At 38.1% G+C, this 104,485-nt stretch overlaps 1 protein-coding gene across 1 annotated transcript; it reads right to left on the bottom strand.

Moving 5' to 3' along the window:
* Positions 1–16,679: 16,679 nt before the first annotated feature.
* MBOAT2 (membrane bound O-acyltransferase domain containing 2) lies at positions 16,680–103,950 on the bottom strand. Its single transcript, XM_062488502.1, has 13 exons — positions 103,879–103,950; positions 84,949–85,094; positions 81,349–81,426; positions 45,935–46,030; positions 41,893–41,948; positions 35,269–35,323; positions 34,294–34,477; positions 28,453–28,645; positions 26,000–26,103; positions 25,599–25,663; positions 20,019–20,151; positions 17,411–17,562; positions 16,680–16,902 (listed from the first exon to the last, which is right to left on the bottom strand). Exons 1-13 carry the CDS (start codon positions 103,948–103,950, stop codon positions 16,680–16,682), a joined length of 1,557 nt encoding a protein of 518 aa, XP_062344486.1.
* Positions 103,951–104,485: the final 535 nt, after the last annotated feature.

The following is a 104,485-nucleotide window of genomic DNA, read 5'->3' as shown; positions in this document are numbered from 1 at the left end:
ATTCTCAAATCAAAGCAGACAATGAATTTTTCTGTGCTTCCAACTGAATTGGAACAAAAGAGATGAGAGGAAGCCAGCAAGAACTTCACTGTGCCTAGCACAGAGAAGTTAGTTTAGATTTGGAGATTTAAAGCAAATAATCCAGCTCCATGTTAAATTGCTTACAAAGTCTGTTACACCATCTTTTCTCCTCTACCAAATAAGTATGTATAGTCATACATACAGTTGTCAGGATATGTCAGATACTACCTGAGCTCACCTGAGCACTGCAGCCATCAGATGTCTCACATACAGAAATGCCTTTTTCAAAATAAGGCCAGTTAACACCTCAGTTAAGATGACAGCAGCTTTGGGTATGTGCAAATGAAATTCAGGTGCACAAGAATATCTAGTGACAAAAGAAACTACAAACATTGTTAAAACTCACACCTAAAACCAGTAAAAAAAAAAATCTAGATTTGACACGTTAAGTCCAGCAGCAGTTTTCCTAGGCACTGCTCAAGCAGCCAGTCTGTCCCAAAAGAAAGCTATAAATAAATAAACGAAGAACACAAAATGTCTGTCACATTTACTGTACAGTTAAATTACCATCAAAGGGGGTGAGCAGCACAACAGTGGTGGTATATATTTGTCTCCATTTATTTCAGTAGGAGGAAGAGTCAATTGAGAGGTTGCAAACTTAAGAACAAAAAACCCACTAAACCACACAAAATATGAAAGATTTGAAAAGAAACGGCAATTTTACTGACTCAGTGTGGACACAATGGCGCCTACTGCCGCTTCAGACAAAAAAAAATACCAGGAAAATTAGCATCTTGCCTAACATCCAGCTGCCAGTCCAGAGCAGCCCACCTCCCCTACAGCAGCATCTTACAGCCATACACAGGCATCTCACATATACTCAGGCACTTAAAATTACCCTAGATATTCACATACACCTGTATTCCTCCCATTACTTTTTACATATGACAACAGAAATCCATGAAATGTGATTTGTGCTAGCTCCACTGCCACCACAGTCATTTTCTGCTCTTCCTGTGCTATCTCCTAGCTTCTCTCCTGTAACTGTACCTTCAATCCCCATGTTATTTTCCATACCAAATACTAAATTGAAAACTGGATTAAGAACATCCCCAACACATGACTGAAAATGTCTCAGCAAATGATTTATACTCTGCAGTTGCTATTAAAATTTCACCACTTAATTCTTAGCTAGTGTGAAAAGAAAGTATACAGCACTGCTTTTTTCTCAAAGTAAGATTCTTCCCTTGATGTTCCCTATGGGCATATTTCCAAAAGGCAGAGGCAGCCCTGCTGCACTGTAGATAAGCATCCTGCTTCAGAAATCCCAGCTGGCAACAGTGCAGCTTCTGCCTTCATGCAGAGCTTAATCCTTAGAGACAGCTGAAACCTCTGACTAACAGCAAAACACCTGATGCCAATGAACACATGTAGAGATGTGTTCATAAACTCCATGTTAATATTACTTCTATAAAATGATAAAAGATTTGTACTGGTGAAACACCTCAAAGAATATTAATATTTCTTGTCCCCTATTCACTGTCACATAATATCCCCTTCTTAGAATTAACAGCAGTCTATTTTATAAAAACAAGAATCACAAAATCACATACTCTAATTATGCATTTTATATCATCATGCTTTTATTTGCCCTTTTTCAGGCAAACTTCTTAGAGCATCCAAAAGATTAACATCACTGGAGAGCTTTAGGAAAGCATGGTTTAGAGACAACAACAACCACCAAACAAACAAAAATCTCCCCACCACTCCAAAAACAAAGAAGAATTAAAAAATGGTGGTATTAAGATTTTTTTGAAACTTTGCTTTATTTCTTCCCTACCAAGAACAAAGAACATGCTTGAAATAAGCCTCAGTGTGTCTGTCCATAATGACAGCAACTCAAAGACAGCTGAATACAGCCACAGACCACCTTTTTATTGAACAAAATCTATGTTACTATGTTATGAAAAAGAGGCACTGTACTCAAAGTCCATACAGGTGCAGGTCCCTAAAGTGTGATTTCTTTCAAAGCTTCAGATTTATTTTTTTTTAAGTAATCAAAAAACTGAAGCAAGACTGAGGAACAGTCTCTGGCTAGAGAAGTAATTCTACTCTGGTCCCTCTAACAAAAAAAGCTCTTGAAATATATATTCATACAGTTTTCAAACAACCCTGGAATAAAAAGAAAACTCTTAAGGCCTACCCTTGACCAAACTGAAGGATGCGATCTTAATCCCTGCCAAATTTCATAATTACAGTGCAAAACCAGTATCATTCAAGAACATCCTATACATAAATGGTCCTTGATTGCTCAATTAACATATTTACTTTCTTTGACACAGCAGAAGTATTTTCACAACCTATAACAAAAATTTTAATTAAGACCAGGATTCTATTTGGAAACCAATTCCCCTTCCAATAAGGATTAATGTTGTTATTTTTTACTTCCACCTAAGTGAGTTAATTTCCAGTACAAAAACCTGCTCTTCATTCCCAATCCAAACTTTCAAGCTTGGAAATCTCACACTGCCCTTGGGCAGCAAAGCCTGATATTTTACAAAACTAACAACACACCAAGAATTATGAAAACATATAAAGTGCACAAATGCTCAGGTGAAGGCAATGTTTGCACAGGGATTAACGTGTTTTTGTAAGGCTCTTGCATCCTGAGCTGAAGCAGACAAATATTATCACTGGTTTGGAAAGACTGCAAAAATTTGTGAATTTCAAAAAAAATAGTTTCTCTCAACAGGACAGTTTCTCTAAACAGCATCAGAATTAAAAGCAGAGGTCCTGATAACTCAAATTTGCAGGTATTTAATGTATTCTCAGAATTTCTTATCTAACTATATAAGAAATATTATTACTCACTAAACTTTCCAACTATCATAATTTTTACAAAGATCTTCTGCATGTTTTTTATTGTGCAGTGATCTTTTATGAATAAATATCAAAATTGGTCATCTACTCTAGCATTGTTGAGAATACCTATTGAAAACAAAAGAAGAAAGTCAAGATAGCAAAGACATTAAATTCATACTTTTCATCATACAAAGGAAGAACTGTTGCCTACTTTTTAATGCCTGCTTCCTTTTCTGGACACAGAAGCCACCTTCCCAATGTGTAACACTGTGACAGATCTTCCAGCTACCTATAAAAGGAAGTAATTACTATGCTGCTGAAATCTGAGCACATACAACTCAAATGTGTAAACGCACAGCACTTCACCTTTCAGAACTGGAAATGCCATCTTTTCAAATTAGAATTTAAAAATGTGAAACATAAGAATTGTACACATTATAAGAAACTAACATAAGTCAGTTTTGTATTCCCGTGTGTTTTTATGCTTTATGGTGGCATAAAGAAATGAAAAACATACTGAAATATCACCTCTACTTAGACCACACAGAATTTTACTAACACAAGCATTACCCAGCCTTTATGACACCTTACTGTAATCCCTTCCTAAATGGATATACTTCCTAAACACGATGAGAACACAAGTCAGGCATCACATGAAGTGGCAAATATTTTAAAATATTCTTTCTATTGGGACTGACTGAGTCAACCAGGATTCTGTTTAAAGAATAAATTTTCAGAACAGCTAAAATGAGTCTCTAAAAATATTAATTTCTGGTATTCAGAGAGAAATAACAAATCTAAGTTTCCATAAGTAGTCTACACCCACACTTTTTCCCCAGCGTCTGAAATTCCAGTGTGACTAATGACCTTATGCTGCATTTCTACTTTTCCCTATTTTTCTGGAAACATTTATTCTACTTCTCTTAACCACATTTCTGTTATCCAGGTGAGAAGTATTATTTTTTAATTACCTTACTTTTTGTTACTTTATCACAAAGAATGAAATTGTGTAACTCTAAAATATCAAAAGACACAGAAAGTGAACTACAGCTAGACACACAGGCATTCTTTTTTGAAACCTGAAACAAATATCACTAAAAAATTTTGCACAAAAGGAGGTCTCTATTGTAACCATCATAACTGCACACAGTAAGAAGTAGGGGAAATTGGAAATACACAAGTCCTTCTTTTCTACCTTATGCACTCAAGGCAACAGCCCAAATACTGTAGTGATGGATTTTTTGTTAGTTTTAATAAAACAAAAGAGTCTGGGAATTACAGATAAAAGACTGTAAATATGTAAATTTGTATTTAAAATGCAGGGCTGGTTGTCAGATAATAGCAACTATCAGACATGCCTGTGTTCCACACCTGGTTAAAAAAATCAGTTCAAGTGTGAAGTACCTGATAACAGGATTTATACTTTATCAGAGAAATGCGTCCACATTCGATACAAAATTTAAATATGTTCAATGAACAGCAACATATTGCTAAGAACATCCGAATTCTAAGACAAAATTCAATTCTTAAACAAAATACAAGGTACTCAGACCTACAAATCACTGTACAGGTTTTAAATACATCAGATAAAACAAAGCAGAGAGAAACTGTTACCAATATTAAGGAGTTTCTTGAAATTATATCAACCAACACAAATCAATTGTCAAAAACTGTACAAAAAATCCATAACAAAGTTTGCAATGTCATCTTACAGTCTCATATGGCCAACACATTCCTCTGTGTCATAAAACCAAGGGTTAGTTACTCAGACACAAGTTATATGATAAAAACCTAACTTTTTGAGTGTTTCCACTTAAAAAGAGTGAATGGTGTAAGAGCGAATGGTGTAATGTAGACCTTTAAACTAACGTGGCACCATTTCATAAGCTGTGGTCACAAAGAATTTCAAGCAGATACTAATTCCTCAATAATCAATTTATTTTAAATAAACACTGTGGCAGAACAAATAGTAGATGCTTATCCAGTAGACAAAAAGGGTTTTTTTACATGTTCTGATCTCAGGAAAAGATCTTCTGTTTTTCTGTTCATTTCTTTATTATTTGATGGGGGGTGGAGTGTCAGGTAATTAATCAGGCAACGATTCAAACACTTTTCCAGCAAAAGACATATTACTTTATTATACCACCATTAATCCTTTACCAAAAGTTAGAGAGAGGAAATCACTTTTCCAACCAATTTTTAAGCATATGTGTGAAGTGGCAAAGCCCCACTACCTTTAAGACATATTTCTACTCTTCCAGTGATGTCCTGAGGCAATGGACAGAAACGGAAACACAGAATCAATTAAACTGAAAAAGACCTCTGAGAGATCATTGAGTCTAACCTGTGATTGAACACCAGTATGTCAACCAGACCATGACAGTAAGTGGTCTTTCCTTAAACACCTCCAGGGTCAGTGACTCCAGCAGGTCCTTGGGCAGTCCACTGCCATGCCTAACCACTTTTTCAGAGAAGAAATTCTTCCAAATATCCAACCTAAACGTCCCCTGCAAAGCTTAAAGCTACATTCTCTTGTGCTATTGCTTGTTATGGGGAGAAGTGGCTGACCCCCACTTAGCTACAACCTCCTTTCAGGTAGTTATAGAGCGATAAGGTCACCCGAGCCTCCTCTTCCAGGTTAAACACCCGCAGCACTCCCTCGGCCGCTCCTCATAGGACCTGTGCTCCAGACCCTTCACCGGCTTCGCTGCCCTTCTCTGCATTCAAAGGAGTCTCTGAACATCAGAAAACACTTTGTTACTGTGAGGGCGACCCAGCACGGGCACAGGTTGCCCAGAGAGGTTGCAGAGTCTCCGTCCTCGGGAAACATACCAAAGCCCTCTGGGCCCGATCCGGGAGATCCACGCTTGTTGTCCCTACTCGAGGAGAAGGGTAGGACCCTACGATATGCGGAGGTCCCTCTCATCCTCAACCGTTCCGTTACTCTTTACCTTGTAAATCAGACGCTAAAAAACTTTCCTGACGGGTCGAAGCCTTTTCGACCTTTCCGAGTCAACAAGAGAGAAACACGGTACAAGAGGCTCCCCCATCCCCCGGCCGTGCCCGCGGGATGCTTCACCGACGGGGCGGTGACCCGACACCGCACACCGGGCCCGGCCCGCCCCGCACACGGCACCACCGGAGCCCCAGGATGGCCGGGGCAGAGCTCCGGGCGCGCCGCCGCTCCCGACCCGCGGCGTGAGAGGACCAGGCCCCCGAGCCACGGTGCCCGCGAACGGCCCGAGCCCAGCGGTCCCCCAGGGCCCCGCCGGGAGCGGCCCCGCGGCGCCCTTTGTTTGTCAGCTGGAGCGCCGCCTCCCCCACAGCCCCGTGCCCTTCCCCTGCCCTTCCGCGGCCGGCCCGTGCTCCCCGCCTTCCCGCCGCTACTCACCCCACGGCCGGGCGCACTCGGCCCCTGCGGCGGCTGCCCGGGCCCAGCCGGAGCCTGACACGAAGGGAGGCGGCGGCGCCGAGCCCCGCTCAGCTCGGCCCGGCAGCGCCCGCCATCTTCCGCCGCTGCACTCCGCCCGCCCGGGCCGTGACGCGCGGGGGCGGCTCCGCCCGGCTCCGGCCGCGCCCATCGCCGCGGGCGGCGGTAACAGCGGGCCCGGCCCCGGCTCTGCCCCGAGGCGTTGCTGGCCCGGCGCGGAGCGGGCAGAGGGGCCCTGGCTGAGCCGAAGGGCAGCTCTGGGTAGATCAGAGGGTGGCACTGCCCCGAAGAAAGAGCAGTCACCCCCCCGGCGGCTGCTTTCTGATAGAAAAGAAGCTGGGGAAAAGGGTAGTGAACAATTGCTGCCTGATGTACAGATAGACTGGGGAACGAGAGGCTGGAAAGCAGAGCCGCCGAAAGGGACCTCACGTCGAACCCTGGGGGGAGCTTTGGGCACCATAATATAAAAAAGACATAAAGCTGTTAGAGGGCGTCCAGAGGAGGGTAACGCAGACTGTGAAGGGCCTTGAGCCGGGGAAATACGAGGAGTGGCTGAGGCCACGCTTTGTTCAGTCCGGAGAGTGAGGAGAGGCCTCATGGTATTGTAACTTCCTGGTGTGGGAAAGAGGAGAGGCAGACCCTGATCTCTTCTGTGGTGATCAGGGACAGGACCTGAGTGATCAGCAGGAAGCCGAGTCGGGAGGCTGAGGTTGAATGTTAGAAGAAGGTTCTTCACCCGATGGGTGGTTGGCTCTGGAATAGGCTCTCCAGGGAAGTTGTCAGCACTAAGGCTGACAGTTCAAGAAGCATTTTGACAATGCTCCCAGCCCATGGTGTGACTCTTGGGGTTGTCCTGTGCATGGCCAGGAGTTGGACTTGATGGGTGCCTTCCAACCCAGAATATTGTATGTTTCTGTGGTTTATACATAGAAGCTGTGTCAGTAACCTCCCAAGTGCAACCCTCCTTTATGGCTGGGTTGTAATTTTCATACAAGTTACATAACCCCAGCTGACTTCTGTGAATTCTCAGGGGAAGGGTTATCACCTGGCAGGGCCTTTTTGACCTTTATGAGTACTTTTTAATATAGCAATGAAGACAGACCAACTATAGGATACATGGACTTTGAATCTTTTGCCAAGGTGGTAACATAGACATAGACACACATCAACATCTTGATTTACTGCAGCCTTAGATTTTGTTAGCTCCAGGATGTCCTGACTAAGGGATGCTAGCTGCTATCTGTTGTACTGATTAGGTCTCCTTTCTTGCTGATTTGACTTGAAAGTATATAAAAACCAAATATCAAGTACATCCTGATTGAAGATAATTTTGACATAATGCATATTTTGCAATACCACTACATACCTTGAGACACACCAGCTCCTCTCAGACTCCCCCACAGGCCAGATGTCCAAGCAGCTTCATGGGTATTTTGAAAATTCCCCTCTCAGCCCAGACCAGGGTGTTCATGGCCACAGCCACCTGATGCCATTCCCAACATTTTCTTCAGTTCTTCCATCAATGGTGCAAGAACTTCCAGTGATGATAAAATGCACCCAATGACTGTAAAATGTCATTTTCATATTCAGCACACTCTAAATCCATGATAATGGATGTGTTTAATTCATGTGGACAACTGGATGAGAGATGATCTCTGATGACTACAGCAGTAACATCTCCCCAAATCACAGAACCTTGCCGAAATCAAAGATGGCAACAAAACAGCCAGGGGAAGGAGCATAATTCCCACAGTACTGCTCACTTCTAAGGTTACTGAGTTTCAAGGGTCAAAGCATTGACAGTATTCTTTACAACACAGAGATCTTCAATCTCAGTAAAGAGCCGTAACTGTCTCCTTCTTAAGGAAACATCTGACAGGGCTTCCTCTGTACCTCAAGTACTTATAAACCAGAAACCATGCAGTAAGGGCTTTACTCACTTTTTAAAGCATTTTCCAATGACCTTAAAGTCTTCACACCCTGATAAAAGATACAGTTTCCTTACATGCTCTGAAATTGTTAATAAGCAAATAAATAAGCAAATAAAGCAAAGGCATAAGCTGTGAAAGTCAAAAGCTAAATCCACGTAATCTTGCATCAAAACATTGGTTCAGCTGAAAAACTGGGAAAATTAAGTAGATAAAACATGTTCTTCTTTACACTTATTTGCAGTAATGAAATGTGAACAAATGGAATATGAGTCCCTGCAGTTAATGTGGGGCTAAAACAGGCTCTCTGTGCCACCTGAACATAGGCATAAGGGCCACTACCCAAGGAAGAGTAGTCCTGATGCTTCAGGCACCCTTATAATCTTGTGTACCTAAGAGAAACCAGTCTGACAAGACTGCCTGTATTACCTTCTTAAAGTTTATAGATTTTGAAACACTTTAAAGATACTTTTTTCACACTTTGTACAAAAAGGCATATTAGTATCTCATTTCATAATCTCCCATCACCGAAATTCTTATGCCCATATCATAGTGTTCCCACCCATCAGATGTTAGCTGTGTTCTCAGCATGTAGTTATGAACTTCAGATATAAACAGTAGTTCCTTCCCTCCTGCATAAAAAGGAACTGTACAAACACCATGAACAGGGAGGCAGAAAAAGCAGTTTTCTGTATGGTCCTTTGGTATCACCCACTTTTGCTGCAGATGGATCTAGCTCCTGACATCCTTGTGCTCTTCAAACTTTTACCCTATACTTAGATTAGGAGCAACACTTTTCCACCAGTGACTAATATACATAGGCAGTGAAACATGGTGCAATTGTGGTTTATTGTTTGGAAAGATCATGTGCAGCCCACATGGAGAAAGAACTCCTTTGTTACTATATATGACCACCTTAGGAAGAGCTGTAAGATGTACTGCCAGACTCTGGACAGATCTCCAACTCTCATCTGGTAAACAGAAGAAGACATCTCCCCGTAGAACTACTTCTGTATTCTATACTGAAACAGCCTGCATGTTATCAGAAAGTTACTCAGATGGAACTAAGTTAATTATAGGCACAGGAAAATATCTGCTGGCTCCAGGATGCTCTTAATCATGACTCTTTCTGTGCAGCAACTTAACAATTTACAACCCTTGGTAGCAGAAAGCTGTGTTTTATTTTAATATCTTCAAATGAGTTTTTCACTAAATGCAGCAATGTTTAGTTCATGAGGACACTTCATATTCCTGAATGACTCTGTTGTGAATGCATATTTGAGAAAGCAATTTCCTTTGCAGTCTAACTTCTGGTTAAAAGGACAACATTCACCAGAGCTTCTAAGATTGCATCTGCAGTCCTTTGTGTTGGAATGGCAAGTATTTTCATGTCCTGTGATACAGCTTGCTAAAAGAGAATTCTAAACACACAAGGCTCAAAAACACCATTGCTCCAGTAGGGCCTTTCAAGAGAACGCGCGCATTCCATATCCCTCTATGGTGTGACTCGTGGCAGAAAGATATCTGTATAAATATATCTTCAAAAAGCCAAACTGTCTTTACAAAGTTTGTACTGAATTGGAATTAATACCAGACCAAAAGAAGAGAGAAAATGATTCAGTGTGAGACAGGAAGTGATGGAAACAGCTCTTCTTTAGTAGTGACACATAATATCTCTTCTTTGTTCCAACAATCTAAGCTCACACCATATAAACCTGCAGGCCCAGGAGTCTTAGCCAGCTTTGACATACTGTCACCAGCCAACAGAAACTGCCTTATCAGAGTCCTGGTAGCTGAGTGAAAAAAAAATAAAATGCACGTATGGTACACATTTAGCCCTGCTTCTTTGGAACCAGCAATTAAAGCAACAGCTTCTTCAAAGCACTGAATTTGATTTCTCAGTTATGAGGTTTCCATTTCTCAGGCTAAAAACACCCCAGTTGTCATATTCAGAAGCAGTGCTCATCAGGTAGCAATACGCTCTGAGATGGAGGGTTTAAATTGCTTAAGTACCTTTCCCAAGTAACAAGAGGCTAGACTCAAAATTCTGTTCACTAACTCTTCTGAAAAATAATTATATACATATACTAGTACATAAGCTCTAGAAAACAAACTAAAAGCAATTTTGAACTAGAACATTCCAAATAACAGTGTGAATGCATGCAATGTATATTTAGCAACCTAAAAGGAGAAACTGCATCAAAATAATTTTGTTCTTCACCACTCATTAAAAATAGCAAAGAATTCAGAAAAACAAGTTCACTTTTTTAAACTACTGTTTAATCAGATTTAAAGACACAAATTAGAAAAGAACATTTATAGGCAAGTTAAAAACACCTTTAAAACATAACAGCATGCTGCTTCTGCAGCACTGCTGAGGCAAATTAGAAATAAGTAATTATTAAAATATCACAATCACAGTGTAACTAACAGTGGTATTTTAATTTTACCATACACCAACACTTAGTTTATGGATCTGTTGAAAAATAACACTTTTTAAAAAATATATATTTTGGAATAATAAAAATGAAATTCACTGACAATGTATTATAATCTGAACCAGGAAAGGCAAATTTAGGAATACTGTAGCTATCCACTTTTAGGGGTGTTCTCTCACCTTAACATACGGGTGGTTGGAGGCATAACTACTTCTGCATTGAGGTAAAACTATTCCTTTGAATGTGTAACCAAGGCAGGAAAGAATAAAATTCCATATTTTAAATTCTTAAATTGAATAACTTATTACAACATCTTTGAATAATGCTATATTACCCATCTTACACTATTTTTTATCCAATACATTTTGAATGCTCTCTTCTAACTCATCTAGAACACATCTGAGGTCTAGGATTTAAGAGTAACTACCTAATTACTATTGTAGCATTTTGACACCTTTGTCACAGTAAGACACATCAGCAGATTCTTCATAGAAATTGTCAACACCACGGGACAAAAGAAGGTAGAAAGAAGGATGTAAAGAGAACTGAAAAACACAGAGAAAGGCAAAAGATGCATAGGCAAATACTCTTTAACTTACTGTAGTAATTGTTGCACCTTTAGTAAGCAGCGTTGCACTTTTCTGACTACCAGTCTTTAAGCACCCCATTTTCTCTATTTTTTTTGTTTCAGATTACACTGTCCCAGTTTTCAGGGTCTAATGTGGCTAAAGCATGGACCACAGCTATCTATTCATATGACATATTGTAGTGAAACCTAAATGAAAGTCCAGCCTGGGGTACCTCCCTTAAGGGGAACGAAGAAGATGGTGCAGAGGTCTCTTTTGCCAAGAGGTTTGTTTGGAATAAGGTGCTGGACTGAGTCACTAGCAATATAAAAACTTTCCTCCAGAAGTAGCCCTACCTCAGATCTCAGTCTGAAGTCACACAGTTTTTCAACTCCAAATTTACACAATGTTTATAGGGATATGCATGTGGGTTTGGAAAATCTAAAACTATCTACAACCAAGACCAGGTGTAAGTCACTGGACGCACAGCTAATGCACAAATGATGATAAAGTAGCAACATTTACTTTTGCACATTTGTATACCTAAAATGAGCAAAATTGTGGTTTAAACATTAAATGTGACAAAAATCGATACATTTGATGGTTAGATTTTGTAAATAACCTACAAAAAGCCCATTTTGAAACAAGTTTTTAAGAAAATTGTTTTTTTCATTTAGCTTTGACCATAAAAACCAAGTGTTGCAGTATTTGCATTTGTAATTCTGCAGGGTGACTTTGGATGCCTGGATTTCATAGTGTTTGCAAAATGTCTAGATTAGGACAGCAAATATGTCAAAAATCCAGCCAGATGTAACATAGAGCAGCTGCAGCCTGGGTCACAAGCAAGCAGAACCTCTGCCAAGCTCTGCACGTAAGGTTGGCTCCCCGTAGAAATTGTGTGGCAAACCCTTCCAACCAAAGATGGGACAAGTTCTGACTAGAGACTTCTCTCCACTGCCATCGTTTTCCACCAAGACTGTGAAGATGAAGACCAACAGTGCAAACTAACTGAGATGCAGACAGATCTGGTCATCTTATGAGGGTAGGCTCAATTTCCTAGAGTGTCTGCTTACTTATTCAGAGTAGTATTTAAATACTTATTGAAGTACTCACTGTCAATTGATTTTTAAACAGGTAAATTAGAAAATACACCAAGTGCAGTTCAGAGTATTGCTGGACCTAAATAAATACATAAAGGTCAATCATGGAGTGAAATGCTGCTATGAATCACTGCAGAACTAATGTGCATTTTTTTAATACATAGCCTGTATCATATTAATACCCTTGAATTTATTTCCGTTTTTCTAACACTGGTAACTATTCTACATAGAAGGTAGTATTTCAAATTTTTCAATGAAAATTAAATTCTCAAGCCTGATTTCAGAATTCAGTGAAAATTAAAAAGTGAAAGAATTAAAGATAAGGGTAATAAAAGCCTAAATTATAGTAACTTGTGCTTTTAAATTTCTTTATCTTTCTAGGCCAACTTATAAAGTTGAACATGTGAAAGTTTACATATAAGCAAGTTACACATTTGTATGCAAACATGAAGATACACTTGACCATGTATTTAAACAAATTGTCAACAATTTGTTCGCAAAGCTTCTGAGAGAAAAAAATCTAGATTTTGTTAAAATTATTTTTGATATGAATTAGACAGGAGGTGATGATCGCAAACATCTCCTCTGCATCAGAGGACATTTTACTACTATCCAAATCAATGCCATCAAAAGAGGCAAAACTACCTAGCGTGCATCTGTAATACAAGCCTTGCATTTATATTAATATTACTTATTCCCCTTGGGGAAACAGACCAAGCTCTTCAAGTGTAAAATTCCTCTAATAAATAATTTACTATATTGGTAAAACTTATACCATAGGTAAGTGTAGAGCAGGGAATATACCAAGGTTTCTTCATAGTCTTCTCACTAAAGTGTGATTTGTTATCAAGAGCATATTGAAATGCATACCAATATTTATACATGTAATACATTTTTAAATGTCACCAATTACTGAAATCTTGACTACATGCCAACTTAAGGAATGGCCAGGGAAGAATAAGTTTCCTGAATAAGAAGGGTGTATCTGTAACTGCACAGCTAACAAAGGCTTTTTGATTACAACAGTAGTGGGCACCACTGAAAGTATTATTTAAATATGTAATATATGTCTCTCTCATTAATACAGAATCATAAAAGTTAAGAAACGTTAAGCAAGCAAATAGTTACTATCAGGGTGACTATATTTACGAGCATTAACTCATTAAGTGCCTGAATGAACTATTCACAATAGGCAAATATCTGCAAAGCACCATAAAATTACAAATGATATGTTCCATTTGCTTGTCATAGTGTGCTGATCTGCAATACAGGAAACACTTTTACCTTTTGGATATACATTATTAAATAAGTGAAATACTTAAAACCATGTTTCCTTCATGTCCAAAACATTTATAGGAAACATACTTTCTACAGTTTTTGTCAGGAAGAGCAGTGGTAATCACTGCCATCCTTTCAAATTCAGCATCATCAAATCAGGTGTGCAAGGCCTAAAAATTATCTAAAACATTTGGGGGCTGGCTGCTCTTGACTTTCTGATTGAATGGATAAAAAGGATCCAGTGTGACAGCAAGGCAGAAAATGAGTAAAGCAGAGGGAAAGAAACATCAAAATCTCAGTCTGACTAAAATCAGAGTGCTGCCATTAAAACAAAACAGTTCTTTCCATAGTTCCCAAGAGAATTCATTCTCATGAAGAGCAGATTTTTTTCAAAGTACTTTTATATTTAACAACGGCATTTAAGTGTAAATTCTATGATACTATACCTAAATTCTGTGCAGAATTAATTAATTGTCATAATTTTCTTGTGTTGAAATTATTTAATGACTTCAAATCATGAAGAAAAAAAGTCATGTCCAATTTTGAAACCTGTATTTTGCCATCTGTACTCAATGAAAGCATGCATGTATTTTCTTAGTTGTTTCAACTTCCCTATATACAAAACTACTGAACAAAACTGTACCTCTGAATTCACTCACATTGAAGTACCAGTCTGGACTACCCTAAATCTGCTTATTTTCTGGGAGCCTTTACAACGGTTTCCGTATTTCATCAAGAAGAATTAGTAAGCCTCTATAGCACACATGGGCACTCATGCCAAAACAATAAAACAAGAGTACAAGTATATAAATAGGAAAACAGCACATGTACTGGCATCCAAAAGTGTTTGAATAGATTTGGAGACTGCACCAATAAGATGAATTTAAGTTCAAGAGTAATAAATGCTGAAAGAATCAACCCTGTTTCTACTCACCCACCCAGAAATGTGCAAATCTAATTTTTTCTTTTAAACAAATGCCCTTCAAGTACAAAAAGCAAAAAAAGTGTCTTTCCTGATTCTGTATCTAACAAGGAAGATCAAACAAACTAGCATGTCCTTACTTATTAACAAAAACAAAACCATTATGTGGTGTCGAAGATGCATATGACAACCACAACCCCGTTTAAGGGGAAGTCTACCTGGGCAATCAAAGTAAGGATTTAGAAGTCAGATTATTTTATCTTAAAGATAATACAGCTGTCACTGAAACAATGAACATCCCTGCTCATCTAAACAGACTCATCCACTGTCATTTCATATTCAGTTCCCCCTTTCTGAGTAGATTAATTAGTGCTAACCTACATATATGGGAAGTTATGTTCTCTTCCTCCTGGAGTTTTAGGCAAGGAGCCAAGGGCCAGACACAGAGTTATGACAGCGAGGAAACAACAACAGCAAGGAAACAACTCTGACCTAACTTGGGGTCTGGTTCTTCAAGGAATACTGTGAAGATTTTTGCATGGCAATATCCCCAAAGCTGAGGACCATCATTGTACTACTAGTAGTAAGAATACTCATTCAACTGGAGCTAGATATTGGATGAAAACTTTAGGTTTCAAAATATTATGAGAAAATTTCCTCAACCATTTGTTAGTTATTAATAACCAGCGGCATTATTTTTCTCTGGCATTATTTTCTATCTGGTTTAAAATTAAAAATAAACCTCACATGGATAATCAGCTAGTGTTTACTTAAAGAAATTGTATGAAAAATACAGAATATATGCAATTAAAATGTAGCCCTTTAACAGTAGTACTCAAGCACTAACCATGATCACAATAAATGGTCAGGAATAGATATAACCACTACATTGTTTCCTTGACATACTTCCATAATTCAGACAGTCAGATATTCTGAAGGATTTCTATCATTACGTTACCCAGAAATACAACATGAAATTTGCATCTAAAATTCTAATTCAAAGAAAAAGCTTTTCTTCAAATTCACACACTTCTTTGGATAAAGGTTCATCAATTATCAAGCATACAGAAAATGGTTGTGATAGTCACTTCATGTATGACTACCTATGTGCTGGAGCTTCAAGGTAATTTTGCTATTTTATACTGAAAGCATCATCAACTAACTGATGCCTGAAAATTCAAAATAACTTTAAGTATTAAAAATTACTTTTTGTAAAACAGTTCTATTCTAGAACAAGTATTTATGGTATTTAAGGGCAGAACTGCACTTTGATTGAAATCCCAGTGCTTGCACATTGTATTCTGTGCCTTGTGGCTGCCTTCCCCCTCTGGTTGCAAAGCCCACTTGGCAGTGTTTTATTGGGTATAGGTACTGTAAAGTAAAAGAAACCTACATTAGAGCTATCAATCCCTGGAGAAGGTAAATCTTGAGGTGTTTTTAATCCATTCAGAAGGACCATTTTAATCCATTCAGAGTAATTATAATTATACTCTTTATCAAAGAAACCTAACTATAATTTGGCATCAATGTTTACAATTCTGTAATGTACTCTAATAGTTTGAGATACTTCAAGAAAACCCTCCAAATACTGAGATGCTTATTGCAATTCCCTTTGAAAGATTCCAAAGTCTTCTAGTGACTTTGCTATCATTACATTTATAGAATATAGTGTTAAATATTTGAAATACTTTCCACACAAAATCAAACTCGAAATACCCACTTAGAAACAATATTTCAGTAAATAGAGGGTTTAAGGCAAGTCATTCAGTTGGAAAATTAATTTCCATTTGTTAATCCTAGACTGACCCAATTTTATTCCACCCCATCAGTGCCTTGGGATACACAACGTACATTCAACAAAGGGCACACATATGACCCTATGGACATACGTTGCAAGTCCTGAGTGCCCATTGAAATAATGGTAATATCTTCATATAAGGCGTGACCCACAGGGACATGGCATGGGAGGGGTTAATTTTCTTTGTTTCCAGTCTTGCTATTGTATGTGATTTTCCTAGGTAATGCATTCTTTTCTTACTAAATATCTTTGCAAACAAATACAAACCCCTTTAAAAGGTGCTAAAAATGGGTTTCTGAAAACATACAAAATATATTCATTATAGCATTTCCTCAATCACTGTTTTAATGCTTGATATCTGCAGGTTATTTCTTGTTTCTGACTGAAACTATTATTTGTTGTGGGATAATTGTTCTTTTGTAAAAGACTTTCTTCTTCTAGTTTTCTGGACCACACAGGCTGGACGCTTTCATGCTTTTTACTTCCTTTTTGAGTTCTTTTCAATGGAAATACCAACAACACCAGGATGCTGGCAATATGAAGACAGAAATAGCAGGAGCTAAAAAATGAACAGAAATAATAAATCAATTAAATTCTTTGCACATAATATATGAACACTTAAGATATTAAGATAAGATTAATATTTTCTTTAAGATAAGTAAAATGAGGGGAAAATCAGAAATTAAGTTTTCCCTCACATTATTTAGGACTGTAACAAGGTATAAAGTGAACATAAGTCTACTTTCAACTCTTTTCACAAGTTGTTTCAAGGAAGTCAATATCTAGTCTTGCTGTAAAATAGTTCAAGGGCATATAGTAATTTCAAAGGTATCCCTCTGATTTTGTTTTCAGTTGGGTCTTTTTCCTTGCCCCCTGAAAAATGAGTCTGTTATGACAGGAAAATGTGAGCAACACAAGACATACTATGCTCAAGCACTAGAAGTACAGTTCGCTCAGCTACAAATCAATCTTAGAATTTTATCACTAAAATAGCTCCAGAAATCTTCTGCCACTGAAAATACTTCTATTCCAAGTTAAAGAAAAGGAAACAAGTTGAATGTCCTTACCTGTAAAAGGTGAAAGAGGGTTTTACAGAGAGCAGTACAAATGGCACCACTGTGTAACTTATTGCTGCTTGAGTTGCCACCCATGTTACAATATCATAACATAGTTTAACAGCAGGAGATTCAACAAAATAATGTCTGATATTGTTTCTTATCTGAAAAAGCAAGGTAATACTAATTAGCTGAGGAATAAACCTTGAGAGGTCAGTTTGTTCCATTGACATAAAAGTCATAGGATGAACTTAAATGCTACAGTTAGGTCAAATATCTTTGAACTATTCAAAATGCCCATCAACTTCAACAGGAATTGGCTCAAATTCCCTCTAATTCATTCAGCATGGGAATTTAAGCATTTATCAATTTAAACAGAATTTAAATAATTAATCCTAGCCTAAATCCAATGCAAATTTGCACCACTTGTCAGAATGAGGCAGCCATTGTATTCTATTAAGTCATTCTGTAAATATATAGGGTTGGAATAAGTGAAGGCCAGAATGTTTCTGATGAAAGCTTCTATGTAGTAATGCATTTTCATACACTTCTTAATAAAATATATTTTAATGGAAACAGGGTATATATCGGAATATACAAAATATCAGTTCTAATTACATATTTCTGGAGTCTTCTATCAAGTTGGATTATTATAAAATGACTCAAATTTCTATGCTGAATCTTCTTTTGTTCTAAAATTTTGCTCAAAAGATTCAATACCAGAAGTATTTTAAAAACCCAAATCCAAATCCCACACAGGGTTGGGTTCAGTTTTATTTATAATTATAAAGACATCAATAAATCTTTGTCTCTCCTTCCTTTGACTGAACTGTTACCCTTGCTCACTATCCTTGTGTGCTAACAAACCAAGATGGGCTCAATTCAGACTTTGACCCCAACTTGCTATCAAGTTGTGGCAACAGTTGCCAGCTCCCTGTGGCCTGCACTGAAACAGTGCTCTCTGAAAAGCTGTACACCAGTGTACACTGTTTAGCTTCCTTAACCCTCAGTTTCTTTAGAACTCCTCCTTCCAAAGAACATATCCAAGGCAGGCTCCTGCTGATTTAATTCTTTACATTAAAAACCCTTTTTGACCCTTCTTGCTCTTCTTATTCTAATTGCCCAGTAGATACCACATTCCCACTCAGCCTTTGCTTAGTTAAGCTAAATCAAGTAATTCTATATACCTTTCATTCTGCCATCTCCCTCTAGTTATTCCTATGATCACATGAAAGGACTTGTTCCTGAGTTCTGTAGAACTCAGAAGAAGCTTCACAAAATTTCTTGTAATCGTGTCTTTTAGGACTTTGAGAACAACTTCTAACACAAAAATCTATGACTGCCACTAGTAAACACCTGGTTATGAAATATGTAATGATTAAAGGAAGTAAAATAAGTTTGATATATGCTTAGGCATACCAGAGCAAAGTGTGGATCAGTGTTGCCAAACTTTGCAGTTAAAGGCTAGTAGAGTTAAATAGCAAATATGCTCTGACATATCTTAGTTAATATTAAGTACCCATTGATACAGAAACTCAAAATATTTTTACTAGCCTATCAGTTGATACATATGAAACATGAATACAATGTAGTCTACTAGAGAAGTCCAGGATGAAAGGCAGTGAGCACTCCAATTTACTGGACTCATCTCACTAAGTAAACAGCTTTTATCTGTGAACTGTCCCAAAACCTTGGCTTTTGCACCAGCCCCTGGCTGATACATGTCAAAAGTTCCCTGTGATAGATCTGGGAGAAAAAGAAAGCTGTATCTATTGTAAAGAAAGGAGCTGGTTCCGTCAAACAAGGACTATACCCTTGTGAAGAGAGAGAAGCATTTGTTTTACTGATGTAGTAACAACCTAAATCTGAAGTACCACCTTCCCCTAGCTATTATAGCAACCACAGAGCAGTCTGCTTCATTTCTCATTCTCCTGGTTCTTTCAACAAAAAAGTGCTCTGTTATGCTGCTCTGATCTGATGTGTAATTTGTTCCTCTTTTCCACTGAGTGACTGGTAAACCTGTCTCTGCTCTTACACAGCTTTCTCAGGCAGAAATGTGAGATTTCTTGGCAGGTTTGCTGTTTCCATATGGTTCTGAATAGCGACTGCAAAAGTTTGTTAATGTGCCTGCACTACTGGCTGGCCAATTTGAAACAGTAACTGCACTAGATTTTTATGTGCTGCTTGAGGGGGAACATTCCTTAGTTGTCATCCTTACAATAGTACTGAGAGAAATTAGGGATGAGGCAGGCTCTAGAACTATATAGCATTGACACACAAATTTTCATCTACTCATCATCGCTCATTTTTTCAAAATATTTTTAGGTAACAACAACCTGTTCAGCATGCTATAATAACACACTATCAATTAATACAGAGAAAGAGCTTCCACAAAAGGTATGCTACTAAGATGTTATAGACTGTGTATAGTCTTGTTTGCTTCCACCAATCCAGCCATCCTTTTAATTAAATAATTCCCATTGTTCTCATAACTAGAAAAGTAAAGAGCACTATCAGACAGATTGTGTATCAACAGTAAAGGGCATCTTTGGAGCAAAGAACATTATTAATTTGCTTTTACAAAACTTATCATTTAAGAAGATACTTGGTTGGTACTTACAGCTCGTGCTGCTAGTGTCATTAGTACTCCTGTTAAAAATGTTAAATAATATCCTGGATAAACCCCATGCCAGATGGCAGAAAGAATGAAGGTTTGGATCGTTGGGCTGAAGGTGGCTCGTTCATAGCACACCCTAGCAAGTCAGAAACAATTCAAGATAAGTAACATGAAACAAGTCACCCACAGTCTTCCCAGCTATCATTTACATGTTCACCAGTTTCATCTCCAACACAGAAGTTTCAATGCAATTGCATTTTTCTATTATTTAACAATGTTGTCACTGTATTATGGCCTACAGAAAATGCTTAAAGGTATTCACAGCTCCCAATTCCAGCCCTCAGTGCTAAACTTGTGCTCAGTGCCACCACACACAGTCCTTATTCCTAATGAAATGATACACAAAGCATCCAAACTTGAGTTTTGGCACTAATAAGGAATCTTGAGCCATCAAAGAATGTGTTTGAAAAGCTGCACTGGAAGGCACAAACCATCCCCAGATTCTTGGGCTAAGAGCAGCTTATAGGAGCAGGGGAAAACTAACAACTACCTTCAATTTTGAATAATAAAGAAACCACAGTTGAAAATGTATCTGTGTGACACAATTAGGTGAGCATGATGATGAAATTGCAATAAATACTCTAGTGCTGAGAGAGTATCAAATAAGGAGAATGCTGAACTGTGTTATTTTAAAATTGAGACTCTGAATTACTAGGCAAGGTCCTATAATAAGGAATTCTAGAAGGAAGAAGGGAAAAAAAGAATCCAAGAAAGGTGGTTTCTAGAAGACAACATTATATGACACAATGACAAACCATCATGATGTGGAAGAATGATAGGAAACATGGTAAGGTCCTGATATTGCTTCATCACTTTAATGCCTTTAATGATCTGAAAACCAAAAAGCAATAGGAAATATGGAAACAGATACAAACTCACATAGCAAAAATAAACACCACAAGCATGCATGAGCACAAATCTATGGCTAACGTACAAAAATGAGTTTTAACTAGAAAGGCTATAGACATCAACATGTAAAGAGGACATAGCAAGTAACAGAGAAAGAGAAGAGAATGCACATCTGTTATACAAAGATGACAATCTAATGATACCGAGAGCCACAACATCCACTACTAATCTAACTACTTTACTGCAACTTCCACATAAAGAAAATATTACTGAAACCTACTGATGTAGTCAATGTTGAAGAACAGAAGGTAAAAAGGCAGGATCTGAATAGGGGAAGATTAAAAGGTGTAATTTGCTAATTTAGTTTATTCCCATCAACTAGATGTGGTAAGTTTTATCTTACAAGTTTTTCAGGGGGATACGTGCACAACCCCCTCTTCTTGCTAAATGGCTTCACTCACAGTGGCAATTAAGATGAGAACAAGGGGCTGGTGTAATACTCAAAACTATCTGAGGACATTTGCCCAAAACAGATAACCTTAAAGAGGAAAGCAACATTGACCAGGCTGAAGAGTAAACAGAGACATTTTTGACAAATAATCAATCTGTCAGCCTCAAGAGTAGCAAAGCATTAGGAATTTTTGCACTGAGTCAGAGAGACATCTTGGAGCAAAATACTTTACATCAAAACCTCATTTGACACTGCCAGAAGTCACCCCACCAACACCATGACCTCTGTCTGGGCCAAGACAGAGAATCCCTGGGAGACACAGAGTAGCTGCATCCAGATAGGGGCCTGTCAGTGCAGTGCACCATGCCAGGAAGCAGTGTCTCATCCCTGTCAAATGCAGACACATGGATTTGTGGCAGGCTTTGCTAGGGGGCATGTGAAATCAGTCGATTCACACCAAGGTGGAGCACCCACATCTGCCACAGGCTGTGCATGCAAGCAGGGTTTATGTATCCCACACAGCCTTAGGAAAGGAGATGCAGTTTACATGAAATTGTGAACAATTTCATGTACTTTTTAATTTCATGTGTGCTTTTTAATCTGCTTGGGATTAGTTACAGAAGAGTGTTCAAAAATATTTATTACACCAAAGCACTAAACACATGCAAAATGTTGTGTTCTAATACTGCTATTAATTTTAAATGTATATGACTGGTGGCTAATTATATCTCATTAATGAAGTGATACATGTCTTTAGTCTTTATTTGGTTTAAAGTACTGAAATTGTCCCTGGAAAGCATTTGGAAGTGAACAAAACTCACTAAATTAACTAACCAAATTTCAGCTGTATCAATGCAAGTGAGGTAAAACAGTACCGAAAAAAATCCTCAGATTTTGATTTCAATGACTAAAAAGTAAATTTAAACGCTTCCATGGATTTGACAATAATAAATCATGTTCAAATACTTCATTTGGTGATCCTAAAAACAAACCAAGGAAATATGGTCATCACAAAAGGTTGAGAAAATCTATTCAAATATAGGTGGTTCAGGTCATCCATAATGCGCTAAAAGTGGGAAGATGCATCACTTGTTAAACAAGGTACTGTCTTCGTTCTGGTTCCACAATATCTTTACTAACTTAGATGGTTATATATGAGAAGATGGTTAAAATACTGAGAAGTATTTTTTCCTCTTTGTCTTCCCTTCCTTTTTTTCAGGTAGTGTTTGGGTTGGTTCTTTCCCTTTTCCCTCTGTGGAATTTTCCCCATTGTCATGCTAAGATACCTGTTGACTGGGCCCTGGTGGCAAGGGAGAAGGGGGGAGGGGAGAAAAGAGGGAAACCCCTCGATATCCAAACATCCAGAAGAGCAGACAGAAGGCTCTGGCTGTCCCCATTTCCCCGCGGAGTTCGGAAGAGAAGGACGATCGCTGCCTCTGATCCATTCCTGCCATCCCAGCACCAGGAGCCATCCTCACTGCTGTCAGACCCTGCCCTGCTGCCTTCTCGCTGTAACCTGCCACCATCCAGCACTCTGCTGATCACCAGGACCCACACCGTGAGCGGAGAGCTCTCTCTCCATCTCTCTCTCTCCCTGGGACAGCGCTGCCATCACCCCCAGCCCTCCTGCGGCTCTGCGGGACCCGCCCGCCCCCAGCACCGGGAACTGCAGCTCAGGGAAAAGGGGCCTGCAGCCAAAAAACACTGGGACTGAGTTACTGTTCTGTTTGTGGGTAATTTCATAGCTGTTGTTCTTGTTTGTCTTGTTAGTTATACTAGTAAAGAACTGTTATTCCTATCCCCATATCTTTGCCTGAGAGCTCCCTTAATTCCAAAATTATAATAATTTGTAGGTAGGAGGGATCACATTTTTCAGTTCAAAGGGAGGCTTCTGCCTTTCTTAGCAAATACCTGTCTTTCAAATTAGGACAGGTAGAAAGTAGGATGGATGAGATTGGCATTGTTTTCTTAGTAGAGAGCACTAGAATCCAAAATTATCTTGTCAGACTTGAAGGATGGTCTGAAATCAACAAGATGAAGTCCAAAGCATAGAACATCTAATAAGAAAAGTGGAAGACACAAACCAGTACCATTCCTGTAACATTACTGGAAAAGTGTAGCTGAGCATGAATATGGATCAACAGTGTGAAACACTGAATATCAGCTAAGCATGAATCAACAGTAGATTGCTGCTGCTGCAAAAAAAGACAGATATAACATCCTTTCTAATACATCACAGTATCTACCCAAAGAAAATAATTATAACTAATCCACTCAAATTAATCAACTTTGCCTCTAAAAAGCCTGGGAAAAAACCTTGAAGGTCATAGCAGAAGTACTACATCTACTCTAAGAAGACAGGAGGTTTGGAAAGATGTCAGAATTCAGCAACAAGAACCACAGAAGTTTTGCAAACATGACTGAAGACAAATGTGATGAGATGGTTTCTTTGAAAAACAGAAAGAACAGGTTGAGGGGGAACATGACAGCTTTCCCAGTCAGGAAACATTATAATGATATGTATTGTTGATATATGCTACTATGTAAATATCTATTTTAACTTACATGCTTGTAACAATAATGCCTTTAAATTGCTGTATACTATGATCTACATTAAATATTTACTAAACCTCTTTGTGATCTGTAGCTCCATTAACTGTTTTTTACAAGTTTATTTTTACCCACAATCAGGGTTTAACTGATGGTTCAGTTTTGAGCAATTATCAGAAAAGAACAAATGCCAGCGTCTGATATTTAATGTGAGATAAATGGCTAAAGTTTTAGGTACTTCTATAAATGGCAAAAAGTGAGGTATTAAAAGTGGATGTTTAAAGTAATCCATGAGCTTGTCCTTTAAGCAAATTGTTGGACCATTGCAGCTAACCAAACTATTAGTAACAAAATCTATATTCTGTATATATTCTGTACTATTTATGGACCTCATATATGAGAAATTCAAACATTTTTTACTTGCAATAAAACTTTCACAGAACAGCCACCTTTCCACACCCTTTCACTTTGATAGAACCAGTTTAGACTATCCCCAAGGATTCTTCTGTTATTGTTTCAAAAAATACTTACTAAAGGAGATGCTTTAATTTTTCTTCACATCTTCTTTTATTATCACCCTGAACAATTGATTTGCATATTTTTTCCTTTCAATTTTGAACAGAAATATTATGCTTCTTCACTAATAATTTTTGTTAAGAATCATTCCATTAAGGAGATTTGAAAGTTTGCTGACATATAAACTTTTCTTAATATGTTTTAAAACTGTTAAATTTCTTCTCTCTTACTAAATCAAAATAGCTAAACTACATATTTGGTTTTTGAAATGCTACATTTCAATATCCACATGCAACTTTTTGTTGATTGTCCTAGCAATAGATCCCTTTGACTATTGAGCCTACCAGAATAAACACATAAAATACAATTTCTTTTTTAAATTGGTTGAGCAAAATATTTAGGGATGAAATTATGGAATATAACAAACTATGAAGAAATTTGATGGAAGAGACATTCTGTTGCCAGCTATCCTATAATAAGGGTAAAGTCCTCTAAGTGACCCCAAGATAGGGGTGTCAGTTAAACTTGCACCTGTGGATAGGAGATCAACTCAACAGTCTGACTGGAAGAAGGGAAACAACATCCACGCACTACTCAAGAACATTTCTTTTTTCTCCTTGCCACAAAGAAGCAGAATGATGTAGTTCACAGGCCAGGCAAGGAAAAAGTGCAGCTAAGAGAGATTAATTTAGAATTTTTGCTGACAGCACACTGCAGGGTTTGATGTCTGTCATGCCCTCATAATGGAAGGAGCACAGAAAGTTCTCTAACAGAACACATGGAAGTTCCTGTATTGCTCTGTGGCCAAAAACAATGCAGAGCTTTCACAGGCTGAGGTGCACACTTTGCCTGCTGCTCTCAGCAACATGCACTGGCTGAATGCTAAGAGACAGAAAAAAAGACACTTCCACAGATTAACAGTTTTAGGTTTCCTATGGCTTATGAAGAAGAACAGCTTCTATCATAACCTGATAGTTTAGACTAAGAGAGAAGTCCTAAACTCAGTGGCTTTAACTCATTACAAGAAGAATCTCCCACACACAGTTGCTAAACAAATGATATTTTGTGGGAGTTAGCTTCAAATGTTATACCATCTTCAAAGAAATATTTATCTAAGAAACTTCAGTAGAGAAAAATTTTCTTTAAGAAATAAATACCTTTTGAGCCAAAGAGCTGTTTGGATATTCCAGTTATCAAGAAACATCTTGAAACTTGTGGAAAACTGTAAAGTAAAACAAACTAATTATTTCTGTAATTGTAGAATGTCGCAATGTGTTTCAAAATTCTTGTGTGTAAATTATAAATCCTCCCACCCAAATTTGTGATGAGTTGAATTAGTTACTCAACTACTTATAACCACAAAATATTTTGGAAGTCAATTGACAAGTAGAACATGTTCAAAACAGGCTATTTTTCACCCTTTTAAAAAGTGTGAACACACCATTTATGAATTAGAATATATTCACTATCTAAAGGAACAAATGTGTAGGAAAAGTTACTGAAATTAAGAGCAACCCTACATGGGCATGTAGGGTTTTTGAAAGAGCCAGAAACAAACCTCTATTTGCTGGATTCTGAGATTTGATATTAGATCCCAACGCATAACTCCACTTTTATCGTAGCCTCTAAAACCAAACCCTGCTGCATTATTAATTGCATCTGCTGCAATGAGACAAGAAGAAACAAATTAATTATAAACTGTCTGTGTAACAAATTGTGCCCCACACAACATGTAGTTTGTTCAAAATGTTTATCGTATTTTAAAGACTTTTTTCTTTTAAATACTGAGGATCACTTGAACAAACAGAAAAGGTTCGAAGCAACACTGGCTTCCAACTCAAAAGCTTGCACAAAAGCATAAGAATGAGAGGTAGCACTAGCTACTTCACAGTACAGTGGTTCCCTGTCTCCCATACCACCTACTTAGCCTTGCTTGAGCAATCAAACAGAAAAACATGCTCGATGAGATGCATCAAGACTACAAAACAGTGGCTGGTTGTAATGATTTGAGACAGCAGATCAGTGCTCGGATGCATGTCTTTGGTCTTCATTATGCAGCAACAGTGATGCTTAAAGCATAAAGACTGTGTGATTGCCTCCATGCAGGTGCACATTCAGAGCACCTCACTGAGAGCAGCAGAAAGAACAGCAGAAAACAGTAATTTTCTAAGGAATGCAGAGCTTGTCAAACTTCCATTAATGGCACTAGGCCACTGTTACAACACCTTTGAATGTGAAGTGTTTACAGTGCATGTCAAAGGTCAGATGTTCTAAGCAAACAATATTTTTCCCTAGGAGAAAAAGCTGCTGTCATCTGGACTATGCAGGAAAATACAATGGATCTCTACTGCCTGTCACTTTGAGTCATCACCTTCGCCTGAGCTTTGTCAGCTCAGACACAAACATTTCCTCAACTGTATTTTCCAAGTTAGGATGGCCACATAAAAGGAAATTAGGTGTTTTTGAATTTATAGTATTTTTACTTCCTTGTGAAATTTTTTTTTAGAACATCTAAGAAAGCAACAGAATTTGCTGCCTTACATCTGATGTTGCTATGCCAACTTCAAACATTGGGCAATAGTTTCACGCTCAATTAGAAACAGCTGTAGACACAAACTCCATAATCTTTCACAAGCTAGAATGTAAAGCCTGTAACTAGAGTAAGTACTCATTGACTAGCATTTTAGTATTCATTGTAAGTAATTAATTTCATTAACACATTTCTAAATGTAAAGAATAGTAATGTACAACTCAAAGGTGAACATCCAATAAAACTGTTAAAGTCCCTCACATTCTACTCCTACCATAAGTTTAGATGAAACAAAGTGGAAGGAAGAAGGCTAACAAACTAGAAGTACAGAGTTGGCATAGTTTATTTTATTTGGTATTTACCAGAGGAATGCTAGCGCTACACTGCTAGCAAGTGCACAAGGAAGAATCCAACTGAAGTATTAAAGGCAAAACAAATTCCAACTAAAATTATTCCCTTTTTAGATGACTACTACTATTTACAAATTATGATACGGGAACATAAGAGCACAATATTCAAAAGTATTTCTTTCCACAACAAGCCCCAGATCTACTATATTCAGACAAGCTGAAAGCATTTAATTCATTGACCAGGAACGAAACCAGCAGCTGTAAATGAGTCATGCTGCTCTGCTACCCTAAAGCTTTCTTTAATTGCATGGTTCCCACAGATTTTCTCTCAAAAGAGCTCATACAAATATGTAAAACTGGAGAGGAGGAGGAAGCTGATGAAATCTGTTGTGTGAGCCACTTTCAAGATGCCAGCTTACTTAAACAAAGGATCTTTTTTTTACAAGTAACACGAAGGGAACTGCAAAATATTCTTTAAAGTATGTAATCTATTCAAGTGTCTTAAATAAGTTACTAAGCATGTTATCCTACCAGTCATTCAAAATTTCAGTAAACAAAGACTAAAACTGAAGTGTCACCCATGAAATTCTGAAAATGCCACCTATTATTAACAACAGTATAATGCATCTGAATTCCAAAGTATTAATTTTCCTTCATGATTGAATAACATCAAGCAAATTACTGACAACTAACCACAGAAAGAGGTTAAAATTCACTTTAAAGATATGCCAAAAAAATAAAGGTATCAAAATAAAATTAAAAAGAAAAAAACAAACAAAAAGAAGGTTTGTACAACAGACTAGATTTACTACTATTTTTTTTAAAGTTACTGTTCATTTAATCACTATCACTCTCCAAAACTCCTTAGGTTTCACTCAGACTTGTAAAGGAGACTATGATCTCATTTGCAACACTCTCCCAACACTGCATTTACATTTCTGGTAGCTTTTGTTTCTCAAAAAGCGACACTATTCAATGTACTTAATACCTTGAAAGACTTAAATGCAGTCAGGTTTTCCTAAGGCCTCAAGAGGGCACTGCCACTTCTTAATACAGACTTAAGTGTTCTCAGATCAATCTCAATACATACTCTTTCTGTTATTATTATTATAGTTTTAAACATACACTTACCTAAAGTCCATGCAAAATAATACTTGGGTCTGGCAGCCATAATAGACACATACAGGTAGAAAAACCTTACAGGCCATGATGCTGTAGCTATGAAGTTATCATCAATGTTGTATTCCACAGGCAAAGTTTTTGTAATAGTCATGTGGAAGAGTAAGGACAGTCCACAGATCAAGAGTTTCTGTGCCACAGCTATCTGAAAATTTAAGATGGGAGATTCTGTAAGCTTCATTTTTTTGTTTATCTTCTGGAAACAATGGAAAGTTATAATCTTCCTTCCCTATACAGATATATACATGTGTTAATTTTTCAGTAATATATATACTAGCAACTTTAAAATAGTTTCTTTTAAAAAACTTTATTTTACAGAGACTCAAGGAATATTGTTATATTGAGCAAGTTGGGAGCATCACTTCTCCTGGCCAACACAACAAATCCAGTCTAACTACAGTGAGTCTCTAAAAGCCCTTTTAATAACCAGAGCACCTTTTGCAAGTAATTTTTTTTCTTATTTTCTTGTCAAATTACTGAATCAATTAAATTGTTAAGACATCATAACACAAAATACATCATCTAGGACAAAGTAATACTATTACTGCAGAGATTCCAAAACAAGGGCAAAACTTCAGTTTCTTTTTAGGACCCTTTGGCATAATGCAGATGTTCAATTGCTGCCCAACTCAATACATCAATCATCTCTGTTAGATTATCACAGCATCTAAACTCTAAACCAACTAAAATACTGAAATTATTTATGAATTTCAGCCCAAATTTCAGCCAATCAGTTCTAGATAGACCTGTTTTCCCAATCAGAGTGATCAAGCTACAATGGGACAAAAAATGTGTTCACAGAAGTGTGTTGTTCAGATAGGACCTACTCAAATTTTCTCAAAATTCAGCTTTGCTACAACCACCACAGTAAAGAGAATGTACTTTCAGTACAACTTCTCTAAGGTTTTATTATAAAACATACAGAGCAACATATGCCTAACACTGGCTGCCCTAAGTTACTAGTCTGATCCACATCCCAAGGGCAGTTTTGTGGAAGTCCCCAGTAACATACTAAACCAAGTACCAACAAAAGTTTGAGAGCTAATTAATTTAAATGTAATTTTCAAGTTTTTATTTCATGTAAACTCAATAGCTAAACATTCCTGTTTTAATTTCCATTACAATTACACAGATACTAAACCTGACAAGAAAACAATCAATCCACTTTTGTTTGAAGCATCAGAACAAAAATATAACCAGAATCTATCTGTCTAAGCTGCTTCCAGTACACCCACCCAAACTTTAAAGATAACATCCTGCTTCACTGAGAGTTCAGCTCCACATCTAATTCCAAAACAAAGGGCAATTCTTCTCCATGATACAGAATGGAGCAGTAAATTCCAAACACACTTTGGGCAAGACATACAGTATCAAAGATTCACCCAGCTGCACAGATGTAAGAAGTGCTACAACCTGATTTAAAAATTAGACTTGGAAAAGCTGTGAAAGAGTGAGGGTATTTTTGGATATTGCATATATTTCACTCAGCTCATCTCAGAAGATATTTCAGAGAGAATCACGAATCCCAGCTATTTTTTAAAAAACAGCCAGATAATTCAGGAGGCAACTATCTATTAATGGTTAAAGTTGGTGCTTCATTATTTGTTTCTACTTGCTTTCTAATAAACTTCATTTTGATACTTATTCTATTAGAAGAGTTCAACGTGAAGAGCATTAATATTCTAAAAGCACTCCTTTGTTATTCTAGAACTATTAATAATCTCTGTCTTTGCTACAGCAGAGGAAAAGTTCAGCTGGCTTAACACCTTCAGGATGTTAAATAGAAATGTATGTTCATAAAATCAGTTACTACTAAAACTAATTAATCTTTAATTCTGGTATGCAGTATCTGGCAAATGCAAAAGTCTGATATTTGTAAGCATCAGAAGGCATCACCCCAAGTTCTGAAGACATTTACAAGGATTTAACTTTGAGGCCAAAGCCTTAATTACAAGTCATGCTCAATTCTGCAGGAGAAACAGTATTTATAAAGCTTGTAACAGAAACATGCAAGTTAAAACAGAAGTATGAATATATAAAACAGGTTCTTTCCGTCTGAAGACAACCACAAAGTCTCAAAAAAAAAAATGTTTTGGCCACTTATAATGTTATCTGTGTTCAAAGACCTGCTTTGTGCCACTGCCTCTATTTGCCCATTTTTCTGTTACTAAACAGATGTCATTCACCTGCCTATTCAACATCAAATATGCTTTGTATTTCTCTGAAGCTTAACTAAATTGTGGAGGTGAAAACGTCTCTTTTAAGAGCGAGCATCAGGGTTTCAACAAAATTTATTTTAAGAAAAAATAATGAACTCATACAGTACTCTGCCATAAATTAAACTTTTTTTTTTTTTTTTAATGGCATTACTTCACTCAGTAATTATAATTCCCAGCCCACTGACACCATGTACAGGGATCATGATCAGGGATATTAGTGTCCCTAGAAAACCATGGTGGAGTTGGGAGAGCTGCTGTTTCCAGACTGGATTAAGCAGAGTTTCTCAAGGCCAAGCCAAACACAGGTTGCAATGCAAAGCAGAGTCCTGCCCTGCCTCCACTCCTTCACTGCAGGTTTGGTTTGTGCTCTTAGGCTGAGTCAGATTAAAGAAACAAATCAGATGAAAACCTAAATTTTGGGAATTTTGTGGGGGGGGTTGGTTTGCTTGAATTTTTTTTGGTGGGAAAGTATGGTGCTATGTTTGGTAGGTTTTGGTGTTCTTTATTTGTTTTTTCCTGACAAGTTAGCTTCAGACTAATCACGTTATCTGAATCAAGCTACAGCACTGTGCACTGACACCAACAAAATCATTGTTCGAGTGTTCAATCACCTATTGAAGTGCATTTGGTAAAACATTCATTCACTTCCTGTTACTTAATTAACCAAGTTATTAATAAAACTTTCTTTGCCTAAGCATAAACAGGCAATCACTGAATTGCACAGTCACATAGGAAGGTTGGTCAGTTTTTACAAAGATGAAGTAACTTGAAGTTTAATTTAATTTACTCTTTGAAGTTTACAACATAGCAAAATAACTGTTCTGCTGAGGAATTAAAAGACAATAAGACACAGGATAACTTTGACCTCAGAAGAAGCACAAAATACAAATTATTTTACAACAAAAATTTTCATCCGGTTTTGATGAACAACTGGGCATACTTGTATAAAAATATCAAATATGATCAACACTTGGAAGGAGGTACTTAAGGTAGAAGACAATGCCAGGACAAAACTAAATGTGCATAAATTAGATGGGAATATAATTAGATTAAAAGCTATACACCTAATTGGAAAAAGGTGCAGCTTTCTAATTGAAGAAATAAAAATAAAACACTCAGAGCTCAGAAATTTTAGAAATAAATAACTGCATAAACATATATCATGTATAAAAATGGATTAAAAATAGAGAGGAATCTTCAAAAATTTTATTTCAATGAACTTGTTCTTAAGTTGATAAAGAATCAGTACATAATGCATAATATTGAACGGTATTAAAGAACATTATTCTGGGGAGGTTGGTACCTCATATTAAAAATACAGATAATTAAGCAAGAACATTATAACCTGTAGGAAAATTCTGCATAATAAGCAAGAAAGCAGATATCTGCTGACAGGAATCTTGTATTTTTAGGGTAGCCATAATAAAAAGAAACTTACAAAGACAGATATTAATTTCTGAGAGTTGACACCACTTTGAGCACCAACAACTGATAGCTTGCAAAAAGGCACAATAGGAGGGGTATAAGATGTAAGTTTTAATATAATGACTTGATTCATTTAACATGCAATGAACACAGCAAAGTTACTAATCCAAGTTAACATCATGCAGTCAACACACAGTATAGAGGAGGGGGCTGGCATGAACTACTTCAGTTATGTAATTATATTTAACAAGAAATGAAACTTACTGTAACTCAGCTTAAGGATTATTTTTTATTTATGATATTAACATTTGCTGATCCCCACTGCAGTTAAAATTTTTTGAGTTACCTAAAATTTTATTCTTCTTGAAATAATAACAAATTTAAAGTAATAATATAAAGTTAATGGTATTTAAACATTCTTCTAGAACAAGACAATGAATATTTTAATTGATACAGCAAATGCAGTAAAATTGTGCCATTCATCTTTCTCCAAAAGCACACAATACTCACTGGTGTTATAAAACACAGCCAGATTTCTTGAACACCAGCTGGGAGATGAAGTATCAGGAGCATAAACAGCTTCTCTTTGTTTTTATGTCAAAAGCTAATGCAGCATAAATTGCAAAAGTTTCAAGCATCTTAAGAGCAATTACTTTTAAGGAAAACCACTTACCTGAAAGAAGAAGCCATCATAGGTTTGTATTTATTTCTATTAACCTTGTCCATATTACTAGCAAGATTATGTGGTAAAAAGCCAGGAAGTCCTATCAGGCAATCAGCAGCTGTACTGGTACAGGCAGATTTGGCTTACCTCCACTCATTTGCAATAATTTTACCATATAACATTTTTCTGCAGAAACAGAATTTTAGTACACAAGCCTTTATTGGGCCAAAACAATGTTTAAACACAGAAGTGTCTGCAACTTTGTCAATACAACATATCAAAGCAGAGCATGGGCCATGTGATGCTGATTTACACAAGGAATTCTCCCGGTGTCTTTCACCCTTCCTAACTTGTTCCACAGCTCACTTGTGTGAGCTCACATGCCGTGCTAACTTGTGGAGCACCTTCAAGAGTTATCCTCCAGCCATGAGTTTAGATTCCAGTGGTTCAAGTTACTATAATCACACAAGACAGGTAGAATGGAACATGTAAAGAATCCTCACCCACTTTCCAAGGATGGAAGTGGTTGGAGATGCCCCAGCCAAATGGGAAGCACTCCCTGTTGGCCCAGCTGCGCGGCCATAACCTCTAGATGGTAGGATAAGACAAGCAGCTACATGTGGGAACGCCTTCACCGGCTCCAGCAACAGTTGGTCTCATAAGATAAGCAGAACATGGGAAACTGGTGCTGGAATTAGAGAAAGCCATCCATGTGAAGTGTTGCAATTGACCCCATGATAACTCTGCTTCTTATGGGAAGTAAGAATTATCTTAGTCACATGCAAATTTAAATGCTTGATACATTACTATTTAAGACAATATGAAAAGACTGAAAAAGCAATATTCCATATTCTGGGCATTAACCTAATTGGACTAAATTTTAAAAGTAACAAATTTTGTGAGCTTTTGATTTAAATTCAGGTCATACAATCTCTCCTGTAAGGCATGATCAACTGGACTATCTTCTCTATGTATTTGGTCTCTTCTCCAACAACAGATCAAAGAGAAAAAAAACAACTTATGTGTCTTGGAGTATTGTTCACAGCGTTATGGCTAGTACATCTTTTACTACACCTTCAGATCAAAATCCGTCTTTAATACCTCTCTACATGACTGCAAGCACGAAAAACAAAACTATTTCTACTACTTTTTCAATTTGTTACATATGACTGGGTTTTTATGCACAGTGTATGCTTTGAAGTGAACATGCATGAACAGTTTTAATTTAAAGATGGCTTTTTACCATATAAGCTTGTTAGGAGGCTCCAAATTAATCTGCTTTTATCCACAAGATCCAGACTGGAAACCATGGAGAAAACCTGCCTTTGAAAAATAAGCATATAACTTTTTGAACAAGGAACTATTCGGTTGATGAATGAACTCCAGATACAGCTCAGCAGTTATGCCTGTAAATGAAGAGTGCAAACCAAGCTTTCCATGCAATGGTTCCATAAGCATCAGCACTGCAAGAGTCATACATCTTACATTTGGGGAAGGATCCGTTTGTTCATACTTTGTATCTTCCTTCCCATTTGCTTCAGACTGTTGCAGTCGGTATGATCTGCCTTCAATGAAAGTAATATAGTCTTTGTAAGAGCATAACGGGCCTGCCAGGATACCCATGAAATTACAGTTGTAACTTAAATACTCCAGTAGACTTGGCATGCGTCTGTAATTCAAAGACAAGCAACTTGTGAGATGGATTGTGTAGTCCTTCAGGATTTCCACAGTAGGAAAAGTCATACTTCATGCTCTCACCCACTCTAACTGCAGAAAAAAACCACATTGACAAGAGCAGTTTGTCTTTTGTAATTACAGCTTGAAACATTCTACCCACAGCATTTCTTTCCAACCCATACTCAGCATTTTCAGACAGACCTCCTGAACTCCACTGAGTCTCTCCTTGCTCAGTAGAGTGTTTGACTGAAGCTGAGTCCAAGGAAGGAAAGGGAAGGCTGTTTTCCTAAGTGTTTGTTCAACCGTATCAAGTTCTCTATTTTTCCCTCAACAACTGAATCAATAAACAAGGGTTTAGGTTAATTAGCAATAATTTCAATTAAAGCAAATGTCTCAACAATCTCTTGCCTAAAACATCACACTATTTTCAAGTGTTCTGAATAAAGACATAAGAAAAGGCAAGTTAAATACTGAATTTAACAATGTTTCTTCACCAGCTACTTCATATATGTACTAACTGTTTACTAGTCTCCTATCTGATATAGCATTCATTTGCTTAGACTGCATAGAACTTAAAATACTTTTCCTAAATAACTATAAAACTTACTCCTAGTGATATTTTTCAGAAAAACAGATGCACAAATTAAAAAATAAATATATAAAAGCATGGATCTGTTTTACAAGAGCTTGTAAACTCTGTCTTGAATGTGAGCTGTAGAGACTGCACAGAGCATTAATAAAGCACATAAGAACATCCCCAAAGGCGAATGTCTGAAAGCCTACCTTACAGCCAAACACCTCTGTGATGGAGTCAAGTCTTCATTTTTCCTAAACATTCCTAGGGAAGAAGACAGGAAAAAGAATAAATAAAGAAAAGCTAAATTCCCCCCACATTTTCCTCAGCAGAACAATCCTCATGCTGCAATGTAATTTCTTAATGTCTCAAGCAATTTCAGAGCTATTATGTCACATAGTATTTTTTGCTGGAGTTGGATCAAACAACTCTTACTGACAAAATTACAAACTCTCATATCTTCAGTTATATCCAGCAGCGCCTAAATGTGAAATCATGTGGATTTCAGGAAAGCATTAAGACAACTTGAAAAACGTGTAAACAAAACCAATTCTCCTACATTGGTCAAGACTCCAAAGTCCGCAGGTTTTAAAACCCTTTATTTCCAATTCTGGAGCCATGACAAGCCCAAAACATTGCCTTTAGTCACTGCAGTCCTGATGCGTAAAACTAACACAGTCCAAGAGAGATTTCAGCAATTCAAAACTTATGGCAGACTTCAAGAACAGCTTTGCACTGCAAGTAAAGATTGTGACCAAGGTCCAGTGAAGCAGGTGGCAGTAAAGAGTGCCACAGATTTTTTCCTGAGCACTAACAAGAAGCTCTAATCCCTGCTAGCAGAAGGGGGCAGTCCAAGTCTAAGTTCAGCAGCAAGACTGAGTTTACCTTCTTGCCTTATGTGGCTATTTCTGAAATGTTGGTGACCTATCCCTGATAAGGTCTTCAAAATCTGTACTCCCATGAAAAAGAGAAGTAAAAAAAATAAGACTTCCAATATTTTCATTTATTATGAAATACACTAATTGAAGAGGAAAAAAAAGGTAGAGCTCCCTCCTTCAGACAGCCCTGGCTAATACCAGCCAGCACTGCCTGCCAGAATGACCACTTCAGCTCCTCCTGCAGCCTTGTCTAGTGGCTCAGATCTTCCACATGTAGCCATTTCCTGCTGTTCATATTTGCACTTTTTCTCTGGCCATTGAAAGTACTAAAACCTTTATGCACATAGCTTCCTAAAGGAAATAAAATTTATGGTATCGTACTTCAATTATTTTCCTCCACAGCAGTGCTTAAACCCAAGTTTGACAAAAGAGCAGGGCAATATAAATATGAAATCCTAATGTGCTTTATGAAAATCGGTGTTTCTGTAGAAGATACTCCTCATAGAAAGCTTGCTTTCAACCCCACTCCTTAATACCAGTAAATCTGCAGAGGGGAGCCTTTATACTTGATCCAGGTTAAGTTTCAACTGGAGAAAATTTTTTTTTAGATATCACAATCAGTTAGCCTTGTGACAAAAAAAAAAAAAGACTGAGGAGTTGAGGGGAAGTAAAAGCTAATTTAATTCTATGACTCATGGAAATACTTGTCATCCACAAAGAAGATAATTCAGTTGTCTTAGTGTGAGTCCAGTGTGGCCATGATCTACACACACTTATGACTTCAAAACTTTTAGTCTTCAACAAAGCTGAGAATACAGAGAGGTTACCACCTTGTCATCTCCTCTCTTTCACTATGATCTGGGAAAATGCCTTCCTTGGTCCTGATCCTTCACAATCCAAAGTCATCCCCATTCATACTCATTCAAGGCAAGAAACTGAAGAATAAATTATCACCCCCTAACTTCATACAGCATCTTCTCTTCCTCATCATTACATTTTCACATCTTCTCCTTCATTCTGTAGCAAAGACTTTCACGCTGATAAAGGTACTGAATAACAAATGTGGAAGAAGCATTTTGAAAGATTCTGTAACCTTTAAGGCCACAATATCACAGTTCTCAGGTAGTGATTCTCTGAATTTAATACAAACAGAAATTTAACACAGACACCTACAGAAGGATATAGATCTCACCATATGGCTAGAGGAGTGTCCCATACAGAGCCTTCAGTCTCTTACAGCCCACACAATGCAAACTGATGGGAACAGGAGCCTCCTCTGCCCTTATATTCCACGTAATTATTTTACCCTTAAGTTAGAAGGAGGAAGCAATTACCTAATGTGTCCAAATGAACTCACACAAAGCCACATTAGCCACTAAAGAAAGGCAATTAGTCAAATGAAATATTTCAAATTACTGGTGTGGTATGAAAAAGGAGGGAAGAACCTCAAACCTGAAACAGAAGAACCTAACCACTGAAACACAATCTGTGGTTTTGGAGAGGTAGGAGTCCATTTTAAACAGGTTTTAGTTATACACATGCATACATATGAAGTCATTTAAGGCCCAAATAACTTTATGAGCAACGCATTTGGTATCTCAAACATGCTGCATCCAAGTAAGCCTCCATTAATTTTTCATCTCCCTATCTCACTAAGGTTTCCATGCAGCCAGCAGATTCTTTGAGGTCAGGTTAGTGCTGTTTTATTGGGTTTTTTTTAAAATGCTTTCTCAGTGCGTTGAAGGCCCATTTATCATAGCATGCAAGAACATCATGATCTCTGTGATATTCTTGAAAGCTTTCAGGAAGCTACTGTTAAGATTTTTTAAATCATAGAAAGTAACATGGAAGAGGTGCTCTTACACTGATGCTTATCCAGTATGAGATGAATTAATAGATACACATTCACTACTTCCCAGGCCCATGGGAACAGAGACCTCATAAACCACAGCTGTTCCCTACCTACTACACACTGGAGATGAAGAACTCCCACTTCAGCAGCACACTGCTGCTAGGGAGCTCATGGGGTTTTGTAACATTCCTTTGGGGATTTTAAGAATTGCTTCCTTCTTTCCTAAAGCAGGAGACTACCACAACAACTGCAGCTCTTACTTACTACCAAGTCACACAGCAGAGATTAGAGAAAATGGGTTTTATCTAACATATGTTAGAGAGGTGAAACAATTTTGATTACTCAGCAACTGTAACTCCATTTTCTCATCTGTAAAGCAGGAAACACTCCTACGTTCCTTCCTTGGTAAAAGAATTTTGTAAATCATCAGTAAAAAAAAAATTCCCAAGTGGTTCAGATCATGAGGAAATTCTATCTTTACATTACTTTTTGAGAGCCCAAACCATAATGGCAACAAACCCAACACCCTTAGGCACACACCACAATCCTGCCACATAGACTTTATTATGGGATATTTTGACTTCTTCTGAGCTCTCACTACAACACTATTTACAAACATATCATGGCATCACCCCAGCTTTGTGGTTAAACTTGCCCACTTTTGTATTTGTATGGAAATCTGGCTAACCAGTATCTAGCAATGCTTAGAGATAGGATTATATAAAAAAAACATAGATCCTATTGCAGCCTGTGTTGCAATTACAATAAATTTTGTGGCTATGAAATGAATCATCAGCTGAGCCCAAATGCAAGTCGTTATTAAAACATTTTAAGATCCAAAGACAGACAGACAATAACAGTTTTAGTTGTTATTACCACATTGGCAGCAACAAAGACAAATAGGTAAGAAATGCCCACTGAGTAAAATTGAAAAAAAACTACAAAAAAAAGGAAGAAAATTTACAAGTCTTAATATCTAGAGACCCATACAAGCAAAATACAAGCAGGCACAAAACTATACTTGCAGACTTTGAAGGGGAAAAATATCATATAACTCCTTTAACCACTAAGGACATGTATGATAAAAAAAAAATAATTTGGTAACTGAAACAATAATCACCATGCTGTCACTATCACATAAGAAACCACATTAAAAAATAAATTTTAAAAAATCAAGAGGTACTTGGAGAGAGAGCATTAAAAGGAACATTAAAAAGAAAACCCCCAAAACAGCACCACGCCATGGCAGTTTCACTGATATAATTAACAGAAATACTAGAAAGCAATGGTTTTTGTTAAACAAAAAAGCTGCAGATTTTTTGTTCTAATAAAAATAAAATTTCTTTTTCTCCCTTAACTCTGTTATTCACCTGAACTGTTGCATAAATAAATCTAAATCTTGCCTTAAAAATTAATATGGACATCAGCAGTTTCCGAATTATGTAAAAATATTTCTGCCTTTAGAATACACATGTGAGATGCCCGGGATAATCAGCAAAATTACATAGCAAATGTTAACACATTGACTACTTGTTTTTGGCACTGCTCATTTGAGTAACAAGGAATTGCAAGGTAAGAACTATCAAAGACTGAAGTTCAAAATGCAAACCAGAATACATGAAAGGAATACTCCAAATAGCTTCAAGTGTAAGTTTCTGATCCATGCAAACTTCTGAAAAGTCTGCATTATACAGAAAGCTTAAAAGTACAGAATCACAGTTGGAAGGGACCCACAAGGATCATCAAGTCCAAATCAGATGCAACTTGCATTTAATTTCCCTGCTTAAAAAAAATCCCTCACAATAAGAGCACAAGGGTGTAACAGTTAGAGGGGTAGCTGTTATTAGTGTATGGGACCCCATACTAGGTTTCAGCTTAGATTCAAGCATATCCATTTAGCTACACAGACACTTTAATATGCAGCACGAGTGAGTGCCCTTTGTGGCTACATTCAGTTCACTCCAGGACCTTCACATGAACACAGCTGAAGGCAAAAAAGTGGCTGCCATGGAAAGATCAAGTCCTGAAGATTGGCCATCACCAAAAACCAACCTAGCTACCACTGGAATGTTGAAGTTTACCAGGAACTTCCAACACACCAACAGTTTTTTTTTCAGCTGTTTATTTTCATTACACTCCCTTGATGTACTGGTAAAAAACAAGGGAAGGAAATAAAGTAATTGATGATTAATACAGCCAAGCTGATGTGACTAGATGCTCAGAGGTTAGAATGATTTACAACATCATCTGCTCTCCTGTCACTATATCTCTAAGTAATTTCCAGTGGAAGCATGGACCTTTGTACAGTGAACAAAAGTCCACTGACAGCAGGACTTGTTTTCATTAATTTTTCATGAAGGATCCCTTTTAGGTTGTCTAAGGTTAAAAAATTTTGCTTTAATGCTATCTTAAGTCTCCCCTGTACATCTTTTCTTATCTCATGACACCAGACTATCAATTGCTCCTGAATTCACATTGGTCACATCAACTTTTCAAAGTTATGCTCACACTGCAACTGTGATCATCCAACTCAAGGTATAGACTAAACTGCAGACACAACCAGAGATAATTTTTTCCAATATACTGTTAGCTACTCCTCAATGGCTGACAAAGATTTGGAGGTCAATGAGGAACAAAATTTCAAGATGTACACTATAATTCAGTACTATCTATAAAGAAATCCAGTAGAAAATACAATCATTTGAATAAATTTAAGTAGGAAAAAATCTAGTCTAGCTGGTGATGAAAGTTAAGAATAGAGCTAAGTGAAACATTTGTCTCAAGATTGCCAGGAACATTCACATGCTTGTTCCATACCATCATTCCACTATTTGTGCATGATGTCAGCAAATTCAGAATAGCTCTTTCCCCTAGAACAATAATAGTAAGTGGAAGCATTCAGACTTGATATTAGAACTATTACTTCCTTAAAAATAACCTGTTTCCACTGACTTGTGTATTCTGTACTTCAGTTGATTATAGCTTGCAAGATTACTACTTCTATATTTTCTCTGGAAGTTAAACATCAATGTCTTTGACGAACTAGATATGCCTAGTATTATTTATTTTCATCCACACAAAAATATTTTTAAAAAGTCTTTTCCCAACTTTTCATATTCCTGAATGTTTTTGCCTACAGGCTTCTGTAGATAGTGCCACTTAACAAAAATTAAAAAAAAAAAAGAACAAACAAACAAAACAAAAAACAACAACAACAAAAAACAACAACAACAAAAAACAACAAGAGCACTAAAGCTAGGATGCATATGAGACAAAAACACATTAAACTTCAGGCACAAGTTAATAAGCAATATCAGAACAGCAGGTGTCTTGATCCAAGTGTCTGGAACTACATTCCCAAATCTTCAACTGACATCTGTAGCTCCAAGTGATTCACGCTAATTGGATAGATTTATTAGATGACATTTTCAAATATTAAAATGAAAATTACTCCTTTGAATTTCAAGGTAACTAAAAATCTAGCTATCCTACCCATGAAAGCCAACATTAGGATTCATTGTCACAACTAGGGCCCACTTATCTGATGGATACATCTGGCAGGAGAAAAGACATAATTAGATAATCTTCCTGTTCACAGCAATCTGTTAGCTGTGAGTATAATTATGATACTAAACAATATGAAACACATAAAGGTCTTATAAAAAACAGCATATATGGCACAAACAAGGAAGTGCTCAAGAATTAGCATTTTAAAACAGAAGGTGCTCAACAACTGAAATTACATGTTCTTTTTCCCTCCATCCATCAGCAACAGAGGTGTCTGAATCAGGAAGTTCTTAACTCTCACAGTCAATACCTCAGCCCAAAAGAATATTAGTGCTCTTTAGACACTGACTCCAGAAGTGTCACTCGTCTTCTGATAAGTCATATCTTCTGCACAGTGTCAGCATTTTTAGAGCTTCTGTAGAGTCCAAGCAACATTTCTCAGTACTGTCATTAAAAAGTATCAATTAAACAATTGAGACACAATAATTTATTTTGCCTTGAAACACAAAACTGGTCAATAGTAATTCACTGAGTCATGATGAACTTTCCTGAAATTTATTTTGGATGGAAAATTAAACACAGTGAAGAAATCTTACCATCATGAATCTCAAATGCCAAACTAGTGATCTTCTGTGTAATTATCATCATTGGACTGTCACAAAAAAAAAAAAAAAGGAAGAAAGAATAATTTAGATACAAATTCAGGATTTTCTTTCATTTATAAATACCAGGGGAAGCTAATATTAGGAGTCCAGGTTAACTACTCTACATCTTCAATGCAAGAATAAAGTGATTAGTTTTTTAGCTCAAACCACTGCAGAATTTTCAGTGTAATGAGATGAATTTAAGCTTTAAATGTAGTATTTGATACCTGTCTTTTATTGCTGCATTAGGTGTTGCAAATACAGCTGAAGTGTTTCACGTGTATTTTCTACTAACATTGTGGTTTTTTACAGGGAGAAGAGTGAAGGACAGAGCAATTATATTCACTGTAAGTTACAGCAGCAGTAAGCAAAGGACAAGAAAACTATTCAATAGTTTTCAATTCAATATTAATATTCAAGCAAAGTTGAATATTAAAATAAGCTATTTAGCCATGCAGACCACTTCCATGTTTTTTTCTAACACCTGATCCTATCTTTGGTTTTTCCATCAAGAACTATTATTTGCTTCAAGTAAACATATCTAGAAAAACAAAAACCCAGCATAATTATGCTGGCTCAAACAGAGTTCACTTTGTTCTGAAATCAGTACACTTGAGTGAATCTTAAACTGTCCAAGAAATATTCTGCCCTGGTTAGCCAAGTCATTTTTGTACTGAGAAATTATACCATTCTCATAGGATGTAAGAGCTTTTGCCTGATGTGAATTATAAACATTATAAACTCCCTCCTGGGGTAGGGAGGCAATGGGGAATGCATAAATGAAACTACTAGAATTTAGAAATTTAATTTTGAAATCAGATCTCAAAAAAACACATCGGGGTTGAATTTACCTAAAAGTACCTGAGCTGTTGATAAAAAAAAAAAAAAAAAAACAGGACCAAAACCCATCACCACCAACAAAACAACAAAAAACCCCCACAATAAAAAAAATCATTCTGTACAACAGGCAGTTAGTTTTGTTCATGTCTTGAGTGCACGTGGCATTTTTATGACACATTAAGTTGGCACAGAAACACAAATCCAAAAGCCATCAAGTCCTCCTTCATTAACAGGGCTACACCACTATTTTGCCATATAGTTCTGTCCATCAAATTGATTTGATTTATTTTTTTAAGGTAATGGCTAAAATGGTTTCAAAGCACACAGGTTTTTTCCAGTCCTCATAATGCAATCAGGGAAAAATTTTCTACAGTACTACCAATGCCCCAAAATCCTGATAACAAGACTAGAGTGACACAGAAGGGTCATAAAGAAGACTAAACAAGAATAGATAGTCTGGTAAATCCCTCATACCTTTTTCTAGCATTTAATCTGTAGGCCTGCCTGGTGCTGGCAGAAATCCCCAACTGATTCTACATGTAACAGGTTTTCTTTCTGTAAGCAGACATGTGACAGCATGGGTCCTGCCTAGTGGAAGGATGGAGTCCAGGAGGAACTCAGTCAGCCCTTACATTATTTCCAGCTGATAAATCTGTCATTGTTATCACAGCAGACCCTGGTATTCTACCTTTTTTTTTTCTCCTGAAGCAGCTATTCCAGTATCATCAAATATTTGGCTGAGAAGCAAAAATCTAGAGACTAAAAGAGGAAGAGTCCTTCCTGGCACAGTAAGGCTGTGAAGCAGGATTTTAACAATCCCTTTAGGGGCTGGCAGAAAGGCAAAGTAGGCAGCTGGGATCTGTTAATACTGCAGCCAGGACCACACAGCTCTGCACAAGCAATTGCATCTCCAGCATGAGGTGTCCCCAGCTTTCTTCACTGTCAGTGCACTGAGACCTTACTTAAAATTTTGAGATTTTCTCAGCTTGGGCACCTCAGACAGGCACTGCATGCTAGGAGAAGAAATATCTAGGTAAACACATTTAAAGCTCTTTTGAGGCTAACCACTATATGAATCCATTCCAACATCTTTAGAAGAACCTGCTTGTGCTGGAGTTTAGTAGCTGGTTAAGAAACTTTATAGAGTTTTTTGTTTGGGTTTTTTGATTTTTTTTTTTTTTTTTTTTTGCAGGGGGAGGGGAACGGGGGCTTACTCTTTTTTCCCCAGAACCAGAGAAAGTCTTCTTTCTCTGCCTGTTTTGAAAGTCATCTCTGTCTCATGTCATGGGAGCATATGCAGTGTATGCCAGAGATTTAATGTGATATGCATACATCAAGCTCTCAAATTAGTGCATGAAAGGGTGGTTTAAATTTGCCATCTCAAACAAACAATCAAAGAGTTAGATCTAGGCTTTAGAACAGCTCTGCCCAGAGCACAGAGCTCATGAATCATGGAATAGTTTGGGCTGGAAGGGACCTTGAAGATCATGTACCTCCATTATCCCTGTCTTGGGCAGAGAAACCTTCAATTAGATGAGGTTGCCCCATCCAACCTGGCCTTGAACATCCCAGAGATGGGATGTGGGAAACTTTGGACGTGTTAAGACCTAAAAAATCTCTGAGCTACCACCAAACCAGAGCCACATCTGAAAGGAGTACAGTCACATTTAAGTGATGGTGTGCTCAAGCTCTACTAATTGTTTTGAGAATGAGAACAACAAAGTGCAATTACACTGTTTCCACAGTCAGCTCAGAACTCTCTGATCACTGCCAAGGTTGTACACTTTGGCTCTACATTGAGCTATAAGGGACAGCATCTGGATTACAGTTTTATTAGTAATGGTGAAATTAAATTCAACATCAGTAAATCTAGTGTCTTTAGGCATATGACTGTGTTGCAAGCTCTCATTATAGCCAGTGGAGATGTAGTCTATAGAGTCAGGGGCATCTGACAAGTGACCCAGTTCACACTCAGGTAGATACTTAGTGGTGGGTCAGTTGAAATGCCCTCCAGGCTCTACTGTCCACATCAGTCACATCTCAGCTGGCAAACTGGAACTTGGACCTCTGGCTTGAAGGCAGACACTTGGATGTAAAGCAAACGTAGAAAGAAGTTTCAGAAGGTAAGATAAAGATGACACAAAATATGAATTCAACCATATGAGGTTTTGGCTTCAGTCTCCAAGTTATTTTTCTGGACTGCATGCCTGTTACCAATAAAGGCTGAGAAGTAACAAGGCTGACAAATAAAACTCTACCATAGGTTATGCTAACCTACAAAGACCACTGCTACCCACAGTATCCCTGGAAAGTATTTAATGCGTTGTTTTAAGAAAATTAGCAAATATTCCTCATCTCTTTCCCCGTCAAGAATATACACTCTCCTTTAAATCAACAAAAGCAAAAAGCACAATCACAGTAGCAAACTTGTTTTTAAGAAATGTTGTGCTTCACTTCTCTGTGTCTGCAGCAGAAAGAAGAATTACCTATATGGTTTATTTTCACTTTGCCCATTTAATTCTGCTTTGCTCCTATACAGTTCAAGTCAAATATAGGTACAAGTTCACAATACAAAATGAGGGCACACAGTAACTAAACTTTCTGTTTCCAAGGTCTCCATGACTACCTCAGCATGCAGGTGCCTGTCTCCTTAGCTTTCTCCTTCTGGAACATCTAACATAAAATGAAAAAATAAAGAAGCTAAAAGCTAAAGTCCATAAAATGTTCAGATTTTCCTCAAAAAGTGGTATCAGACTGTGCCAGGCAAGCAAGTACACCAGACACAATTCAAGGTTCATCATGCTGTCAAGGATGGTGGCAGACACTTTAATGGAAAAATCAAAGAGAAAAAAATTCCCATAGCCACCAAATCTTTTATGCCATTCAGACAGGAACAAGAGGCAACAGGTGACACATTGGTGGTTCTAACAAGAATGCTTGTTCACAAAAATTCTCAGTTTATATGATTAAAGCATAGTTACTTATATATTTGCATGTGTGCCAATATGCACATACATGCTCAGCTTTCTTCCCAAGTTTTAAAGGTTGACACAACTAATTGTGGGGAAGAAAGCAACCAATAAAAATATCCCCCACAACAACAGATACAGTATCACTTAGGAGGAAAAGATAGAAAGATTGTTTTTCTCCTTACCCAGAAAAATCAGCAGAATACTGTCCATAATCAAAGATATAGACCCTAGTAATTTGGCACACAGTGAGGTATCCTAAAGCAAAAACAAAGCAATACCTGGAAAGAAAATGGGGGAAAAAATTTCAATTAAAAATCATAAACATTTCTCCACTGAATAAAGTACCTTTTCAATAGAGTTCAGTCTCCAACTATTTCTACAAAATATTACATAATAGGAATCTGTAATTACACTTTTATTCTGCCTGAGGTTTTTTTGGTAATGTTTATTCTATGCAAGCACATACTTTATTATTTTAAAGTATGTGGTACAACAATAAAAATTCTATTGTCTGTAGGCAAAATATTTATTCATATAAATAAAGCCTAGAATTTATAATTGTAAGCACCACTGTAAAAACTAAAAGTCCTATAAAGAAAAAATGAATCTGTTAAGGGGGTTTTTTTGTTAGTTTGGTTTTTGTTTCATTTTTTGTAGTTCAGAGTTAATTTTTGTCTGTATGAGCATGTTTAGAAAATTATACATCAAATAATTTCCATTGCATGTACTGCTATGCATTTCAAAATTCACTAACACAAACTGCATTGCTGCTGTTTTCAAAGGAACTGGAAAAGACAAGTAATTTTCAAATACACATGTTAAAACATATCTGAGTGAAAAAGGAACAAGACACCTTTTGTCTTCTGTTAAGCTGATCCTGAGCAAAGGTAAGAAAAAACACATAGACAAACCACCTTATGAAAGTGTTATATGTATGATGAAATGAGCTCTACATACAATTTTCTCAACAACACATAATGAGAACTGATTTGGCAGTCCACCTTACAAAATCTGCCAGATATTCTCTGAAGTTGAAAAGGCCAATGAATGCCAGCAGGAACTTAACTAATCCTTTAGGACTTAAATGTATGAACCGTACAGTCTTTATTTCATATTCACAAGACTGATGTGCAATCCCTACAGCAGACTGTATAATGCATCCAAAATCCAGTTAGAATGAAAATATTCATACAACAAGCTGAAAATCACAGCCATTGGATTTAGGTCCTGAAACTACTGGGGGACACTGCAAGACAGTCTTGGAACATGACTTTCTTTTACAGATAAGTATTTTGCAAAAACTTGTTAAAATAGGAAAATCTAACACAGAACACTTGCAGTTTAAACTTTAACTGAAAAATGTGCTAAATATAAACCATTTAATATTTTAAAGCATCCAACTTTGAAATTACAGATTACCTTATATACCATTAAATTGCATGTGTTTCGGTGAAAAAAATAATTTTAGAGGGTCTGTTTTAGCAGTAATATATTTTCTGTTTTCATTAACATTCATAATCCAGAAATGGTATTATACTGGGTGACTAACTGGTACAAAAATGCTTGTAGTAAGAACACGCTGGCACAGGTTGCCCAGAGAGGTGACAGATGCCCCATTCCTGGAAACATTCAAGCTCAGGTTGAATAAGTGTCTGAACAACCTGATCTAATTGAAGATGTTCCTGCTCATTGCAGGGTGGACTAGATGTCCTTTAAAAATCAATTCAAACTAGTCCACAATTCTATGAAATAAACATTAGTCATCATAACCAACACGGTAGGGGCTTCTCACAACATTCAGTTAATATTCACATTGAAGTTAAAGTGCAGAAATGGAAGAACGAAAAACAAAACACCTTAAACTTCTTGATTAGATTTCAGTCTAAAACAAAAGCTGTCATCCAACAGAGCAATGACATTGGCTGCTACGTTGCTCTCACCAAACACAACTATGAATATTAACTATCTTCCAGCTAGGTCAGCCACAGTTCCAAGTCACACACAGACTGGAAGACTGTAAATTTTTAATTGATGAGTAAAACACAGGAACTTGCAACCCATACAATGCATGGGTTCAACTTCCAACTGCATCTCTGGGCATTAGTCATGCCACATCACATCACATCACGTCCTTGTTGATGAGAAATGTCATTGCATCAGGCAAAGTGCAGCAGTATGTTCTCCCCTAAAGAAACATAAAAGGTTTATGACATCTTGCATCATTCCTGTAGTTTCTTCTGCAGGTTTGTAGTGCAACTTGCTGATCATCCTAACTCATAGAAATCCACCTTTACTTAAAAAAATTCAAATAAGATCTGAAAATATTTCAAGAACTTTCTAAAGTACTCTTACTGCATATTTCTTACTCTCTTCAGCGATTCATTCACCAAAAACTCCCCTTCAATCAGAAAATAGAGTTAAGTTTTGCAGAGCTCAACCACATCCAGTTTTACCCAGCTACAGAGCTAATTACAGGCTGCACACAAATGCAACAGTTTTACTCACAGCTAAAGTTTCTCCAACAGTAAAAAAAGCAATTGGTCTTTAAAGTCTGTGTTACTCTGTGCTTGCTTCTCACTGTAGAAGGTTCTTGTGAGCAGAAAGACAAAGTACTTCACACTAAACACAAACAGCTACAAGCAAGCCACAACACTGTTACTATTACAACTAACTTTAACACAAACTGACCAGCAATTAACCCTCTATTATGTAACAGAAAGACACGGGAACATTCATTTAAAATATGTCTGAGACTAATTCCCAGGATCTTTGTCAATACAACCTTAATTTATCTATCAATAAATGCAACAAATTCAGACATATCTGAGAGACAGTGTAGCACGTACCAGAAAGCAGAACACAGTGATACATTTAACTCCTGATTGAAAGTTAAAAAATAAAAGAAATTAAGCGAGCAACACCGGATAGCCTAATACAGAAGGGCTTTTCTTGTACAGGTATTCTAGATAATATTTCAATTCCTTGCAATTTTGAACTTCTCTGAACATTAAAAACAGTATGTAATACATTCTACCCATAAAATTTTATCCTTCCTTTAAAAATAAATATAACAAGTAAACTACTCAATGTTTTTTAAAAGTATACTCTAACATATTATAAATTAAGTACCTTAAACGACACACATAAATATTACAATATATAGAAAATACTAAGTAAGCAGCCTCTCCATGTACTTCTTTATAGAAGGTGTTCATCAAGAGAACATCTGTTTAATTCTATATTTTTTTAAAAAATTAATTTTCTATTAGCAAATAAAACACATTGTCTTATTCACTATTTTTTATCTAGTAATTTTTTGACAAATAACATTAAGCAATATGCATATATCAGGAACTTTTACCTGTATGCAAACATATGTATACATATTATTATTATGTATACATATAAAACCAAAAAGCATCATTCTATCTACATGTGTATACACACACACACACACACACACACACACACACACAAAGAGACATACAGGGTTTGGTTCCTTCCCATTACAAGAACTTTCTTCTAGTCTCCAAAATCCTGATGGAACTTGATACACATTTCCTATTACACTTTCTACTGCTAACATTATGTAGAATAACTCCTGAAACACCATTTTTGCTAATGCAGAAACCATCAGTCTCATCCCTGTACCCTCTTTTTTATTGTCCTCACAATTTTAGCCCAGCCAACACAACATTCACACCAGCACTGCTCACTTCAGTGCAAATTGGTTGGATTTTGTTTGAACAGCTGATTTTTTTTTCCTACAGGCAAAGCATTTTTATCCAGTGTCACCTTACAAATTCACTCCACATGACACAGCACCATGGTTTAACTCCAGCTGGCAGCCACTCCCCCACTGCTTCCACCATACTCTCACCACCCACAGGGAAAGGGAGAAGCGTAAAGAAAAGGTGAACCCAATGGGTTGAGATAAGCAAAATTTATTAAGTGCAACTAGGCATAATAATAAATATGCTAGTACTGATAATAATAATTGAAATTACAAGGAGAGGTTCTTGTAATAGAACAAGTAATAGAACCCAAGAGAAAAGTGATGCACACTACAATTGCTCACCACCTGCTTACTGAGGAGCAGATCAGTCCCCTTCCAGGTAACTCCCCCCAGTTTATACACTGACCATGGCACTCTATGGTATGGACTATCCCTTTGGCCACCTCAGGTCAGCTGTCCTGGCCCTGCTTCCTCACAGCTTCTTATGCACCTCCTCACTGGCTGAGCATGGCAAACTGACATGCATCTGACTTAGAGTAAGCATTACCTAGCCTCCACCAAAATGTCAAGTGTATTACCAACACTATTCTCATACTAAATCCCAAGAACAGCAATGCACCAGCTACTAGGAAGAAAATAAACCCTGTCCCAGTCAAAAGCAGGACCTACAGCAACCATCCTGCCCAGCACATCATGTATAACCAGAGGACATAAAGGCTCAGGCAAAGTCTCCACCTAGCCCAGGATCAAGAACTCTGTCCTCTCCACAGCAGGAGCTCAAACACAGACGCACAGGAATGCAGATGAGCAGAACAAGCACAGAAACTGCTTCCCACTGTTCACTCAAATAGTCAGCACTTTATAGACCCAGATTCAAAACACATTATTCATGTGTTTAATAGCCCTCAGCATACTATACCTCTATCAACTTCTGGCTCCAAAGTACACCTTTTATCTTTACCACTCTCTGTTGTTCCAAATACAATTGAGAAAAAATTGTTAATTTCAGCATCTTCAGCTTAACTACACACAAATTTGATAGAACTGAATGAGCCAGCAGAACCTACATATATATCACTGCCACATATTTAAGAATATAAAGATTACGTATGTGGTTTAAAAGCACAACCTCCATCTTTTACCTGTGTTCCTCAGAAATTTTGGGTAGCTAGTAAAGAAAGACCATCCACAGGTTAATTCTAGAGCTTTGCATCTGCTGATGAGCAAGTTGAGCAGCACACAAACCTAGGCTAACAATCACCCAATGTACGTTATGTTTTTGCACAGCAAGGGGTAGGAGTTGCATTTTTATTTTACACTTCTGGGGAACTCAGCATCTCAGCTATAAAATGTATGTTCCTACTGTACCTCTCTCTGTTTGCACAAAATGCAGCAAAAATAGAACTGTGACCTTGACAAAAGCAGGCTTTGAGAGATGTCATAACAGCTTCTGTTATTTTAGGTTCTTCTCATGCAGTAGGACAACTGCACAATATGCTATTTTGCTGGAAGAAAGTTAAATAAACCAATCAACACGGGGTGCTTTTTTACCAGCTAGTTGGCACTTACTACAGATTTAGCCTTGAAATAAAGGTTCCACGTGCAGTCAAGATCTATTTCTACCACTGTGTTAGGGAAAAGTACTTTTCATTAAATGTGTAATGATTATGTTTCAAAAGGCATACCTAGACACCATGTAACATTATACTGAATTGATTTTTAGAAAAGGTGACAGAATAACCTCTGAGTTTTCCCAAGCCCTATGCTGAAAGCTGCTGCCTGGGTTTGCTTGTTTGTTTTTCTACGGATTATACCAAATTTAAAAAACAAACAAACAAACAACCTAAAAATTAAATTCTTGCCTCTAGGTTCAGACCTGAATTCTCATTAAAATCCAGCTATATCAATTTGTTTAATTCTAAAGATCATAATCATTTTGCATTGTTCACACAGAGAAAGCCAACTCTGCAGTTAGAACAAACAATATCTGCTTACAAAACTTCAAATGGAAAAATATTCATCAAAAAAAAGTCCAAAGTGTCAAAATTAAACATCTAATTCTGCAGTCATCTAGCACAAGCCGACAGAATTATTGATTAGAATTAGCTTAGTTTCAAGTATCTGAGAGCTGTAAGGTAAGCTACTCTGCCCCAGTCTGCTGTTTTTACGTGAAAAAGAGTTGCTTATTTACACAATTTGTTTATGCATGCATTATTGACATACATAATTAGTATTTCCTAGGAAACAGATCAGTTTTATGATGTAAACAGTAGCAGCCTCAGAGTGCGTGTGCCTCTAAAATGCAAGCAATATTAATCATTGTGGCCACTCAGAAGCCTCTAATTCACACATTAGTCTGTCCCTTCTGATTACTTCAAGTAGAGATTCAAAATGCATTGAAATAAACAACAAATAAAAAGACAGAAACAGACTGTCTATGAGCCCATTTCCAGAGCAGGAAGCATTCATACCATCATGCCTTGGTGATAAGTAATCTGACTATCACCTTCCACCCATTTTAAACCCTCAGCTGAAGATTTTTGGGTCTGACAGCCATTTTAAAGTAAATTTAACAAGTGGACAGAGTTCCCCAACATTTTGATCCAACAGCAGCCCAACATGGATTCATCAGCTCCACTGTCCCAGAACCATTCCTGGTGGCTTGACTATTTGTTTACTCCAGATCAGCTGCTGACATTATCACTTGACTAATGTATTTTGATGTTTCACTACACAATGGCAACATAATGACTGGGTAAAGTAAATCTTTACCAAGCTAAATTAAATGTTCAGTTATAGCTACAGGCCATATTCCCCAAATGCAACATTAATACATGACGAAGGCAACACAGATATTCTTGTCAAAAACACATGTAAAAACACTTCAGATCTTCCACATGCACCTGAATGTTACATTCTCTTGGTTTCCAACCACTCCCCTGCTCCCTTCAATTCTGGAACATCTCAAGGAAAAGGAGACCATCTTCAGACTCTTATAAATGAGAGAAACATAATCTAAAACAGAAGACAGGCAGGAGGGGAGGTGCTTTCATGTCTTCCCTAGAATGGAAGAAATACTGTGTGATTCATTGTTTTTGTAAGACTCCAAAAGGAGCACAGAACTCGTAAAGCTGGGAATAAAGAAAAATTGATCTGATCCCCTAAAAAACTCAAAGCTGAGAGTTGAAGTTGACTATGTCCAAAATTTAATATTAAACTGATGAGACATGAGGGGTCACTTAAGTTCTCTCTCACTTGAAAAACCACATTGTGTCATATCAACCCCTATTTCTGCAATCACTTGAAATTATAACAGTAAACAACACAGATAAGAGCACAAAGTCTGACCTTCGCATTTGAAAAAGTTGGCAACAGTTTAGAGCACTTAAAAACACAAAGAAGAAAGCCTAACAGCTTCACAACACAAAATCTGTAAAGGTAGAACTCCACTATGCTGGAATCTGCCTTACAAAGTCCTGATGATGGAAGTAGAATCTTAAGATGTTCTGACAAAAATGAGTACTAGTATCTCAGAAAACAGCTGACTTGCTGGTGCTGTGAATTTTCATCTGTTCACTCCTTTTTCTACATAATGCTTGCCTAGATATGGGGTATTTCAGGATCACAGCACGCATGCAAGTGATTTTATGCTTCCTCTTTCTTCTATGTGATACATAAGTGACTTTTCTGCAAACACCGGAACTGCACCCAGTATCATTAATCTTGCAAACCAGCAGAAACCCATAGACCAGAGTCAGAAAAGAGTCTCCTACTAGGAACTTGTCAGCAACACAATTTCTGAGAGTATTTTTAAGGTAAGAAAAACATCACTGACAATAATTGGACTACTGCAAGTGCTATCTTAAAGGACAGGCCTAATAGTCATAATGGTTTAGAAACAGTGAACTAAAACTGCTAAGTACAAAATATTTTGTAATAATCCTATTTCAGTGGATGAGTAAGCTTTATACAAGAACTCACAGGTAGTTTAACAGAGCAAGTTCCCTGATGGCAAAATAATAGCAAGGTCAATCATTAAACCTATTGCTGCTGTTAACTGGCACTTGGCAAGTATCATCTTGGATGAAGATAAGAGGTAGCTGTTATTTCCATTCACCCACTCATCACCGTGCTCCAGCTACACACCCTTTTGTGCCCCACGAACATCCCCACGTTCAGTGTGGAAGGAGCAGATTCCCAGCTGCTTCAGCCCTCCAGTCTCTGCTGCAGCCCCACATCTTTGCCTTGAGACACAACACCTGAGGCAGAGGACCAGCATGGCTGCTACACTGCCAGGAGAGAGAGGCGAGGTTTGCTCAGTCGTGAGGTGATGCCAGCTGGAATTTGTGTTCAGCCAGCCAGGAGACATTTTTTGCATGTGTTAAGGATGGCAGCAGCTGGGGAACATACGGGATATTTGCTGAGAAGGTGGTTGAGCAGCCAGAATCAGTACACAGGGCAGCCAGCAGATTAATAAACAACCCAACTCCCTGCAAGCAGCATACAAAACCAAAGGCCAAAGGAATCAGATTCAGTTACAAAAAACAAGTATTTTAATGATTCCAACACCAAAGGAAAACCAGGAGTTTGCGCTAACAACCTAACACAGCTGCATTTTATTTTGAAACACTTTTCAAAACAAAATGCCCTTCAGAGGTATTTTATCAGAGGGGATGATGGTATTTATATTCCCCACCCTATTTCTTGCTTTGCCTCTAGGAAGGACTCAAAAATTCTTTGTTTTCAGCAAGATACTGAATCAACTGCAAATCCCACAGCTGGTCAGACCTGCATCAACACTGCAGCCCTACACCTTGCCGAGCTATTTACAACATTGTGCAGTCAGACAGACGCCTCAAACAGCACAATGGCTGCAATAAAACACTTCTGAAACAAATAAAACCATTTCTGAAAAATACAATTTGCTTAAAACACAGCATAAATTTTAGCCTGATTTTCTCCAATGCTAAACACTCCTTAAATGTTGCAAGACCTATACTGCAAGATTTGCTTAATTTCTGTCCAATCCCCATCCCCCAGCCAAGTTAAAGCACCCTACGATGTCCTATCTTCTGCATCCTTTAATCAATGCATGCCGATGTATATAACATTCACATGATGCATCAGCGTCACCACTGTCACAGTATTTGTCATATGGTCCTGCAGATACACACACAGAGACCTAAATCAGCTGTTTCCTGCTGTCAGTCAGGAGAAAACCTGTAGGTAGCTCCATTTTCTTTGCTCAGTGATGAAGCCTGACACAGGAATAGAGGATGGAAGCTTCTATTTTTGTGTAGATTTTTCTCCTGCATGTGAGAAACACTAATAACTATTTCTGCGGATGAATTTGAGATACTCCACAAAAAAAGAATGATAAATAATACATGAGGAACCCATTATGACAAAGCCTTGCATTTATTTTTGGAACATTTTTCATGCCTCCAGTTAGCAATAGAAAACAAAAAAAAAAAAAAAAAAAACAAAAAAAACAAAAAAAAACAAACCCCAACAAACAAACAAAAACCACACACAAAAAAACCTCACAGCAAAATAAACACCTACTCAATGACAGTCCAAGCTATGGCACAATCACTTAGGGAAGTGACCTACTTCAACCACAGGTAAACAATATTACACAGAGATGTATTTATGATCTTGAAATTAGAAAGTAACTACGTTGCCCAAGTATGTATGCACATATTACACATATTTGTATTTATATAACTCATACCTTTTTAAATTTTTGATTTATTGGAATACAGTCTTGATCCTATTTCACACATATTTCAACTTAGCAGCACTTTTGGCCTACTTTTGGCTACTGAACTGCTTGCATGCTGGTTTGTCACCTCTCTGCTCTTCAGTGGAGACATACAAATCACTCATGTTTGTTGTTTGCTAATATGTCTCAAAAACTTCCCTTTAAATGGCCAGTGCAATCATCTCACAACTTATTAAAAATAAGAATTTTTTTTTTTGTAAAGTAGAATGGCTCAGGTTATTCCAGACAAATTAATCATATGACCTCTCCCTCACAAAAAGTTGTATGAAGTCAATTAATAGATACTTTTGGGTAGATTTAATCACAATATATGCTAGTGGAAGAGTCTACATTTCTGTAAAAAATGCAGTCTTCATGTCAATGAATAAGGAACTTCACGTCATTCATCAGTTATCCTTTGAGATATAAGATTAAAATAATGAATTATTAACCTATATGCATACACATATTACTGCCATTTATCTAACATTTCTCATCAAGGTGTTCCATTACCTTCCTGAGTTACTCACTCTTCTATTTCCTAATGTAAGAACTCACTACAGACCTCAACTTTCAATTCATTGAATTTACATAACAGAGAAAAGCCATTTAAGATTCTCTGAAGAAAATAAATAATCATCAATCTTACTTCAACAATTTCTTTCTCCCAGCATTCAAACACTTTTCATACTCACTGTCTGGAAATTTCCTCATACTACTGGTTTCTTCTGTTTTGTACAGGTAGGGATATGACCAAACACAATGAGCCATTCTTTATGCAGGTTAAGACCTTTTTTCCTCATCACAAACAGGGTGTCCAATCAAATGAACTTCTCACTCCCAAATCTTTTGCAACACTGATTTATCAATGAACAAAATCTTCTGCTGCTAGCAGAACTATCTAGAGACAGCAAGTTACACACAAAGCATCTGCAATCATTTTGCCAGCTCAAAGCTTCCTTTGTGAAAATTTTTATTACTTGAGTTCTTTTATCTACAGGTAACACAAAAGTCAAAAGAGAATTTTAAAGAGACATGTATGAATTTTAAATCTGAACTACAAAAAAGAGACCAAGAGGGAGTTCACCTTGAGTTATACTTTTCATGTCTGGTACTATTCTGAATTAGGAAACATGCTCAAATTTCTTTTTCATTATAATCTGAGCTATTATACAGTGAAAAACTCAGTATTTATTAAAAGCCAAATATTATCAATTCAAAGTTTGTTAAACTCAGAGCAACAGTTAAAAGAGTAATTTACAAGAAACAGCTTACAACTTTTTGTTCATAGGAAGAAATACACATTACATAGATATAGAAGTAGTTTACTATACTTACAGTGGCAAAGGTCCCACTGCACATAAGACAATTCACTGTAACATCACTGAACAGCCAGCACACACAGGCAGAATCAAGGAAGAGGTCTCCAGCAGCCTGGGAAGCCTATCACAGACTCATCATATAATTACAAACAGGTGGTTTAAACCAAGATCCACAGATGCAGTGTTCCTCTTTTTACAGCTGTCCTCTAGGCATTCAAATTCCTATTGTATAAATCCACAGAACCTTGATACTGAGTTGCTAAATTTACAGAGCTATTTCAAACCCTCTGACTGCCCCATATATATAATAACACATACAGAAACACCTGGTGCACAAGAGCATTCTGTGAGCAAGTGTGTTACAGATTACAATGCACTGAACTGAATTACAGGATCATAGAATACCAGATCGGAAGGGACAAGCATCACCTGATCCAACCTTTCCTGGCAAAAGCACAGCCTAGACAAATGGCCCAGCACCCTGTCCAGCTGTACCTTTAAAGTGTCCAGTATTGGGAAATCCACCACTGCACTGGGGAGATTATTCTAAAGTTTGATTGCTCTCACTGTGAAAAATTTTCTTCTTATGTCTAACTGTAATCTTCCCAGGAGAAACTTGTACCTGTCATTTTCTTCCTTTTTTTCCAAGGAATCATATGAAGTCTCCATTTTCTCTGTAGCCACCCTTTAAAAACTGGAACATGGTGATAAGGTCTGCCCTGAATTCTCTTTTCTCAAGACTGAACAAACCCAGTTCTCTCAGCCTTTCCTCATATGGCAGGCTGGTCCTTTTACCTTTTCTGTGCCCTTCTCTGGATCCTTTTCAGCCTGCCCAAGTCCTTTTTTGCAAAGCAGGGACCAGAACTGAACAGTGTTCCAGATGTGGCCTGACAGTCACTGAATCGAATGGACAATCACTTCTTTCTCTCCACTGGTGATGCCCCTGCTGACCGGCGTCCTGTTGGTTTTCTTTGCTGCAGCAGCACAATGTTCACCCTTGAGCTGTTGTCCCCCAAGTCCCTGTCCCAGAGCTGCTCCCAGACAGGTAGGTCCCAGCCTGTGCTGCACTCCTGGACTTTGCTCTCCCAGGACCTTACACTTGTCCTTGCTGAACTTCATAAAGTTCTTGTCAGACCACTCTTCTAGCCTATCCAGGTCTTTCTGCAGGATGACACTCTATTCCAAAGTGTCCACTGCTCTACTTGGTTTCATCCCATTTTCCAGATAACATCAGAAGATATTAAAGTGCACTGGGCCCAATATCAAGCCCTGGGGGCCCCAGTTTGGGACAGGCTGCCAGTTTGAAGAGAAGGCATCTACCACCACCTGGCTGAGAGTGCAGTTTCTCAGCTACTTCCCCACCCACTGCACAAATCACTTGTCTAGGCCATCACACATCAGTTTCTCTAGGAAAAGGCCACAAGAAATGGTTTTTAAAGCCTTGTAGAAATCCAGGTAGACAACATCCACCCCTCACTCCACATCAACCAAGCAGGCTGTTCTGCCATAGAAGGCAATTAGGTTTGTCAAGCACCATTGCTCTTGGGGAATCCATGCTGGCTTTTACCAATCACATGCTTCACTGGACTTGTGATAATCTGCAGCAAGATTATATAGAAAGAGATATTTTGCTTTCCTGACTGCATTTATGCACACCCTGGCAATGTCCTTGTAGTTTCCAACAGGTGTTCATCCACTTTTCCATCTCTGTTACAGCTCCCTTTTGGTTTTGAATACAATCAGAAGCTCACAGTTAAGCCAAAGGCATCTTTTTCTCTGCTTACTCCCTTCCTCTTTGAAGAGGATGAACTGCTTTTGTGCTTCCAGGAAAACATTCTTGAAAACCTCCCAGCATGGATCCCTCCCAGCTAAGCTCTGAGTTAGCTGAGGTTTGCTCTTCTAAACTCCAAAGTTTTTGTCTCCGTACTGCTTTCAGCATGCCCAGACAGATCCCAAACAGCACAATATTGTGATCACTGCCACCAAGGCTATTGTTAACCAAGCTACTACAAAAAAGGTTTTGTCCATTCTTGAGCAGCAAGTCCAGCAGTGCCTCACTCCTGGTTGGCACATCTAACAATTGTATGAGGAAGCAGTTCCCTATGCTTCCCAGAAACTTGATGGATGACATATCAACTGCTTTATGGTTCCTCCAACAAATGTCTGTGTAGTTGAATTCAGCCATAAGAATCAGGTTCTACTGACCTCATTTGCTTAAGTGACTCAAATATTGCTTCACTGGCCCTATCATCTTGGTTTGGAGGTCAATGGCAGATGTCTACTCTAAGACTCCCCTTGGAGACAACTCCTCTGAGCTTGATGCAGAAGCATTCAAAAGAGCCTCCATGATCACCACAACTATTATATATTACATTATTATATTATAGCTATAGACAGCTATTACACATTCAAGGCTCTCCTTAACAGAGCACAACTCCTCCTCCTTCTTCTCTTCTTCCCTACCTATCTTTATAAAACAGCCTATATCTGTCCATCGCAATTCTCAAGACACATGAGCTGGCCCACCACATTTGAGTTTTTTCTGTGATATAGCAACTTTGTAGCTGCACAAGGAGCTCCAGATCCTCACATTCCCCAGCTGGATGTGATGATGCGAACACTGCCACTTTGGACCCAACCCCTCAAGTCCTTCACTTGAAAACCTGCCTTGGCCAAGTTGGTCAGCCTGCTGTCAAAGATTCCCTCACCTCTTCTAGACAGTTCCCATCCCTCCATAACAGACTATAGTCATCAAAGAATGTCCCATTGCCATAAAGCCCAAGCCCTCATGATGGCATCAGCCACAAAGTCAGAAGTCAATTCACACCATACATCTACTTCTGACCACATCCTTTCCTCTAACCATCAAAATGGAAGAAAAATACACCATTACTTTTCATTTGGACTCCCAGGGCTCTGTCGTTTTCCCTGATTTTAGTTTATGCTGAACTGCTTTATGGTCACTACTATAAGAACACCTAAACACTAAACTTGTCGACTCTCCAAAGCAAGTTTTTGTTAGAAAGGGTATAGCACTTATATACTGCGTTCAAGTTAATAAAAAAAAAAATCACTAATTTTCAGAGAGAAGAGAACTTTTAATTTAATTCTAAGCATGTGAAACTCTACTCTGTAAGCTGTCAAGCCTAAAAATAGTGTGATTGCCAGTCAGCCAGAAATTTAGAATGCATCCAGAAGCTCCTACGCTGCTCTTGCCAGGAATGCCAAGACTTTGAAAAATCACATACATTATAACAGCCAAGACAGACTAATCTGTAACACAAGCACACAGAAGAGACTCTGATTTTTCATTATTGTGAAGCCTGGCAATATCACTGCAGTTCAGTGTCCTTCTGTATTTTCATTATAAACCAAATTCGAAGAAGTGTTTTAGGTAAGTGTGCATGCCCTGGTCTATGAGCCTTAAAAAATACAGTCTAACACATTTGAGGATTATGACACTTACTAGTGACTTGAGAATATGAATGGAAATCAGCAGTATCATTTAAGGAAACCATTTCATACTGTTTTGGCGACTGAAATCTAGAGGTACCCACAAAGTTTCAGACAAGAGTGATGAGAACTCCATGAGGGGTTTGGATCAGCTGTACTCTATTTATCCGAAACACAACATGGTGAGTTTATGTGCCTATGTTTTGTCACTAGCTCTTTAATTAAATTATGTTTTCACAATATAAGTAAGTCTCATTGGCTGATCTTTAGAACACCAGGTATCCAGCCAGCCAGGGCTAAATTTCAATTGCTATAGAATACTTGGAGGGCTAGCTCTTAAATAACTTATAATGCTTGCACTAGTAATCACTCTGCTCCCACTTTTAGCTGTTGGAAGCGTTGAGAAAACATTCTGTAAAGATATTACAGTCTGAAGATATTATTAGTCTGAAAACATATTCAATTATAGCCTTTCTGTTACTTGGAAAATTTCATTGACAGAATGGGACAGGTTGGAGGCTACAGTGCGTCATTGGACCCAATCTCCCTGCCCAAGGGGGGTCATCCTAGAACATATAGCACAGGATTGTGTCCAGCTGGCTCCTGAATATCTCCAGTAAGGGAGACACAGCCACAGCCTGTCTGGGAAACCTGTTTCTGTGCATGGTCACACACAGTAAAGTTCTTCTTTGTGTTCAGGTGGAACTTCCTGTGCACCAGTTTCTGTCCATTGCCTTTTGTTCTATTGGCTGGCATCACCAAGAGCCTGGCTTCATCCCCTTCACAACCACCCTGCAGATATTTATATACATTGATGATGTCCTCTCACAATCACTTTTTCAAGGTTGAACAGATCCAGCTCCCTCAGCCTTTCATCGTAAGAGATTCTCCAGACAAATTCAGTATCTCTCTGCTGGACAAAGGTGTAAGTTGGAAAAAAATTTAAAGATTAAATGCTTTTCAAATTTCTGCTGGGTGTTAGGGACAAGTACTGTTTGCTGTAACATCATTTCTCATGTAGTCTTATTTCAGCACTCACATTCGAATTAGAAAGGGGCAACAGGAAGAATAAGGTTGGTGGCAGTTTTGTGAGAAGACAACAGAACAAAAAACAAGCAAACAGACTGAAAGATTCATATTTTGTTTCAGTGAAAGCCAGAACCTTGTCAGACTTCATCTCTGGAGATGCAAAGATAACAAGTGTTGACTGAGAAAGGATGGGAGAAAAAGAAACAACAGAAGCCATCATGAGAAACATTCTACTTGAAGCAGCATCAAGTGTAAAGGACATGCTACCCTTCTGCAATGACTGAATTTGTTTCTCAAATTATTTCACCAGTGAACCAATAAAGCCTGTGAATGCAAATGATGTATAAAAACATTTTCATAATAAAAGTGTTTTCACATGTCTCCTATAAAATCTACAACTGCAAGAATAAAGGGACAAAGATTTTAATTCAAAGGCATAGTTATTCATCATGGCCCAATCACACTGGATCACCGCAAAACCATGACAGCCGATTTACAAAGCAGAGAGGGAAACCTCAGACAATCAAAACTGCAGATAAGCAGCCCACAGCTTTGTGTTGTTAGCCTCAGAGATGTTTTATGAAGTGGCAATGCAGGTAATTTTAATTCAATGTGAATGATGGGACATTGGGTAGGTTTTTATTCTCAAGGTTCACCTCAACCTTATATAGATCTACTCCTAGCTGATGACCAGCTTGAAGGAGAAAGCATATGATGGCAATGATTATCCACACCCAACAGGACAAAGTCCTGAGTAACCTCATCTGTCCCCACCACTCACCCTGCTTTGAGCAGGAGGCTGAGTAAGAGACCTTGATGTCCCTCATTCTGTGAATTTATTCAGTATTATTTAACTGTTAATAGTTTATTAATTGTTAAGATTAAATAGGAAATAAGCTATTCATTTTATTAAAGCTTGCCATTACATAATAATATATGTACATTCCAAATATAAAAAATAGTGTTGAACAGCTCTTTGTCCCAAAACAAGTTAATTTTATTCAAATAATCCAAATCCTTCCTAGACTTTCAAGAGGGGAAAGTTACACAGAAGAATACCACAAATGAAGGCTGAAGCAAACCCTACTGAAAGAAATTATATTGCAGCAATGAATACTGGAGCACAATTAAGATGTTGCCACATGGGATAAATGTAATAATTATACTTTTGCACATAGTTTCATCTGTAGTGTACCTATATATCTACATAGAGCAAGTTAGAAAATATTGCTGCATTTACAGAATTGTACTAAAAGCCTCTCACTCTAAAATCCCAATATTTTAATTTAACAGTAGGAACATGTACCTCCTACACAAACTTGTTGTTCCTGTAATGGAATTAATTTAAATAGCAGATTCTGTTGTACTGTAAGCATCACGGTTAAGTCAGATTTCTCTTACCACTCTAGCGACAAAACTATTTACTCCCAAATACACATTTTTAAGCTACAGAGGCCTGTAACTATAAGAGCAAATGCATCATCTCAACTTTTAGTAGAGGTGGCAGGGATTGTAGAAAAAATAAGCATTTTTATTAAAGATACCAAACATTTCTAAAGATAATTTGCAATAAATAACTGGTAAATGACAGGGGAGCATCTGAGAAGAGAGGTATCAAAAACCACTTTGTTTTAATAACCGTATGTTCCAACAGTCACTACAATTTGCTGGGGGAAAACTTAAGTAAAAAAGCCTCCATATGTGAATGACCCAAACCACTTAGTCAAAGAAGGACAGGACTTAAGTAAAATACCCAGAGTTAGCCACAGTTTTAAAATTACGTGTCTGGATTATCACACCCCTCTCCTCTTTATGCAGTTTTTGAGAACTCTTTTGTAGGCTTTTAAATTTTTTTGAGGGGTTGGAGAAGAACAGACACAAAAAGGGGGAACATGAGACAATAAAACAGAACAACACACTTTACTAGAACAAGAACTAGAAGCTTAAATTCCTAACAGAAAAATCTGAGAGCAAGTAGGGCAGCCAGAACAAAAAGCACATCCCTCCCTTTGTTCATTGTGTCCTTGGCAGGCAGAACCATACTTCTAGCCAACTCTAGTATTTTCTGAATAGTTGCAGACTCTGCTCAAGCACCCCAGTGCCTCAGAAGCTTTCCCTGTCCCCTCTGAGAGCTGGCTGCCTGTTCCCAGCTCCTCACCACAGCCTTGCAGCCCCTCGATGAGCCCTGGGCATCTGCAGCTTCCTCTGCAACTCTCCTTTTGCCACACTTGAGCACTTACTCAGTCCTTAACCCCTACACAAGCTCCCATGGGAACAAACAATTTCTACCTCCACCTATCCTTGCCTTTAAAAGAATAGATTAGGCATGATGTCTTTTGTTCACTGCTATTGATTTTGATAGTTCTTAGGCAATTTTTAGGTTTTACATAAAGGATCAAACCCATGGCTTGCTTAACACAGTATCCTTGTCAGAACAGATACATCAGAAGCAGTTGTAAGAACCACATGGCACATGGTAGCTCAGACTAGAAAATACCTGGTAAGAAGACAAATCTTACTTTCATAGTAAGAAGAATAAATGGGAGTTACATTGGGACACTTAGTAAAAAGGCAAAAACCAGGCAGGCATAACAAGAAATGATGCAGGGATACAGCTCAAAACACTCAGATTAGAATCAATAGAAGTGATTACCAGAACCCAGTTTAATGGAAAACATTTTCTGACTCTTGGTATCTTCCACAAAAGCATCCAATCTTGATGTTGAAATACATTTAATTGAACAACTTATTGGTTTAACCATGGAAATATTATGTTTGTGCTACATCAGAAGTCAAAATTAACTGAAAATTTTCCCTTTAAAAGCCTGTCTCCAGAAGACTATCTTTGCTCTTTACAGTAGGAAATCATTTTAGATCCTGACACCTGGCATTTACAAACCCTCCAGAATACTTTCTCTTTAGTATGGCTACTGAGGTCCTTCTTGGCATTTTTCTAGTCTTAGCCCCAGCAACATGTTAGAAAATTAAAACCTATATTTCCACTATGAACTGAGACAGAAGCAAGCGCCTGCCCCTTTCGAAAGGGGAATTTTAAAAGCAATTTGGATTTACATTCTTCCTGAGGGAAAAAATTGATAAGTTAACTTTTCTATGATGTTCATATGCATCTCCATTCATAGCTAGAACTAGGTATATCCTTAAAAGTAGGTACATGCCAGGAACAAAAATACTTATTTTTAGAAATGAGCAGTCCTGTTAACCAGGGCAACCTGAACTCCTGCTTTTCTCAGCAACAGTAAGATGAAATCCAGCTATCCATCCCAGATCCCTTCCCAGTTTCCTCCCCACTGTGGTTCAAGAGAAATGCAGTTTCTCCTATGCAGACAAATGGCTTTAGGCAGGTTACAATGTTAAATCTCTTTTAATTAACTTCTGTTCAAGATAGCCAACTCAGATGTCCACAATGCCTCATCTGAATTTTCCAGTTTGTTTTTTGTTATCTTCTCCAAATCCACAATAATTGTGCAGTACTTCATGTGAAAAAGTCCTTGACACTGCTCAGAATTACACCACGTCCCCTATCCATATAACACTGCATCCTCCCTGTTATTCTCCACTTCATAGTTTGCTTTACAAAGCTTCTCTTGGAGGTCATCCATGACATACAGATCCCATTCCTAATTTCAAGCCGCTGGAATGTATGCACAATTGAACAGCCTTCATTGAAGTATGTATTGTTGGCTTTTTCAGTGTTGAACAAAGCCTTTTTTTTTTCCTCCTTTTTTCTCTATTTACTCTTTCCTGTTAGTTCTGAAATTCTTCAAAATACAATTACCTGCTTCATTCAGCCAAACCTTGCAAAGTGTTGCCAGTAATTCAGGGGAGGTGACACACTCCTTATATACAGCACTGCAAAACGAGGCCACACCTGGAGCAGCAGGTACAGTTCTGGCCTCCTCAGCAAGAGAGAAACATGGACATAGTGGAGAGGGTCTCAAAGGCCACAAGGATAATGAAGGGACTGGACTTTCTCTCCTGTGGGAAAAGGCTGACAGAGCTGGGACTGTTCAGCCTGCAGACAAGAAGGGTCAGGGGTTCCTCATGACTGTATGTAGACACACGAAGGGAGAGTACAAAGAGGATGCAGCCAAGCTTTCCACAGATGTTCTAAGTGACAGGACCAGAGGCAATGGACACAAACTGAAATACAGAAGGTAGTGTGTCAACAGCAGGAAACATTTTGTTACTTAGGGTGACTGAGCCCTGGCACAGGCTGTCCAGAGAGCTTGTGAAATCTTCTCACCTCTGAGATACTCAAAAGCCATCTGGGCATGGACCAGGGTAATATGCTCTGGGTGGCCTGGCCTGAGCAGTAGGATTGGACCAGGCAGCTTCCACAGGCTCCTTCTAATTTCAATCACTCTCTAATTCTGTGGTTATTAGTGTCTTTTTCAGGACATTAGTAACCATAATTGAATTTTGCATTTTCACACAGAAACAGCCTATTTCTACTAGCTTCCTAGCAGAAGGTGACAATTAACAGCAGGCCCTTGTCTCTAACAAATGCTTAAACCTTAAGAGCAATTCACAAGAAGCTGCTTTTGAGACATCTTTCTATTTAATAGTCACAATGCATTCAAAAATACAAAATCAAATAGCCTGTAAAACACCAAGGCAGTATGGACAAATTCAGAACGCAAATAGAAGATAAGGTTAAGAAACAATATGGAAAAGTAGGAGCTGACAAATCAAAATAAAGTAAAATCCCCAAGTTAAGCCAAATGATGTTTAGTCATATTTAATAATTATCCACTGAGAAAAATTTAGCAGGGGTAAGATTTCCTTCAAACTGGAAAAAAGGGCTAAATTTCTTTAGAACATTGTCTTTAAAATTCAAAAAATCCTAGACCCTTGAACGTAAAATCGAATACTATAAAAAGTTTTGTTGGCTTTTTACACAGTATGCATTTATAAACTCCTAGAAGGTAAACAGTGCAACACAGCTGAAAGCTTGTCCAGAACAAGTACAACTTGATTATATGACTGCAACTAACAGATGTGGTCTGCCACATGAGCACGACTGCCATCCATGATCAAACCTATCTTTAGCATAGCCAGTGTGAGGAACAGCTAGGGAAAAGTTAATTTTCTTCCTAGCAGCTAGCACAGTGCTGTGCTTTGTATTTAATGAGAATAATGTTGATAACACACTGCAGTTTTAGTTGTTGCTGAGCAGTGCTTACTCCAAGTCAAGGACTTGGCAGTGTCTCATGCTCTGCCAGTGAGGAGGTGCACAAGAAGCCAGGAGAGAGCATGGCCTGAGCAGGTGACAAACTAGCCAAAGGGATATTCCATACCACAGAGCATCATGCTCAGGATAGAAACTGGCTCCAGGGAGTAATCATTGCTAAGGGACAGGCTGGGTATTGATCAGCAAGTAATGTGCAGTTGTACCACTCATCACTTGTTTCTCTGCAATTTTATTTCTTTGTCTCCCTTTTTCTAAGCTTAGTTACTGGCTATGGTTAAAGTTAAGCCTACAGCCAGTCAGCCTGTCTTTCCTAACACTTGGGCTGCTGAAGAGTACCAACCCAAATCCAAATTGTACCAAAAAAACCCAAATTGAGGAAGTACCATCAAATGATAACGATGTATGAGATATCATTCCACTAACTCAAACCTACAAAAACAACAGGAAACTTAAATATTTTGGTAACAGTAAACAGACATTACATTATAAAAACACTCAGTTGATCAGAAGATCTTGGAAAAAAATTAAAAATTAAGAAAGGTTTAAAAGCCTCAAATGGAGCTGAATGAAGTTACACACAAAGCACAGTTTTGGCTGCAAATAATCAACCATAAAAATCTGTAATGGAAACCAACCATTAGGAAGCATCAGAGCAGGAATGGATCCATGGAAAGTAACAGCATTGCTAAACAGACAGAATAAACCTTTTACTCTGCTTAGAAATACAAATACCTCAACCTGCTTTGAGAAGCACATTTCCAAATGACAGAACAACTGGAAGAACTCCAAAAGCAGCTACACAAAAAAAGGAAAGAGGCCTTGAAAACACAAGCTGAGGAGAGATTTTAATAGACTTGTTCAGGCTTTACTGGACTGAAAGAAGACAATATAAATAGAAGATTCCTACAAACACAAGGAAAATACACTTTGCTACAATGGGCTCAGACTACAGATGATTTAGGCTGAACTTGATCTAATTTCTAGGGCAACCTAACTGCAAGCATAGTTAAGCACCTGTATACATTGCCAAACAAGACCAGAAACTTGGTAGAATTTTTAAGTTGCTTTTAAAGATTTCAAACTGACTTTGATCAGAGGTCCAGATAAACTCTCAGATCCCTTTCAGCCTCCATTTTCAGAATTCTATATTGGATTTTGTCTACCAAAGAAATACTTCTCAAAATGAGAGAAAAGGAGTCAGCCTAAAAAATTTTCCAGTACATAAATAGACATGTATATTTAAAGTACTTATAATTTAAAGTCTGTTAGAGATCAGATGCAATAGGCAGGAAAAACAGCTGTAGGAGCCAGTCAAGATACTGATGATCTGGCAAGACAAACAAGTACAAAAACAAGACACACCCACAGGAGCACTTTGTGTCACACTATTTTAACACTACTTAAACTTCTTTTAAATGCTTCCAATCTTGTCAAACAAAGGGTACATTTGCTGAAAAGATTTCACATTATAGTCATGTACTTTGTTTTGAATACATTCCATATATTAAACCTCGTTTGATTAGGAGTTCTGCTATGCTGTGAGAGCGGGCAGCCTACACCTCCCTTATCTCCTGATCAATGCAAACAAATATTTTCAAGTGAGGATGAGCCTTTTGAACCAGTAAATTCAGAAACCTCTGTTTCCTAACAGAGCAACATCTTTTTCTAACTGCTAATTCACAGATCTTTCAAATATTTTGTGCATTAAACTTGTTTGCAATCAGTCACAGAATACACCACAGAACATAAAAAAAAGAAAGTTCAAGTTTTACACTCCTGAGCTGAAGTTCTCACCTACACTTTTCCCCCTTCTACATCTATTGCCTTTACATGCTTGTCTGCTTGAAAAGCCAGATGTAGCATGTTTTATTAATTCCTTTGGTAAAGCAGGGACTACAAGAAAGCAAAAAATCTCTGAAGAAATGCAGAAATCCAAAGACTATGCTTAGAACAATGGATTTCTTAACTCCCATAAAAGGGGAAAAAATGAGCAAGATGCAAACCTGGTAACAGAACTCTAATTTGATTCAGCACCATCCCAAATGGGGACACAAAGCTCATGGCCAAAAGCTACACAGACAGTAATCCACAGTAAGACAAGTTATTCCTAAAATTTTCTTTTAAAAACCCAATTGTGCATATATACCTTGGGGGCAGGTGTAGAGGTGTTGTGGATTAAGAATCTGAGTTAGTTTCCATGAGAAGCTTTCTCCCTCCTCCTCAGGCAGAGATCTTGGACTCTGCAGCAGAACTGCACCCACACATTAATTCTCACAAGACATGTCCTAATGAGAACAAGTAAGAAACAGGAAGACAGACAAAGCATGAAAATAGATGAAGGCTTCTTCCTTCAGGAAGGCACTTCCAGAAGTGGTAATCTGTTGACAGAAGTCTTACTGTTTTCTCCTTTCCAGCAACTCAGAGAAGACAGTGTAGAAAGAAGTGGAATACCATTTCTAGTTTACTCTCTCTATCTGCTGGTTTCTTTATAGTTTACCGAAGAGTATAGAAATCAAAACCATAGTAAAACACTTAAATACAGAAATTTTCTTTGCTTTTAAGGAGATAAGAAAACAAAACCAAAACCAGAAACACCCACCCCAATATTAACATGAAAACACTTTTGATAGTCTCCAGTTCAGAAAAAAAGGCCTTCAGTTTTCAATTAACATTTTATACCAACAGATCCTGAACAATCAATCCCTCTTTCTAAAAGTCTAAGCTTGTCTAAAAGGAAAGTAGATACTTGTTTCATTTAAACAATGACTTAAGACATTAGTAGTTGGTCAACAGATTTTCTGCAACCTGTATTTTGGACAGCTTTGTGCTCCAATTGAACAGAAATGCTCTCTTACAGACTTAGAGCTCACTTATGCAATCTCTGGAAATCACATTTCATTGTATTTATCTAGCTCAAACAGCCAGAAGATTGACATTTCATGAATAATACAGCATCTTTCACTACTGCAGCCAAATAATCTCCAAAATAGCCTATGGTGTTTAAAGGGTAAAGCTACTAGTTCCCTTTGAGAAATTAAATTATCTCTTCCCCCAAGATTTAGTCAGAAAGCATGATGCAAACATTAAAAAAAAAAAAACAAACCACACCTCACAACTATATTGGTAGAAAATAATAACACCTACCAAAGTCCCTATGTACACTAATTAAGTCAGAGGTCCTGCTCCCAGCTTGCTTTTCAGGCTGTCCTTCCCTCTTCTTAGAATGTAGAATACTGAACTATGCCAGACTATAAAACAAATACCCAAAGGATTTGTTCAGGAGATTTGGGGCTTAGTTCTAGGGTGAGGCCTTGTGGTTGGGGTTTTTTGGTTTTCATTTGGTTTTGGTTGTTTGTTTGTCTAGGGTTGTTTTCACAATCAAGTTACCCTAGCAAGAAAGATTATCTCAAAATCATCTTTTAAAAGATCCCTAAAGGAAATTAGATTCTGATAAATGCTGTGACAGCATCCAGTATTTGAGAGAGTAGTTCATCCCTTGGAAAACAACACGAGCATTAAAATAATTTAGAAGTAGCAGGCTCTCTAATTTATATCATCCAACATGAAATCCTGGAAGAGACATTCAGAAAATTCTTTCCTATCTGAAGTTGAAAAGGCCGTCCTCTGCCCAGACTTGAGCAGATACAAAAGAACACAGAAGCATGCAGTACAAAACAGCCAGATAAATATCACCACTTCAAACTTTTTTTAAAAATCAACACACCCTTCAAACTGAAAAGCACAGAATGGTATGGTAGTTCACACAAAAGGTCATGGCACGACACAGTTTCACCACAGAGGCAACAGAGGCAGGCAGATGGAAAACACCAAGGAGGTGCACAAGTTCACAAGAACCAAACCATTAGCAAGTACTTGGAATGGAAATACAAGGTCCAGCCACCAAAAGGGAATCCTGAGTATACAAAAGAATAGCAAAGCTTGGTCTGCAGGACACATCCACAACAGATAGGTGAAGGCTTTGAAAACACTGCAGGTTTTGAATGGTAGTACTCTCTTCACTCAGCTTCCAAATTTTGTGATATGAAAAGATTGCCTTAAAGTCAAATTTATACCCAAGATGATTGAACCAGCCAGATAATTTCAAATGCATAAGCACAGCATTAGCTTCTATTCCTTAAGGGATTGAAAAAATAAGATTAAACCAATCACATACAGCCCATCATGCTCTTCCATTTTTAAGAATCGAAAGGAACCAAAAAGGGACTGAAGTGTGGAAGCACAATACATAGGATCACAGAATGGCTTGGATTAGAAGGGACCATATGGATCATCTAGTTCCAACCTCCCTGCCTATGGGCACTTTTCACTAGACCAGGCTGCTCAGGGCTCCATCCAGCCTGGGCTTGAACACTTTTGGGGATGAGGCATCCACAACTTCTCTGGGCAACTTATCTGGTTCCAGGACCTCATCACTCTTACAGGGAAGTATTTCTTTCTGATATCTAATCTAAACCTCCATTCTTTCTGTTTGAAGCCATTCCTTCTTGTACTATCATTGCATGCCCTTGTGAACAGTCCCTTTCCTGCTCTTTAGCTGATCCCCTTTAGGTACTGGAAGGTGCTCAAAGGTCTCTCTGAAGCCTTCCCTTCCCCAGGCTGAACAGCTTCATCTCTTCCAGCCTGTCTCCATAGGTGTCCTCCAGCCTTCTGATCATCTTCACAGTCCTCCCCTGGACTCACTCCAACAGTCTGATATCCTCATGTTAGAGACCCCAGATCTGAATGCAGCCTTCCAGGTAGAGTCCCGCAGGAGCAGAATCAGCTCCTTGATCTGCTGGCCACACATCTTGTGATGCAGTCCAGGATACGATTGGCTTTCTGGGCTGACAGTGCACTCTGCCATCCTCAAGGCTACTCTCAATCCACACTCAACCCAGCCTGTACTTGCTTGGGATTGCTCTGACACAGGTGCATTGCCCCCTTGCATTTGCCCTTATAGAACCTCATGAGGTCTGCACCAGCCCATCTCTCAAGCCTGTCCAGATCCCTCTGGATGGCACCCCTTCCCTGCAGCAGTGTTGGTTATCCCACAGTTTGATGTAATTGTCAAACTCACTGAGAGTGCACTCAATCCCTTAGGCACTGGTCCCAGTATGGACCCCTGAGGGACACCACCCATCATAGGTCTCCACTAGGACATTGAGCCACCGACCACAGCTCTTTAACCCCATTAGTACTAAAACAGAGATCTGATCTTTGGAAAACTGGTATTCCTTTATAATTTAAAAGATAAAATCAAAATCAAATAAACTAAAATAAACCATTATAGTTTCAGAGACAGAAATCAGGAAAATAAATTACATGGCTAGAAACACTTTTACAACATCAATTTGGGATTTTTTGAAATTGGTGGACTTAAAGCAGATAAATAGTTTTTCTTAAAGAAAAATACCTTTGTATTTGATTTCCAGAAGAAATGTTCCTTGTACTTAGGAAACAGCCTATTTCATACAGCAGCCAGCTGCATGCTCTTACCACAAAGACTAATGGCATTCCAGGCTGCCATTAGGCAAAGCATTGCCAACGGGTCAAGGGTGGTGACCCATCTTCTCTATTGGGCACTGGGTGAGGCCACGAGGAATGCTGGGTCCAGTGCTGTGTTTTCCAGTACAAGGGAGGCATGGACATACTGGAGAGAATTCAATAAAGGGCCACTAAGACAAGAAACTGGAGCATTCTTCTTATATGGAAAGAGCTGGGAGCATTCAGCCTGGAGAAGGTTCAGGGGGACCTCACCAATGTGTGTAAATACTTGAAGGGAGGCTACACAGAAGATGGAGCCAGGTTCTTTCCCACAGTGTCCAGTGACAATATGCACCAACTCAAACACAGAATGTGCTCTCCAAACAGCAGGGAGCACGGGCAGAAGTTCCCAAGGCATTGTGAAGTCTCTCTCCTTAGAGATTTTCCAAAGCCACCTAGAAATAGTTTTGGACAACTGGGTCTAGGTTGCCCTGCTTGAAAGGAGGATGATGATCTCTGGGAGGCTCCTTCCAACTTCAACCAATCTCAAATTCTGCAAAGATTTTTCAGGCTGTTACAATTAATACAAGAAATTCTCGGAAAATGCCTATCAGAAAACTAGGACTTGCTCCCTTATGAGTCAATTCCAGAACCCCAAGCTCAGAACTTCACCATTAGAAAATAAGATGCTGACAGAGCAGACCAAGCAATCAGTTGCTGCAGGGGAAGGCTCACTGCTGAGCCTTTAATGAGAACTGTCTGGCTGAACTGAGGCTACCATCCATTTTCTCCCTCTGCCTCCTGAGATCTCTTGGCATCTAAAGCATCCACTAAACAGCATCCATCTGGCAGGAGTCCTATTCTGGAATCACTCAGGCTCTCAGAGATAGGGTATTCTGAACTTTTCTGGCAAAATGGATCAATATTTTCATTTGCAGAAGATTCCCTTTAACAGAAAATCCTTAACTGAGCACACTGATAGTTCAAGGATTGTTACCCAATGACAATGTCTGATTACTCAAGTATAAGAGAACAGGTCAGGACAACCATAAATACACAGAGTCTGTAATTCAAGTACAGTTATTCTGTTTGGGTTGTTTGGTCTCCTCTTTCCCACTTCATCTTCTCTCAACTGCATAATGAACCACAATTTGCATTAGTTGCCAGTTAATCACTACTACAGTTCTTAACACAGAGGCAGATAGGAACAGAGCAAGAATTTTCACAGCCAAGGAGAGGAAAGGAAAGAGCTAATACAGGTTGCTCAGGTATCTGTTCGGTGACTTTGACCAAATGCCATTTCAAACATATGTCATCACTGTTCATGTCCTGTGGCATGAAAACTGAGGCAATGTATCCAGAACAAACTGGACAGTGTCACAATGCTCCTATGTGTTTGCAGAAGATGGAGAAAAAGTATGATTAAGAAACAGAAGCTATTTTCTGATTGATCACATTTTCACTCTATGAGAGGGTAAGGAAAGAAAAGCCAATAAGCAATTATGAAACACCTGAGAAATACACTATGGACAAATAATGGCTTCATTTCACAATGAACATCAGCACACAGCAGATCATTACCATCCTGATAACATACTTGAAATAAATCTCTCTCAGTGCTGACCTGAAGAATAAGCTTACAATAATTATACTGAATAATGGATGTTCTTACAGCAGTTAACACCTACAGCAGATGATTTAAAAGATTAAGAATTATTTTATTTCTTCATTGATTCTGCTCATAAGCAGAACATGGTATTGCTTGTAAGGAACTGATGTATTACCAAACACTGGCATTGCTTCTACCATTGCCCATTTTACCAATTTCAGAAAGCATTGCTTACCTAATTTCATTATTATTAACTGCTAAAATATATGGGATTTACTACTTCCAGCAAAAGGATTTCTTCTACCGTAAGAACTGGAAAGGGACTACATCTGGTATTTGTGTGTTTATGTTGTACTTGTATTTCAATTCTCATTCATAAGAGGATGATGTTTAAGAGCAGAAATCATCTCATATTCCTGAGGTAAATGCACTTCTGCACTGCAAAGGGAATACTTTTGTGGGATCTTTGAAAAATGCACTGAGTAGTTATATGAGTAAAAAAACATAGCTTGCACAACAAACCAAACATTCTGCATCTAGATGTCTTGGGATCTTTTATTTAGACCCTTCTTCTATTTATGCACATTGTGTCACATATACTAATTGCTCAAACAGGAAGTATGGAGAAATACCAGAGAAACCAACCAGCCTCCAAAGTCACATACTTTACATCAAATCAACACCAGAATAAAACTTTATTTTAACACACTTTTCAGAAGCCACCCATGAATCAGGTTTTGTTCTCACATCCAAAAGCCTTAGCTTTTTCAGGTTGAAGGCATCCTGGACACAGATGCTAACACTTCAGACATTTATATAAAACACAGCAAAAGCTGTTACTCTGCTCTCCAGCAGCTAGGATTGATGAAGCCATTGGTTTCTGACTGCAGCTCTGATAGAAGCTCAGTAGTGAGGCCCTCACACCATTCCGGAAAGGTACCACAGGTACAGTAATAGAACATACCACATCACAGTCACACAGATAAATTTTAATTTTGTTATCACATAAAATGCTAAGAACTTACTGGGGGGACAACTCCTAAGTAATCACAATCATACTGCTTACGTGGATTTCTGAAGCAAACCTTCAGCAGACCTAAACAACAACTGAAAACGAACACCACCAAGACTACAGGTTTATATGAATGTCCTCAGAACAATGTACCTGCAGCATGTAGCAGCTTCTCAGAGCACCCTGGTCATGCAGAGAAAGAGATCCAGAGGAGCCTGGATTCTTGTTTCATTACAGCTGGAGACAAGTGGATATTGCTGATCAATGAGACATCCTTCCATTTTGTAGGAAAAAAAAAACATAGCTCTATAGGGTTTTTCTTTTGTTATAACACATTTACCAAGTTTTAGCTGACATCTGTTCACCTTATGTAGGGAAATTGTAAAATCTTACTATCTAATATCATTGTCTGCATACCACCTCATTTACACCTCACAAGATATCCTTAAAGCATTCAAGAAATTAATATTATTTGAAGACAGAAAGCTTTTTACAGAAACAATAATACCTACCACTAAAAAGAGCACTCAGTATCAAAGCCAGAGGACAGTGATTAGGCACATGCATAATGACACAGCATATATTAAATGTTTTATCACAAATGAACTCTGGTAGAAGGAAGCAAAAGACAAAACCCCAATGAGCTGAAAAACCTGACACTTAAAGAGCTTCCAATATATAGGATTTAAAACAGACACTCCTAGAAAGATCAGAATACCATGAAAAAGAAAACTATCCATGTGACTCATGTTTAAAATGGTGCATTTCTTGTATGCATTGTGCATTTCCATGTGGTATGATCTATTAATAAAACAGATTATTCACTCTAAGTAATCATACACCAAATTACCCAGAGCTTCCTTTTGCAAGCCTACTGACTTCACAGTTCCTGTTGTGCCTGTGATGAGTAATGACTGAAAGAACTGCTTAGCACTTGGCTAAACTAAGTATTATTTATTTCAGTATTATCCAGTTTTGAAGATGAACTCCATGCTACATTGTCTAAGGTACTTGCATCTTCCTACTAGATGTCAACACACAACAAACCTGCTAAAGTATCACATACCTAAAATTTTCCAGAAAACAGAACACCAGAAGTTCAGGTACTGTAAATTGCACAGGAAATTTAAACTCTACTGTGATTTCTATTTTTTATTTGCCTACTTCTAACATAATTCCATGCAACTTTTAAACAGAAAGTTTGAAATGTACTGTTCTAAAACACTAAGCTTCTCAATTAAAAACAATGCCAACCAATACATAAGGAAATTGCTTCCAGGAGGGCTACGCGCAAGAAATCCAATTTATCCATAATGAAGAGAGTACAAGTAAATCAACTGCATACCTTCTTATAGCATCACAGAATATGGTGAGCTGAAAGGGATCCACAAGGATTACAGAGTCTCTCTCACCCTGTCCCTGCACAGCACCATCCCCAAGAGTCACACCGTGTGCCTGCCAGCTCTGTCCAAACACTTCTTGAACTCTGTCAGGCTGGTGTTGCGACCACTTCCTTGGGAAGCTGTTCCAGTGCTCAACCACCCTCTGGATGAAGAGCCTTTTCCTAATATCCAGCCTAAACCTCCCCTGACACAAGGCCATTCCCTCAGGTCCTGTCACTGTCACCACAGAGCAGAGATCAGGGTCTGTCCCTCTCTCCCCCTCTCAGGGAAGTTGTAACTGCAGTGAGGTCTCCCCTCAGTCTCCTCCAGGCTGAACAGACCAAGTGACCTCAGCCACTCCTCACACAGCTTCCCCTCAAGATCCTTCATCACCTCTGTCAAGAAGAAAAGAAGGGATTTCCTGGCTGAAAACTGGAAGAACATTTGTCTTTGAACATAACTGAAAAGTTAATTCAAATAAAATCAACTTGCAGCGTCAAATATTCCTCTGACATTTCTTCATTACTCAGCCTGGCTTCCATCTGACTGTCCTTAAGCCGGTAGAAACCTGCCTGGGTTCTACTGACTTAAAGACACAAGGAGTCTGTACTTTTACTTGGCATAGTCTGTTTCATGTGTTTTGCCCTCACCCCTCTTTTAATTATTGATTAGCTTATAAAAATGGAAAGACAGACTACTTGTTGCCTAACATGGTCTCCTCCTATCAAATTAACTGCCTAAAGTACAGCTGGTTCATTTCACTTTAAATTGAAATGAGCCTGATCAATTTAAGTTAATAATACCAAATCTGGACAATTACTGGGTGGGGGAAAATTAAAGCACAAAAAGCTTTTGTGCAAGTTCAGATCAGATGAGAAAACTAAGCTACATGAAGTCACCTCAAATAAATTTTAAGCTATAATAGACATGGAAGCTAGACATCAAATGGAAATGGCTAGAATGCTTATAACAACTGGAACTATTCAGGATCATGACAGTATTAAGGAAGTCTTGGGTTTCACAGCACAACCTGCTCTAGCTGATCCTGCTTTGAACAGGCAGGGTGGGAGTCAGAAACACTTCCCTTCACAGCTCTTCTATGACTCTATGATCTTGTCTTGAAGTTCCAGTAAAGATATTTGATCTACAGAACTGATCAGTTTTAAAAGCTATATGAAACTTAAGATCTTTAATTGAGACAGCAGACTTTAAAATGAAGATGTTTGTATTTTTAAAATATCAATGCATTTTATTTACATTCACCCTCCCTTACAGAAAACAAACAAACAAATTTTTACAGTTTGCAATGCATTGGTATCAAAGGTCATGATCTTTTAGCTCCAACCCAGACACTTCATACACCATCACTTGCAGTTCTGCAGGCAAAACTGACTTGCCTAACTTACAGCCAGCAGTTTCATTAAGAACAATGAAACTGTTGTTTGTTGAGCTTGTCGTAATTAGTCACATAAAATTTGTCTCAAATGCAAGAAATTTCACCAAAGAATAAAAAAACATGGATAATTATGCTCTTGGAGAAGAAAATTTACTGTAATGCATGGTACCCTTGCACATAATCTCTGTATCCCAAACACCACTGACTCAATTCAGTCAATGCCATGCAACCAGAATTTTTAATCAACTCTTATTAGTGGCTGACTTTGCCAGGAGCTGAAGAAGAACATAGCTTTCACTGATCTCTTCTAGGTACAATTTATTCTGCCACTTCATTTTGTAGGGAGCCTGATTTATTTGACATCAATAGTTTGTTGAGGTAATAAACCATGCAGCAATGATACCATGACTCAGAGCTCATTTGCTAACAGTCAAGTTTCTTGGCAGCATGACAGGCAGAGTAATGTGCCTTGAAGAAGTATCTGTATGGATGCTACAGAGATTACCAAACAAATACAGAGCCCCAAAACATGACTTTATCAACTTTGTTTTGATTGATTGTGCTCAGTTTCACTTTGAGCACAAAGATTTAAAAATAAAAAATCTATATGCAAGCCAAAAAGCTACTCAATCCCAACAGATTTCTAACACACCCAGGCAATTTTACACTACTGCTTCCTTCCAAGATAGGATTGTCCTCTACATGCTTACAGAAACCAAACACACAGTGTAGGAAGTAAGAGAACCCTCCTTCAGGTAAACATCAACACTCAAAGTACAGCTACTTCCCACAACAGAAGTCCAAATTTTTTTCACCAGAGTTTGCAAGTGTGATAAAAGATGTTTTACATGCTAGTGGCATTATTCAAAAACCCTGTTCTTCTGAGAACTCTATTCTTTTGAGTAATATCAGCTATTAAGCATAAAATCAAAGTTTAAAAAGAGGTGGGGATTTAAGCAAAAGACTGATTTAATCTCTTCTCTCTGGAAATACAAAGTATATAATAAGAATTTTTTCCAGCTGCATTAAGGTAGCATATGTCTTTTTTGTATCAAACTAACTGAGAAGGCTACAACACTTTAAAAATGCCCATGCATTGTATTTTTCAGCCTCTCTACTTAAGTATCAATCTTCACAAATCTGCAGCTACTATATGATTCCTATCTTTCTTTTTCCCTATACCACCATAGGGACACATAGACACCTCCCCGCCCCCCCAAGATTAAATAAATGCACTTAATCTCTATTTAAAAGCACAGCAAAAAGTGATAGGCACTACAGGTAAGAAAACTGTAGTTCTCTTTTCACTCCATTCTTGTAATTACAAAATAGATGCGCATTAAAGGCCTTTCCATTCAAACATTCCAATTTTAGGAAGGATAATATATAATGTTATTTTTCAACATATACATCCATTTTTTGAAGTAATGCACTGAGTTCTAGTTCAAGTCAGGCTCAGTCTGGAGTGTTACAGGAAGTTATCAAAGTGAATGAACTTGTAATAGGTACTTACAGCAAATACTTTTAAGAAGAAATTCACAATTATTACCAGGAAATTCCTTCACAGCTGTTAACTTCAACAAGTGCTTACTTTTCAAGTAATTGTAGACAGACAATTTACAATCCATTACATGGTTATTTTTGTAATCATGAAATCTCCAGCACACAGAGAATCACTGCCTGGTGCTAGTCAGTGTTTCCATTCATAATCTTCAGAATAACAAGTCAGATTTCTAGATAAGCGTCAGAAAAATCATGACATTCAGCATTATTAAACACCTTACTGGCAAATTAAGTGCCACAGTTAACATGCCAAGGGAATTGGTTTACTCAGATGATCAAGATTTGGCTCTGATTTGAGATGTTTTAAGATAAAACCATCAAGTCTCCTCTATACCTCCTTTGCCACATCTTCCATTGTTTGCCTACCCCATAGTAAGGAGTGAAGGCAAAGGGGAGCCTTCCTCTCAGTCCTGGCTCTAGGTTGGAGCATAAGGGAACTTATTGAAGACTAATGTTCCAAAAATCCAAGAAAGGTATGACCATGAAGCACCTCCACAGATACCAGACCAGTTACAACCAAAGTTTGTTTACTCAAATTCAAATACCTCTTTACATTACCATGTTCAAACAGCCCACATATTTGGGCATAGGAACAGTACAAAGAACTCTAAGTCCATCAAAACAAAACAGAACCACAGAATAGCAGACATAGCAGCTGCCATGATAAATAAAAATGCTTTGAAGAAAGCAAAAGTTAACCTCTAACTAGGACTGCCAGCCAACGGGTCCCTCTACAATACAGAAACTAAATCCCAAAGCTGAGGCTAGGCAGGTATCTAAAAGTACTATGATTAGTTGTACATATACACATATCCCCACTAAAACATTGACATTCTCCAGTCTTGAGGCCAGCTGGTACCAGCTGCACTCTACTGTACAGTATTTAACCTTCAATCTCCCCTGGGCTCCATGAGACACATTCATAGCCTGAAGACAAACACTCTGGGGTAGGGAGAGGAGTAATTCACTTTAGTTTCTATTCAGACTGCCAAACAAAGTTCTAAGTGGCACTTTCCTGACAGAAAATTAAGTGTATCTGGTGCATTCCTTAGTTAAAGGCAGATACTCCAACAATGGAGGGAGCAAACCTGGTATAGACTTGCCTGTATCACCTACCACAGGTGGCTCCTGGAGATTCCTATACAGCATCCACACGTGGTCCATAATTTAAAGTAACAAATCACTCTGTTACATTTCTTTCTTCCACTGAAAGTGGAAGTTTTATCCAACTGCAAACTAATTCATATGGTGACAAAGCAACATAAGATCTGTAATCAAATCTAGGTTTCCCCTCCCAGCTGTGCAGTAACAGCTGTGTATAACACAGCCAACATCTCAGCAGCTCAGGCCATGCAGTTAAACCAGCTAGTATGAATTAGGAGAATCAGGAATTAGTGTCCCCTTGCACAGTGCAGGAAATCTGCCAACCTGTCTCACACTATTAGGAATATAAACCACTGCTGGATTTCCATTTTCGAGAGACCTACGTTAAGTTGTTATGATAAAGGCCAAAGTGTTCCTGAGGGATACCTCCCTGTGCTGCATTTAACCACATTAATAATTTCTTTTAGAATATTAAATAACATAAGTTATAGCTTACATTGTTGAATGTCTAAAGAGAAATTTACATGAACAAGTTGCTTTACAACAACCTGCAATGAAAGAAACTGTGTCTATAAGCCAGCTATCCAACCAAATGAGGTTCTCTCACATCCACAGTAGCTTGAATACATGAGGCTTTGAAGAAAATCCTGAAGACCCTAATATGGAATATTTCAAAAGACAATAGTTAGATTTGTTATCACAGTACAATTCAGCAGAGCACTCTAACAGGTAGGATCATGAACTAAGGCCTCCCTGTCTTTGTACTTTCTGTGTAAAGCAATTTACCTCTTTGTTTCTTCTACCAGCATCTTTTCTTACAGCCTCACATACTTCAGGAACTTATTCAAGCAAGGCTTTGCAATTTTACTAAACATTTATGCAGGAATTAACACAGTGGAAACCCAATTTGTTTCTGATCTCTAGGCTAGTGGAATAGTAAAACATATGCATACAGTAATAAAACAAATGTCTTCCCTACTTTTAAGAATGACTGAAAAACAAGTGCTATTGTACATGGATTCAGATACTGCTAATATAATCAAGCATTCAAACTTGAAATAATGCTGGATGTGTTTTATAAATGTATTCTTAACCTAAGACAGCATTCATACTGATATTAAAAAAAATTATAAACACTTAGAGAAAATTTCTCACACAAATTGTCTTCCATTCAGACATCTTCCTCCTACTAGCACTGGCTGTTTTCAAATTACATTTGTCAATTGTTAACACCCAGAGAGACTTAAGATCAAGCAATGATGAAAAAATAAGGATATGTATGCACAAAATATATCTCAGTGGGGTATTATTTTAATGAGCTTTAGATATTTCAAAAAGATGGCAAAAATTCTCAAATAAGCCATCTTCTCTCCTGAAAATAAAACCACGGTTAGAGAATTCAAATATTGAAATGTTATGATACAATTAGAATTATATGCACCATTACAAGAAAAAAAAAAAAACAAAAAAACCTCAACAGTAGCATTCTTGTAAAAGCCAAGTAAAATAAATTTTAGAATGGAAACTTACTTGTGCATATTTTCCACTCCTATTATGATCATGATATAGTAGGAAATTCCACTTTGTATAACAAAATGTAAGGCATACCTAGGGGGGGAAAAAAAAAGTAAACCCTCATAGCATTTTCTTTCATGACAATCAACTGCATGCATTCATTGTGAAATTAAAGAGGTTCAAAGTTTAAAGCCATCACTGTTCCCAAGGAAAAACCCCTTTTATTCTATTTAGGTTTTCTGCTACCCTTCCAACTGCTGAAAATTTCTCCTTTTAGCATAGCACAGAGAGCAGTAATGCACAAAAACTAGACACCTAGCTAGAATGCTCCAGCTCAATCAAGGATATTGCAAACAGTGCTAATCCTTAAAATACAAAGAATATGTTTTATAATACTTCCATTTGGCATTATTTCCTGAGTAACTGTAAACAGCATGAAAGTTCAGTGATTTAATTTCCATACTCATCTTTCTACCCATTTACAACAATAGATATTTCCAATAACAACTTCTTATCCACAATATTGTAAGATTTCCCACTCAGAAATAGTGACTGTGTCCAGTCAGTCTCTTTGTCCCAGGTTGTCAGTAACTTTTAAAGGGATGGTGTTGATGGTCACAAACAAACAAAAAAAAAAAAAAAAACCAAAAAAAAAAAACCACCACAAAACAAGCCCTACACACCAACAAGGCACAGATTTATTTCACAAAGGCACTCTAAGCTCTTGGGTTTTTTCCACCACAGTTATTGCAACACAATTGCTTTGGGGGTTTGCTTTGGTCTTGGAAGGAGTTATACTTCAGTAAGCTCTAGAGCACTGGTATCAAAGTGGGGCCAGTGAAAGGGGAAAAGAGCTGATCTTCAGAAACTTGAATTTTTTTTTTCCCCATTCTGACACCTTAAGTTTCTCACTACCACACATATGCTCAAGTGACACAACTCATCGAATTTGGGATTTTTTTCCCATAAAAAGCAGCCTAAAAAGTAGCTATTATTTTGCTATAGTGATGCTGTTTTCTTTCAGCTTAACACCAACAATTCCTAATTTCACTCCTCTATTCACAAGGAAATTACTTTAAAGATTTTCAACAGGAAAACAGATCCATTCAACTAAAATCCTTCCTCCTACACATGATAAACTGAGGCAAAACAAGTCACTTGGACACAAACTGACCTTGAAAAATCTTGACTACTTACAGAATAGCTAATCTGTACATGTTCCCATGCTTTACTTCTAGATAGTCTCATTTAGGCTAGGGCTACCTAAAATTCAAATATGCATTTTAATATACTAATTGTCATTTTTTAAAGTATTTACTTGCTTTTCTTATTCACCAAGTATGAGCAATATTGTGTAGCAAAGACAGGCATTAGTAAAATGACAAAACCTTAAGAGGTTTGCTTCTTATGCAGGGAAAAGATACTAAGATATCAAAGCCTAAAGGACTGTGGATTGACATGGAGTACCATACCAGAATTACAGTCACTGAAAACATTTCTCTTTCAGAGCTGTTAACAATAGCAATATGATTGATTTTTGATTCAAACATTTAATGGGATATATTGAAATACCACATGGAACAGTAATTTTTAACTACATACAAACAGGACATATTCTGGGCCTTTTCTGCTATTTGCTATTATGCCAAGGGAATTATTGCTTCTCTTCCTTTCCTCAACCACCATCACAAGTATCAAAAAAGCAACTGAAAACTAAGACACTTGAAGATGACAACATAACTAGTACTAAGTGTCCTTACAGGGGTGCAGATTCCAAACTACTTCCCACATTTAAGTTTGCATGATCTTATCTACAAGTTACTACATTTACTAGTAACACTACATAACAAAACAGTAACAGTTTCCTTCTTGTTATATATGTTTCTAAGACATGTCACAGCACAGTCCAGGACTCCCTGAAGATGCATCAGGGGCTTGTAACCTGTATACATACTTAATTTATTGGAAAGGGGAACAAAAAAAAAAAAACCCTCAAAAAACCTGCTTGTGTAACATGTACTTAAGCAAAAGGAAAAACCATTGGCAGAAATACAACCGAAGTACCAATTTCTTAAAGAATGTGTACTAAGAATATGCACTTTTTAACATCTTAAATTATGTTCTTTTTGTCATTATTTTTGTCATCATTTTGTTTTTAGCTCCATAACTGCAAAATAGAAATTAATTGCTAATAGATTCAAGTATGAGCCAAAGCAAACGAGAATAATATTTCCACTACAGCAGAAAAACCTCTCTTTTTTTTTTTTTTCCAGGGCGTATTGCCGGTGAGAAGTTTCCACAAATTGTTATTTATGTCTATTGGCAGTAGAGGTTGTTTCTTTCCAAAATCTCCCATACCCAAAATTCATATAAGAATTTATCAGTAACCCTTCCTAAGTACAAGTTACAATTAATGATTTCTGCCTCTATAGCAATGGATACAGAATGTGCTTCTAGGTTTACACAGCTCTCAAAAAATCCTCACATAGGAGCTCCTACCTCCCATATTATCCTCTTTATCTGTGGTGCCAAGACTGAAAGACTCTGAGATCAGATCATTCTCTCAAAGCAATATACCACAGCCACATGTTTAAGGAATGGATTGAGGTAGGAGAGTCTTTATAAAAAAGTAAATCATACACGTAAATCTAAAGTATAAAGGTTACTGATTTATTTTCCTAAAATTTAAAAACAATATATATCAATTAATATTGGGAGATCTCTGCAACATGCAGAGGCCAACACACTCTGCATGTGCAGAGACAGATGCATGCACACATTGTGTGCATCTTCCCACCTGCACAACAGCTTAATTATTTCCCCCTAGTTCAGTAATACTCTATAATAGTCAGCATAAGTCTTTTATGCACTTGAAGCTATGTAAGCACCTTGTTTACAATGCAATAAAATGAAACTGTCACTTAAACCATGTTGGGAAGATGAGAGCTATTTGGTAAGCTATTTTTTTAAGGAAAAAAATTCACCAAACTAAATGCATATCCTTTTCTAACTTTATTAACATTCTGTCTTGCTACACTGTGAAAACATCAAGATATGCAAACAGCAGTCACACAAAATATGTCTGAAAAAAACCCATATCTTCCCAGCAAATCATTAAAGAAAAAAAAAAAACAAAACCATGAAACAGTCTGAAGTCAAAGCCAGCTCCTTTCCAGGTGTTTTACACTACTAAGAGTGTCTTTGGATATATTTTACAGTTCCAGCAACTCTTTCTAAAAAAAAAAAGTCACATTATATTCAGTATTCAGAAAAAGACACTGACTTATCTCACGCCATTAGTATTTATGGGGAATTACCCTAGTCACCACATCTGTGCTGCGCCTCAAGAGAGTGCTTCTCCAGCAAGTTGACAGGAAAAAAAAGCCATACAAGTTAAACACACTGCACCTGCTTCATCTTCCCAAAACCATAGCAGCCAGTATGGTAGTTACCAGTTCGCAAACAGATGATCTTTCAAAATTTGTGCACCTCATCAATATATTTAAGCTGATTTCTGTACATTTGTAGCAGCTAAAACCCCATAGAATTAGGCAGTAAATAACACAGAAATAACAATTTACAACTTCCTGAAAAATGAATTTAAGTGCAACTTACCATCCAAAACAAAAAAATGCAAGATAAAGGCCCAAGAGTGTTGCAACAACATGTCTTATAAATGGGCTAGTTTTGCTTGAATGAAGGTATGTTCGAAACCAAACAGCCGCAAGCAAGGCAAACAGTTGGCACACTACAAAGTTGACCTGCATAAAAAAAAGAAAAGAAAAAAGATCTCACACAAGTGTGTATTAAAAATTAATAGAAATAGCCACAGATTCTTAGTAATTTGCAGAACTGGTAGCTTTGCCATGGCTTTTTACCACAGCTCATCTAAGAGCTTTCCCCCACGAGTCCCTCCATGGCTAAAGCACAATCCAGTGCTCCTTTGAGCAGCTCAGAGGGAATGATGTATTGAACACGATGCAATCTGTGCATAAATCAAGAGAATTATGTATTTTGCTGTAGATTTTTTAAGTGCCAAACCACTATCAACCATTAAATCGCTTCTACTCTCTCAGTAATGTGAAGATCTGACCTGCAGTTTTGTTTTTTTAAGTGAGCAGGACTTGAAACTATGTTTCAGCTCCAAAAATCACTGAGAGATCACTTAAATAGCCTGTGCAGAAGCAGGGCTCAATGAAGTGCATTTCAGTGCTACATAATCAAATAAACAGCTTGGTTGCACACTATTTTCTTCTTGCACATTCAAGTAGGATAGTTTCAGAAATTCTTCCTCCCTTCAGGCCGTTTATTCTAGAAGATAGAAAATTTCTTGTATATTAAATATTTAAAGACATTAGCACTGAAAGCAAAACCAGAATTGAATACAACTAAAATCAGTGTGTAAAAATAATTGTTCTGATTGTGGCCTGAAAAAAAATTAACAGTAGGGGCACAATAAAGAAATTCCTCAAATACAGCAACCACTACCAAAAGTGGCTTGAGAAACAAAAAGCTAGACAAACTATTTTATTTAGAAATAACATTTCTCACTTCACAGATTTTATTTTTTACTCACATCAAAAACTGCCTAACAATTTTCCACGTCTAATAGTGGGATCCAAAGCCATCACAAGCAACAGCCTGGGAACCACTGCTTCAGGTCATAAGCACTTCAATAAAAGAAACTTGCACATCCTGCATGCTTGACTGGACCTTTGCACAACAGTGGTTTAGACTGTTGATGGCACTTAGGTGAAATACATACAACACAGGGTATACCACAATACTATTTTTATGGTCCTGACAGCAAGCCTAATATTGGTATTTGTAGCAACACAGTGCACAGTTGCAGTACCATAATTCAGCTTGTCCATCCCTTTATCATTTTTCAAACAAGTTTCAGGCATAATAGGTAAGGGTCAGAGTATGGAAATAGGATCATCTCTAAAGTAGCAATTAAAACAACTACAAAACTCTCATTCAATTGAACCACTCCAAAACCTGTAACACCAAGTTAAAGCATTAAGTGCTAGCAGGGAAAGAGACTCAGAAGGCAGGGTTGAGCTTTTTAATAGGAGCAGCTCCCTAAATTAAACTGTTCTCTAAACTGTCATGTATGCTTTTCCATCCCTTCTCTTACTTCCACGTTTCTATTATGCTTTTAACAGTATTTGAAAAATCCTAAATAAATGAGGAAATATTCTTTCAGGGCATAACTTGACCTGTTTTCTCTCCTTTATAAGCAATGATGCAAATGAAACAGAGTGAGGTTTATTATTCAAGATGATTCTATGGATTTAGTGGAAAAGTTTCATACAAAACAGTCAAGTGAATCACTGGAAGGGAAAAAAACTGATTATGTTTTAGAAAAGAGGGCAAGAAAGAAAAAATAAAACAAAAACATTAATTATTAATTCAGTATCAACATTTGTACGAGTATTTTTCACAGAAATCATGCTATGTAGCCCACAAAGCATGTTTCTGACCCAGAGAACTCACATCCTAGACAGACTAGAAGGAGAAGGGAGACAGAGAAGGTTGCACATTCACAGATGTGTCGTGAAGCTGAGGTACAGAGGGAAGAAATGAGCATGAATACCTGTCCCAAAACAGATACACTTGCATTTCTGGTTTTACTGAATGCCCAGACATTAGTGCTTTGACCACAATACAGATAATTTATCAACTGGTGTAACATGGTGTCCTTTTTCAGATTACCACTAAAAGCAAGCAAGTAAGACCTAGGGAAAAAGCTAAGTCATCATCTGGCTCCTACTACTATTATGAAAAGGGTAGAAGTGCTTAGCATTTCTGACTGGTATCATCAACTGTGTAGGAGCAGACATTAACAAAACAACAAACCTTGAATCTCACAATTCAGGATGAGCCTGCAGGGTTGGGAATGTGTAAAACCCTCACACAAAACACAAAAAGCAAACCTGAGAAATGATTCAGAAGGTAGGGAGTGAAAAGGGGGTACCTTTCTTGGGCACTTGCTCTTAGTTTAGCTATTTACTCAAATGATCAAATCTGTATCTGAAAAACAGTATCCCATTAATTAAAAAACACATACAAAAAAAATCCCACAATAAACCAACCAAACCAGCACACTTTCCCCAAGAAGAATATTTTGAGAACAGCAATAAAATGCAGGATAATATACCTTTAGATCAACCCCATAAGCCAACTTCCAGGGATGTGAATTAATTATGTCAGTTTTTTAAACATGAAACTGAGTGACCCGAGCAGCACAAACCCTTTACGAAAGCCTTCCTCACAAATTAATCCAAAACTGCCAGTGAGTATTTTTCTCCCCAAAATGTGCACAAACATATACAGTGCTTAGAAATCTAAGGCATCATGACAATGGTCACACACCACCCTGGATTTCTTCTCTACTCTTACCAATCCCATCCTTATTCTTGTCTCAGTGCACCAAAATGTAGATTACAAAGCACCAAGAGTTCTGCAGAACTTTTAAAGTTCCCAAAGCTTTACATACATATGTATAAAACCAGTCAGTGCAGCAGTTAAGGTTTGAAAGCCATGCAACTTGAGTTTAGCCTTTATATATACCTACTTCTGACTGTATTCTTTCTGCTGCTTTATTCTATTTTCCCCAGCAGTATTTCTGATTCATTCAGCAAATGGACAATTGCCCAGATTTTGCCCTCATCCTGTGACCCATTAAATGCTTACCATCTGCATTCTATACTGAATAGAAAAACCTTACATTTTATGCAGCTCTCTCCACAACATGGTAAGGCTACATACAATAAATGTAAACTCTGCAATAATTTCATAAGATCAATATTTCTATTCTAAAGGCGAATGACTAGTGCAAAAATTGTGAAAGCCCAAAGGGCAAAATAAATTCCCACTGACTTTGGCTGCTCAATTTCAGACATTCAGTGCCTAGTTTTTCAGTCTTTTAACAGAACTTCGACTGGAACTGTTTTGAACATATAAATTCAGCTGCTATTCTGAATTCTATCCAGCATGCCTATAAATCAGTACAAAAGTATCTCAAAACACAAGCAAAATTTAAAATCATCACTACAATCTATTTTTTCCCTATTGTTTCTCCAGCTCACAAAAGAAATCTGACTAGTGATTTGCATTCCAAACAAAGGAGTTCATATGGAAGAGTTTGTGAGCACTGCCGGGAAGTGTTAGAGTCACAGAGGTAATCTTCATCCTATACTTATTCTGACTTTTGAGCATCTTCTATCACAGGTTATATATTCACTTGGTAATCATCTGGAATACTTGAATTTTAAAAGAAAACACAGAATTTCTACAACAAAAATCAAAACTTACCTGTTTGTCATTACCTGTGGCTTGCAGTCCACAGCACTAATTTCTACCACTTGTACTCATTTCCACATGGAAAGAAGTTTCATCCCTTGCCAATACTACAGGAAGCAGAATGAGAAACAGACTCTGGGGGACCCCAAATTCCATTGCATGCATTTCCAACTCCAGCAGCAAGATATTACTTGCAGCTACACAGTGTTTTAGTTCAGATCAGAGGGGGCTCCTGAAGCCTCCCAGTTATCTGCACTTCATGTGCTGTGCAATAGTGTCTGGATACACAAATCTGATTTCTTTTAAACTAAATTAACTAGAATATCTGTTCCAAAGGCAAGTGAACATTTAGCCCATGGACTAACCTAGGCAAAAGCAGTATTTCCCAAAATTATAACAGCACTCATGTTGGATCCTCAATGCCAACCGCTTCAGCCCACAGAAACACTTTCCTGTACTGCACTACTTGGTTTAGTAAACAAAGCCAAAATTTACCATTCAGCCTTTTCCTAACTCCAGCTCCCATCTTAAGCCACGCTGACCAGTGTGGAATCGACAGTTTCATTGTATCCACACACTGAGACAGATGAACTTGCCTTCACATACACAGCTTGCCTTGCAAAGTAGACAAAAATTATCTGGCTGCCTAGGAGACAAAAGGTACAGACAGCAAATGAGCTGAACAAGGCTGAACAATCATCTTGAAAGCTTTCATGAAAACCATACATTCAACCAAGCAGTGATTTTGTTGGCAAATGTATATACCAACTTCAACAATTGGGAATGGTATACTTCTGTGTACCTTTTTTGTACCTTTTGAAAACTTATGTCAAGCTCTTATAACACTGAGTATAGGCAAAATACAAATTTCTAAATACCATATGACTTGGTCAGATGTGAGCAACCCATCAAAAAACACCCACATGGAACAAAGACAGCATGTTCCCTAAAGCTGCATGATGCATTCTTTAAATTGTAATGTGCCTTCAAAAGGTCATAAAACCTGTTCCAATAAGCAGCTTCAATTTTACAGAAGAAATTAAAGAAAAAAAAAAACACCCAACCAAGATCTATTTAAAGCTGAGATTTCATGGGGGGAAAAATATCTTGCTGTTGAGTGGCAAGTTTCATCCTGAGCAGTTATAATTTAGCACACGTATAAGAACAAAAACAGAATTTTTTATTCATCCTCAGGTACAGGATATCAACAGCTCAGCCAATGAGAGTAATACCTCAAAATCTTACAGAGACAACAATGTGCAATGGAAAGTTATGTGCACATAAGAATAAATTGCATACAACTATCATACAAATGATCACCACTACTTATTCAGCAATGAATGATGTGTGTTTAGACACACTAAGCTATTATGCATCCCGCTGTGTGTAGCCTAGCAATTTCAAAATTAAGTCTACTATTTTGGTTCAAAACTAGTCGTACAAGCACTGCAGTTTATAGGCACAACTCACTGCCAAATATAAGAGTAAAACACGGACACAAATTCAGTTTTAATATTTGGACTAGGTAGACAAAATACAAATCCATTATATTATTAACTGCAGTAAGCTATCTACATAATTCTCCATTTGCATGACCTCTGCAAAAGTCAATAGAAAGTATATAACTTTTAAAGACATTTATTTTAGTATTTTAAAAGAATTAAATGTCATTTATGCCATGCTTTTATAAAAACAAAGTTATTGCTAAGGAAAAACTATTTAAGGACTCATTTTTTAACCTAAAGAAAAAAGACATATGTTGCCATTGCACAGATTTTCATCATCAAGAGGAAATTCTAGCATAACACTGGATTTGAGCAACTGGAAGCGTCCAACTTCACAACATGGCATCTTTAATAAATCGTTAAAGAAATTAAAGTCTACATTAAAAAGAATTACAGAAGAAAAGTTTATTTCTTCTACAAAATGAATTTTAATATATGCAAATTTTATCTATGAATTCAGATTTCAGGCTAAGCTTCCTCTTCATATCAGCTATATTTTTATATCAAAAGCCAGTTGCTGCAGTCAAGGCCTCCAGAATCCTGCTACTTCACAGCACAGAAGGCATTTGCCTCATTCAGAAAAGCAGCCAAAGCAGAGAGAGAATTTTACTGATACAGATAATTCCTAACTGGATGGCACAAGTTAATCATACAGGTCCACACAGCCTACTAATAATCCACTGAAAAGAAGCAGCACAATGGAACAAAGTTTCCATCACCAGCAAGGTACTGAAACACACGGAAGAAAAACATTCACAACAAAGTACCTCACAAGAAAAAGAGTGGTTTAGCAGGTGAAGCACCAAAGATGACTCAGGCATGTTGCATTTTATTCTTTCTGCCAATGACCCACACAAACTCTTTGGAACCTACTTTGTCTTAGTGCTTCTCTATTTTCTCATTTTTAACAAATTTTCTCCAATAAGAAGAAAAATAAGTATTCAAACATCTAAAATGCAATGCATCCCTGTGGCCTCAATAAAATGCTTTGGATGAGTTAAAGCTGATGTAGGGATTTTGTTTGGGGGATTGTGTTTTCCTGTAGATTTTTGTCTGTTTGTTCTTTTGTGTTTTTTGGGATTTTTTAAATTGTTCTTGGAAAAAGAAGGCACTTCTGTTCTTACTGCTGATGAATTAGACTTTGGAAAAAGATTACCCAGATAGAAGCAGAAGCACTGAAGCATACCTGATCATGTGCAGAACCTAAAATAACAAGTTTAAGATGCAAGATGCTTCACAGACAACAGTCAAGAACCTGTGGATATGGCAATTCTGTAGATAGATATTTAGGAGTACTCCAACCCCCCTCTTAGGCACCCTGTAGTACATATCCTCCCTGGAATACAGTTTTTCTGAGCTGCAAGATACCAGCATTACTTGTCTCCCTGTCTATAATAATTTTTGGCTCTCTATTCTACCACAGAAAGTTAGTTAGGACCTATGCTTTCTCCTTTATCTGACAGGGCCAGTGAGCAAGGTGCACTAAGCAGCATCCCTCTTCTCCAACCTTTAGCTCTTCTTTTCAACATATATGGCTATTAGAGAAAAAAAAGACTTTCTAGGAAAAAAATAGAATATGAACTATAAAACCACTCTGAAATGAGTTCTTGTAAGAGCCAGGGGATGAAGACAGAATAATGTACATATACCTTAAAAAGACCTTAAAGCCAAGGCTTTGATGTTTTTTCTATATCTGTAGGGCCACTTCAGCAGTAACATTTTAAACATAAACCTCTTCAAGCACCATGTTTGTTGACACATACTTGTCAAAAATTGCCAAACCTTACCAAAACTAATGAAGCATCAGCTGTGCCTCATTCCTTAAACATCATTATTTTCTTGTTCCTGCTCCAAGTAAAGTCAAAACTATTTCCCTTTCTCACCAAAACAACGAGCTGAGGAATGAAAAACATCTACAAGAGTTCATACAGGGGAAGTAATGTTTCTCCACAGCACCCAGACAGCAGTATTGAGGGATATTCTGTCCAATTTCCAACCTTCATCAAGCATAAAAACAACTTACACAATTATTGTACAGACAGCTAAGAACTGAAAAGTAAGAATGATGTATTTGAAACCAATGTCAGTTTTCCAACTACTCCCTGAAAGTTGCTGCACTAATACCAAAGGGGGGAAAAAAAAGGAAATAACATGTTCCACATTAAAGCAATTCTATAACAAGGCTTAAAAAAATCAAACTGCTTGGTAATTTTCTTCAATTTATTGGGCAATCTCAGGAAGAGGAGTTCAGAGATACTTGATAAAGTTGACAAATACTTAAGAGTAGTTCAGAGAACCTTGCTTCTCTGAATGATAGGAAGAAACAGATTCCTCCCTCAACCTAAAGGATTATAAATCTTGCCAAAATGCTTTCAAATGCATTTATTCTTCAATTAATACTCAGTGTCTTACATGATGAAAACATAACTAATTAACACTCCTGCTGTGAAGTCTTTACCTTGCCTCATATAAGTGAAACATGAAGAAATGGAGGAGAAGCAGCAGAGATTATTTTGAAATCATACCAGTATGGGAGATGCTTGTATTAAGGCACAATGTTCTTTGTAGTAAAGCCTGTATTACTGAGTGTTTATACAGTATCTAGTGTGAAAGGACACTTTTTCAGATAAAACTCCAAGCACAGCCTTCTAACACCAGCCACTTTCTTGAAGTACATGCTCTAACCACTTGTGTTAGTCAACATCAACATCACTGGCAAATGCTTTTTAATATTTGACATATATGCTTCATCTTCCCATTAATCTATTGTCAGCTGAAAGGAATTAGACATAAGATCCTAAATGTTTTATTTCCAAGCTGGCTTCAGTCCAAAACAAATCCAGTTATGACACAGGTTAGTAATAGTATTTCTATTTCCAGTATTAACTCCCAGTTTCTAGCTTGTAATTCTTAAGTATGCTACAGAGAGCAAAGCACATCATTAACAATATGATGTAGGCAATAGTAATCTGGTTTCTGCAATAAATGAGCATCAAATCCAATAAGCTTTTTCAAAGGAGGCTTACTTAATCATTACTCAGAATTACTCTAAGATACACTGTATGACTAAAGACGTAAAATGAAACATCAATGCACATTTTATAGTGAAACCAACCAAAATTAATTAATTAAGGATAGGAAGATATTGGCTGAAGGCCTTTTCTCTCATGGGCTCTTAAGATTCACCATTAGAGATCACTAGCTGTCAAAAAAAAAATTATTTATTCATGGAGATACCCAAAACCAAGGATACAAGTTTGGTTCAAAGGTGAAACTGGACTAGGAACACTGGCTTGGGTTTTTTAGTGTGTGTTTTGTTTTCTTCTCTCTCCAGAAATAATAAGGCCTTAAACCACTTGCTTCTGTTAAGCAAAAACTGGTTTGACCAGTTAAGAATTGCAGATCTCAAACTACCAGGGAAAGAGAGTTCACAACATCAAAACACAATGCACAGCCTGGCATTATGTTGACAAAACACAGTTCCAAGCAAAGACCAAGTCAGTTACTTTTAAAACCATGAGTTTTTATCACTCACTCGAAGTGCATATGCACACAATGAGATGAACTCAAAATCTCTACTCTCTCATATCTCTCAACAGTACACTGATCACAAAATCAGCTGGAAAATAACACAATTTGAAGTATTAGAAAGCAAGCATTCTTTATTACAGTGCTGGACACTTTCAGAGGACATCTAATCAAATGTGTGTGTTAAACTTTACAACAAGGTATTTATTCCATCATGAACATACATATTCATTACAGTGTACTTCCTGGGTAATAAATAAAAATCATGTTTCCTAAAACTAATTTGCATGCATTTGTCTCCTACTGGAAGTCCTTTTATGGTCCTAGAGGGTGATCTAAAGGGGTCTATGGTGGTCATACTCAATGAGTGCCCCAATATTACAGGTGACCTTTCCTTGAACTCTTTTAGGCATGTGCTGTTACTTCTTGAGACAGAACTTTGCCAAAAAACCCACTATATTCCTCATTATCTGTTTATCCAATAGTTCAGCTATGTTTATCATCCTATGTGCATACTTTCACATTCCTTTTTCTGCTAGTTAATCTTTAAGCTCCATCTAGCAATTCCATGGGAACTGAAAATTTTTATTCTCTGTGTAACCTATAAATACAGGGTATTCAAATATGTATTTGAACAACAAGTTGTTATTTTAAAGCCCAGAGAACCACTACAGGGTCTGAAATTCTGCAAAAACTTTACAAGCTACTCACTTTCCCAGGCATTTAAAAATAAAGCAAAATAACCAGCATCTATGGAGGTGTATTTATCAAATGCAACCAGAGGCTGACATTTTCTCAATTAAGATCTACTTCACTACAGTTATATTCTCCTGGTATGTGAGAAACTGAAATATATCTTAAAATAAGCAACAGTCATTGAAAGAAAGTCTCTTGTCCATAGAGTAAGCACAAACCTGGTAACAACAGTCATTGCAATCAGCAGCTAGAACAAATATTCGTCATCTTTAAAATGGTCAACTTCTCAGTGCTCTCCATAGGAAGGAAAAAAAAAATAGAAGGCTTCACTACACTATCCCTTGAATGAACTACTATCCAACACATTGGATATTCCTCCACAACACATGTATTCCTACATGTCTATTACCTTCCTGCCTTTCCAAGTTCAGGAATCATCCCCATGAGAACAGCCAAACCTCATCTCCAAGCACCACAACAGCAGCCCTTTAAACATCTGAATTATGCAGCAATCTACACAAGCAACAGATACCACTCTGGAATTAATCTGAAAAGTAACATCTCATTTTTAATAATATTTTAGTAAAATTTAGAATTATACTTCTATATTAAAATATTTTATTTGACTTCTTACATTTAATTCCATAACAGGAAATTAATTGCTAATGTATTCTAAGGGCAGACCTTCTACAGATGTCAGCCATCACTGAACTTTAAAATTCCTGCAGATTTGTGATGACCTCAAATTCTTTCTAGCCTTTCCACCAGGAAGAATAAAACCCAATTCATTTTAGTCTGGGCCTTCAGTCCACTTTTTAAATGACATGCTTAATCAACTGAATGATTGAGGTTTTAAAGATGTGTATGTGTGTGAGTGTATACATACATATATATACATATGTATATGTAAGATTGAGAGGAAGCAATAGAATCAAGAGCATTACTCAGCTAAAAGGCAAGTCAGATAGGTTAAGAATTATCTGTACTGGTGGCTTTATGGTATAGAATATAGTAGTAATACAACCAGTAGAATATAGTAGTAATACAACCATTATGCTCAAATGCCACATTTCAGAGTAAGTACACCTTCTGCAGCTTAGGTCACTAACTCGAAATAGAAGAAAACACTGAAGTCCCAACTACAGAAAATCACAACACAAAGGCCAAACCAAAATAGGCCAATTCAACTTTGGATATATTATTCTAGGGGGGGGGGGGGAAAAAAAAAAAAAAAAAAAGGCAAGCAGAACTATAAATGTTCTCCCCTGTAAAAGACAGCTTAGCTACCAGAATGATCACCTAAGAAAAGTAGGCATAAGTAGCACTTATCTAAATTTGCAGACAAATTGAAATTCTCAAACAGATCTGTTCACTTAAGTGCTAAGACTAGCAATGTTGATTCAACTGATGTTGAATTTAAAATACTTCCCAAAGGGAAGAAGGAAAATGAAATACTGAAGAGTTCCATCAACTCTCTTTGTAATACAAATACTGTGAAGATGCACACATCAAGCAAACAGGTTTTCACTTGGTTACATGTAGTTGTTCTCACTTTTCAGGAGAAACTAAAAATCCAGTCTAGACTCCCTAGTTCAAGGGAAACAAGGAAAAAAAATGGGCAGGCTACTCAGGAAAAGTGCACATTAGTCAAAATTATAAGTGTGAAGAAAGCATTCTGCAATTAAGGCTGCAAAGGATATATCACAGTGCTTCATTAGGTCAACGCAGGAACAGGTATACAGGAGTTAAAAGTCAACAAATGTCAGGACTACTGAATGATAAAGATGACTCATCTATTTCAGTGTTATTGGTTTTCAGAACTCTTGCTTAAAGTCAGCCCAGTACTTAAGAAAAAGCCCACGGAGAAAAAAGATAGTGTAATGGTTTAAGGTTTGCCAATTGTAATATATTTACTTTTTGTTGTGAAATAGGATTAGGAATAAAAGTAAAGCAGGCTTAAAACTTAAAAAGGGAATAAAGCAAAAAAATTTTATTAACAACACAAAGAATAACAATAAAAATAATAAATTTAGAACAGATTTTCAGACCAGTTTCTTTTTCTTTCATTGTTATAGCTTAAAAACATACAGGGACACTTCACTCAATTCCTTACTTAAATAATCTTTTTCAGTTTACTTTAGGGAGAGGAGGGTTTTTTTTTTGTTCAGCTACAAGGATCTTTTACTAAGACAGGAAATCAACAGTCCTCTCTTGACTCCACTTTTTCATGATTAACAGCCGCCAGGGATCTGCCATCATGAATTTCCTCCCACTTCACAGTCTTTTCAGAACTGAGTTGGGCCATGTTAAAAAGTCATGGGGTATTACTTTTAAGGATGAGCGACTCAAAGGCAAAAGTTCTCTTCAGCTCACTTCTCTCTGTTCACACTTCCTTACCAGGAACAGAGATCCCCCTCTTCTCCTCCGGGCAAAGGATTCTTCAAACACTTTACACTTCCTCCACCTCCCATGTCTTTCTTTTTTTTTCATGGTTTAAAGGAATTTTTTCGTCAAGTACAGTCCACCCCTATAACTTACAAAAGATATTTCAGCCAACCTTCATGGCGTCTCCTCATCCTCCTTCCATTTAGAAACTTAGCTTTTACTTCATTGACTTTGGTGGATCCTTTCTGTTCTTCTCCCTCTCACTCAGGAAAGATGAAAGGTCTGTAAGTTTTATCTGAGCCTTGGAAAAGTTAAAATCTCCCCCAGAAGTTGCAGGGGCTGTGCCAGGCCATGCCGGAGCTGTGTCAGGATCTCAGGGTGCCCAGGCCACGCTGGAGGGGCAGGACGAGAACTGCAAAGTGCACGCAGAGGAGAAATGGGTGCCAAGGCCGTGTGTCCATGGCTTTCCCCCGGCGCTGCCCGCCCCCAGCTCCAGCCGCAGCCCGGGGGTTCTCCCTCTGCCCTGCCCAGCACACAAAGCCCTGGGGGCTCTCCCGAACCGGGCCCGGCTGCCTCCCCCCAGCCCGTGAGGGCGGCCGGGCGGGCTCGGCCACCCCAGGGCTGCTCCGAGCCGGGGCAGGGCAGGGCAGGGCCCTGCTGAGCTATGGCCACACCGGGAAAAGGGCCAGGATCTCAGCCATGGGCTCTGCTCCCCTTGGACACTGGGACCCCTGGTTAAAGACGGGGCCCGGCAGCCCCTGGAGCTTGGCTCTCCGCCTGGCCCGGGCCAGGTCAGCGTTACCTTGTGAAAGGATGAAAATGCAAGAGAGCTTTCCCGGGGTTTACTGGCTTCAAATGTGAATTCACAGAGCGAACTGATTTTTTCCAATTGGTTTCTCAGGCTGTCAACAACTAAACCAGCCTCCAACTGGTCCCATCAATTCACAGAGGAAGTTCCTATGGAGAAAAAATTCCTAGTGTGCCCTCCCCCCAGGGTAAAACCAGCACAGATAGACATAGCTGCGGTACAAGAGATGTACATCACAAAACCTACCGAAACAAAAAGCAACACAGTGGTAACTATGCACTCTGTATAAAGTGACTCCCGATATCTTCCTTATGCTTTACTGTACTTTCTTTATTAGACTATTCTTTGAGCACTCCACTCATTCTTTTCAACATCCCAGAAGTGCAGTATTTTCATAGCAATTTCTGAAGCCCATTTTGGATTCTGTCATGTACTGTCATGAGCACAGGTGAGTGCTCACACTTGCACCACCTCAACGACTTGCATAAGGATGTGAAAAACAATGTGACAAAACAAAGCAGGTGACTATAAGCTGTTTAGGTAAAGAGTGTTTTGTTTAGATGTTTATGTAGAAACCTTAGGTATAATTATATTTGAGTTTTTCCACTGCTTCGCAAAAAACTTAAAACATACCCAGTATGAAAGCATGTGAGAGAACAAAATTCACTGCTGCTTTTGTAAGTATTAAAGACTTAAAGCAGCCCTCTAATTTACATCCTCACAATATTCATGAACCTGAATAACACAGATGTATTTCCTTCTTGCACTAAATCTTTCCGTCACTTAATAAATGTCCCATCGTTTCTAACACTGTAATTAGCATTTGCTCTCTTTTCCAGCTCTGCTCATGACAGATTTCACCTCTTCCTTCAACATAGTGACTTTCTCTTACCAATTTTTCCTCTTATCCCAATTATTTAATTCTTCTTTAAATATTTTTCATTGCAGAGTTAACTCTTTACCTATTGTTTGTTAAGTAAGTCAACATCTAACCACTAATAGTAAAACCTGGAAAGGTGTCACTGCAGTGGACCCTTCTGATGACACATTCCCTCCCTTCCAAGATTTGAAAGCAAAGTTAAGAAACCACTGAAAACTTGGCTAGCAAATCCAAACAATTTAAAACATCCAATCACTGAAAACACCACATACAGAATGAAGAACAGAACTTTATTTCCAGCTTTTTTTCAACTATAGTCTCTATCTATCATCACAGAAGATCATATTTTGCCATCCACCCTTCACTCTCCCGACTGCTGCTAGCAGCACATAAGAAAAGTACAGGGCAAAGCAGGGGCACAATTTGCTTATCCCACCACTCCCTTGCCTTCAGTGTTTGCATTTTACACACCTGTGAATGCTAATTTTACTCATATCTATTACTCATAAATTTCCTGGGTCATATCTGAAAAATCAGTAATGAGCTGGTCTGGGTTCCACAACCATACACAAGAGTCTAGGAGTCAGTGATGAAAGAAGGAAACTTGGAACACTCTTCACTTTATTCTCTTCTAGTCTGATAATGCTTCAGTCAAATGTTAGGCCATCTAAATTCTGGACAATTGTACAGGACAAACATTTTGATATCCATTCCACATTTAGACAAAAAAGTTTTCATCAGACTAAAACATTTCAGCCCTCAGAAGGCTACATTACATTGCCTTGGCAGAAAACAAGGGATGATAAGGCATCACTAAGGCTCAAAAATTTAGTGGAATTACAGAGATCTAACTAGGAGACATAACCTGCAGGCAAATCAGGCACATAATGCTTCTCAGCAACACTGCCTATCTCACCTCCAAGCCTTGCCTTTTCTCCAAACTACAGCTGTGCTCACCTCCAAGGTAAATATTTCATAGACATACACAAGGAAAAAAAATTCCTGCCCACTCTCCTGGAGAGTTTAAAGGTTAAACACTGGCTGAACGTACATTAGTGCTTTTGTGTGGAACCGAGTGTGTTAAGGGCATGATGAAAGCAACTTGGGTAACTCTCTGCACAAGGAAGCATATGCAGAAAATTATGTAAAGATACAGCAAAATGGCTTATGGTCACTAAATGAAGAAAGTTTGTGTGGTTTAGAAAGACCTGGATTTTGATGTGTATTCTTAATAAAAAAAGTCAGTATAGATTCTTTGAAGATTGATGGCACTCACATAGAAAATTGCATCTATTCTACAAAAATGAGGAAATTTAACCAAATAAAAGCCAAACTAGATTGGAAAAAAAAAAACAAAAAACAAGAGAAGTGCGGAAATACCATAGAAATGTTTTTTCTTCTGTTGAAAAAAACACCACTTATTTTTACATTCTGGAGTTTAAGTCAAGTCATAAATAGTCATAAGCATGATATTTTATTCTTTCCACGTATTTTCACACAGCTATACTGTTAATAGTTGGAGCCACATTCTTCCTTTTCTTATCTAGAAGATAATCACCAAAGTTCAGACTGATAATCACTTAGTTCAGACCAAATTTCAGGATCTCAATATCAAACTCTTAGATAACTCGTATAAAAAGTTGATGTTCACATATTGTCAGTCTCCTATACCCCCTGTTCAGTTATTTCTCTACTACAAGTTATCTGTTTCTACAACACATGCAACACATGAAGGGCAGAAATAACCCCTACAATTTCAGTACATTTTCAGTAAAAAAAATTTGCTCCCTCTGGTGGAAGCAGTGAAAGCAATGATTATTCTCTGAACTCCCCTAACCCCACAGAGACCAAAAAGTCAAAAAGAAAGTTTTGCTCTCCTAGAATCATTGTCAAATCAAATTTAAATCTTGCCAAGTGAATGACAAGTAAGCTGACACATAATCAAGGCAAGTCATTTGTCAATAGAAAATTAGCAAGGTAGTGATAGAATTTGAAACAGACCAAAGTCCAACACATTATTTGTCTGGCTTCACCTTAAAGAAAGACGAAAGAAGCAGAGGAACAAATAGGACATGAGAACACACAGGAAAAACATAGAATTAGGTGACAGATGTAACTACAACAAAATAACTCAAGTTGTAACCTCAATGCATTATGCAACATGGGATACTCTAGCAGCCAAATTTTTATGGCAAACCTTCCCATACTTCTCTTGGGAAGTTGTCCAGGTGGGAAGGACATGGCTACTTTTATTCCTTCTGTCCCCTGAGAAGACACAAGGAATATGCAGTACATTGATATTGATTCACTCATTCATTAACTTTAAGGACCTAATGTGGCACAGCTGTTGACAGAATGCTTCCTTCCCTGAGCAGCCAACTTACATTCTCCAAGACAGGAAAAAGAACAGTTTTTACAAGGCTTTTCACTCCCAAGCAGTTGTTTTTACTTTTCTTCTGTACTTAGTAGCAGGAAGAAAGTTGGCTGCAGGTTCTTGCTCACATCAAGCATCTTCTGTTTCATCAAATGACTGAAAATAGCAACAGAAAAACTGGCCCAAGAAGCCAATAAAGAACATATGAACTCTTCCAAGCAGCCGTTTATGTTACCTTGGTCCAAGACAAAACAAGAGCCAAAGGAAAAAGGTTAATGCAGCAACAAGTTACTGCACAATACCTTGTTGGGGGATACACACAGAAGCAGAAAACAAGTTCTTCTCCATTCCTTTAGCTTCCTACTACTATGGTTCCAAGAAAAAATGTCTAGGATCAGCAAACTGTTAAAGCAACAAAGCTTTTCTTTTGCAACAGTTGGGCACATAGAGGAGACCGCTGTGTCAAATGGCTCTGATGGAGCTCACCCTTCATCTTTTGCACTGACCTCCAACTAGCACATAACCAGCACCATTCTCAAATCTCTGCTGCTAATTCTGCCAAGCATTAAGTAAAAAATTAATCGATTTCTCACACTTGATCCACACAGAGAGGTGGATCTAATTGATTAATCTTACAGATAGCAACTTCACCTTGAATTTAAATTTCTGCTTCCATCCACTGCCAAACAGGGAAGGTTCTCCATTCATTAGTTTGAACACCAGACAGTAAGGTAACATGAACACATGCTGTATCAATTTGTCTTCCAAGAGTTATATGCCTTAGCAGGATAATTAGATAGTAATGGCTTAAACCTACATCACAAGTTAAGCAAAATTTTGGATAAAGATTATTATTAACTTGTGGTCAAAACTAAAACTGAGTGGAGAAAAAAAAAAGCCCTACTGATCTCCAGCAGTTCTGAGTGCTGGTATTATACCAGAGTGCCTATTTCAAGCAGCTGCTATATTGGTATGACTGTAGTCATAGTACAGATTTGGAGCAAGTAGAGACAATGTATTAACCAAAAAAACCTTCATTCTTCTGTTCTTTTTTTCAAAGCAGTGCTACATTTTCATTCTGAATATGCTTGTAGTATCAGCAAATGTCACACATTATCTCTGAGCAAACACACCAAAGAGTATCAGTACTTTCTTTTTCTTCCCTGCCCTCATTATCTCCTTCACTCCCTTTGATTTCATTACACTGAGCACAATTCACATTCTTTCTGTATTACGAACTTACTATCAAGATAGATAGAATCTTATGCTGGGGTTGCAAAAAACTTTGCTCTTTTTCATCAGGTTTTTTATAGATATGTGCTCCTCAGTGCAGCATAATTTTGAAGCTCTCCAATTCATACTCCAGTCACAGTCAGTGCTCTTCATACACAACTGGACCTGTATTATGTATAGTCTACTGGTGTCCGAATGTACGTTTGACTTCCAACTGCTTGTAATAAATCTTCTAAATTACATGTTTAGCCACCCTCCAACATGATTACTCCCAAAAGCTCCAAGAGAGCTCAAAGTGTACTTTATAAAAACTTCTTGGCTCTACAGGAGCATCGGTTGCAAAACATTCAATACAGGGAAATTTTCCAGGCTTCGATAAAAAGTAACGTGATTATCATCAAAACGCCTTACCCACAATACTAAAACAATTTTGGTAGTAGTAGCCACACCATGTCATAAAACAAATTTATGACTATTAATATGAGCAGCAAATTATACACTACCAGCATCATGCCATAAAATGACTGTCAACTCTGATATGTTTTACAGTACCCTGTAGAAACTGCTCATTTTATAGACATAAACACATGGCACCTGGCAAGAGCAACTTACTGCTGCAGGCATGAGGCACCAAGCCACGAGGTGCCATCGATCCCAGCCACAGGTATCATTGCAAGGGGTGCCCAGTATCTATTCCATCAGAGCAAGCTCAATTTCAACTTGCCTGTTTTACCAGTTTTCTAGAAGGTACTTTTTAATGTATACCCTTAATTATGGCTCCCTTCAAACAAATGGCTGGGGAATTGGGGAAGAAGAAAGAAGAATGAGTAACTTAGTCACTTCCAAAATACTTTCAATAGGCACACTCCTTCCTCAGTATTTCATTTGCAGTTACTTCTCTAAATGTATTTTCTAAAACCAAGACATCAAAGTCTCCCTCTACTGAAGCACAGACTGTTTCCTTTGATATGTTTCACCCATATGCACATGAATGAACCATTAAAAAAAATCCTAACATTTAATTTCTTGGTGCTACAAAATTTATATGAGGAGCTACTTCATACTACTTTTCTTATGCATTCCTAAATTCATAAATAGTCTGTAGACTTAGGAGGTCTAGACCACTTCCCCCATAAACAAATATTCTGGTCCAACTTCAGTGATTAAACTCAGCAAACCTCAGTTTCCCAATCTTATTTTGTAATCTTGGTTGTGAAGACACCAGGATTAACAGCCTTCAGGAATTTTTATATCATTTGGACAATAGATACCACAGAAAGGCTCTGCCTACAAAGCACATACGAATTCCCAGCAGCATTGTGTGCGGTGCACATCATTTAACACCGCGTGTAACCCCCCCCCCCTCCCCCGGCAGGCGCATCCAGGCACGGCACGCTGCTTTGCATTTGCAATTATTCCCCAACCTTTGCATCCCTTGAGCCAATACCGGCCCCATTCCCAGCTGCGGATTCACATCTGCCGACTGACGATGCCAACAAGTTGGGGCGAGGCAGGGCCGGGCAGGACAAGGTTGGATGCGGGCGGGATGCTGGACCAGCCGGGGCGGGCACGGAGCGGCCGCACCTGCCCGCCAAGCGCGGCCGCCGCCCCGGCGCCCCCCCCGCCCGCGGGTGCGGAAAAGAACCGCGGCCGCCCCCCGCTCCGGGCGCTGCCCTCCCGGCCCCGGCCCCGGCCCCACGGATGGACGGAGGGGTCGCGGGGGGACGGGGCGGGGCCGGGCGGGACGGCGCGGAACGGGGGCGCGGCGCGGTCCCTCCCCGGCGAGCCCGCGGGAGCGGCGGCGGGGCGGGCGCCTCCTCATCCTCACCTGGTCGACGGGCAGGCGCACGGCGTTGCTGAGGGGCTGCAGCAGCGTGGAGCCCGTGGTGCTGGCGGCCATGGCGAGGCGGGGAACCGCTCTCCAGTCCGGCTCCCGCGGCGGCGGCAACAACGGCGGCGCGAGCGGCCCCAGCCCCGCACGGCGCCGTGACAACAAGGGGCGGGCGCGGTCCCGCGGATGACTGACAGCGCCGGCGGCCAGTCGCTGCGCGGCGCCGCCTCGGAGTGACGGGTGGGCTCGCCCAATCCCCGCCCCCCGCGGGCTGGGCGGGACGAGGCGGTGCCGCGGCGGCAGCTCCGCGCTGAGGGTGGGTGGGAGGTGCGCGCACCGCGCGGGTACCGCGCAGGGCCGGCGCTGTCTCGCCCGGTCCCAACCTGCGCTAGGTTGGACCTTCTTCGCAGGAAGAGTTACTAGACACTAGAATGGGCTGCTTAGGGCGGTGGTGGAGTCACCGTCCCTTACGGTGTTTAAGGAAAGACTATTTAATGCTGGTCTAGTTGACATAGTGGTGTTCGCTCATAGGCTGGACCCGATGATCTCGGAGTCTCTTCCTAACTGATTCTGTGCGCGGAGTGAGCGCTGAGGGCGCGGGTGG

Source organism: Cinclus cinclus, chromosome 3 (genome assembly GCF_963662255.1).
Source record: "Cinclus cinclus chromosome 3, bCinCin1.1, whole genome shotgun sequence".
Taxonomy (NCBI): domain Eukaryota; kingdom Metazoa; phylum Chordata; class Aves; order Passeriformes; family Cinclidae; genus Cinclus; species Cinclus cinclus.
The sequence above is the reverse complement of the archived record's forward strand: the minus strand, read 5'-3'. Positions and strand labels throughout refer to the sequence as shown.

Bases quoted from the DNA above. Each gene is read 5' to 3' on its own strand.
- MBOAT2 (XM_062488502.1), bottom strand. From the start codon at position 103,950: ATGGCCGCCAGCACCACGGGCTCCACGCTGCTGCAGCCCCTCAGCAAC. The intron at 46,031-81,348 runs GTAAGTTTCCAT...TTTTCTTTCCAG, and splicing joins GGAGTGGAAAATATGCACAA to GTATTGCTTTGTTTTTGCTT. The intron at 41,949-45,934 runs GTAAGGAGAAAA...TTTTTGTGACAG, and splicing joins TATTCTGCTGATTTTTCTGG to TCCAATGATGATAATTACAC.